We start from the raw sequence: 144,179 nt of genomic DNA, 5'->3' as shown, positions 1-144,179 counted from the left end.
CAATTCCAGAAATATCTGGGGACTTTGGGGATGGAGCCAGGAGACTTTGGGGGTGGAGCCAGGAGACATTGGGGGCAGAGCCAGGAGCAAGGGTGTGACAAGCATCATTGAACTCCAAGGATGTTCTGGCCATCACATTGAAAGGGACAGCACACCTTTTTAGATGCCTTCCTTCCATAGGAAATAATGAAGGATAGGGGCACCTTCTTTGGGGGCTCATAGAATTGGACTCCCTGGTCCAATCGTTTTGAAACTTGGGGAGTATTTTGAGAAGAGGCACTAGATGCTATACTGAAAATTTGGTGCCTCTACCTCAAAACACAGCCCCCCTAGAGCCCCTGATATCCGCGGATCAATTCCCCATTATTCCCTAAAACTGCTGGAGATCTAGAGCTGTGGGGGGTGGGGCTTCCCCCGCCGGCTACCTGGCTGGGGGGCAGGGGGAAACTTGTAAAACCAGGTGATCCCCCGCTGGGACCTGGGGATTGGGAAGCCTAGTTTAGTTCCCCCAGCCAGGCATTGTTGTTCAGTTCAGATCTCAATTACCCAGTGATCCCACAGATTGCACACGTGTATTTTCTGTTTGTGTCTCCCCATCCATCCACATTTTGTATTTGTGTAATTTCCCCTCAGGGTAACTTCATTGTCTTCAAACAAATCTTCAAAGGTGTCTTCAAAGGTGAGGTGAAGAATAAGACTTAAAGATCCCTTCTCACTTCCCCATCTTCCATGTAAATATTTTGTTTGATGGATCTGAGAAATCCCCATATAAACGTTTGCCACATGTCTGCTTAGTCTATTCCTATTGCTGCTCATTCAAGCCATATTAAATACTAATATTAAAAATTGTTGTGCTTGTTGACCATGCTTTTCCACAAGCTAACTAGATGAGAATGTGGCTGACTTATAAGGCAGGGGAGTGAGCTGTGATTCCATGTAGAGAAGGGATGGATTGGATAGGAAAGGATGCGAAATTCTCCCTTCAATCCTCTTTGCTGCCTTTCCCCCGCCCCAGTTTTTGTCCAGATTGAGCCCTGAGGATAGTTCTCCCGAGAGAAAATTACAAAGGGAGGCAAGCATTGTGAAAAGACATGGGCCAAGGAAAGGATTCCATACCCCACCCCCACTTTACATTGCTTTGGCCCAACACACACTCTAATGTATGGGCCATGTATCCATCATATTTAGCCAAACTCCAAAAACAGAAAGAATGAGTCTTAAGATAAAGAAGAAAATGGAGGCTTACCTGATTACAAGGATTGCTGTCATAGGTAGTTCCCTGTTCAAAATAAAAGTTTATTGTTGTTGTAGAGAGAGACTCATGGTTGCATTTGAACCCAAAGTTTCTTCCTCTAAACTCCCACATTATTGAATTTTTCACAGAAGTTGCCTTCCGAGGCTTTGATCAGATGAATGAGAAAGAAGACTGTGCAGATGGCAATTTTGCTCAGATCTACAAAGTATCACTGAATTTTTACAGCCCCTTCATGCTCTCTTTTGCTTGCTTCCAGTGCTGGAAACCCAGAAGGTACTGTGCTGTGCAAGTCCTCTCCCCCCACCCCTGCAGTAAGTGTTCATACTGAGCTACAAAAGGAGTGCACAAAAGTGTTGCTTCATTGCAAGGAAAATGAGATTTCTCTGCCTATCTCAGTATTTATGAACACAATGGAATTAACAGGGAACTGCCCCCTTTCCTGCCTTGCCCTGACCTAGCCACAGTAATCCATGCAATGGAGTGGCCAGCATGAAGTGAAGTACACTAATCAAGCCTGGAGGTTACATTTGCATGGATTACTCATACCCCAATGGTAGCCAGTGCAGCTGGCGTAGCAAAGGTTGAGTATGTGCGGTCTGTGGCATTCCCATCAGAACTTGTGCTGCCACATTCTGGACCAGTTGGTGTTTCTGAATCAGGCTCAAGGTTTTGGTACTGACCTTTAAGGCCGTGAGTGGTCTGGGAATCACTATGGGACCACCTCATCTCATATGTTCCCAGCAGGGCTTTACACTTTCTGAGAACAATATACAGGTGATCCCTAGCCCTAAAGATGTTCAGCTGTCCTCAACCAGATGTTATTTTATAACTAATTAAATTTTTGAATTTTAAATTGTACTGTTTTCTATTAACTGCTCTGAGCTCTTGGAATTCAGAGAAAGGCAGCATATAAATTTAAACTATAAATTAAATAAACTACACCTGTTGCCTTTCTGGCAACATGTATGAAGCTCTGAAACCAATTCAATTATACTTCAGGAAACCAGGGCTTTATTTTGAGCAGGAATGCACAGGAATGCAGTTCTGGCTGGCTTGGTGTCAGGGGACATGGCCTAATATGCAAATAAGTTCCTGCTGGGCTTTTTTCTACCAAAAAAACCCCATACAAAACAATGGGGACATCAGGGAGTGCAGCCTAATATTCAAATGAGTTCTTGCTGGGCTTTTTCTACAATAAAAACCCTTCAGGAAACAAATCTGATAACAACAACTCTTTCCACACCACAGACCAGCATGTATTCCCAAATGCTGTATATTTGCACCAGCAAAGAAGCAGAAGTGAAGGATTTGTATTTGTGAAAGATTTTTCCATTTGTGGTACCTGTCAATTTTTCTGTGATTTACTATTAGAAGCAGCAAGGCATTTCAGATGCTCCCTGAATATATACATGTTTAAGGTACTGCCTCCTTCTGAGCATCTATTATTAGATAACATTGGGATAATTTTCGAAATATTAGAACATACCTGACCACAAGGTTTGCCACCGCTCGAGTAAGATCCACCCTGCTTTAAAAACAAGAAACAAAAATTGTACTGCTAGCTTCCAAAAGTTATATTCCTACTATTTGTTGGTATCTTGCTGTAATGCTTTAAAATGACAGCTGCCTCAAAATTAGTAAATGATGAAGTCATTTAAAAACCTCAATCACTCACATAGGAATTATTCACACAGAAGATGCCTACAGAACAGTTTTTAAAAGGATGGTTACTTGGCTTTTTTTGTGACGATAATGTGTGCCAAGAAATCAAGAGTGCTTTTAAAAAGACAAACATAGGGTTCAACTTGTTCTCAGAAGCCCCACTCCTAAGTAGATACTAACACAAGAGAAACAGCAGAAAGTCAATTCCTGCTCGCCACCCCACCTCAAATCTTGTATTTCTTAGCAAAGAGACTCAAGATTTTAATTGTATGAGTCAATATTTTGGGTGTTTCATACATCCTCAAGTAAGTTCTAAGCTGTTCCTACTGATTACACATTGCTCTTGAATTGTTTGAATATTTTTTAGTCTTTTTAAAATTAAAATGTAACAATACACAATCAGAACCAGTATACAGAACAAACAACATGTTTAAAGGTTTCATTTTTAAAAAAGTATTTTAAAATATAGCCAATTGTTGTCAATTTTTGTCTTCTAAAATATTCTTAAAATTTAATTCCTGTTAGTTTGACTATAGATAAATTTTCAGTCATCTTTTACTTCCATCCTATATCTCTTTCCTACTAATCATCTCTTTCTGATAAAGGTTAATATAAATAGTTTACACAAAAAATCTTGATAACTTTGAGCTAATGTTTAAAAACTGCTAATAATCTGGCTACTGTAATTTAGATGAAAATATAATTATCGCCTCGCTTCCTTCAAGGAGTTGAGGCATGTATACATATTTCCTTTACCATGCACTCTTTCATGCCTCACAGCAATCTTGTGAATAAAGTTAGAGTCCAACAAAGTTTTATTCAAGGTATGAACTTTTCTGTGCACGCACATTTCATTATATCTGAAGAAGTGGGCATCCACACAAAAGCTCATACCATGAATTAAACTTTGTTGGTCTTCAAGGTGCCACTGGTCTCTAACTTTATTCTGTTGCTTCAACCAACATGGCTACCCACCTGGAGCAATCCTATGAGGTAAATTAGGTTAAGAGGCATACTGCCAGATCCAGTAGCACCCATGGAGTTTTGCTGGATTTGAACCTGCACCTTCAATATTATATTTACCATATAACACTGCCTGTCTCTATAATCATGAAAGCATACCTACCTGTGTGCCATAGCTGCTGCTGCTGCTCTGTGAATGTGAAGACTGGCCCTATAAAGAAAACAGACAGCAATGCAGCAGTTCAAGGATGATTTTGGCATTTTGATTCAGAAAGCACTCAGCACCGTACATGACACACACACACACCCCGGCCATTTCCCTATCCCCATCCTCACAGGAATTCTGTGAGGAAGATTAGGCTGAGGCATGGTAACTGCTCCAGTGTCACTCACTGAATCTTACGGGGATTTGAACCTGTGTCTCCCTACTCCACATCCACCTCTCTATCCACCATATCACACTTGCCCACTCTTTGTGCAGTGGCAAAAGCATAACTGTGTGCCATAAGTGCTGTGTGCCTTACCTGTGTGCCATAAGTGCTGCTGCCCTGTGAGCTGGCAGTCTGAACCTGTAAAGAATAAGGAAATTAATTAGCCGCACTACTAGTAAAGGATGATCAAGAAGCATTTTGCTTGAGAAAGTAAGCAACATTTAATACACAAACCATGCTAAACTGAATACAGATTTCTTCATAAGAAAAGACAACCCGATATGGGCATACACACAGCATAGCATCCTCAACCCCACTCCCAAGTTTCAAAAAGATTGGACTAGAGGGTCCTATTCTGTGATCCCCATTATTTCCAAATGAAGGGAAAGTATTTAAAAGGCATGCGGTCCCTTTAAATGTGACGGCCAGAACTCCCTTTGGAGTTCAATCATGCTTGTCCCACTCTTGCTCCTGGCTCCACCTCCAAAGTCTCCAGATATTTCTTGAGTTGGACCTGGCAACCCTACATCACCTTGACTGGTTACAAAGAGGCACCATATTTACCACCTGCAAAACTGATCTGAAGATACATACCTTGATACAAGCGTCACTGTTATAGGAGGATGAACTCTGTAAAAGAAAAGTAACAGCAATTAGTTTGTTGAGAGGTGGCAGCATTGCCCTCCTTAGTCACATACACATGCACACTCATTCTAGTCAACTTATGCTTCTTCTAGCATGATTATACAAAGTTTCCAGGTCAGATGGGCCTTAGCCTAGGTAAGCATTTAGCCCTGTGTGAATAGCTCATAAGACTCTGTCTAATTTCTCTGACAATCAACCAGATTGCGCAGATGTGCACTGAAGTGCTTTAGGGCAAACTAAACATGACTTCTGCCCTGACCTGGATAGCCCAGGCTAGCCTAATCTCATTAGATCTCAGAAGCTAAGCAGGGTCAGTGCTGGCTAGTATTTGAAGTCCTGAACACTTTCAAGTGCTATGTAATGCTAAATCTTAAAATTATAATGACATATAATGGCATTGTAAATTATGCTAGCGGCACAGAGCTGAGACTATGGACTAGCAGGTGTTGTCTTTTAAGGGAGAAAAACAGTGTCATCTTGTAATGCAATCTCATTCATCAAACAGTTCTAATCCATGCTGGTAAAAAAAAGATGACTTACCTTATCACACACTCGGCCACTTTGCCCACTCTGGAAAAGAAACAGGCAAGGGTTCACTTATTTAATTAATGGATTTGTTTCCATGTAATAGACTTACCAAAAATCATCCCCATCCATTATTCAATTTCTTGCTCATTAGACATAAGAAGTGGGGACCTGCAATACTTGTGGGAGGGGATCCCTTCCCCCTCTTACCTTTAATCCCCTGGTCAGTGCCAGCTAAGAGAAGGAAGGGATTCCACCCTCACTCCTGCTCCCCAACTATTGAAGCCACTTGAATAGATATATAGACAAGTGGGGAGTTGCAAGAAACTTGAGGAGAGGGTGTATCCCTTTCCCCTCTTTGTTTCCTTCACTTTTCCTCCTTCTCTAATAATCTTCCTCCTCTTTCTCCCCCTCCCCTTATCTGTCAAACCACCCCATCTCTTTTGTCCCCATCCCTTTTCTGTCAATCTACCCCCTTCTCCGATACCCCCCCCATTTCCTCCTTTTCTCCCATTCCCTTTATTTTTACCCTCTATATCACTCTTTTCTCCCATCCCCCTTATTTGTCAGTCTACCCCCACCTCTTTTGCCCCCCCCCTTTTCTCCATCAAACAACCCAACCCTTGCTGGTCTTCCCACCTACCACTCACCCCTGGCACTTCATTTACCCCGCCCCCTTTGCAGCTCTCCCCACCTGTCAATGCCAGGCCCAGAGCAGCTCCTGGGCTGCAGCACTTCCACTGCTGGGCCCACAGTGGCTCCCAGGCTGCCGTGCCACCGCTGTTGGGCACAGCGCAGTCCCTGGGCTGCCACACTGCTACCACAGACAGCACAGCATGGCTCCTGCTATGACTCTGACACTGGGCACAGAGCAGCTCCTGACCTACCAGGCCTTATTAGGTAGGTGAGAAAATTTAACCCATTCACCCCGGTGTGGTTTTTAGTCAGGTTTTTCTGCACACCTGGGGAGTCCCTCAAGTGCACAGAAAAATCTTTAGCTTCTCTGTGGTCCAGATCCACAGATTTAGGTGTCCACAGATGGGAGCCACAGGTGGCTATTAGAATATAAGATGCAGTAAACTGTACTAGTAGACACCTGTTAGTTAGTAGATACAGAGCCCACTTCTCAGTCTCCCTCACCTTCTCCCTATCTGCTTCTGAATGTAGATAAGATTTCTAAGGCAATTAAATTAGAATATTATTTTAAATCCTGAGTTGGATTACTATATGCATGTATTTGAAATATATCATTTTTAACATTCCAGTATTGATTTGTAACTGAACGGTGGTACCTCGATGGTAATACGGATGCCTTTTGATGGGCCACTCTGAGGATATGAACCCTAAAGAGAAAGAATAAAGAAAGGAAGGTTGTAGCTGCTTTTCTATAATGTATATAAAATGGCACACAAGAAGTAAAACCTCCAAATCACTACAAGTTAAAACTAAAAGGAATAATAAAAAACTTCTAAAATAAGGTAAGTAAAATGAAGCCAAATCTTGTCCAGTGGTCCTGTGGGGTTTCCTCAGCAAGGCCTTTTCATGGACTCTTTTAATTGCTTAGAAGAAGAACCATAATTGACACCAGCCATAGAAGGCTGATAATGAGATCAAAGGAAGAATGTGTGAACCTTCATGTAATATAGGTGGACACCTGTTGTTGTTCTTCTTATCATGGGAGGGGCTGCTTTGTGGCATGTGTAAATTAATATGCTAGCAGTTAACAGGCACAACTTGCTTAACATTGCTGGAGAAGGTTGAGTGGCAGAAAACTACATTAAATGCTCATCTTACACTGGCAAAATGTTAGACTCTGCTCCACAAGGTAGCTAGTAGCTATTGCAAATGAGCACAAAAATGCAGTCTTGATTCCTGGAATCAAGGGTTGCCGATCCCCAGGTGGGAGGGGCCAGGGGATCCCCTGATTTGGAGGCCCTCCCCTGGCTTCAGGGTTATCAGAAAGGGCTATCATCCAGGGTTGAATGTTCACTGGGCCGGAGTCCCCCAGAAACACACTGATGTCACTTCCAGGTGCATCTGGAAGTGACATCAGGGTGTTGGGACACAGCTGATACCCCCCATTTTGCTGCCATTCTCCTCAACTGAATACAAAAATAGGTTGTTATTTCAACTGTTTCTGTATGTTTTTGTCAATATTGCTTTTGTTTAGGGTGGCTTTTATCGGTCACCTCTGTTGTTTACAGTTGGCTTACGAGGAAGCTGCAGGAGCAGCAGAACGCAATCAAAGCCGGAGTTTGCGTGAAGGCAAGAATTTTTCCTTCAGAAGTCAACAAGCAACGGAGGGACTCCTGGGGAACTTTATTATTGAGTCTTAGTACTCTGTTTGGAATATTAAGAGACTGTGTGGGGTCCTCCCTGTAATACTGTATTTGAGACTCTTGTTTGTATTTAATGTCTACTTTATGAATGCATGCCCACTTTTGTAGGCTGTTCATTATAAGATATAATATAATTTACTTTATTTTGTATATATTAGTCAAGAGTGTGTGTTTTTGCACAATATTTTTGATATTTTTGTATTCTATATATTGTGCTGCCACTGTTCTTTTGCATTCTCCTCAACTGGCCTGCTGAGTGTCGGGGGAATCTCCTGTCTCCAGTGGAGTCCTGGAAACCCTTTTCCTTGTTCATATTGTTAGAAAAATACAGAGTGCTTACCTGTCCGTATATGGAGCTACCACTTGATGAAATTTTTCCACCCTGTTTTTTTAGAAAATGAGGATTCAGTTATTTTGCTGTTTTCAAAATTATTTAAATACAGAACTCTGTATTCACATTGTTAGAAAAATATAGAGTACTTACCTGTCCGTATATAGAGCTACCACTTGATGAAATTTGTCCACCCTGTTTTTTAGAAAATGAGGATTCAGTTATTTTGTTGTTTCCAAAATTATTTAAATACAGAACTCTGTATTCACATTGTTAGAAAAATATAGAGTACTTACCTGTCCGTATATAGAGCTACCACTTGATGAAATTTGTCCACCCTGTTTTTTAGAAAATGAGGATTCAGTTATTTTGTTGTTTCCAAAATTATTTAAAAATAAAATTAGGGCAAGTTTGATGCATACACAAGGCTTAAACGACCTTAACATTTTCCTCTTGCTATGTATATGAAATCCTTATGATTGTTAATAAGGAAAGACGGTGGATAGGACAGATCCAGGTGGGCAGCCGTGTTGGTCTGAAGCAGTAGAACAGAGTAGGAGTCAAGTGGCACCTTTAAGACCAACCAAGTTTTATTCAGAATGTAAGCTTCCGTATGCATGCCTAGTTCTTCAGACAAGGGGATGGGGTACAGTGAGCTGAAATACATATAGCTGGTGGGTTAAGACTGTAAACTGATACAAAGTTAGGATCAAATGGCAAAATAGGGTAATAAATTGAAAGACCATTTGGTCTGGACAGTGTTATATAGGGTTGATTTTTTTTAACATGGTAATTGACATTCAAAATCTTGTTAACATGGAATATAACCTTCTTCACAATGGTTCCCATTCTGTGGAATGTCCTGCTTTGAAAGGTCTAGAAGAATCCAATATTAGAAATATTCAGAAAAAAAACCTCTTGGGGAATGTTGGCTCTGTCCCCCATCCAGAACTGGTGACTGATGCAAAAGAGGAGGAAGCACTGACACCAGACGCTGGGTCCCACATCCAGGTGGTTTCTAGCCCAAATCTTACTCTAATGATGAGAGGGGGAATTGGGCAGTGGTTGAGACTGTGGTTCCAGCCCAATCTTCTGGGCACAAGCCGAGTGCCAGGCCAAACTGGCCTATAAGGCCCAGCTAAGTGGTGGGTCAAGAAAGGGCATAGAAAGGGAAAAGAACAACAATAATACACCTTGTCCATACTGGGTCTAAAGGCATTCAGAGCAAGCTATTAGATGGTATTTCTTTAAACATTTGCTCTTTTAGAGTTTGGGTGGCCAACCTCCAGGTGGCACCTGGAGATCTCCCACCATTACACTTATCTCCAGATGACCAAGATAGTTCTTCTGGAGAAAATGGCTGATTTGGAGGGTGGACTGTTCGGCATTATATGCTGATGAGGTCACTCCCCTCTCCAAACTCTACCTTTCCCAGGCTCTCTCCCTCCCCCAAAGGTCCTGGTATTTCCAATCCAGAGTGCTATTTAGAGTGCTATAGGTAATTTCATTTTACAAGCATTTTTTGTAGATATTTCAATGTTATGTCTTCCTGGAACTTTCTGAAAGGGAAACAGGCTTACCTGTACTTGGATTTTGCTGGAGGAACTCTGTAGAAGAACCGGGAAAATAGTAATATTTTTAAATACAAAAATGTGACATGCAGCATGTTCAAAAGCATGTTTGATCAGGATTGTACTTTGTTGAAGGGGACTAACAATACACTCCTAAGCTGAGTTACACTGTTCTAAGCCCACTGAATTCAATGAATTTAGGAGGGTTTAAGTCTTTTTATTATCACAGTGATAATTCATAAGAAGTATGCTTAGGACTACACCCTAGAATAACATCTCCTATGACAGAGCAATGTAAAGGAGCAGATTCTGTGTTGACAAATAGAAACATCCTATTTATTCCTCCAGGGACTAAGCAAGAATACAAAGAGAAATGCCAGCTTAACTTTCCATGAGGTGATCGTCACCTCTCAGTCCACTGAATCCATGGAAGTGTCTACATATTAATGGAACTGAAGGCAGTATCAAAATAAGGGTCGTCAGCATATCATGAAGCCTGTCTCCCAATCTAATCAACAAAAGCCCATTCTGCAGTTGTGTGCCACTCTATTGGGAATACAGCCAAATATGCTAGATGGATATGTACCTGAGACTGGATGATTTTGGAATGGGAATATTTCTGCAAAAAAAATGATAAACCATTAATTTGTCTCACTTCCCAAAATTCATTGCAACACACTGAGGTTCTAGGGCAGGCGCAGGTCTATGACGTTTGAGCATTTGAAAACCACTGTTCTACAGGAATGACTATAGAACGGGTGGCCAATGGTAGCGATCCAGATGTTTTTTGCCTACAACTCCCATCAGTCCCAGCCATTGGCCATGCTGGCTGGGGCTGATGGGAGTTGTACGCAAAAAACATCTGGAGTGCTACCGTTGGCCACCCCTGGACTATAGGAATGTATAGGATGCAGAAATGTTTACATATTCCTAAATGGACTGGATACTCATAAAACTGATCTCAGCAAATGAATCTGGTATGTTTAGTAAAATGACCAAGATCTAGATGAATCTTTTGCTTAAATTATTTGTTATTCCAACTTTGTAAGCATGCAAGTTTGGGAAATGTTCTATTGAATCAAATTCTACTCATATCAGGATAAATGATACTAGTGGCTGGCCACCTGCAGTTGTTATGTGAAGTGGTAAAGCCATTACATAGCTGCTGCTGATGCTAAAATTAAAACACTAATGAAATAAAATCTTCAAATAAACTAGTGTGCTTTCATGCAGTTAAAACAGAATATCTTATTTTATATTGCAAAATACCTTATTCTAAAATTATTGCAAAATATTTTATTTTAAAATTATTGCGAAATATTTATTTTAAATTACATATGCTGTTATGAAACATGACCTAATTCAGCCAGGATCTTGTCATCTTCCTGGATGCCACTAGCAAAGGATGTGATTTCTGCTATCTACAGAAATATTGTCTCAAGCTAAAAATAATGAAGTTAAACCAAAACAACATGTGTGTTTTAAAGCTCAAGAAGGCTCAGAGCTTTTTTGATAGAAAAAGCCCAGCAGGAACTCATTTGCGTATTAGGCCACACACCCCAACATTACCATTGTGTTGTATAGGGCTTTGTGTAGAAAAAGCCTAGCAGGAACTTATTTGCATATTAAGCCACACACCCTGACACCAAGTTAGCCAGAACTGCGTTCCTGTTCAAAAAAGCCCTGAGAAAGCTTGAACTGCAGTTGTAAATTAGCCTTCCCACTTGGTCATCAATGATTGTAGAAAACCAGTATAAGTACATTTAAAATTGACTTTTTAACCCCTGTGCACCAACAGCAGGAGAGAAGAATAAAATAATCAGCATATGTGAATTCATGCTTAGATGGAGGCGCTAGAGTGGATAGACAAATGATTTCTTCTCTTTGTTCTCCCATATTTTAAAAAGGAATTGAACTTACCGATGAGTAAGTGTCACGCTATTGGGAAAGAGAAGGAAAAACAAACTATTGGATTATTACTTCCATTATTACCTTATATAAAGCAAACCCTTGCAAATGCCCTTATCAAATGCCCTTATCACAAGAGATGCTGAGCAAGATTAGGTTCTGGAATAAATGGCTGATTACCATATGACCAAAGATCACAGCATTCTTGAAACTGCATAGCAGACTATGAAAACAGCTGATTTAGCAATACATTTATACTGTATAAGTGTACATGATTAAATGGCATAACTGTGCACCATATCTTATGAAATTCATACTAGCTCATAATCATAAGTATGATGTTATGTTGGAAATGTATCATATGGTATAAGATGCAGGTGCACACACCTAGCAGTGTATACATTTTTGTACAACAATGCATACTTTTTTTCAAACATAAAATGAAATTATTTTTAAAAACTTATGGGACACTTGAATAGGCTCTGGTTTAACTATTTTAAACCAATAGCAGTAGAAAGAGTAAGATTCAGTAGCACCTTAAAGACTAAAAAACTTTGTGGTAGGATATCAATTTTGTGAGTCACTGCTCACTTCTTTAGACTTATTTCCATTTATTCTTTGCATTCTTCTAGACTGAATCCTCCTGGACCAAACTGAGACCTAGGTTTCCTGTCTCATTACCAGTGCTGATTATCTTCACGCCTACTTGTTGTTGTTCAGTCGCACAGTTGAGTTCAGCTCTTTGCGACCCCATGGGCAAAGTCATGCCAGGTCCTCCTGTCTTCCACCATCCTCCAAAGTCAGCTCAAATTCATGTTTGTTACATCAGTAACACTGTCCAGCTATCTCATCTTTTGCCGTCCCCTTCTTCTTTTGCCTTCTGTCTTTCCTAGCATCAGGATCTTCTCCAGGGAGCGCTCCCTTCTCATTTGGTGGCCAAAGTATTTTTTGCTTCAGCCTCAGCATCTGACCTTCCAAGGAACAGTCTGGGTTGATTTCCCTTAAGACTGACTGATTTGATCTTCTTTCAGTCCAAGGGACTCTTAAGAGTCTTCTCCAGCACCACATCTCAAAAGCACTTACTACCCCTCTTCATATCATACCTAACCCAATCTAGCCTGCTATTGCCATTCGGCATCTGAAATCATCTTTATAAAATTTATATCTCTGGTACACCATGTTACATTTTATGGCATGCATGGCCCAGCCCAACAAAGAGACATTTATGTCATATCTGTCCCTTGTAACAAACGAGTTTGATACCTCTGCTTTAGAGGTAACTGGGGCCTACTTGGGTTGAATTAAAACAGTTAACCTCCATTATTTCTATTTCTCTATTCTCTGAATTTTGTAAAAAGCAAATGAAAAAAAAAGTGTATCAAAAATGTGAAACAGAAAAGTGCTTACCTCAGGTGGGAAAGGTTGACTATCTGGGTAGGATACAACCTGCAAAAAGAAAATAGTAACAGTATGATTATTCAAGGAAACTGATTTCCAATAGTGGGAGAAAAAGACAAGGGGGGAAAACAGTTATGAAAGTTTTCTCCAGTAGAACACGGCACTTGATTCCGAAAGATTCTACAAACCCTAATGATGTTACCAGCCGTGAAAACCTGAATTCTTTGATAGTTATGAAAGTATTTGGAATGCTAGGAAAGGACATAGCATTACAGAGTCACCATCTATATTAATTTTGGACTGGTAACACATGCAATACCACTACAAATGTCAGGAAATAATCTTCCTGCTCTTCCCGTACCCCAAGACTGAGTAATGGGTAAAAAAAGATCCTCCCATGATGGAAGAATTTGCTGGGTGACATTATTTGACTGGCTTAATTATAGCTGTGCAGTCATGAGGAAAAGCACTTGCTGAATTGCCATCACTCCATTAACTTTATGGCAATTTACAGCCAATTAAAATTTAATCTGACATTTAAAGTTTATTGGAGATGGAGGAAAAAACATACCTGGGGACCTTTCTCTACAGACACTGACTGCAAGAAACAGAACAATCAAATATAAGCTTGTTTATTGACATATATTTTAAAGATTTTATACCCTGTCTCTCTGTTCACCACTCAAGGTGATAACAGCAGTAAAGAATAAAAACAAAAAATAAAATCAAACACACACAACAAACAATAATTACCAGCACAATTAAAATCAAGCAGCATGAAGTATTCGTTTAAAAGAGCAGCAAATAGTAAATCATTAAGCAAATCACAAAACAGCCACGATTGTTAGTGTGATTCATTATTGTTCTTCTCAGATTAAACACTAAAAAAAACTATTATGAAGCCTTTCCAGACAAATCACTATGAACACCAGAACAAAATGTCTTAAAAGGAAAACTGTTTTTACTGTCAACATATTTAATACTAAGTCTTAAAAGTTAGCATAGAACACTAAGACTGATTCCCCACTAGGCTTGTTCTGGCGTTGGAGCTCTTTCCCCCCCCCCCCCCCAACACTTCTGTCTGATTTTGCACAAGCTGCTGCAGGGCTGTGACTTGCCTCGCCTCTTTCCTGTGGCAAGCAAGATCCTCTGAAAACCAGTGTCTGCTTGTTGCGGAAAAGAGGCAAGGTAAGTCATAGCCCTGTGGCAGCTTATGCAAAATCGGACAGAAGAGCTCTGACACTGGAACAAGCCTGGTTGGGAATTGATCTAACAGAGCAATCCTGAGGGGGGAGACCGAATTGGAGTAGGGAGGTGACTGACCCCTACACTGATGTATCTTGGATTCATGTAAGGGGTGTTATTCCAGCACAAGGCATGAGCTGGGCTGTGCCATTCACTTCCACCAGTGCAGCTGCACTGCAGTTGAATGCTGGCAGAGTGACAGTCCAGAAATGTGGGTGTGCCAGGGGACGTGGTGCCGGTCAAGCTCCCAACATTTTCAGCATGGGAATATCCCCCAGAAGAGGCACAAAACTGTACCAGCAAAAATCCCAACACAGCCCATTGGTGGCCATAGTAACTCCTAATTCACTCCCCTCTTCCAATCAGCTGCAGCTATGCCCATGGGAACCCAAACAGCTCAGGAAATCAAACAAGTGCACACCCAATCAACACATCCCCCTTTGCTGGCTCCATCCCTCCCTGGCACCCCTTCCCAGCTCTCACCATACAAATGGTTCCAGGAGGTCATTCCACAACTTCAGAGATAGGGCACACCTTATCTAAGTTCCTGCCATACAGACTTAGATTAAGTGATGGAGCACTTTGGTAATGGGGAAAGCACGGGCGGCCCCCTTTCCTGCTCCATCACTGGCAGAGGTGGCCAGGTGGGTGGTATGGGGGTGCCCTCAACAGTGTGGCTGGGCCGCTGGGAAGTATGCCTATCAGTGAGCAAAGGTCACCCACGAATGCATAGGGTGGCAATGACAACTGCCCTTCTGGGACCCTGTTTTCTGTGCTGGCTTTCTCATTTGTCTTGAAGTAAATTCACATGGCCACTAAAGTGTTGAACTCAGTGGAAGTAGTTTTCCCTAAAGATCATGGGATGGATCTTGTGAAAAACTTTGCTGACAGAAGGGATTTCCATCAGCAGAGTGAAACTCATCAACTTTCTTCTCCTGCTGCAGCGTAAAATACTTCCCAAATGCTTCTCCTGGAGGACAAGAGTCCTCCCTGGAACAGCATGAGGGTAGAAATGTTGAAAATGGTCCCCCTATTGTGAGTTGTTATTTTTTTTGTAGATCCAGCCCTTGTGAACAGTTTGTTGGATATCAAACTTCTGATTCAGTATATCCTGATCCAATCTACTTTTTGAAGTTGTGCTGAATCTGTCTGAATGTATGTTGAACCATTCAAAAGAGAAGTTAAATCATAGGAAGAAGTTGTATGTGCAACCTTCCCACCCCCAACTAACACAGCAAAGAGCACTCTTACCTTGCCATATGAAGACTGACCACTAATGTCAGCTGCGCTCTGTTAACAAACCAAAACTCAGTTAATACCTTTTGCCAAATTAGTTTGATTCAACATATATTAAGAAACAAAATGATGCCCTCTGTACTCCTAATAGTTTAATGCAGGAAGGGTTGATCAAAAGCTAACCTTAATAGAGCAACAATCAAGAGATGAAGAAGAAGAAGAAGAAGAAGAGGAGGAGGAGGAAGAAGAAGAAGAGGAGGAAGAGGAAGAAGATTTATACCCCATCCTTCTCTCTGACTCAGTCTCAGAATGGCTTACAACCTCCTTTATTGTATTCCCCCACAACAGATACCCTGTGAAGTAGGTGGGGCTGAGAGAGCTCTCACAGAAGCTGCTCTTTCAAGGACAGCTCTGCAAGAGCTATGGCTGACCCAAGGCCATTCCAGCAGCTGCAAGTGGAGGAATGGGGAATCAAACCCAGTTCTCCCAGATAAGAGTCCATGTATTTAACCACTACATCAAACTGGCTCCCTAAGAAAGAATAAATAATAAAAATCCACTATAAATCCTGAGTATTGTGGACTCAAACAGTTGCTTCATGCTATGGGGTGTATTGGTGTAGAAGAAAGAAACTGGAATTCAAATAATCCTGGCATGGTTGCCCTTTCAGCCACAACAATGAAGAGAAAGGTGTTATTTTGCCTTTTGTAGCAGTAAATGTTCAAAGTAGGTAAAACCTCTATCATTAAAAGGGAAATGAATTGGATGCTTCTGCTCTGCTTCCTGGGATTTAGAAGTGGCAGCATCTAAGGGGAGAGGTCATTGCTCACTAGTAGTGTATCTGCTCTGTATGCAGAAGATCCCAGTTTCAACCACCAGCATCCACAGCTAAAAGAATCAGTGGGAAGGTGCTGTGAAAGGCCTCTCCCTGACTCCCCAGAGAGTGGCTGCCAGTCAGAGCAGACAATACTGAGCTTGATAGACCAATGCTCTGACTTGGTATAAGGCAGCTTCATGCGTGATTCATGTGTCCAGCATAAGTATTTGTTTTGGAAACTTTTTTGTCTGGAAAATTAAGAATTTGTTACTTATCCCATACTTATCTAACATGATATTGCCTGCATAATGTTTCTAGGAGCAATTGTCTAATTGACAATATTCTTTCTATAGCTATAATTTTAATAGATCACTCAGGTAAAGCTATAGCTGACCAATAATCAGGTATGAGTTTTACTGTCCTGCAAACATATAATTTTCCAGATGCATGTGAGCACTAAAAGCAACTGAAGCCAGGTGATTCAGATTAAGACCATGGAGCAGGTGGACAGGAGCTAACACTTTCTCCCTCAGTTCTTTTTAAATTTTGACATCCCCCCCCCCCCCAATTTCTGTCTGTTTCAGTGTGGATAACACACAGGCAAGATACAAGCAAATTGTGCATTTCTCCTGGAAAAGCAAATAGGAGTCACAAGAGAGAATGGCACAGGGTAGGGGAAAAGCCTCCCCCATACCACAGCCCAATCCAAACAATTCCTCCAAATGACTGCTGTTTAACAATAAAAATGACTGAAGGTCTGTTCATTACTCTTCCTGCACCTCACCTGATTTGACCTTCAACTGACAGGCTTTTTATCAGTACTTATACCTATGATTTCTTCTTTTGTATTTCTGCCCTACAAATGTCTCCCCTGGTCTTCAAGGATGTAATCACTGTTCTGCTTGTGAATGTTCACAAATCATGTCAGAGTCAGAGACCCAGAAAGACCCATGTCAGATAGTCAGCAAAACTAATGGATTCTTTCCATGATTTTCTTGGACAGAGTGCAACGGCTTTGTCTTTCTGAGAGTACAAGTGCTATGATTCATGATGAAAACATTTTTTATTGAGCAGTAAACATTGGTAAAAGAGAAACAAATGACAAAGCAAGACTTACATCTCTGCAAGCATGTTTGCTGTAAACATCTGCAACTCCACCCTGCAGATAAAATACAAAACAGCTGCATTCCTTTTTTCACTATGCAAGTTACTCAACATGACATACATAATAACTATGTAATAAAGAATCACTATCAAAATCATAGCTAAATAGTGTTAATAAGGCACCTTTTCCTTCATTTGTCACACCTTCCCATGTGACTCACAGTGTCCTCAGAACCAAGAAAACAGGGGGTTCACCTTCACCTTATTCCTCCTCTTGTCATTTCTCCATCACTCACCCTCAACCAGTAAAGAGAGGCCAAGTGTCCTTCTCATTGGCTCTCCTCCTAGCCTTTTCTGAGTATGGCAGTCCATGCATGCCCCCTAGCCATTTCCATTGTCTCATGAGGAGAAAAGAGACTTTGGTCATTCATTTGATTTTCCATGGATCACCCATGGAAGCCACTGATGTGGTGGTGCCCCTTTAAAAAGGCATTGCTCCACAGTGATTACTCCAAAGGATTTCCTCACCCCATAACAAGGGGATGGTGACCCTCCAAAAATTTGACAGCATCATGGTCTTGGAAGTCCATCAAAGTCCAACTGTTTGCCCCAAAGGCAGGGCAGGAGTACATCATGCCAAACTCCAACTTTCCATTATTGAACCTGTCTAGCAAATCACTATGTCATGAGCAGCCAGCAGGTGCAGGAAGGGGCATAGAAAGCAAATAGTTGCAGGAGATTCAAGTGACAAGGGCTGTAGGGGAGAACTGTAGAAACTTCTTGTCTTCTAGATTTTTGCCCAGTGCAAAAGAAGCTGGGACTTCACAAGGGTTTGCATTCAGCTTATCATAGCCTCACCAGCAATTCGTAGCTATGGAAAATGAGGGCTGCTCCACCAGAAATCCAAGGATCAGGGAGTAAAAGACATCAAAGCAACCTGATTTCATAAGTGTGGAAGCAAAATCTCAAAAGCAACAGATCTTATAGAGAGACCAATAGTTGATTTAGTGAAATTCCTCACTCATCAGAGGTCTCCTCCTAGAATGGTTACTCTGAAGGGTCCAGTGCATGTTGTACTCCATGCACACAAAATTTTCAACAATCTAGGTTCTTGCAGAGTATGAAAAATGAAGTGTCTTCAGAGTCCATCTGTTAATGGATCCCTTTGATCAATTCACAGAGGTCTCCATGCACACTGATGACAAAATGCCCATGATGGGAGAAATTTGGTGGCCTGTTTAAGAACATTTGCAAAATGACTCAGGGTCTCCATATTATTTTTGCAGTAACGCATATACATCACACATTTGATGGCATCTGCTGACAAAATATATTAAGTAAAATTTACACTAGGACACAATCCTCAATCAAGACGATACTTACTCCAATACAGCCACTGCTGCTTCCTTGTTTAACTACAACAACCTGCAATTAACAAAAAAAAAATCAGTCATAAACTGATTTACAAACAGAGGCCTGGAGTGAGGGAACCCTCATTTGTTATGTACTACACAGAAATCCTAAGAATTTGCTTGAGTGGCTCAGGCAGACATATTTCCTGGGCTCTTAACCGTGTTAAGGGATTGGATGTGCTTCTCAGGACCACATGCTCCTTGTCCAGTCCTCCCACCACTGTTTGGGTTTTTCCCTTTTCCCTTTTGGAGTTCTATCTATTAGTGTTACATCTGCACAAACCTGAACATTATACATAGCTTGGGTTAAAGCTGAGTTTGAAACGGTATTCAAACTGTGGTTTAAAACTCACTGTAGAACTGTGGAGAGGTGGTGAGAATGGCAGTAGGCCTTTCAGCTCATCCCATTTCCCCTCTGAAATTTCCCCACCAAACCATTTATAGCCCCAAAGTGGTAAGCATACATCTAGAACACCATAGTGGCAAAAACAGGTTGGGAGGATTCAAGGGAAAACAACAGAAGGGGGATTTTTTTTTTAAATTGCATCAAGGACACTTTGCAGTAGAAAAGCAGCTGTCAGCTAAAGCATAATAGTGTCACTCAGCCTTAGGCAAGTCTTGAGAAGGGACAGAAAAATTAACTCTAAGTAATACAAGGAAAGCCACATCTACCTTGGACTGGCTGCCACCACTCTGAGAGTATCCTTTTGACCCCTGGAAATAAACAAAGTATTTAAACACATTAGAACATAACAAGGAATACATTTAGATCAAAAGCAACAGTGCTTTTCATTCAGATCCTGCAGTCTATAAATGAAAAAAAGTAAAACAGTGCATTTGTTAAAAAGAGAATGATTCTGAAATTCTTTCAGTCAAAGAGACATTTTACCAAAGCAAGTAATATCTGCAGTGTGAACAAACAAGGTCAAGAGTGCAATGGGGGATCAGCAGCACTTCTTAGCCAGGCTAGTGTATTTTCTGACTCCAGATTCTGAGATGTCAACAAAGACTTACAGAAATCTCAAGCAATAATTAGTGGCTCAAATAATATTATTGTGTGGTAAATTCAGAGCTTTGTTTTGAGCAGGAATGCACAGGAACGCAGTTCCAGCTGGCTTGGTATCAGGGGGTGTGGCCTAATATGCAAATGAGTCCCTAACGGGGTTTTCCCTACAAAAAGCCCTGCGGAAAACAATGGTGATGCCAGGGGGGGTGGCCTAATATGCAAATAAGTTCCTGCTGGGCTTTTCCTACAAAAAAGTCCTGCATAAATCGATTGGATTTACACTCTTTTCTATTAAGTCAAAGTTTTCCTCCAATGGAGGATGAAGGGAAGACTCTCCCACTGGAAAGAAGACACATTGACTTGGCCAAAGAGAATCTTGGGACCCAGCCCTGTATAAACATGCACAAACATTATAAAGAATGGTAGACTTTGAACAAATAATGCTTACCTGGCCACAAGAACCACTGCCTGATCCATCCTGCCAAAAAACAAAAACCACAGAGTTATTTTTCAAAAAAACTATGTAACTATTTTACTGGCTTAAGAAAACACTCCAATTTTTTCTTCCGAATATGATGTGAGCTAATATAATGCTAGCAGTCTTGATTTTATGACATCAGAAGTATAAAACTGCTACTGATCTAATTGCCCAAAGCAAGTAAAAATAACTTGTCATGTAGGGATAAGAGAGCTTCAGCAAAATGAGTTGGTTTTCCAATCTATCCTTGAAAATTATAAAAAGAATGAATAACTAACAGGGTATAAATAATATTTTAAATAGTAACAAGTTTTTATTTTAAAATAAAATTTCACAAACTAGAACAACTTAGTCCAGAAACAAAATCTTGTTAGTCTAAAGGTGTTACAAGACTCCTGCTTATTTTTGCAGACACAGCTTCCCTCTGGAATAATTAACATGGGTTGTGTGCCAAAAGACAGATTAGTCAAAATGTTGTGATATAAGTGTAACTTTTCTGGATTTACAAGACTGTACAAAAGAGTAACGAACATTGTTAAGCCAAATTAATTGAGGCCTTTGTATCTTGGTTGGTTCTAAGCAGCCAAGTATTTCAGAGATTAGCCTCTATTTAACTTTGCACAGGATTTTGCACAGAATCTGCACAGGATTTTGGCCCTAATATTGCTTTGGGAGGGAGATACAGGTGCACGTTGCTGTTTTATGAAAGAATCCAGCAGCAATACACAGATTGGTTATTATGCAATTAAGAACAGTTGCCATAGGAAACACTGAGGAATTACTGAGAGAAGATTCTTACCTTTCCACATTTTATCTGCACATTCACAATGGACTGAAAAGAAAAATTAAAAGTGTTGATGTATGATTAAAGGTATTATATGCCTATTAATCTGGAAATGAACCAGGATGACTCTATATGAAAGGTTCTAACGATGAAATTCTTCACTGTGGATTGTATCCCATCAAAAATGACTCTCTTGTCTCACCTTCCTGCTACAGGCCCTCATGTCCCCCAATGCCATTTCTGTGGGAGGGGAACACCCATGAAAAGCATGAGAGGAGGAATCAGAAATCTGTGGACCTGGTGAAAACTGTTCCCTCCCAACCACAGCAAGATTAAGCAGGATCTAACCCAATAACTGTTGTTATCCTTGATTAAATAAGCATGTAAAAATGCCAGTCCATGTGGCCAGACTACACATGTAGTAATATTAAGTGGTACAGTCCAGAAACCACTTTAGACTTCAAATGTGAGTGGAGTGAGGGGATTTCATTTAAATGGTTTCCAGTGCTAATTGAGACATGAAAAGGGAAAACCAGAACAGTAGGCAAAGAGCTGTACTAGATTGTTTCACCAGGATATGTTTTTCATGTGGGAAAGCAATTAAAGAAGAATGCTTAATCTTTATTCAGAAGTGCTATAACCCATTCTATTACTTCATTTCACTCTCATTCTGCTACATGCATAAATCCAACCTTAATTATCATTGTAACATAAGTCACTTGTTAATTCAGGCAGGGGGCAACCACAGGGGTAGTCTTAGTGATTCTAGGGCCCTAGGCAAAATTCCAATATGGGGTTCCAGAATTATGACCATTCCATTGCTGCCCTGGCTACAACCGAGGCTAATCAATCTTGGTGTGTGTGAGGTGGTCAGGAGCCACCATTGCCACAGAAGCCAGCTACTTAAGCTTCAAATGGAGCAGGTGCAAACTGGAGCAAATGCAAACAGCTGCCATGGCAAACTAGCTGCCTGAGTCCCAGACATGGTGGGTATGAGTGGTGCCAGGAGTCTGTTCTTCTTTCTCTCTCCTTTGGAGAGCAGGCCCATGGGTGGTAAAGCCCCTCCCAGCATGGGGTCCAGGGAAGCTGCACCTGTTGCCCATTGGCTAAGACTATCTCCATGCAACCAATCCAGTAGGAAATCACTGGCGATCAGAGTAGAAACAAACATTATGATCACACAGGGACACCAATACAAAGGTATTGCCCAGCAAATTCTACACAGAGAGACACAATCAGAATAAGTTGCTCTCCATAAGGTAATATTTAGCAGTATTTGGGTGCATGTGGAAAATTCACATGGATTTATTTTGGTGAAATCCCTACTTGTAACCATAAAGTCTAGTCCTGTTATCAATAATTCCTGTTGCTTATGTTACTAGAGTGGCTTGTAGAACATAAGAAAGTGCTAAGGTGACATAAAAACTGATCCTAAGGAAGTATTCATATACGCATTTGGGGGCAATTGACCCTTGGTCACATTTTTCAAATATGTGCGTTTGTAACATTCATTTGAAGTTCCTTTTCCCTTCATATATCAATAATTAATTGCAATAAGCATTTCATAGGTACCTTCCTCCTGCCTTTCCTTGTAGAATTTCCTCTTTTGGGTTCTTCAGTTTTCTCAAGTGTCTCATTTTCTCTGTTGGAGTCATCAGTTTTCTCAGGTGTCTCAAAGTCTATCTCAGGCCCAATCAAGGCATTGAAATCAAAATTTTCATCACTCTCAAGAGATGTGTCGGAATCAGTAGTGTTCTCAGAAACAACGGATGTAACAGAATCATTGGCTATCACTGAGGTACTAGTTGTCATAGAATCATTGATAGCTTTGGAATCATTAGTTGCATCTGAGTCTCTGGGTGAGAGGGTTTTGCTATGAACACCAACCCAATAGGTATCATAATCTTGAACAAAAGTTCCCCTAAGGGAAAAAAATTAGAGATATGATGACTGTGCATGGCTTTTTTCTAACAAGATATTTTGACACATAAGTGCAGCATCATTTTTCAAATTACTTTCAGCAGTAAGTGAGCTAATATAGAGGAATTGCCAGGTTTCTATTCAACTGAACCATCAGTCCACTTGGGGTACAGAGCCTGCTTGTATGCTCATAAAATGCCTGTGCATAAAGGGTTATCTTTAAATCTTATTAATTTGTATGTGTTCACCTTGTTTACTGACCCCCCAAATGCTCACTTTTCTTCATAAAAATGGTTCTTCAATACTTCAGGATCCTTACCTGTTTGATAACTTGCCCCCATTAATGTTGGTGAATTTCAAGTTTATAATCAAAAGCCTTAACTGAGTTTTTGATCATTTATTTCAAGATGCCGCTTTCTTTTTAAAAAGTTAAAGTCCCTTTAAAAATACCTTATAACAATAAATTTACAACTTACATAAGTCGTATCTTTCTCGTATTACGAGGAGCAACCCAGATTGCTCTAACTTGGTGCTTTACTCTGGGATTTGTGTGACTTACTGCTGAATTCTGAAACAAAAATACATATAAAATTGAGAATAATGGAAACAAGCATATTTGCTCATGAAAGTCAAGGAATTCCTATAAATACAGTATCTAAGAATTACTATTTTGCTATTTGTGCCATTTGATCAAAAATTAATATTACTATTACAGTTGAAATGAAGTGTAAAACAAATAAATGAATTTTCAAATTTAACAATTTAGAATTTACAATTCAGATTTTGGTTTTGAAACTTGACCTCAAAGTTTAATATTTGAATTTTAGAATCAAAATCTGACATTATGTTTCTGTTTAAGTTTGTTTGTTCTTTACTTATTCAGGGGGATGTTTCATGATAGGTTAAATGAAGTTAGCATAAAAATTTACTAAGCACTATTACAAATCTTCTATAAGATACTATCAAATACTGACAATTACGGTATAAGCCAGATACTATCAGATATTCTATCCTCCTCTGTTTTTCCCATGGCATGCTGAACAGTTCCCACCTACTCTTCAGCCATTCTTCCCCCCTTCTTTCAGCTACTACTGTGAAGTTATTAGTTGCCAAATGACCTGCCCTCCCCTCATTATTGTCAAAAAGAAGGAAGGGGGAGATAAGAAGTGGAGAAGATAAGAAGGAGGAAAGAAAGGCAAGATGCAAGGGATGCAGAAGGCAAGAGCTGCCATTAGTGGGGGCTGGCATTAATGTACCAACAGGAATATTTCCAGCAACTTTTCGGGCCTGTAACATAAATCTTTTAAATTTATATCATGATGTTTCTTCTAGAATCACTATGGAAAATCAAACAAACAAACAAACCATGCACAGGCCAATTAAACCATATGTTACTACTCACAATTGTTTATACACTATTAATCACAACCTTATAAATTCATCAACAATGTCCAACAATGCAATTATTCTTCAATACACAGACTGCATAAACTGCACAAAATCTCTTAATACAGTTCAATCCACTCGATCAATGAATTTGTGATTAAAAGTGTATAAACAATTGTGAGTAGAAATGTATGGTTTAATTGGTCTCTGCATGGTTTGTTTGTAAGTGTTTGCTCAACCTAGACTGTGGTTTCCTGTGTTTTATTAGTGTGGGCTGGCCTGTGACCCACTTTTAAAGGTTTCACACCCCACTTTTGCATCCAGACCCACAAGTTGGGAAACACTGATTTATAACATCCACATGAGATTAAAGAGTTTGTGGAGAGGACTAAATAACTCAACATATTTGTGCAAATTCAAGTGGCAGTATTTAAAAGGCTAAGTAAATTCTCTGAACAAATGAACACATACCGAAATATTGGCACATGCAAGACCTTGTGTGTTTCGATCTATGATGCGAAATTTACCGACAGGAATATTTCCACCAACTTCTCGGGCCTGTAACATAAATCCTTTAAATCCATATCGTGCTGTTCCTTCTAGAATCACTAGGGAAAATCAACAGTATACACTTATAAGTTTTCCATCACAAATTTTTGACATATTGTAAACTATGATATTCATGGTGGTAAATAGCACCAGTGAATAAACATGGTGGTGAATAGCAATGGTCAGCATCTTAAAAACAATTTAGACAGATATATAATACTAGAACAGAAGTGCTTAGAAGATCTTCTTTGAGGAAAAAAGGGAATTATGTGATTTAGCCTTTTCCAAGCCATATTTTTTACCCACTCCAGAGAGATGCTAGCATTGCCAACTTCCAGGTGGGGTGTGGAGATCTCCTGGAATTACATCTATCTCCTGACTACAGAAATTGGTTCCTCTGAAAAAAATGGCTGCTTTGGAAGGTGGATTTTATAGCAACATACCCTGCAGAGGTCCCTTCCACAAATCCTGCCCCCCTAAGGCTCCACCCCAAATAGTTAAGAATTTTTCAAACTGCAGTTGGCAATCCTAGATGTGACTAGACAGCACAGGTATATGAATTAATTAAAGGCCTCCAATTATTCCAGTTAAGTGGGTTAAATGTCAGTGATTTGCAGGTGCTTCTGGAACAGTGCCAACTGCCGGACAACCAGGTGGCAGCAGTGGCTAGGAGTGGGATTTTTTTAACCAATTTTAGCAGTTAGCCAGCTGCATGCTTTCCTGGCCAGAATAGATCTGGCTACTGTGGTGCAAGCTCTGGTAACATATAGATTAGATTACTGCAATGTACTCTATATGGTGCTGCCCTTGAAAACTGCCCAGAAATTTCTGTTAGTATGGAATGCTGCAGCCACAATGTTAAGCAATGTAGAACCCACTCCATCTTTACAAAGAATGAACTAGAGCCTTGTGAAGAAGTGACAGGATTTTTGGGTTCCACTTAAAAGCCATCAGTCTTAATAAAGGCAACAAAACATTTGACAATGGCTAACGTGGACTGACTTTATGTGGAAGAGCTTATTCTTTATCCTAACACCTCACTGAAACAATAGTGGACTGAGTGTGCATGACAGTGAAGTGGAATAATTTGTTTGATGTGAGGATTTCACATGGAACCCATAAAAAAGTGCCGGTGTGCACTCTTGCTGAAAGAATTCATTACAGACTATATTCTAATGTTTTGGTTTATGAGTCACATGCAGACTCTTAACCTTTAAAAAGTGCCTGTGTGCACTCTGAATTATTCCACTGCAGACTGTTTGGATTCATTTAAGTGCAGACTGTTTGGAATAAGAGGTTATGTTAAAGTGCCTGCATGCACTCTTGTGTATTTTATTGCAGTCTGTTTAAAGGTAGAGGCTTTGAAATGTCAAAGTGCCTGTGTGCACACTTATATTTCTCATTATGGACCGTTTAGAAGCAGAGGCTACTTAGAAGTAGAGACCACAGAGTTTTTCTCATCACCCCATTATTTTCTTGTTATAAATGTTTTGATAGAATAGTGTGTATAGTTTCACCCTGATGTTTCTTCTATTGCAGCCACAATGTTGGCTGGAGTGAGTCATAAGGACAATACCATTCCAGTCTTGGCCCATCTTCACTAGCTCCCAGTTTGATTCTGAATGCAATTCTAAATGCTGAGGTGCTAGTGTTGACCTTTAAAGCCTTTATACCTAGGATTACCTTTTGCCCACTCATGGAAGGGAAGCTCCCGACCCCACACGTGAGCAATGGAGCAGGGTAGAAAAGGAGGGGGGTAAACATGTGGAAACTATGATGTCATCTTCATCTCTGAACACTGGGTTCAAGAGTGAATTTGGCAAGTGCAGCCAAATTCCAATAGCTGGCTTTTAAAGATACAAGAATCCTTTCCACCAGGTCAACTAAATCCTGTGCGCATTTTGCACTATCAAATAAAAATCTTATACCAAGAAAAGTGGGAGTCTGGACTCAATGTACATTATGCAAAGTGATAAAATTTGCATAATTCCTTTTACGTTGCACTTTCCCCCCTGAAATATTTAGTATTTACATCCTTTATTCTGATTTTAGATAGTTACAAAGAGAGCCATAAAGGAGTTGTGGTTTTCCCCACAACTACTGAGAATCAATTTCAGCCACTTTTTTGGTTTCCATTATTTCAGTTCCTGAAAACTTACAGGTGGGGCCTGAAGTTCTCCAAGAATTACAGAGATCAATTCCCCTGGGGGAAATGGAATCTTCAGAGGGAGAATATCGATCATATCCCCACTAAACTCCACCCCTCTCCAGACATCACATCTCCAGGAATTTCTCATGCTAAAGCTGGTCATCCTGTTTCAGAATGCATGCCTTATAAACTTTCAAGTGTATTTTTGCAAACATAAAAAAAAGAATGTTTTTCATCGCTATTAGAAGAGTATGAAAAAAATTGTATTTGGGGTATGTTTAGTACCCAAGCAGAATTCCAGTACACCTTGGGGTAGTAAAATGTCATTACAAAACCTGTATCTATGGTACATAAGTCAGCATGTTTCACAACTACTGGAACCTGTTTCAAACATCTGTCATTATTAACCACTAACACTTTTGGTAATTATAAGGTTATCTTTCTGCCCTAAGCACATATTTGTGGTGGGATGAATGTTCTCCAGTGAAACCCACAACTTGCAGCAACTAATAGGAAACTATAATGCTTCTCTGGATATTCAATGCTTCCCTGGATCAGTTTACCTTTGTAAAAACTTAAATTCCAGTATGCTACATTGGCTGGAGGGGGGGGGGGGGCAACAGTGAAATCAGCTGCTTTTTACAGGGTTGTTTTATCCCACAGCATTTCTCTATCTACAAAAAGAAAATTGTAAGTGGCCGTTCTTAACATACATTGTGATCATGTACTAAAAGAATAGTGTTTTTGATCTGATTCTTCTGCCTCCCCAATATAACCAGAGTTGCATTTTACCCCAAAAATGTTGCTTAATTGAACAAAAATTTAGATATTTAGGAACCATGATTCTACACTGAATACCATAGTCTGTGATTTTCTGTGATTCAACAGAACCATAGGATAACTGTAGTCCTGAATATATGGCTAATGGCTAATTAGAAATGGCTAATATACTCTTGAGTGCCATTCTAATCTCCAAACTGTGGTCAGTGACAGGAAATAAATTTTGCTACACAAACTGATCCCACAGATGATGTTGCACTATAAGAAAGCTGATACTGTCCAATAGTAGCATTATTCTGAGAACTCATGCACATAGACATAGCATGGGCAATGCAAAAAAAAAATGAACAAGGGGGGAACATTACAGTATCAATTATACTGTTATAGTCTGAAAGCAATTTTCTGCTTTCCTTTATGAGTGCAACTTTTGGGAAACTTTTGACTACTCATTAAAATTAGGTAGGCTCAAAAATGCATCAGGTATCCACCAATTTTCCAGGTCCACCGGCTGGCCACATATGATCTCAGTAAATTTATGCAATGTAATCTTGTATGTAATTTACCTTGTATTTCATTTCCTGGATCATACCTATCAAAAGATACAGAGATAACAAAAGGTGGGGAGGACTTCTGTGGTGCACTTCCATGATCTGGTAACATGGAGTCACAAGCTATTGAAACATCGCCATACGGGAATCCAAGAACAGGGGCTGTGAATGCCGCACAAAATAGAACCACAAAGAAAGGATATTTCTCCATCTGTGGAAAAAGAACAAGGCAAGGTATAAGATGGTTGAGATGATGTTGACAAGAACAAGAAAAGATGGTAATGTCATTTAAGTGCTATCATTTCTCAGTGTGTGTGTATGCATGTGTGTATAATTTTTTAAATATGTTCTGCAAAATTTATCCAGTAAAAATGGATGTGAAAGAAGTTTGCTACTACATCTGCTTTACACATTTAACCTTCCTGCAAAGCAAACCATGAAGATTCCATGAGGGTAAATGGAATGAAGGCAGATTCTGGCTCCTAAGAAGGGAAGTGAAGAAGGGGATGGAACTACCCTGGTATAAGCCTTAGCTGAAGAGTAAGAAGCATGAGTTTCCTTGAAGGAAACTTTTAAAAGGCTTCTAATCCTGAATAGTTTTCTAGAGATAGGATTATTGAAAGAAACTAAATATAAAGTCCCCAATAAATGTTTCCTAGCCTGAGTTCTGCAACCTTTTTTGATCTCTTCTCAGAAGGAGCAATTGGGTACTGAAGATGTCAAGTTCCAGCATGCCATTTCCCATCCATGTCTGTATCACCACATTAACATTAGTTTTTATTTTCCTTCGCCTCTCCACTCCCCATTTGTCTCTTTAAAAATGCTGTGCTCAGTTCATGCCAACATTGTGGATCTAGTCAACAAATAAACTATTAGTGGCAGGCCCTGTTTTCTTCATATCATCACCTACTTGGTTTAAACTCAGGACAAATGTTAAAATTTATAAAGTTCTTCCTTTCAGAAGCAATTTTGGTAATATCAATTATTAGGAATAAACAAGTCTCATTGGTAAGTTGAATTCAAGGGCTTGTTTGTTTCTATTCTGCCCTCCATACAAACTGTCTCAAGGAGAGTTACAGAGTCACACAAGATTGTGACAGTAACAATATATTGAATGAGGCAATTAAAACAGCATTCGTATCAATAATAAAAACAGAATAAGATAGAATATCTCAATAGTGATGCTCAGTGTGCACTGGACAGAAGCCAGCATTGTCAGCCTTCATAAAATTCTAAAACTATGCACAAGACAGTGCAAATATCTACCCAAGGATATGTTGTTAAAACCAGACTCTCCTTGTGGTGAATCATTGCTGCCAGAGAAGGTGAAGAACTGCAGTACATAGTTAAATTAGTTTTATATCACTTGATTTATTATGGCTTCCCTCAATAACTCACAGGAAATGTAATTAGGGGTGCTGCGTTTTCTGTTATAAATTCCTACTATCCCAAACAAATCTCAAGGTTCATTGGGTTGGGATACTTAGAGTTTGTAAAACAGTTTGGGGGAGGAATCATTTTGGCAGTCTCTGAAAGCCTAACATTAAAATGGTGGCTTAGCCACATGGACCTCCTGCAAACCATCAAATTTAAAAATTGCTTAGAATTGATCCAGTTGGAGGAAGAGTGCAATTTGCACAGGCAGGATTTTAAAAACTGCCGAGGTCACGGCCAGTGTGAACGATCAAATTTGAGAATCACAAAGAGAAAACCATAAAAATTTGCAAGGAAGGGCAGGAAATTAGCATTACTATGCAGATGCTCCAGAACATTGGCACAAATACCCCCCTTTCAATGTAAAGGCACAAGACTAAAAAAGCTCTGCAGAGCTTCTGCCAGAGGACTCCCCCCTCATACAAATTGCAGCCCTGTACAAAGCATGGTGGAGTTGCAGCCAACTCTGCACAGGCTAACACACATCTGTGTAATGGATCAGAGTTGTCTTTTTTTTTTTTCCTTTTTTTATTTTATTGTGTCTCAAATATTACATTACATAGAATACATTTCCAATTCTCTTATGACACCATTTTTACCCCTATTTATATCCCTCCCCCCCACCAAGTGACCATACTAAAGTTACAATTAAATTTTTAACCATGAGCACACTTTTCCCAATTTTTCAAATATAGCTTTGTTGGCTTCCCCCTTAAATACCCATGAGAAGTATATATCCCATTTCTCTTTTATCTCTTCAATTTTTCTATCCCATATCTTATCTTGTTTTAAACATTCTAATATGTCTGATTGTATATATTCATACAAATAATTGTTCCATCTTTCCAGGGTCCATTTTAAGCTCTCCTTCCAACCATATGCTATCACTGCATGTGCTGCTAATATCATTGCTTTGAAAATGCTCTGGTTTTGTTTCTCAATGTTATTGTTTTCCAGTACCCCCATAAATAACAACTCCCCATCTATATCAATATTAAACTTACATGCCCCCACTATTTTTCCCCGAATTTTCCCCCAAAACTCTATAACCTTGGGGCACTCCCACCATAAGTGGGAGTACCACCCTTCTTTTGCATTACAGTGCCAACAATTTGGTTTCATCCCTTTAATCATATATGCCAATTGAGCCGGCGTCCTATACCATTTCAAGATTATCTTCCTTTCAAGTTCTCTATATTTCTCTATCTTAATTTTCTTCAAATTCATCATTAACTTATTCACCTCCTCATCAGTTATTTGTTTTTCTTTATTCCATTTGTTCTTTAAGGTTCTATACATGAACTCCTTATCTTTTACCAATTCAAGGTAAATAATCCCTGACAGTCCTTTCTTCCTTTCATCCACATATAGTGCCTTTTCTATAAAATTGTCATCTCTTTTAATAGCATCTTTATACTTTTCTTGTCGGATTGTTTGATATAATCCCATTAGATTTAACCAATATTGTTTCCCTATCTTACAGTTCAACTCCTGAAGTGGTAATAAGGCCCCTTGGCTATTGTACAAATCCTTGACTCTTATTATGTCTTCCCTTTGCAGCTCTTCATAGAATTTTGGGTTCATCTCTTTTTCCCAGATATCCTTAAGTGGGGTCCATTTCGAGGTTAAAGGCATTAAGATCTTTTTCCACCTCTTCCACACAATTAAAGCTATTTTTCTTGGACCTTCGGTTTGTATCATTACCTTTTTTATCTCTCTCGTGTAAATTCCACTACTACCTGCTCCCTTATTGACTGCAGATTCAAGTCTTACCCATTTATCCCCTTTCCTCCATTCTAACTCCATCAGTGCTTTCAACTGAACTGCATCATAATAAGCTTGTAAATATGGAACTCCCCATCCTAATTCATCTTGGGGCATATATATCAACTTTTTTTGTATTCTTGCTTTTTTCCGACCAAAGACCCAATTTTTAATATGTTCATCCCATTTCCTTATCATTTCCTGATCTAATCTTATAGGAAGTACTTGAAATAAATATAGCAGCTTTGGGAGTATAAACATTTTTATTGCTCTAATTTTCCCTAGGATACTCAAATTTTTGTTCTTCCATTCCTTCAATTTCTTTAAAATCTTTAACCACACCTTATTATAATTCATTTTTTGTAGCCTCTCTATATTTTTATTAAGATAAACTCCTAAATATTTAATTTTGCTAACTCCTGATTTCATCCCCGTTAAGGCTAATATTGCCTTCTTGGTTTCCCCACCTACATTAATAAACATTATTTCTGATTTCTTAATGTTTATTCCAAGTCCCGAACATAACTTAAAATCTTCTAAAATAACTAACAATTCTCGTATTGCCTGCAGTGGATTACTTATTGTCAACAAAATATCATCCGCAAAAAGGTTTAATTTCAATTCTTCCTTACCTATTTGAAATCCCTGAATTCTACCACTATTTCGTATCCTATCTGCTAGGGGTTCAATTGCTAATGCAAATAACAAAGGAGATAATGGGCAACCTTGCTTTACTCCTCTCTGTATCGAAATTTCTCTAGAGTGCCCATCATTTATTCTAATTACTGCTTTACCCCCCCTATAGATTTCCCTTACAACATTTAAAAAGGGCCCATCAAAACCAAAGTTTTCCAATACCTGCATTAAATAATTGTGATTTACCGTATCAAACGCCTTATACACATCTAATTTTAACAAGGCCAAAGTTTTCTTATCCTTACAGAACAAAACATTCAATATATTTCTCAATGGATCTGCAATAAATCTACCTCTAACAAAACCATATTGATCTTCCTTAATCAAGTTTGGTAAATATTTTTCTAGTCTATTAGCTAGAATTTTTGTAAATATTTTATAGTCTTGATTCATCAGGCTAATTGGCCTATATGAATTTATTTCTAGGGGATCCTTCTGAGGCTTCAAAATTGGTAAAATTTCAGCTTTTTTCCATGAATCTGGTATTTTCCCCCCTTTTAAAATATAATTAAATAAACTTTGCATTTCTGGTATTATTAACTCTGCCATTTCTTTATAATATTCTGCCGTAAAACCATCCAAACCAGGGGATTTCCTGTTTTTTAACCTTTTTAATACCTCTATTATTTCCTGCCGGGTAATTTCTTTATTCAGGCTCTCTCTCTGTTCTATCGTTAATTTATTATCTAGCTGTTCCTCGAATCTTTGGTTTTCTCCCAAATTGAATAGTTGTTGATAAAATGTAGCAAATTCCTCTCTTATCCGAGCATTTTTAAAAAATTGTTTATCCCCATTTCCCTTAATACATCCAATTTTTTGTTTTTCCTTTTTCATCTTTAAATAATTCGCCATTCTTCTCATTGTATTTATATTAATTCTATGGTACTCATTCTTAACTAATATATCCTTTTTCCACATAGATAATGAATCCAAGTTCTCTAAATCTTTTTTAAGTTTTTTGAATAATTCATATGACTGCCTATTATAATTTCCCTGTAGGTCTTTCTGTATTCGTTTAATCTCATTTACTATCCTACTTCTTTCCTTATTATTTTCCTTTCTAATTCTAATTTCCTTAGCTATATAAGCTCCTCTTATAACTGCCTTAGCCGCATCCCAAACTACTCCTTCTGTGGCTGAATTCCTATTTTCTCTAAAATAGCATTCTATATCCCTTCTTAAGTCCATCCGATCTTTTCCTGTCAAGGGCAGATATGCCTTATATTTCCAAGTAAACTCTTTTCTCTCTTCACTTATTCTAAATTGCACCCTTAAAGGAGCGTGGTCCGAAATCCATAATGGCTCAGTTACTGCCTTCATCACCTCTAACTCATTTGATTCCTTTACTAAAATATAATCTATATATGAAAAAGTCTTAAATCTATTAGAGAAATATGTAGGTTGAGAATTGTTCCCTTCATATGTGAACACATCTTTCAATTTCCATTTCTTAAATTTCAAGGTTTTACTTTTCTTAAAATCATAATTCATATCCCCTGCCACTACCACATCCCCTTCATAAAAGTTCTGCAGTTTCTGGAATACCTTATTTAAGAAGCTTACCTGACCCATATTTGGGGCATAGATAGATACTATTGTAAACTTCCTACTATTCAACTTAAATTTCAAAAAAACATATCTTCCCTCTAAATCAGATATTTGATCCAGTACTTCTAACTTCAAGCTAGAATGTGTAAGTATCGCTACCCCTCTTGCCTTCCTAGTTCCTCTTGCTTCCACCCTTGTTTCCCATAGTGTAGAGTTTAGTAGGGGTTTTTTATCTTTTTTACCTTTATGGGTCTCCTGGAGACACACTATATCTATTCCCTGTTTTTTTAGCATATTTTTCAATCTATACCTTTTTAAATCTGAAGCCAACCCATTTATATTTAAAGATAATATTTTAATTGTCTCAACCATTTTCCTTTGTAAATTTCATACATATGTGCTCATTTCTATCCTCTCTTACTTTGATGGTCACTACCTTTCCCCTTCCCCCTCCCCGAAGAAGAACCCTCAAAGGGTGTACAGGTGGCATAACCTCCTGACCTCTTCGTTGCTAAGTTGGGGTCCACGTTCCTTTCCCTTCCTCCCTATCTAATTAATGTAACTCATTTCAATATTTCTCTATAAGCCATCTTATTCCAAAAAAAAAAAAAAAGATTTTTTTAAAGTAAATTGAAAGCAATATTAAATTTCCTTGGAGACTCTCATTACTAAGAGCCCCCAGTGTCTTTTCTCAAACGCTTTGGCTTGCTTTGCAGTGTCTGACTCGACTCTCCTTCTTCTTCACTGCTACTTGAAGTGTTCTCACAAGGTTCCTGTTGCTCGTCTTCTTGCTCCTCCACATTTCCTGGTTCTAACGGCCTCATGTTGATTCCCAATCTCTCCAACATTTTTCTTGCCTCTTCTGGATTTTTAGCTTGCAGCAGCTTGCCTTCTTTAAAAACCAAAATCACTGCCGGGTAGCCCCATGAAAATAATATTCCATTTTCAACAAGACTTTGCGTATAAGGTCTTAGTATTGCTCTTTGCTGGAGTGTCTCTGGAGAGAGGTCCTGTCTTACTATAACTTTATTATCATCAAACTGTAAATCCTTCTGAAGTTTCAAACATTTATAAATATTGTCCCTTATTTTCTCTCTTGCAAAAGCCATAATAACATCCCTTGGCTTTGCTCCCAGGCTTGGCTTGGGGCGGAGAGATCTGTGTACTCTTTCTATATCTTCCGTTTGTATCCTTAAATCATATCGCTCAAGCCATTCCAGTAGTTTTGATTCAAGGTCTTTCTGTGTAATCTCTTCAGGGATGCCTGATAAGCGAATGTTTCTTCTCCTTTGACGATCGCTTACAAACGCTAATTTGCTCGTTAGCTCTTTAATTTTGTCTTCATTAACTTGAGCTTTTTTGGCTGCCTTATCAGCCACCTTTTTTATGTTCTTAATTTCTATAGCCATCTGTCTCAGGTCTGTTTTAAGAGCTTTAATATCGCCCCTTACATTCTGTTCTGAAGAAGCAATGAGCTGTGTTAAATCCTTCAGCTCCTTTTTAGTCGCCATGTTCTCTTCTCGCTTTCTGGCCTCCTCCCAGGGAGCGGAGAGTAAAGAGATGATAAGAAATCACACTTCCAAAGACTCACTCTGATTGATGCCCTCCAGGTCTTGCTTCCTTTCACAAATATTTCAAACTGTTTTCAGAAGTTTATCTCTCTTCTTCGATGGCTTAATAACAAATTTCTCCGGGAGTACGTTCTGGGAGCGTCTTAACCGATTTGACGCATGCGTGGTTCCCCATCTAATGGATCAGAGTTGTCCACTGAGATGGTGACAGTATGGACTGTATGCCAAAGTCTCGAGGCGGCAGGAGGAAGGTTGCGGGCCTAGATTGCCTGGGAAATTATAGATGTTTGTATGCAAATGCTAGAAGTGTTTGAAGTAAAATTGGTGAGTTGGAATGTTTAGTGTTGGGAGAAAACATAGACATTGTGGAAATTTCAGAAACTTGGTGGAATGAGGAGAATCAGTGGGACACGGTGATTCCTGGATATAAGTTATATCAGAAGGATAGGGAGGAAAGGGTTGGAGGCGGGGTGGCTCTGTATGTCAGAGAGGGTATACGGTGCAGTAAGACTGAGGTCAGAGAATTAGATTCCCTTCTAGAAATGCTTTGGGTTGAAATAGAGGGCCCAAAAGGAAATTTAACTATGGGAGTTTGCTATCGCCCACCAAATCAAAAGATAGAGGACGATTATAATACGATGGAAGGATTAAAGATAGCGGCTAAACGTAAAAACTGTGTTGTAATAGGTGATTTTAACTACCCACAGATTGATAGGGTCAATATGTGTTCTGGTCGAGAGAAAGAGATTGAATTTCTTGATGCTCTCAATGACTGTGCTATGGAGCAGATGGTCTCAGAACCTACCAGGGGTGGGGCGATCCTGGATTTGGTCCTAAGTAATGCCCAAGACTTGGTGAGAGATGTAAAAGTGATCGCACCGCTTGGGCGCAGTGACCATAACGTTATTTATTTCACCATTTGTATAAATAGAGAGTTGCCCCAAAAGACTGGCACAACCACGTTTAACTTTAAAAGGGGTAAATTCTCTGAGATGAGGAGGCATGTGAAGAGGAAACTGAAAGGAAAGGTAAATACAGTCAAAACTCTTGGGGAAGCTTGGAGGCTATTTAAAACTACAATCTTAGAAGCTCAGATAAAATATATACGACAAGTTAGGAAAGGCACAAACAGGTATAAGAGAAGGCCTGCATGGTTAACGAACAAAGTAATGGAAGCTGTAAAAGGTAAGAAGGACTCCTTTAAGTGGTGGAAAGCTAGTCCAAGTGAAATTAATAAAAGGGAACATAGGCTGTGGCAAATCAAATGCAAGACTGTGATCAGGCAAGCAAAAAGGGACTATGAGGAACATATTGCAAAAAACATAAAGACCAACAATAAAAATTTCTTCAAATATATTAGAAGCAGGAAACCAGCCAGGGAGGCAGTGGGGCCCTTGGATGACCAAGGGGTCAAAGGGTTACTGAAGGAGGATAGGGAAATGGCTGAAAAGCTGAATGCATTTTTTGCCTCTGTCTTCACTGTGGAAGATGAAAAGTGTTTGCCCACTCCAGAACCACTAATTTTGGAAGGGGTGTTGAAAGACCTGAGTCAGATTGAGGTGACAAGAGAGGAGGTCCTACAACTGATAGATGAATTAAAAACTAATAAGTCACCGGGTCCGGATGGTATACATCCAAGAGTTCTGAAAGAACTAAAAGATGAACTTGTGGATCTTCTGACAAAAATATGTAATCTTTCATTGAAATCTGCCTCCATTCCTGAGGCCTGGAAGGTAGCAAATGTCACCCCCATCTTTAAAACGGGTTCCAGATGAGATCCGGGAAATTACAGGCCAGTCAGTCTGACTTCAATACCTGGGAAGTTGGTAGAAACCATTATCAAGGTCAGAGTGAGTAGGCACACTGATGAACACAGGTTACTGAGGAAGACTCAGCATGGGTTCTGTAAGGGAAGATCTTGCCTCACTAACCTGTTACATTTCTTTGAGGGGGTGAACAAACATGTGGACAAAGGAGACCCAATAGATGTTGTTTACCTTGACTTCCAGAAAGCTTTTGATAAAGTTCCTCATCAAAGGCTCCTTAGAAAGCTCGAGAGTCATGGAGTAAAAGGACAGGTCCTCTTGTGGATGAAAAACTGGCTAATTAATAGGAAGCAAAGAGTGAGTATAAATGGGCAGTCTTTGCAGTGGAGAATGGTAAGCAGTGGAGTGCTGCAGGGCTCGGTACTGGGTCCCATGCTCTTTAACTTATTCATAAATGATTTGGAGTTGGGAGTGAGCAGTGAAGTGGCCAAGTTTGCAGATGACACTAAATTGTTTAGGGTGGTGAGAACCAGAGAGGATTGTGAGGCACTCCAAAGGGATCTGTTGAGGCTGGGTGAGTGGGCGTCAACATGGCAGATGAGGTTCAATGTAGCCAAGTGCAAAGTAATGCACATTGGGGCCAAGAATCCCAGCTACAAATACAAGTTGATGGTGTGTGAACTGGCAGAGACTGACCAAGAGAGAGATCTTGGGGTCATGGTAGATAACTCACTGAAAATGTCAAGACAGTGTATGATTGCAATAAAAAAGGCCAAAACCATGCTGGGAATTATTAGGAAGGGAACTGAAAACAAATCAGCCAGTATCATAATGCCCCTGTATAAATCGATGGTGCAGTCTCATTTGCAATACTATGTGCAATTCTGGTCACCGCACCTCAAAAAGGATATTATAGCATTGGGAAAAGTCCAGAAAAGGGCAACTAGAATGATTAAAGGGTTGGAACACTTTCCTTATGAAGAAAGGTTAAAACACTTTAGCTTGGTGCTCTTTAGCTTGGAGAAACGTCGACTGCGGGGTGACATGATAGAGGTTTACAAGAAAATGCATGGGATGGAGAAAGTAGAGAAAGAAGTACTTTTCTCCCTTTCTCATAATACAAGAACTCGTAGGCATTCGATGAAATTGCTGAGCAGTCCGGTTAAAACGGATAAAAGGAAGTCCTTCTTCACCCAAAGGGTGATTAACATGTGGAATTCACTGCCACAGGAGGTGATGGCGGCTACAAGCATAGACAGCTTCAAGAGGGGGTTAGATAAAAATATGGAGCAGAGGTCCATCAGTGGCTATTAGCCACAGTGTTTATATATGTGCGTGTGTGTGTATATATCTATATATATAATTTTTTTGCCACTGCGTGTCACAGAGTGTTGGACTGGATGGGCCACTGGCCTGATCCAACATGGCTTCTCTTATGTTCACACTGCAAATGATCACAGCAGCCAGTGTCAGTGGGTTCTGCTGTGCATTCTGTTTACAGCTCGGATGGTATTCTCAAAGAGATTCTTAGAAAACCACTTCCAGGTCCATCCCAATGCATACATTTTCCAGAGTCCCCTAGCGCACTACAATATGGAAAACAGGGCCTTGCAGCTGCTTGTCATTTTCAAAAAAAGTCTTGTCAATTTCAACTTTGGTTTTTCCCCTTTTCCTGCATTCTTTTTTGTTCCCTCTCATTCAATTAACTAATGCTAAAATGAATGTGCAAAACCTGAACCACAAGGATTTAAATGGAAGGTGCTTGCTGGATGATACTGCAAAAGTGTGATAATATCATTGTGTAAAAAAAAATTTTTAAGTTATGTTCCACCCCTATTTGGAAAAGTGTACTTTTAAAAATTGGAGCTGCAGAATAAATACACTGGAGGAAAAGGAATGGTGTGTAAAGTGGGCATAGAATCTGAAGTCAAGAAAATCTGAAAATCTGCAATAAGATGTGCATGCACAATGTGCCTAAGACTGTAGGGTAGATATACTCTTAATGTGGTGGTGGCTATGTCTGTTTCCAGGATGCTTTCCAACAGGGGACCCATTTTTGATAGTATCCCCAGGATGTCTGAGATGTCTGGATTTATGGAAAGGCTGATATTCTGGAATACGAAGGACTCTGGAAAATGTATTAATTGGGAGGGATCTGGAAGTGGTTTTCTAATAATTTCTTTGAAAAGACCACCAGATTTGTAAACAGAAATCATAATAGCACTGGTGAAGTAAGGGACAGTAAAAAAATACAAGTGGAAGTTGTATTTCTTTGTAAAAAATGACCTCTTGTGTATAACTGAGCCTTTTGGTCTAGACTACTAAAGTGGAAGGGTGGGAATGTAATGAAGAGCCAACTACATGGAATCCATTACAATCCCTTTTGCTTTTTAAAAAAGCCAATTAGCAGTCTCACATAGCTGCTTTGAAGATCAGAGGATCCTTCAAAAAGCTTCATGTAGCTGCTAATTAACTTCCTGTTAAAGGAATTCTCATATAGCATGCACTGGTTTCTGTGGAATACTAGGAAAGCATACTTTCAAAAAGCATTCCTCCTCCCCATCCATCTGAAAATATCCGAGAACATATATTAGGTACTTTCTCTAGCAAAGATGTAACCAAAAGCAACACAACAGCACCAGATTCCTGAGGAAAGCTAATGATTCCAGACATGTAACTTAGGGGTTTCTAGGTAGGAACCTCTATCAAAAGGTCATGTAGCTTCAAAGTGTGCCTAAATGTAAGAGTTCTTCTAGATTAAGGAAAGGGTGAAAGAAAAGAAGCTGGTCTGGCAGGTCTAAGAAACATGCAAAGAAATGTCAAAAGCCTTTCCACAGGGAAATAGCAGTGTCCTGAAAGCAACTGCAAACCGAAAAGAGTCATTTAGAGGGGGCCTTCTGAGAGAGGAATGTGAGAGAGAAGTTATGGAGCAAAACAAGGGCATTTTGTGTTACTTGTTTCCAAAATGTAGTTTCTTGCACTAAAAAAGCTCAGCCCTGAAGCATATAACTCAGTATACGGCAAGTTTTCTTTTTCAAAGAAGTTTCTTTTTCACCGTAGGAGTCCATAATGAATTTTAATTATCCTATATATATTAAAACTAGGTGCCCTCAAGAAAAAGAGGAGGCTAGCTTCTATTTCCACACAGGCCATTTGCCCCAAGTTAGATGCTGCTTGGAAGGCATCTGTCCCCACAGCATCATGGTCCATTTCTGTACCTGTTAGAGTTTCCCTTGGCTTTCCCCCGATCTTTAGTGTTGCCAACCTCCAGGTGGTGGCTGGAGATCTCCTGCAATTACAACTTATCTCCAAGTGATGGAGACCAGTACACCTGAAGAAAATGTATGCTTTAGTAGCTGGTCTCTCTAACATTATGTCCTATTGAAGTCCCTCCCCTCTCTAAACCCTGCCCTCCTCAGGCTCCACCCCCCCCCCAAAAAATCTCCAGGTATTTCCCAACCTGGAACTGGCAACTCTAACCTTACCTTTTTTTTTTCTCCAAATGAAAGCTGGGATTCAGAGACTATGTTACAGATGTTGTTATAATATTATGTAAATCTAAAATTATTAAATTGCAGATGGGGGTGCTGCAGATGCCCCATTCATACAAGAGAGAGGGAATGGCTGCTACCAAGAGGCCTAGGCTGGGAAACTATGGGGAAACCTCCCATGCAGAAGCACTCTTATCACTGTGCTGTACTGGGAAGGCACAGCAACCATTAGGAAACTACAAATGCTTCTCCCTGTGAGGAAACACAGTTAGGCACATGATGTAACCCATACAGTTTTGTAGTTGTTAGCAACAAACAGGGACCAGGCATGTCTACATTTGCCAACAGGTGGTGTGGCAATTAATCCCCCTCCGCCCTCCTATACTCAGTTAATGGAACATGCTCAGTGTTGCAGCTTCCCCTAAAGTAGGCTGGTTGTTCCCAGCAGCCTAGCAGTTCAGCCTGTCCCAGGAAGAGGAAATAGAAGGGTGGGGAAAGGGCTGCACAGATCTTATTGTTTTAAGGTCCACTTTGAATCATTGCAGGTAGTTGTGGGATTCAGGATCCAAGTGAGAAGAGCTGTAGCTTCCCAAGTACAGCCTGGAAATCTCTTTTGCTATTCCAGTACCTGTGAGCTTTAATCTGGATTTACAATATATATATATATATATATATATATGTATTATTTATGTGTAGTCTTTTCTGTTCTGTGCATCTTTATGGATGCTGATGATATCTGTAACCAGTAATTTTCTTAAGAGTCCTTGCTATGTAGTAAGAGCAATCAGACTGGAATGAATGAGAATTCCTATGAAAACCTCCATGCTTTTGTTTATATAAAGAGTATATATTAATGTTAAAGTGCATCTGTTGTAATGCCTTTCTTATATTTGTGTTTAAATGTGTTACTCAGAAATACATGTAGTTGCAGCATTTTCACATTCTTGATAATAATGGGTTATTACGGTCCAAGTAGATTGAACCTGCCCACTCTCCCTACATATATTAGGATCATTGTGGATTACACACAGTTCTAGAAAGTCCTATTGGGTAAAGCCTTGTTTTAGGGAAACAATCATACATTTAGAATCATCTTCCTTTCAGGTAAATATAGTACACTCTACAATGTTCTGGTTATATTCTGAAAGTTTGGAAAATGAGTCTTTGTGTTTTTTTCTGTTGTCTATTCTGTTTGATGATTCAGTCAAAATTATATATGCGTTATAAAACACAGGAAAGGTGAAATGAGAATGAAAGGCAGCCTTTGTGTAAGACCATCAATCATTTCAGAAACTGGATACAAGCACGTTTAAAACTGCCTTTCTGAGACAGTTAAAAAAATATATTCTCACCAACAGTGGGAAATAAGCTGAAAAGAGTTTTAATTGGCACATGTGAACTTGGCCTTAGGTAACCAGGAAAACTCCTTCAGGAATTTCCAATTGAAATGCTAATAAGCTTGTTATCAGGTAGAGGTAGTTTTGCTCTCTCAGATAAATGACTTAATTCACACCCTGCCCAGCTCTAATTGGCATTTCACAAGTTCTGACTCTTTTGTCTCATAGGGTATCGATTGGTTCAAGTCCAGGGACGGGAGGAGCATCCCAGTCCAAGATTCTTTTCAAGGGGCCAGGAATTTTACTTCTTTTACTGACTCCCAATCCATATTTAGGATGCAGATGGAGCTGCTCATAAGAACATAAGAGAAGCCATGTTGGATCAGGCCAACGGCCCATCAAGTCCAACACTCTGTGTCACACAGTGGCAAAAAATTTTATATACACACATACACCGTGGCTAATAGCCACTGCTGGACCTGTGCTCCATATTTTTATCTAAACCCTTCTTGAAGGTGGCTATACTTGTGGCCGCCACCACCAGTGCTCTGGGGGGTACTTGCCATATTGAAAAGGCCCTAACTGACTTTGGGGGAATTGGATAACTAAAGCACGTGTGTGCCTTTTTTTCACTATATCATAAACTAGCAAATGATATTAATGCATCCTTTAAGAGCCCTTACTCCTCAGAAAATGCCTAATTTAAAAAAATAACCAAGGTATGTTCAAATCTATGGATCATAGTTAGGGTTCATCATATTGTTTAAGGTGCAAATTGTAAAATTGTTCTAATACTTTATTTTCTTCTTTTTATGGTCATATTGATTGCTTCCACACAGGGGATTTCTTTGGACCATCCATGCAATGTCAACTCTGAATCATCCGTCCCCCCAAATCATCCATTTTTCCCTGCTTTGCTACAGTAGTCTTTCTAAAGAATGGTTCAATATGATATTTTGGAGAAATTAACAAAGTACATTTGCATGCTTCGTAGATGGAAACATGTGCATTGCTGAAGGTTTCATCCACATTAGTACCATTTTCCTTGCTGCAGTCCCACCACAGCCACAATTCTCCCTCCTCAGCATCACAGAAGGATTTTATAACACTTATAGCCATATAGTCATTATTGATTTAATGAAAAAAAAAATGAGTGGCATGAAGAGAAATGGCAGTTGTTGGAGGCTAACTCAAGGGAAGTACATGGAAAACTGCAGAATGGATACTCCATTGCTGTTATAGACATCACTGCACTGACAGTGGCAAAGAGCTCTACACAGAAAATAGTCACTGTGTGCAAGCAATCATTGTCATATATTACACAGCCTATAAAACGCACTGAAGGAAGCTTATATTTGTAGCTTGAATGCTGAAGGGCATTATTTCTTGGAATTTTTAACTACCAAGGGAAAAACAAACACTGGTGCTAAATTATAGGCAGAGCCGGATTAACAATTAGGCCAAGTAGGAACTGGCCTATGGGCTCCCACGCCTTTAGGGGCCCCGGGCTGGCTTTTCCTCCCATTCCCCCGCCCCCCGCTTGCAGCCCTCTCAGCTTGCACAAGCAGCCAGCAACTGAGCTGCTATTTGCCCGACTTGCTTGGTATGGCTGCTGCTGGCATTGTCGCCAAGTTTGCCTTTCTGTGCCTCTCCCCTACAGTTTAGTAAAAGGGGCTTTTAAGAAGGTGCCTGCAGGCTGCAGCAGGGCTGTGGGTGGTGAAGCAGGCCCTCAGACTCTGAGATAATTTGCGAGGGGGCCTCCAAGATTTTGACTGCCTAGGGGCCTCCACAGGGTTTAATCTGGCACTGATTATAGGGGAGAAAGAATCGGAGAAAACCTTTGAAAGGGTTCGTGGACTAACCTCTAAAGAAAGGAAGTATAAGGAGTACACTACACAGGTATTAACTTCACCTGAAGCCATTTTCCAGAAAGGACTACTTGGAAAAACCATTTGGGGGGACCCAAAGAATGAGATAACCCTGAGCTGAGAAACTAAAAGGCATTCCTGACTGTAATTGCCAAATAATCCACTACTGCTTAGAAAGAGAGAGAACACCTTGAGAAGAACAGGAAATTCTTTGCAATATTTGAACTGCTACATACAGAACGATATTAAATATTTATATTGAAAGTGTTCAAGCGGTTGACTGGCAAGAAAGCACAGAAGAGGTGAGAAAGTGTATCGCCCCTTCTCCTGTGATTCCTTTGATTGTGTTGTTTAAAGAGCAATCTTACCAGATTGCCTCCCAACAGTCTAGTTGGGGAGGAGATTCAAGGGAGGAACATGAGTGGTACTGAGCACACATTAGAGTTGCTAACTCAGGGGTTGGGAATTTCCTGAAGATTTGTAGGTGGAGTCTGAGGAGGGCAAGGTTTGGGGAGGAGAGGAGCCTCTACGATGAGGTTTAAAGGCATAGAATCCACCCTCCAAAGCAGTCTTTTCTTCCAAGGGAACTGTTCTCTGTAGTCTGGAGGTCTCCAGGTCCCACCTGGAGATTGGCAACCCTATATCCCCCTTTATTTAGACTGATTGGGGAAGTTGCACCCATAAAAGCTGATAGACTCATTTGGAGAACATTTCTAAGAGGGTTCTGCGTGGCTTTTTGCTGGCTGGTCTGAACTGACTCACGCTCATCAGATGTCTTGGTGGCAAAATGTAAAAGGAATGGGAAGTTTCAATTTCAACCTTGCATCTCAGGACACTAATGAAAAACCTGCTGTATTAAGCTAAACTGATCCTTTGAAACACTAATGTAATGTGAATGAGTACTTGGGAACTGCTTTGAGTTAATCTTGCTAATAAATTCCTATAATTCCATTTCTGATTACAGTTCAGTCCAAACGTACCTTAAAACAGAAGATGGTAATGATGTGGTTTCTATCCCTTGAGCAGTGAGCTCAGCTCCCCCCTCCCCCCCACCAACACTGGCATCATGACATCAGATGTATGGATCAGTGATCCCAATGGTGATTCAGTTCACAACCTTGTTCCTCTACCTTACCCTCACCCTGTCTCCCTTTTTCTTTTTTAAAGTATCTAATGTACTTACTGCAGTGTACATTCACCTCCTTATTTTGTGTTTAAAGATGGAAAGAAGTAGTTGTGACATTACGGGGGTGAGCTAATCCATGCTGTGCACACTTCCAGTTTCTGCAGACAGCTGGCAAAACTGGTTTTAATGAAGTCATTATTTTTGTCCGTCAGGAACACAGTAACTGTTCATGCAGAATGCGTAATTGCTAAAATTACGTATGTCTATGAGGGCTCTTGATATTTAAAGAAGGAATTTGTGGCATTCAACTTAGCCTGAAGGACGTAGTGAAAAAGAACTTGTTCAAGGTAGTCAGTAGATTAATATACTCTGAAGTAACACAACAAACCCCCCACAAAGAAAAAAAAACCCACAAAAAAAGAACATGACATGCCTTCAGTTTTCCAGTTCTATTCCTAAAGCGGAAAAGCAATGCACAGCCATCCTGATGAAAATGTATAGCCTCTGAAAAATTACAATCATTTTTTTAAAAGTCTAAACAAAAGGTTCACAAACGGTATACAGTTACAGAGGAATGCTGGGGTGTGGCCCTCCCTTTTTGCACCCTTCTCCTGAACCTTTAATGGTTCTCTAATATGCAAACATTCTGCAGCTGAATCTTTTCCTGGCATGGAAAGAGTTCCAGGAAAAGCTTATTCTGCCTAATTTCTGCTAGGGTTGGGAGTGGGGTAGGTTGACTGTTATTTAGCACTTTAAAAATGCTGAATGAATGCTTCGTTGCTGGAGCTGTATAATAAGCGAGAACACAGCCACTACAGCCCTCCCCCATTAAAAGTTACCATACAGGGGGGAAAGCATGCAGACAAAATGCCCTGTGCTTTTAATAGAGACTTACTGAGATATTATTTACCCTGTGATTTACCTCCATGCTATGAAAACTGCCAAGTTCTACATATTAGGCTTCTATTAAAAGGACAGGGCATTTTTCTCTAGGATTGTTGGCAACCCCGTGATAATCAGGTGAGTGGTGTTATTTATGGCTCATTGATCAGATTGGGTGCCCTGATCATTCTTGCACAACTGCATTCTGCATAACTAAAACTGCAGCAGATGTATGTGCTTTCTGGGAGAAGTATTGCATTGTCCCAGGCAGAACACTTTGTACTCTGAGTGCTCAAAGGAACATTCAGTATGCCAACAGCACAATGCATACAAGGTTAATCAAATGCAAAAATATTGCCCAAATACTGCAGAATACCTCCATTGCAGGGGAAAAAGTAAAAAAGCGATTTCTTGCATCTCTTTGGTTTAGGCCAGATCACTTTCAATTTCTTTTTCTCCCAACACAGCAAGATATGCAAAATCTAAAACCCTCCTCCCTTCTCACGTCACAAGCCTCCCCTCAGACTAGGGTTCCCAGCCTCTCAGTAGGAGCAGGGAATCCCCCTCCCCTTCTCTCATTTCCCACCATCACTCTAAAAAAGGCTGTTGTGCTAGCAGCATGATGTCACTTGGTGGGGGAGGGGAGTTTTACAATACAATTTCCAGCAATTTCTAGATAGATGTGACACACACACACACACCCATGTGCCCCTTAGTCTCCCTCTGGTTACTAGGCCATGCCTGGCAATCCTTCCTCAGACAGAAGTGGGAACCCTTAAAAAGCTTCAGTCCCACACTACAGAAGATTTTTCCAACCTCCCACTGATGTAGAGATGAAGTCCAGTGACCCCACTATCACCAGATCATTATCAGAAAGATAATAATGTGCACTGAGACCTATCTGTTATTTAATGGTTAATTCAATTGTGTTAATTTTCTTTGTTGCAGTTATTGAACAAGTTTATATTCTTTATTCCATTCCCCCCCCCCAGTCATTGATTTCAGTGAGAAACACATTTCTGCCCAAAATTCTTTTTCTTTCCCTACCAGTTGGGATGCCATTTTCAGGGACTATATTCCTCACCTGATGGACCCTACCTGCAGAGAGAAAGCACTTCTATTCTCCCATTTACAACAGGCACAGGGGGGAATGAGTGAGATTTTTTTCTTTTCCAGAAAGAAATGTAGTATTTTTAAAAACCACTGTGAAAAGCAGACAGTGAGGTGCCACAGGATATATATTTTTTAGAAATCTTATTTGTGATCCTTGAGAATAAATGGGGTGTATTTCAGATTTTGATTAGTTAATTTATCTACATCCATCCCTACAGAGAACCAAACTTCCAGAATAACCAGCATGAGGTTGCAGTGATACCAAGGAAGTACATTCCATAAACTCCCATGAATGTAGGTGTCAGCACTAGTAGGAACAGGTCCTCAGAGTGTTCAGGAGAAGGAAGGGACACAGAAGCTTAAAGTATTTTGCAGTAGTGTTAATCCAGTACCCTACAATTTTAGCCACCTATCTCCCTGCTCTTGGGATGTTCAGCTCTGTGGCTTTCTTGGTTCTGAAGTGTCTGACAAGTTTGCCCTGCTCTCTTTGATGTTGGGATGGTCAATCATCAGACATGCATCTGTCAACAGGGATTTCTGGGTCTAGTACAATATTCATACTCAGAACTTTCCCTTACTTTTCCCAGAGAAATGGAGACACAAAGGCTTCCATAGAGTCTCACATGAAGCATAGTTTCAATCACAGCAATCTCCTCTTTCATCAGCTGGTTGAACAGCAATGTGCAAGAAAACTCTGGCATCAGTTTACACAAAAAAATAATACTGATCCACACCTAAACATCTGCTGCTATGATGAAAACAAATACCTCCGCTTCTAGTCCCCTACATTTTTAGATACATAGCAGCAACTGCTGATTAAATTCCATATAGAATGGATATCAAAGATACAGCAACAAAATTTAAACCCCAAATTTTGTACAATGCAATCCTAAACAAAGTTACATCCTTCTAAGCCCATTGACTTCAACAGACTTAGAAACATAGAAATCTGTTTAGGACAGCATTGTTAGACAAGTCACTAAGTACAACCCACCATCTATGAAAAAGGATGATACAGACTGAGCTGTGCCTTTGCAGAATTCCAGGAACCTACCTTAATACCTGTTCCCTAGTTCAGTCAGCCTCGATACCTCTGTACCCTGTGTGCTACAGCCTTGTAGTGTAGAACTGTATGGGAAATGTGGCAAATAAGAACGTAGGAGGATGAAACAGTCACAAGGTGGAGATGGAAAGCAGCCAATCAGCAACATGTGCATCTCCACCTCCATAAATTAAGAGCATGTCTGGTGAAATTATCTCTGGCAGTAGTCATTTCTGACCTTTAAGCCACCTTTCTGTTGAGATTTGCACAGCCTGATGTGCTAGTAGCTGAAGTTTAAAAAAACCCAAACACTTTCTCACATCAACTTTTAGTTTCATGTTCCTTATTACTAGCTTCAGTGAATGGGGCAATCTAGTACCCTCAGTGTTGTTTCAGCTTTTTTTTAATGCTCTTTTTTTTTGGGGGGGGGGGGAGGATGTTTATATGATTCAATGCATTTTGTGTGATGTTTAGGTAAACTGAATATTCCTTTGTCAAGAAACACCCAAAGTTTTGTTTGGCTTTCAATGTCCCTGTCTTTCATTTCTCAACATCACTTTAAAAAAATGGCTGTTGGGCTGACGACATGATGTCACTTCTAGGGGGGAAACCACAATTCTACCATAGAATTTCCAGCAATTCCAAGATGTGACATTTATTCCCCATGCCCCACAGTCTTCTACTGTTTGCCAGGCCATACATTCAATTATTCCTCTGTTCTGTAATGATCAAACTAGACATTATAACATAGATGGAGCTACTACCACTTTCAGTCTGTTCCATCTTGCTTGTACCGTCAGACACAAATAACATGAGATATGCCTTCACCACACTGCATCGCTTTCCTCATCAACCAGTGATTCCAGGAGTCCTTCAGCATGATAATGCTATAATATATGTTGCTTGTGTTGGACATGACAGTGAAGAGATATGCAATGTGGCAACTCATAAACTGTCTAGATCTTATTATGTGGCATTTTCTTTTATTAAAAAAACAGTTATGAGGGGCAGTGCCTGCATCAGCAGTAGGTAGGGTGGGACACAAGACTGAGACCAACCTGTGCTGTAAATAATTGTGTGTATTTTTCCTCCCACTGCAAACTTCATACCACAGTAAAGTGGAGAATGGCCACTATTAGTTTATAGTGATGGATACTAAGCTCTCACCAAAACCAAAGGACAGTTTGCTCACTCCATTCACAAACATTCCCTCTCACTTTGTTAATAGCAAATCACTGGACATCGAGGAAAACTTTCGGAATTTCTGCATGTCAGTGATGCAGCATGAAAAAGGTTTTACAAGCATTGTGTTTGCACAAACGTATGGATTGTTGGTAGCTAATATTTGTGGCCAGTGCTATGATAATAGTGCCAAAGGAGTTCAAGCCACTATTCTAATAGGGAAAAATCCTCAGATTTTCTTTGTATCTTGCTTTCCACACTGCTGGAATCTTGTATTCATACATGTTGCAAATATATCTGGAGAAACAAAATGATTTTTTGTAATATTCCATGGTTTTGGAGGGGTAACAATTTTTTTTTCTGGCGCAATAAAATGCTGAGAAGTTGCCTTACAGCATTTGCCCAAATGGACCTGAAAGCTGTCTCAGACATCTGGAAATGCTGCATGTTGGGGTTGATACTGTCAAACTAGTTCTGCTGCAGTTACCACAGCTAGTAGGTGCTTTAGAGATGCTTTCCCATGGTTCACATCTTGATTATTATGGGTACACACAAGCATCTTAGCCATCTTTGTACCAATTAGGGCCTTCAAGGCAACAAACAGTTTAAAAAGATAGCAAGTTAAACAATACATATAAAGCTGACAGTTAGAGATTTGGATTCTGATATTTGTTGGAGGATTAAATCAGTTATCAAAAATGTAACTCTTGGTTTTAAAAACTGAGTGATGCATTTCTCAATATTAAAAAAATAAGTTTTTATTGTATTAGCTATGACTGGTTTCTATGATGACTAAGAAGAGAAGAGATTGGATTTATACCCCGCCATTCACTCATTCTCAGAGCAGCTTACTATCTCCTTCTCTTCCTCTTCCCACAACAGACACCCTGTGAGGTAGGTAGGGTTGAGAGAGCTCTTTCAAGAACTGCTCTTAAGAGAACACCTCTGAGGTAACTGTGACTGATGCAATGTCACACCAGCAGCTGCATGTGGAGGCATGGGGAATCAAACCTGGTTCTTCCACATTAGAATCCGCCAGGGCCTTTTTTTTGAGCAGGAATGCACAGGAACGCAGTTCTGGCTGACTTGTTGTCAGGGGATGTGGCCTAATATACAAATGAGTTCCTGCTGGGCTTTTTCTACAAAAAAGCCTTGCGCAAAACAATGGTGACATCAGGGGTGTGGCCTAATATGCAAATGAGTTCCTGCTGGACTTTTTCTACAAAAAAAGAGCCCTGGAGTCTGCACCCTTATCCACTACACCAAACTGGCTCTACACCAAACTGATCCTGTGCCAAGTGATAAAATTAAGTTCCCTTCTGTCTATTGGATGGTTCCAAATGAAATCTTCAGCATGTTGGGATTGTTCAACTGCTTTTGGAAGGATGTGCATTGTCCTCCTCACTTTCAGTATAAGAGTGAAGAATTTTTTTTCGCAGACCCTTAGTCTCCTCCAGAACAATATTTGTATTGCTCTTATACAAAATGATGCCAATTTTATTGAATAGTGCTCATTTAAAAGACAACCATAGAGGACATATTTTCTTCTCTCTGGCTTTATATAAAGTAATAAAAATAACCAGGGGTGGAATTCTAGCAGGAGCTCCTTTGCATATTAGGCCACACACCCCTGATGTAGCCAATCCTCCAAGAACTTACCAAAAAAAGCCTTGGAGGACTTGGCCCTGAAAACAGCTAAGAAAGCAAAATTTTGTACCATCTTTACTAGAGTAAACAAATTGGCATGGCAAAGGGAGTGGCTGAAGAAGAAATGATAGTGCCGAAGGAGAGGAGCCGAATGGAACAGCTGTGGTTAGAGGCAAAAGAGACTGTACCAAAGGGAAAGAGGGCCCCCAGTTATGCACTGTTGCCCAGAACCCAAGCAAACCTGGAACTGGCCCTGACGAAGGAGCCCAGTTTGGATCAGGCTGTTGGGGGGAGGGGGGGTTAAGTCTTTTTCAACTATACTTCCCCCCTCTGAACAAATTGCCTCTAGAGCTGCCTTAGCCATGGTAAAGAAAAGAAGACTAATGCCTGTATTGTACTACCCCCTTTCCATCTTAAATATCAGCTTTGGGGATCCAGTACAAAGTGCGGGTCATAACCTTTAAAGCCCTATATGGCCAAGGACCGACCTACCTGAGGGACCGTCTCTCCCCATATGAGCCCCAGAGAGCACTGAGGTCAGTGGGAAAAAACAGACTGAATATCCCTGGGCCAAAAGAAGTCAAACTTCAAAGCACCCGCACTCGGGCCTTTTCCGCTGCGGCCCCACAACTCTGGAATCAGCTCCCAGAGAAGGTGCGGGCCCTGCGGAACCTAGACCAGTTCCGCAGGGCCTGCAAGACCGTCCTCTTTAAACAGGCGTTCACCAATGACTAAATTAATGTTTACCGCCAGATTAATAATGTTTACCGCCAGTATCAGATCTAGGAATGTTTTAATCATTGATTGGTTTTAATGTGAATTTAATATGAATTTATTGTTTTATTATTGTGTTGTTCACCTTAAATGTTGTTAGCCGCCCTGAGCCTGCTTCAGCGGGGGAGGGCGGGATACAAATAAAATTTTACATTACATTACATTACTTATATTGAAGGAAACCTTACCTCTGTAAGTGTTATTGCCTCTGTTGAAACTGAGGTCCCCTACAGCAGCTTTTTAATTTCAGTGTAAAAGACAATATCTAGAAATCTAGCCACAGATATAGCTGAAATAATTTAGTCATAATAAGAAAATATGTGATCACTTTGAACTTATAGTAAATGCCACACTGTCTAACCACAAAGTTAAGTGTAGTGTGTGAGCTGACCCTTCCCACAATAGTGGTGATGCCAGTTCTTGTGTCCTTGAAGGACATATGCAGAACTTATTCCCTCAGTCAGGGTGTGCACTATATTATGATGTGTTTTTGAAACGAATAAATTCTTTGTGACTTAAATCAACCATAATGATTATTTTTTCCACAATAGTTACCCAACACAAAACAGAGCTCGTAGATAAAATCATGAAATATAATTATTTAGAAACATATGCAAAATATATTTGTGTCCCATAGATGTGGAATGATGCACACATATGTTGAAAGGGGTGAGTGGACTCTATATACCCTTATATTCCCCAATCCAGCTGTTAAAATATCTTGTGCCTGTCCCAGGGAAAGAACTAGCAATGGTGTTGCTCATCTGGAAAACAGAACTGGGATGGTTTACTGGCACCTACACTACCTTTTCTGTCTAAACAGCTAATTCACTGTATCACCTTTTACCTGACCTGGTCTACCTGCGTGGGACTTCTGCTGTGGCCATGTATGAGTCCAGAGCTGGATCAATGTCTGAGTTTTTATACAGTAATGTCAATGTTTCAATTTGAATTTCCATTGCAAAAGAGATATTCTCTCTGCTTCCCCACAGCCCTCCAATATAATTTAGTTGAGAGGTGGGATGATCAGTTGAACTGTCTTTCTTGGAAAGATGTTGCTCCTAGAAGTATTTTAAAAAATCAGCAGTCATCTTTTACAAAGGATATTGAACAATAAAGGCAGCATGATTCCCCTTTCTGAGAGATGCTGTGTCACCTCTGATTATTGCAATCTGCTGCTCATCAGGATATAAGTACTTCCTTCTCAGTCTGCTTTTATAAGAGCCACCAATGCATCATACCTGGAAGGGATGGTTTAGTGGCACCCACAGAAAAGATCTGTTGCTGATGTCATGTAATATAATAGTAGCTAATAGCTAGAGTGATCAAATCCTGCTCCAGAGACATATGAGTGATGTCCTCTGTGTTGTAATGCTTGCTTAAGGAGATAAGCTTTACTAAGTGACTGCAGGTCACCACACAAGCACACATCTAAGAAACTTCTTGGGTCTCTGCATCAAGCAAGTTTCAAAGGGTAGTCCATATGTGGGGAGCTTTGTCTCTCAAAAGTTTATACCCAAAGAATCTTGTTGGTCCCTAAGGTGCTACTGGACCTAAATCTAGCTGTTCTAATAATAGCACACAGGTCACTAAGGAAATAGTATTACACCATGTGTTCATTTGAGGTACAACAAGCCAAATTATGACAATATTCCATTAAAAGAAAAATTCAGGTGACTGGCTATGTTTGTCTGAAGCAGCAGAACAATGTTTGAGTCCAGTGGCACCTTTAAGAGCAGCAAAGATTTATTCAAGGTAGGAGCTTTTGTGTGTGAAAGCTCATACCTTGAATAAAACTTTGTTGCTATTAAAGGTGCCATTGGCATCAAACTTTGTCTTGTTAAAAGAATGACAGCCAACCTAATTAGGTCTACTCATACATAAATTCAATTTATTAAATAGGATTTACTCCCAGAAAACTTAAGGCTACAATCCTAAAACCATTAGCTTATGTGAAGAAATACCTTTTTCCTCTTGGGAGGTTTGATATGATCAAAACTTCCATTGTATATTTAAACATTTTCCCCATCTGGCCAGAGAATAGCCAGGATGATTGTGGGGTGGGGGAGATCAGTTCAATTGCTTCCCAAACATACCTCAGCTCACCTTCATAAAAATGCTAATTAGATCTAGCAGGAGAAATAATGGGTGGGTCAAGCTCTTCTCCTTCTCCAAGCAGGGAACAGAGATTGGGAGGAATGAAATGCTAGAGGGACTTCAGGAGAAGCCTCTTTGATCTGGTGTGACTTGGTCAGTGGGTGAAGAAACAGATATGATAGAAACTCCTTACAGCAGGAAGGGGGTCTCTTTTCCTTGGGTGCTGAGGCTGTGAGAGGAGCACCCAAACCTCTCCATTGGGAAAGCAGCCATTGACCATGTGCTTGTCTAAAGAGCTGGAGCCAGCTTCAAGGTAATGCAAACTCTGTAGAGTTCTAGAACTACTAAACTAAAGTGCCTGTCCTATATTTTAACATCTAATAGGGCATGTATTGAGAGAGGGACAGAGGATTAGTTTTTACCCATTCCTTTTGGATCTTTTGCTCAGTCTGGTGCTGTGCTAAAAGTATCTGAGTATCTTAAAGCTCTGAGACTCCAAGTAAAGGACTCCAGCCTCTTATTCTCTTCTAACATAGCAAGCATATTTTTACAAAGAAAAGATTCCAACTTAGGAAGTTCAGTCATTTTTATGTTATTTTCTACTTGATAGAAAAACAATCCAATCTCATGCCTAGGAGGCACAATACAAACCCCTAGAGGTTTGCAACATTTAGAGGGGGAACATCTAATTAGCTGCAAAAACTTGTTTCCTAGTCCAGCACTTATAATAAAATGTTGTGCACTTAAGTTGCATCATTGAAGTTACAGCACAAAGGAAGCATCCATTGGTCATCCTTTCTGAAATAAACATTGGGGACTGTCTATTTTATCACTTCCTGTTTTCCATTGTCCTCTCATGACTACCGTGCTATTATCAATAGCAGAGCTTCATTCCCCGACACTATGTGCTGCTTCCCCAGTATTCATTCCCTGGTTCTTTGAAATGACTTTCAAATTGCAGTCTTGTGGCTGAGCCCTAGTAACAGAAGTGATGTTAAGCCAAGTGCTGCTTTGTTAATCAACAACTGTCTTAAATTAATCTTTGCACCAAATGGTTATCCAATAGTACTGATATGGAAGCGGGCAAGACACTAATATAGCCTGGAGATTCTAACTAAGGTAGTCCAAGAGATCAAAACTCAGGAAATCTAACTGGCCAGAGAGCCAGTGTGGTGTAGTGATTATGTTCAACTAGGAATAAGGCTCATTGTGGAGAAAAATACAACAGGCTTTAGAAAGAGCCTCTGGGTGAGCAACCCCCTCCCCTTGCTATCTTCCCAATCACCCATGTGAGGGCATTCATTCCCCCACCACCTCAAGGGGAGCCAGTTTGGTGTAGTGGTTAAGTGTGTGGACTCTTATCTTGGAGAAACAGGTTTGATTCCCCACTCCTCCATCTCTAGCTGCTGAAATGGCCTTGGGTTAGCCATAGATACTGCAGGAGTTGTCCTTGAAAGGGCAGCTGCTGTGAGAGCCCTCTCAGCCCCACCCACCTCACAGGGTGTCTGTTGTCGGTGGAGAAGATATAGGAGATTGAAATTCAGAGAGAAGGGTAGGGTATAAATCTGCAGTCTTCTTCTTCATTTGGAGAGCAATTGTAATTCTGAATGACCTCCAGCCCTCACCTGGAGACTGGCAACACTGGTTTCCCATGAGGAAATGGCTGATTTGGAAGGTGGAGTGTATGGCATTGTACCTGTCTGAGGTCCCATCCCTCCTCAAACCCCACCTTCTCCAGGCTCCAGCCCTTAAATCTCCAGGAATTTCCTAACATGGAGTTGGCAACCCTATCTCCTCCCCTTGATCTGCCCCCTGACTTCAGCTTTCCATTGCCTCCCCCTCCCTGCAGCCTCTATGTAGGAAAAGGACAGTATTTCTCCACAGTGTGAGTGTGGTGGGTTACCAAAGAAGCTTACATCATTCTCCTCTCCTCTCCTCTCTTTGATCTGCACCACAAAGCTGAGAGGTAGGTTAGGCTGGAAGTCTGTGAGTGATCCAAAATCACCCAGTCAGCTTCCACAGTAAGAACCTTTGGCAGACTGAAGCCCTAACTCCTATGCCCTCCTCAAACTCCACCACAGAATCTCTAGGAATTTCTCACCAACCTGGAACTGGCAGCCCATGTCAGGACTGACCCCAATGAGTTCTCCCTCAGAGGCCTTTAGTGATACCTTGCATAACAACACACTTTCTCTGATAATGTTGTTGGTCTCAAGGATAGGATTCAGTCTCTCTCTGTCTCTTGTTTTCCCTATATATCTCTCTCTGTATCTGGCCTACTGCTACAGGACACCATTCCCCCACCCAACCCCAGTCTCTGGGTATTTTCTTTCCAGATGAGGATAGGGAGGAGTCCTCAGTCAATCAAGAGAATGCCTTCCCTCCTCCTCCCTCCCTCAACCAATTGAGGAAAGGCTTTCTCTATGGCTCTTTCCCTACTCCTCCATCTCAGCCAGTCAAGGGAAGACTTTCTTTCTCTCCTCTGCAAAGCAGTGTGACAGGCAGCTTAGCCAATGGGAGAATAGGAAAAGCCATAAACTGCCAGAACCAAGATTGACTGACAGAAGCAGCTTGGCCAGCTAGCAACAGCCACTTTGGTGGGAGAGAGGAGCAGAGTCAACCAATGAGTTCTCCCTAAAAGGCCAAAATAGGACTGGAAAGGGCCTTCCCCCATTGTCTTTTATTGAGAGAACCAAGTTGTTGATTTTACTGAGAGAAGCAAGGTTAGTTGCCTAGCAGCAGCCACTGCCTAGCAGTTTCGCCAGAGGACTAATCCTCGTCTGTCCTGGGTAAGGTTGCCAAGTCCAGTTCAAGAAATATATGGGGATTTGGGGGATAGAGCTGGGGGACATTGGGGATGAAGCCAGGAGCAAGGTTGTGACAAGCATAATTGAACTCCAGAGGGAGTTCTGGCCATCACATTTAAAGGGACTACACACCCTTCTCTCCATTGGAAATAATGAAGAATAGGGGCACCTTCTTTTGGGGCTTATAGAATTGGAACCCCTGGTCCAATCTTTTTGAAACTCGGAGAATGCTTTGAGGAGAGATACAAAATGCTATGCTGAAAATCTGGTGCTTCTACCTCAAATAACAGCCCCCCAAAAGCCCCAGATACCCACAGATCAATTCTCCATTATCCTATGGAAATCGGTCTCCATAAGGAATAATGGAGTGCCCAGCAGACATTTCCCTCTCCACCCTCCCACACTTTCTGATTACCTTGAAGCGGGGGGGAGGACCTCCAAACCGGGGGATTCCCTGCCTGAACCTGGGGATTGGCAACCTTAGTCCTGGGGCCAGCAATGATGGGAGAGAGCAGAGTCAGCCAATGTGATGCAAGACCACTTGATTGATGGTTTGACAGGCCAATGGTTGATGCACATTCCCAACCAGTCACAGTTCCCTAGGAACTCTCTTAGCCCCAGTTACCCCACCAGGTGTCTGTTGTAGGGAGAGGAATGGAAAGGTGATTGTAAGCTGGGACTCCTTAGGGTCGAGAAAAGCAGGGTATAAAAACCTACTCTTCTTCATCAGGGCAGAAAGATGTAGCAAGCCATGGTGCAGAGAGGAAGGACAGAGCAGCAAATGAGGAAGCAACTCAACAGAGGCCCCATAAAAGCTATGGAAATGAGAATCAAATAAGAATGTGAGCCAATCAAGAAAAGACATGTTGGCAAGAAAATCAGGAGCTGCCTTCAAAAGTCATCATCATTGCTTTATTACATTATGTAACTAGCACAAAACAGTCCAGATGTATTAAAAACCAATATCAAAATATAACCATAATAATGTAAGATTTAGAAGTTAGTGTAAAAATGGAACAATAATGAAGCATTTACAAATAATGCCTTCAAGAGTCTATTGCAGTTGGCTAGCCTTAAATTGTAGGCATAAAAAATAATCTGGCTGTCGTTGCGGGATTTATTTTGTACCCTCAGCAACACAAAACCAAAACCCATAAACCAAAACAACCTGCAGTTATCAGAAGGCTAATACAAACACACTACTAAGTTTCAGGACCTTACAGGTTGTCTTTATTAGACTCCAAGTTTCTCCTTTAGACAGAAGGCTTAAAATGTATGGATAGAAAAGCAAAACAGTTTAGATAACATTAGTCCTTTCAGAAAACAGTTACACAGTTAGAATTCAGTCAAGCATAAAGCATAGTTCTACAATAAATTAGAGAGCATACTGAAAAATATGTCCCAACAGGGACTTCATCCTATTAGTTACATTTTCCCATTTAAAATCTAAGTCCCAAGTCTCTAGTAGAGCTATGCTCTATATTCTAAGTTGCAGCATTTACGCTATGTTTGAGGCCTCAGACAGGTCATAGTATGAAATCAACAAAAGCTGTTAATTTCTTTGCTTGACTGGCAGAGAGATCCCCTGCCTCTCATCCTGTAAGCATCTTCTGTTCAAAAGTCCAGGGTTTATAAAGGCTTGAGCCCATCTCACCATCTCTATCTTATCAGATAGCATCTGATGTTATGCATTCCAAAAATCTCCAGCTGCATTTTAATATCAACAATCATACTGCCAAATCAAAACATTTAAGGCCAAGATTGCCCTCAGACAACCATTACCTTTAGCCTACTTTTACTGGCCTGGACTCTAGCTGTTAGCAATATGAATGCTTCTATTCATATTGCTATTCATTGTGGTAAAAACTTGTTTCTAATTTCATAAAGAGGGCCAACCCAATACAAACCCTGCCACAGCTGTTTGTTCAGACTCAGCTTGTTCCTGCTTAACCAACTGCACTGCTGGAGCCTGGGCACCTGCATCCAAGGCTGCTTGATGCCACTTCAAGATGCTCTTGCTCTGGTCCAGATATCCACAACCAATAACATGTAATTATTCCAATAAGAATTTTCTGGCTTCTGGGTACATATCTAGGAGACCAGTTGGAATACTCAAGAAGATTGGGTTGCTGCAACTGAGACTGGATGGGAGCAGATATACAAATTGGCAGGGGGGAGAGAGTCAGAATTTTTGGGGACAAATGTGGGGCATTTGGGATTTTAGGCAGCACTTGCCACTTGCAGTGGCTTCTAGTAGCTAGCATAGATGTGTTCATTGACACCACTCACTCTACACTGATGATAAAACCCCAAATCATATTATATGGGATCAAAATTTGGGAACTTTCTCCCCAGGGAGATTCATCTGTCTTCCTCCCTTGGTGTTTTCCACCAGTGGATGGAGATTTTTTTGCTTAAGTTGTCCCCCCCCCCCAAAAAAAATAACAAGTATTGGCCCTCATCTGGTATTGTTAGAATTGTTATGTTGTAATTGTAAATTGTTCAAGTGTTTTAATAATGTTCTGTGCACCAACGTGGAGACCCAGATCAAGTGGAAAGGCATCATTAAAGCCATTTTAAATAAATGGCTGTTTCTAGGAAGGGTTGCCAACCTCCAGGTGGCACCTGGAGATCTCCCACTATTACCATAGATCTCCAAATGACCAAGATCAGTTCTCCTGGAGGAAATGGCTGCTTTGGAGGATGGCATCTATGGCATTATAATCTGCTGAGGTCCCTCCCCAGGCTCTGGCCCCAGAATCTCCCAGAGCTGGCAACCCTACTTACAGGTTATTAAAAACATGGCACACAACAAACAGGAATCAGCTCTAATGTTAAGGAGCTGTCTGCTGACAATTAAGAGCAATGATCTTATTGAGCCTACACTGTATGCATATGTCACAAATATATAAATAAAGTAGTTTTCCTGGAGTGCTATTTTTGTCTTACTTTTTTAATTGTATGCATTTAATGGTAAAGTTGCACATGGTGGGCAGTAGCAGATTAAAAATTACGAATCACTAACCTAACTCTGGCACGTGAAAGCCCTAGGCTGAAGTCAACTAGAGATCACAAAAGAACAGAATCAATCGATGATAGATAGAATGTATCAAAAGAAAAAGAAATGCAATGTGTTTTGAGCTATGCTTTTCTTCAGGAATAACCTGATTTTAAAAATCTAACACAAAAATAAGCCTGTGTAATAGAGTTGCCAATCCCCAGGTGAGGGCAGGGGATCCCCTGGTTTGGAGGCCTTTCCCCCGTTTCAGGGTCATCAGAGAGTGGGGGGACAGGAGGGAAATGTCTGCTGGGCACTCCATTATTCCCCATGGAAACTTATTCCCATAGGATATCATGGAGAATTGATCCGTGGGTATCTGGGGCTCTGGGGGGGCTGTTTTTTGAGGTAGAGGCACCAAATTTTCAGTATCGTATCCAGTGCCTCTCCCAAAAATACCCCCCAAGTTTCAAAAAGATTGGACCAGGGGGTTCAATTCTATGAGCCCCAAAAGAAGGTGCCCCTATCCTTCATTATTTCCTATGGAAGGAAGGCATTTAAAAAGGTGATGGCCAGAACTCCCTTTGGAGTTCAATTATGCTTGTCATGCCCATGCTCCTGGCTCCACCCCCCAAAGTGTCCTGGCTGCACCCCCAAAGTCCTCAGATATTTCTTGAATTGTACTTTTTATTTATTTATTTGATTTGATTTATATCCCACCCTACCCCACCGAAGCGGGCTCAGGGCAACCCTACTGTGTAAGTCTTTCCTGGGAAATAGTTTTCCATTATTAGAACTTGTGATGATAATAATAATAATAACAACAACAACAACAACAACAACAACTTTTTATTTATACCCCGCCCTCCCCGCCGAAGCAGGCTCAGGGCGGCTTACAGGACATGGTGGGTCACACCATGATATAAGGTCACACCATGATATAACAATAAATACAACATAACCATTAAAATACATTTCTTAAAAACAGCGATTAGATTAAAATTTAAAATTTAAATTACAGTATAAATTAAATTAATGGTGCTACATTCTTAATATACATGTAAACATAGCTTATTGATGCGATGGTTCCATCTTAATATGCCAGCTGGAAAAGGACGGTTTTGCAAGCCCTACGGAACTGATTAAAGTCCCGCAGGGCCTGCACCTCCTCTGGCAGCTGGTTCCACCATTGGGATGCTGTTATCGAGAAGGCCTGCTCACTTGTTACTTTCAGTTTGGCCTCCTTTGGCCCGGGGATTTTCAGTAGATTTTGTGAACTAGATCTCAGTGCTCTCTGGGGAACATATGGAGAGAGACAGTCCCTAAGGTAGGCAGGTCCTCGGCCGTATAGGGCTTTAAAGGTAATAACCAGCACCTTGTAACGGACTCAATATACAATTGGCAGCCAGTGCAGCTCGCGCAGCCTAGGGCGGGTGGGTGTTCCCACCTAGGTAGACCCACTAGCAGCCCGGCTGCTGCGTTCTGCACTAGCTGGAGTTTCCAAGTTCAGTACAAGGGCAGCCGCATGTAGAGGGCATTACAGTAGGGCATTATAAAATATGTTGGTGGAAATAAAATATACAACAAACTTGCAGAATCCCACATTGTTCTATTCCTAGAAACAGTTCCTTGGAATTAATAGGCATGAGCAGCACAGATCTCCCTGCAACAGAGATAATTACCTTCCATTTTTGAATGTGTGTGCACATGTGTGTTTCTCTCGTGCTATAAATGGGCTGGGCATCCTCCTCCCTGAAAGGGGAGGTCACCAGGGTTCTGTGCAAATGGAAACCTTACTTGCTCCACCAGCCCTGCAAAATGAGGAAAACCTTGGGTGTGTGCCTGCTGTGTGCAAAACCTATTATCTCCCCATCAGTTGTCACCCAGTGCTGCAGTCGCCTAAGTGATACCAGCTCATTGTTTCCAAGGGAATGACACAGGGGAAACATGGTTTTGCATCTGGTTTAAAAAAAAAAAAAATCCTTGTACTCACCCAAGTTTTGCTGTCTGCAAATTTAGATCCAACAATTAAACACGGGTAGGGACTGTGTATTTGAGTAAGGGTGTAGTAGGTGGGTGCCACAACAGGGATATGAATCTTTTAAAGGGTTGAGTATCTTAGAGGCACCAACCTATGATGACATTTCTTCACACGATTAATTAGGAATTGACAAAGCCTGATCACCCATGAATGACAGGAATTGGGCTTTAATAAGCCACCTCTCTGACTAAGGACTTGAATCCATAATACCTATACTGTTGTAAGAATTATATAGTCAAATAACTTTGTGCATATCAGAGGGATTTTGAAACTGAATGATTAATATTTCCTGTCAATCATTTGGTCACCCACACACACGAAAGCACGAGTGTTTATTTAACCAGACTCAGGAGAGACAAAAAGATGAGCTATTCAACTTTAGTTTCCAAACTGTGTTCCACGAATTTCCAGGGTTTTACAGGAGCTTACCAAGGGTCTGCCAGTTAACAGATCAGAAGTGGTATACAGGTTTTCTGAAAGAAAGCTTATCCAACATAATCAGGGTTAATCTTAAATGTGTAGCTAAAGAAGCCCCCCTCCCCAGGCAACCAATGCTAGGCAATAGTGACAAGTCCTTTAAGTTTATGAAAATATTTTCAAATCCATTTTAGCAGGGGTTGTTTTGTAGAAAAATAGGTGGCGCTCATTAGCATAACTCATCAGCATATGCGCCCCCCCCACCAGCCATAAGCAACCCAATGCAAGAAAGGAGAGCCCAAGGTGAGCAAAGCTTGCTTGGGCTGGCTAGAGATCCAGTCAGCCCAAGCAGGCCTTGATCTCCTGGGGCTCTCCTGAGCCCCCTCCCCATAGCCAAAAGGCCAGCAAGCCACCTGTCACCTAAAATCACATAAGAAGTGGAGAAAGGGTGGTGTGGCCTTCTCCAGGGGTTAATGAGGGCTTCTGGGGATGTGGCAAAGTTCCTGGTGGCTGGCAGACTGCCCGCTGTCCTAATCCAGGAATTGTTATGTAGCTGCACCAGGGGAGGAGGGGGCTGTCAGAAAGGTTCAGGAGCTGTGCTCCTGTGAGCTCCTGCTGAATCTGAGGTCTGCAGTTTAGATTTTCAAGAAAGAGAGATAATGATCATCAGATACATGAATGGGGTAATGGATCCTGTGAAGAAATTCATTTTTTTCCTATGACAAGCAGGAAAACTTATTGTGTGTGTGTTTTTCTTCTGGGTTGGAAAGAAGGAAGTCAGTGTGTAATGATCTTCCAGGCTCACTTCCTTACAAATGCTAATAGAGCTAGCAGGATAGACAATGGAATGGTGAAACATCTTCCTTCTCCCTTCTCCAAGCAGGAAACATATATGTGGAGGTATCAAATGCTAGAGAGTCTTTAGGAAGACAGATAGGAAAAGTTGCCTTGACCTGGGTCAATGCGGTGAGGAAAGAGATTTGATAACATTCCTTGCAACAGGAAGAGAAGGTCTCTTGTGGCTGGATCAATCAAGGGAGACAGATCTGTGACCTGAGGTCTAGGGAAGGTGGCAATTTTTGTCCATGCAGCTAGCCTAGAGGGCTGAAAGACACTTGAAGGTAATGGAACCTGCTTCCTTCTGCACCTCAGAAAAGTCAGTCTCATGCCTTCATAGAATAAAGACCTTTCTGCAGTCAAGTATGAGACAGGCAAGGCTTAATCACATGGCTCTTCTTCCTGGACATAAACAGATCCCTCAGGAAATTGATCTTAATGTTCCAGCTAATGAACATCAATTAGAACAAACACATTCAGTGTCATTTAAGTACAGGGGTTTCTGAATTGCTGCATTTTAACATGTGGGTTGTGCTAGCCTCCAGGTGGGACCTGAAGATCCCCTGGAATTACAGCTGATCTCCATACTGCAGAGATTAGCTCCCCTGGTGAAAATGGATACTTTGGAGGGTGGACTCTATGGCATTGTACCCTGTTGGGGGTCCCTGTCCTCCCCAGGCTCCATCCCCAAATCTCCAGGAGTTTCCTAGGTTCATGTCCTTTCCTAAATCCTTCATAAAAGGAAGGAAAGAAGAAGAAGAAGAAGAAGAAGAAGAAGAAGAAGAAGAAGAAGAAGAAGATGATGATGATGATGATGATGATGATGATGATGATGATGATGATATTGGATTTATATCCCGCCCTCCACTCCGAAGAGTCTCAGAGCAGCTCACAATCTCCTTTACCTTCCTCCCCCACAACAGACACCCTGTGAGGTGAGTGGAGCTGGAGAGGGCTCTCACAGCAGCTGCCCTTTCAAGGACAACCTCTGCCAGAGCTATGGCTGACCCAAGGCCATGCTAGCAGGTGCAAGTGGAGGACTGGGGAATCAAACCCGGTTCTCCCAGATAAGAGTCCGCACACTTAACCACTACACCAAACTGGCTCTCCCACACATAGACATAAAAGGAAGTACTTCTTCACCCAAAGGGTGATTAACATGTGGAATTCACTGCCACAGGAGGTGGCGGCAGCTACAAGCATAGCCAGCTTCAAGAGGGGATTGGATAAAAATATGGAGCAGAGGTCCATCAGTGGCTATTAGCCACAGTGTGTGTGTGTGTGTATGTACATATATATTATTTTTTTTGCCACTGTGTGACACAGAGTGTTGGACTGGATGGGCCATTGGCCTGATCCAATATGGCTTCTCTTATGTTCTTATGGCCCCACCTCCATAGTGACAATGGAGGCCCTTCCCTTTGATGTCACTGGGCCCTGGTTCTTTTAAGTACCTAGCATGGCAATGCCTCTTGCCCAGCCCCTCCTGAAATTGGAAAGTCTACCCCCCTGCACTGAGCATTTCCCCTGCTTCCCTTCCCTTAGCTGTGTCTTCCTTCATTGACTAGAAACAGGAACAGGCTTGTTTCTCACTGAAAAAGGTGGAAACAGGTTTGTTTCTCACTAAAAAAAAAAAAAAGAGGCAGAATACTGCCAGCATATTTTCCTTCCCCTCTCTATGACTAAATAGTCAGCAGATTTATTTATTTTGAAATGAAAACTGGGAATCTGAGAAAACTAAGGACCAAACAGGCACCAGGCTGGACACTTAGAATCTGGTAAGACACAGCTGACCAGGCCATTTGGCATCCCTAACTGTGGTCTATGTGTGGGAGAAGGTGATTACACTGCAAACTGAGACTTGAGATGAGTAACCAGGGAAAAAGTGGGAGAATCTCTGTCATTGAGAAGAAACTACATGAGTCATAGGTAGGGTTGCCTACTCCAACTTGGGAAATTTCTGACGACCTGGGGCTGGTGCCTAGGGAGGGAGCTTAGCAGGAATGTGATGCCAGAACCCTCCAAAGCCACCACTTCCATATAGTCCAGAGATCAGTTGTAATTCTGGGAGAAACGGAGGCCCCACATGGATGTTGGCAACTTTGTTCTCAAAACGAAGTCATTTGCTGGAAGTGAAGCCAAAAAAGGCATGCTCTGGTTTCACCAGCAGACTGAGCAGTCACAGCTTCTGTGCAACAACCTAGAGTAAGCTAAGCACAACGATGTGGTGCACAGTAGAAACATGTGGGTGGGTGTCTCCCCCCCCCCGCCGCAAAAATCCTTTGGCTGGATGCCAGAGGGGTGGAAAGAATGCATCCCAAAATCTTTTGGTCTTAAGATGCATTAAGTAAGGGTGACGAGCATCTGGTGTAATATTAAAGATGGGCTCCTTGATCAAAGAAAGGCTTGAGTCACTTAGTCCCAGCAGAGTGACCAACATCCAGACAGAGCCTGGAGTTCTCCCAGAACGATAGTCTCCATACTAGAGATCAGTTCCCCTGGAGGAAATGGCAGCTTTGAAGGGCTGACTCTAGGGCATCACACTACTGCTGAGCTTCCTCTTTTACTGAAACTCTGCCCTCCTTAGGGTTGCCAGGTTCCTTTGCCTGTCCAGTGGGGGGTGGGATTGGGGGAGGTATTCCAGGGGTGAGTGGGGAGGCCATGTGACATCCCTGACCCAATGATGTCACCTGGAAGTGATGCCATCAAGTCAGGGATGTTGCACAGGGACACTCTGGTACTTGGGTGAAACTTTATGGTTTTTTCCACCCTCAAAACCATAGAGTTTGCCCAAATAGCAGAGCATCCTTGCATGACATCCCTGGCACAATGATATCACCCAGAAGTGGTAATGTCATCCAGAAGTGGCAGATAGAAGCCCCCAAAAGTGGGGGGACCCTGTCTGGGACCTGGGGGCTGGTGACTCTAGTCTATCCTAGACACCATCCCCCAAACTCCAGGAATTTTCCAAGCTGGATTTGGCAACTGTGGTGATGAACTGATTTCTTAAATACGCTGAAAAAAATTAATAAGGCTACATTGAACCTCCAGAGTTCATGCTCTTTCACTACAAATAACTCAGGTGCAGGACAATAAAACAATTTCTGGTGATGACCGTTTGCCCATATCCTGGCTACTATTGCAGACCTGTGTCAAGAGGGACACTGTGTCTAAATTAATCACTGTTTATCAAATCCTTCTTATATAAAGTGCTTCTTCTACCAAAGGCTGGCAGGTCCATCCTATTATTGCAGCAGTTGATTCTTGGATCCTAAAAAGGCACCAAATGTCCCACCAATGGTAGACAGGTTCCAAGATTTTGGTCCAGTGGTCTCATGGATTCTGGTGGTGCACCAAAATAAGCCAAGTCAATAGTACACTTCCTCCACAGGCACCCAGGGCAATCCTAGCTATCTATCTTTGTAGTTGTTTGCCCTCCAAACCCAACTTCCATCACTACAAAGTCACGACTAGACCTTTCCTCATCAAGAAGGATGGAATATTATTTTTCTGTCTCCCATGCTGCTGTCATTTCTGAAATTAGCTCTATATTTCTTTTTTACTGCTTTACTGTTTTTCATTCCCTGCTAAGGACTGGCTTCCCTTGCAGCCTGCAAGCCCTTTCCCATTGCAATCTGGTTAGGGACTCCCTTCTTTCTACCCTAAGTTCCATTCCCATTTATCCTGCCATGCCTTCTGAACACAATTTGGGTAACCCCTCACCTATCTCCTTTCTCTGGGCTGCATTGCTCTAATTTACTGAAGTTCCCACTTAGTAACACATTTAAAAAGTACCTTTAATTGGACACTTAGCTCAAGGGATATAAACACATACTAGGATTTGTGAATGGCTTTTTTTGTTTTTATCCTACATTTTCATACTAATTTCTCATTTTCTAGTCTATATCTCAGAGCAATAAATTGCTTGTCTCCCTTCCATCCTTTCATTTAAAAATATAGTGTTGCTTATAATTACATAGACACAAAGAAAAAATGCATATATATTCAAACAAAAGAAGAAATAACAAATTATAAGAAGAAACAATAATTCACAAGAAAACATATTGTGCTCAGCTGGGAGTTATGTATTTGTTGTTGTTCAGTTGCAGTCAAGTCCGACTCTTTGAGACCCCATGGACAAAGTCACGCCAGGCCCTCCTGTCTTCCACCATCCTCCGAAATCTGCTCAAATTCATGTTTGTTACATCAGCAACACTGTCCAGCCATCTCATCTTTTGCTGTCCCCTTCTTCTTTTGCCTTCTGTCTTTCCTAGCATCAGGATCTTATCCAGGGAGTGCTCCCTTCTCATTTGGTGGCCAAAGTATTTCAGCTTCAGCTTCAGCATCTGACCTTCCAAGGAACAGTCTGGGTTGATTTCCCTTAGGACTGACTGATTTGATCTTCTTGCAGTCCAAGAAACTCTCAAGAGCCTTCTCCAGCACCACATGTCAAAAGCATCTATTCTTCTGTGCTCGGCCTTCCTTATGGTCCAGTTCTCAGAGCCATATATTACTACTGGGAATACCATCACTTTGACTATACGGACTTTTGTTGGCAGGGTGATGTCTCTACTATTTATTATACTGCCCAGGTTAGCCATAGCTGTCCTCCCAAGGAGCAAACATCTTTTAATTTCATGGCTACAGTCACCATCTGCAGTGATCTTGGATCCCAGAAATGTGAAGTCTGTCACTACTTCCATGTCTTCCCCTTCTATTTGTCATGGTGTGATGGGGCCACATGCCATGATCTTAGTTTTTTTGATGTTGAGTTTCAAGCCTACTTTTGTGCTCTCCTCTTTCACCCTCAACAAGAAGTTCTTGTTTTTGTTTTTATAATTTTATAATGTTCTTTTTATAGCTAAAATCAACAAGAGGTTCTTTAGGTCCTCCTCACTTTCTGCCATTAAAAGTAGTGTCATCTGCATATCTGGGGTTGTTGATGTTTTTCCCGGCAATCTTAATTCCAGTTTGTGCTTCACCCAGGCCAGCATTCCGCATGATGTACTCTGCATATAGATTAAATAAGCAGGGTGACAATATACATCCTTGTCGAACTCATTTTCCTATTCTAAACCAATCAGTTGTTCCATATCCCGTTCTGACAGTTGCTTCTTGACCCTTATACAGGTTTCTCGGGAGACATGTGAGGTGGTCTGCTACGCCCATCACTTTAAGGACTTGCCACAGTTTGTTGTGATCCACACAATCAAAGGCTTTAGCATAGTCAATGAAGCAGAAATAGATGTTTTTCTGATATCCCGTGCTTTCTCCACAATCCATTGAATGTTGGCAATTTGATCTCTAGTTCCTCTACCTCTCCAAAACCCAGCTTGAACTTCTGGTAGTTCCTGATCAACATACTGCTGAAGCCTAGCTTATAGGATCTTTAACATGACCTTGCTGGCATGTGAAATGAGTGCAATGGTGCAATAGTTTGAACATTCCTTGGGATTTCCTTCTTTGGGATTGGAATATAAACTGATCTTTTCCAATCCTGTAGCCACTGTTGTGTTTTCCAAATTTGTTGACATGTGTGCATCACTTTAACAGCATCATCTTTTAGGACTTTGAATAGCTCAACTGGGATGCCATCATCTCCGCTCGCTTTGTTGTTAGTAATGCTTTCTAAAGCCCATTTGACTTCACACTCCAGGATGTCTGGCTCAAGGTAATCGATTTCACTGTCATGGTTGTCCGGGACATTGAGATCCTTCTTGTATAATTCTTCTGTATGCTATGTATACATCAGACTAAAAGGTTCTTTAACTTGTGCATTGGATTTTCCTCTTGCATGACAGGCCTGACATGGGGACTGATTTGGGTAACAATGGGAGTGAGTTGTGGTAGGTTGTGTCATAGGCACTGCCCAAGGCCACTCTCTGCAATTTCCACATAACATATGAAATTGCAATGGTACCACTCCTTGTAGAAAGAATAGCATTTTTTAGTTTTGGTAGTTTTGACTGCTGGGAAGATGAAGTGTTCCTAAAATAGAAGCATTTATTTGAGGGATGACGTCTAGGTACTATGTTGCCAAATTAATAATGACTGGACATTTCTGGCACGAAGCTATTTGGACAGGTGTTATTTTGGAATGTCCACACTTCTTGAATTAGAACTGCAGCATACCTGTGCAAATTGGATAGTTTGAGGTTGCTTTATAATTTTTATGGATACTCAACTATTTTAAAGATTTGTTACAAGGATTACATTGCTGTACTTGTATACAGGCATCTTTGATCATATTCTCCAGCCTTGCTTAACAAATTTGCTCATCTGGCAAATACAGGATTGTAGAAAATAAAATAAAATAAAAAGCCATTTGGAACCAACAATTATTCACCTGCTAAGGATAGCAAGACACAATATACTCAACCCAGCTGATTATTCTTTCAGATTTGCAAGATTTATGTTTTTTACATTGTAGGAGTGGAATAATATGAAACAAAGAAACTTGTCCTTCAAATAACAACAGTTGAAAGCTCTTAACAGTACTAATTTCCTGCTATATTTAACATAATGGGAGACTTGTGATAGGTTTCCAGGAGATAGACTGTTTCCAGCCAGGACTGAGAAAGAAGAAACATTTAGTATTATGTGATATTTATTGTGGCTACAACTAAGAACCCTTTTGTAATGTACTGAGTGACGAGACGCGTTAAAGGCAGCATGCTTTATTAGCGAGTACATCACAAGAGAGGGAACGCCGGCCGGGTCCCCAATTATATGCACAACCCGGAACAACCCTCTGGTCCAATCCTGGCCAGTTAAACTTCCCGCCAGAGATCTTGATTGGCGGAGCGTATTTGCGAGCTATGTCCGTTGACCAGTGGACTCCCACTGGTCACCTCTGTAGCATTCACAGTGTTGTAATTTCAGGACTGAAATGCAAGAGACAACACCTTTGAAAGGATACTCATAAGAATTCGTGAAATCATTATTCATCTTTGTATGCTCTCTACTAAATGCCATAGTCTGGGTGTGGACACAGGGTTTTGGATAAGAGGGGAATTCTTGGCGGATGTCTTGTCAACTGCACAACATTTTAGCTGTGCTTCTTGTCTCTTTCCTGGTAGCAGGTATAAAGCCTGCACATGTCCACAGCAAAGAGGCAAAGGGTTCGTCTTGGCAGCCATCAGAGGAGCCCAGGAGCTGTGCTGGGCCCAGTGGTGGCAGTGGTCCAGCGCTACACTGGGCCTGGCAGCAGTGCAGCTCAGGAGCCATTCTGGGTTTGGTGAGAATGCAGGGGGAGGCGGACACCCCACAAGTCTTGTGGGCCCTTTCTTGTAAAGTATAACCCAGCTTATTAACACCTCCAACTCTTTAACCCCAGTCCATTATAGAATCATTTGCAACTTTCCCTTTTGTATAGCTCAAGATATTCTACCTCAAAAACTAAGGGCCAAAACCAGCTAGTGCTATAACAGAAGGAAGGAAATGGAAGAAGAGGGGTAGTGAGATGTCCAGGTCTCTTCTACCTCCCTTCCACAGCAGTTTGGATAAAAACAAAGTACCTGCCTTAAAAGCAGGCCATTCTATGCTTAAAGAAGCTGATGGGATTAACTTCTGTAAGGCTAGTTTGAAAACGGTTGGATCTGTTCTCTTTGATTGATCTGCTTGAGTGAGTACACTACTGGGAAAGGAAGGAGAGAGGCTGCCATCCTCAGTCTGCTTTCCCTCAAGTCCTTAGAACACCATAAAACCTCAAGCCGCAGCACAGTGCTTTTCTTTTTTCGGCATGAGGGCTCTATATGTTTGTGCATGGAATCCCACAGACATCATTCACTTTACATAGAAGTTGTTGTTCAGTCACACGGTCGAGTTATAATTATTAGGCAATGGGTGTATTGTTTTCTTTATTTTCTTCATTTATACCTCACTTTTCTCCCCAGTGGGAATAATTCTTCTCCCTTCCATTTTATCATCACAACCACCTGTGAGGTAAGTTAGGCTGAGAGTGTTTGTCTGGCCCCCAAGATCACCCAGCCAGGCATTCCATGCCAGAGTAGGGATTTGAATCTGGGTCTTCCAGATACTTGTCTGGCACTCTAACCATTATACTGCATTGGTTGTCAGTAATACAGTAGATCAGTGGGTAGGATCTTGCAGTTCCCTTCTGCTAACAGTGGTGCTTTTCTCCAGGGCAAGAAGCCTTCTTCTGAAGCAACAAGCTCTTCCACCACTGTTAACAGAACAGATTTTTCCATAAAATGTCATAACAAAGCATATCAAACTCAATTATTACCTTAAAAACAAACAAAAGATATAATGGACTAAGGCAAACAGATTCTAGCAATTTAATAATTCAAACTTGTTTCAAAACAGCCTTGACAGTAAATCTTTCCACTGTTGTGACAGTGTAGTTTTGTAAACAGAGTTCACTCACTAGTGATGATTGCATATTCAAGACTTCATTATTAAAAGGATCCTATACTTTAAAAGATCATATTTAATCATATACCATATGAACATTACAAAAGTAGTATAAAATTTGACATTTAAAAATCATCTAAGAAGTTCATTATGCCATCAGTTGCAGTATTATGAAAAATTATTAAGAACATAAAAACTGTTTTCCAGATCAGATAAAGTCCATTCCATTTTCCACTAGGGCTTGCCACCAACATGGCCTGTCCAAATATTTTCCCTGGGGAGGGGAACTTATTGCTTGTACCCTCCTGGTTCCCACCTTCTCCAGTCACTAATTCTTCACTGTGTATGCCAAGGACCAGACATCCCAAAGTGTTTTTTATATACACAGGCCGTAACATTATTTTCATTCAATCAGCACCAAAGGCTGTGGGCAGGCAATGGTGTGGACAGCCAGTGAAAACGAAGGCGGATGGTTGAAAGGAGGAGATCCTCTGCTGTGGTTGCTGGCTGTCTCAGGTGACTGAGAGGGGAGAAGGAGGTCTCATAATGGAAAAGGGGACTTGAACAGGCCAGAGATAGTAGTAGGCAGATAACAAACTGAATGGGGGTGGCAATAGTGCTGGGCCTAGTGGCTTTCAGGTAGGTTCCCCCTCCCAAAAGACTTCACAGGGAGCACTCAGTGTACCCACCCAATGGCTACTTTGCCTGGCTAGGAAAGAGAAGAAGGCTGGAAAACAGAAGTTCTGAAAAGAGTGAAGGTTAGCCAGGTAATGAGAAGTAACTAGAAACAATCACTCTAGCTTAGGTTCATCCCTTGTGTGTATTTTGCACTTCTGTGTCAGGATGCAGGACATTCTGTGGCTTGGCTCTCCTTTTTAAAAAAATTATCTGCTCTGCATATAGGCTGTTTCTAATTATGAACAATTTATAATATGGCTTGTGATGTACGGGAGCCTGATATATTGTTTGGCCAGGATAGCTTTATGTGAGCAATGGTTTGGATAAACAGTGCGTTTTCTGTAGGTTCCTTATCAGATCATGGTGCCAGAATCACCCCCTCCACACTGGAAATCCTAGCTGGAAGATGCTTGGAAGCTTGCAAATGAGCTATGAAGTTGGTGCTCATGCCCCATTTTTTGCTCTCATCAGGTAACTGGAAGTGTACTGACTCTGAATGAATGCTTTATGTACATTTTAAAACACAGGAATCTATCATTTGTAATTTGAGATATACAACCCCTTGATAATATTGATGAGATTAGGGATATCAGAACAGCAAAATCATATTAAACTATATGAATTTGGTGATCGTAATAATTAAATATGTATGCTGTGAACCATCAAAAAGTGGCATTCTCCCAATCTCAAAAGCTTCCACTCATTTTCAAAGAGACACCTGATAATCATACCAAGGAATTCAAACACAGATCAGGTTCCTCAAGGGGAATTAGAGAGCCTGAACTTGTATGAAATTTCTATATATTGGAGCAGCCACAGATCTCTGGAACCCTAATGATAATCAGGAATGAATTCCAAACCAGTCAATGAGGTTTACTTCCAAGAACATTGTTGTAGAATTGAAGTGAAGGGACGGTGAATGGGGAGGGACGGTGGCTCAGTGGTAGAGCATCTGCTTGGGAAGCAGAAGGTCCCAGGTTCAATCCCTGGCATCTCCAAAAAAGGGTCCAGGCAAACAGGTGTGAAAAACCTCAGCTTGAGACCCTGGAGAGCCGCTGCTAGTCTGAGAAAACAATACTGACTTTGATGGACCAAGGGTCTGATTCAGTATAAGGCAGCTTCATATGTTCATATATGCAATTGCAGCCTCAGAATTCACTCACATCAAAAGACTACTCAGACTGTATTTCTAACTTTAAAAAAATGGCCTTAGTAAAAGAGGAGACTGGATTTATACTCCGCCCTTCACTTAGAGTCTCAGAGTGGCTTACAATCTCCTTCCCTTCCTCTCCCCACAACAGAGCTCTTCAAGAACTGCTGTTGAGAGAACAGCTGAGATAACTTGTGACTGATTCAAGGTAGCTCAGCAGCTGCATGTGGAGAAGTGGGGAATCAAACCCAGTTCTCCTGATTAGAGTCCTCTGATCTTAACAATTACACCAGGAGTGGTCAATGGTAGCTCTCCAGATGTGTTTTGCCTACAACTCCCATCAGCCCCAGCCAGCATGGCCAATGGCTAGGGCTGATGGGAGTTGTAGGCAAAAAAAACATCCAGAGAGCTATCATTGGCCACCCCTGCATTACACCAAACTGGCTCCCTTAAAAGGGTGTAGCTTTGTTTAGGATGGCACTGCAAGCCCTATGCTAATTCTAAGGATTGATGAATTCTTATACTAAAGAAAATCATCTGCTGACTGTTAAAGTAACAAAACATAAACGGGCAAAGTTTTCCTCCGGTATATACATATGTTATGTACCTTAGGCCAAATATGTCCATCTTCTGCAGTGTTTACATATCAGGTAAATAAAGTGAATCCACTCCTGAATTTGGACCTTCCTTTGGAAAACAGAATTTTTAAAATGATGAATCATTTTAATTTAAATTAAATTTGAATTAAAATGATGAATCAGATAAAATTATGCAGTACTCTTAACCACTGTCTTTTCAGTAAGTACTCAATAGTTACTGCTAGAAGCTGAACTGAGGAAATTAGAATGGTCTATCATCTCCTTTTGTGATATAAGTGAGTAGCAAAACTTTTCATTCTTCCACCATGTTAACTTTTTCCAATACCCACAAGAAGGGCTATTACAAATCCCAGACTGCCACATAGATATATTAGCAGTAGTAATATTTCACTTTTCACCTAAAAGGAAAAACAAATATTAACTTGAAGCGAAAATTCTTCTTTACTTAGATTTTTATGCACAGATTATACACACACACACATCCAAATCTTGATATGTTTGTTAACCTTAGTTTTCCTGTACCACTTGGCATAGCTGCCAGTTCTTCCTGTTATTCCCCTCTGTGGGAGGCAGTCACTCCCCCCACCAGTCAAGAGCTTGGGACAGCTGCATACTCTATGGCTAAGATACAGTGCCAGTACCTTGAAGAAAAGCAATGCTTCTTCTGATAGGGAGAACCGAAAGCTGACAAATGGCTAGGTAATGAAAGGGGACAATAACCCTAATGCCTTAACAAGTACACATAATGCTTACTACACATCTCCTGGCTATACCACACATTCCTGGCTATTCTACATACAATGATAATATTCCCACCTGCTGTTTCTTTGTGCCAATATTTGCCCACTAGCTGCTTTCTTTCCTGCAAGGTAAACATGCATCTGAATCCATTAGAGAGATCTTGAGAAATGGCAAGTGGTGAAATAAACCCTCCCTTTCCATTCTTTGCATAAACCCTCCCTCCCCTCAAAAAGAGGCTTTGCTTTTTAAAAAGAGGTGCTGGGACCTTGTTACATGCACTAACATGTAACCAACCAGTTCCCTTAGAACGTCTTGTTTTCCTGACTATCCTGAACTTCTGATTTAGTACAGGGGGTTTGCTTAAAAGAGATTTTTGTTTGTTTCCAGATGCAACTCTCAAAGAAGAAAATGGCAAAGGGGCGAGTGACTTTCCTCCCATGCCAGGTAATTTATTCCCCCCCCCCCTGCAAGAGGTAAAAACATTTTTCAGCAGGAAAACATTTAAAAACCAAGCAGCTGTATATGGGAAAGCAAAACACACTCCTTTAAAAATAATCAGCCTCCCCTAGACATTCTGTTTTACAACAACACAGTTCTAGATAGCTATAAAACAAATTGTTTGTGGGGAATGATTACCTTTGCTTGTGAATCGTCATAAATTTCTAAAAATGTAAAAGACAGGAATGTTACTAAATTTTGCTTTGCGCTGTTACTTTATTAGATACAGACAGCAAACATTGGTACGTGTGAATTAGAATCAAAAAGTACCTCTCTTTTTCAACCAGAGATTTACATCCAGTGCAATGGCTATCAGTGCCTCCCAACCTACAAAGCCGCCCATGGTTTTAACCATCCAGTGGTTAGGAGAGCTGAGCATTTTTAATCCCAAAAATAGGTCAGCATCTAAGATAAAAAAAGAAAAAACACAACGAGCAAGTTACATTTTGATGACAGCTGTTTTACAGCACATTTCAATTCCCCATTCCAGATTCTAAGGGCAGTTAATACATTCAGTAGAATCAGTGGTAAAACTGTTCAAGAACTGTACTTCTTCAGCCTGTCCATGGATGATTGTTTAGTGGAACGCTCCTCCAGTTAAAATAAAATTCCTAGCCTTTGTCCCAATAGGCTGTTTGTGCACAAGTGCTTTTCATGAAAGGAAGGGACACATTTAGCCTTCTTCCACTGCAGCCCACAGGAATGTAGTCCAGCCTGCCAGCTGAGATCCTCCCCACAAGTCCCCTGTACCATTACCTGCAACCAGGGACAAAGCTTTTTCAGAGATGGCACTTTCCCTCTGGAATTCCTCTCCCTTGAGGCTCACCTGGTGAAGCACCATCTTCCAGTGTTCCATTGTCCCAGTCCAAATCAGGCTACCATGTACATGAGAAATTTAGTTTTACCTGGGAACTTCTTGGGAACAATAGTTAATGTAGCTAGGCTCTCAGACATAGTAAAATACTACTTTTCAGCACATGGAGGGTCCAAGTAACAGAACAGAAGCTTCCAACAAGAGTAGATAGGTGACAAATGGGAATAGGTTGCAGAGAAAAGATGAAACAAAGTTCTTACTCTTACATTTCTTCTCTGTCTATGCAAAATTGCACTTTTTTGAAAGAAAAGGAAAGGTCTGTAAATTCAGCACTAAACAATGCCAATTTCTTCAAGAAGTAGTCAGGGCTTGTCCTAGACTGTCTGGCACCCTAGGCAAGGCTAACTTATGGTGCCCCCCCCCCACGCACTGATAACGGCACCAAATCACATTGGGGATTGCTCAATTTGGCGCCCCAAAAGGCTGGCAGCCTAGGCAATCACCTAGTTTGCCTAGTGTCAGGGCCGGCCCTGGAAGTAGTCTAATTTCTTAGAATGATGTTAACTATTTCAATTTAATACCTTTTAATAAATCTACTTAATGTGTAGTCTACTTTATTTTGATTGCATTATTTCCCCCTGCATAATCTGGAAGTTATGAACTGGAAAAAGATGGGATTCAGCATAATGCAGGGAAACAAAGTGGGGTGTAGAAACATAAGCCTGTGGCCACAGGAGCTCTAACTGTGCGGAATGAAGGGGCTCTGCTTGCATTATGAACAAATAGTTTTTATATCACTTTCACTATCATGACAAACCACCTCTTTGTGTTTCTTGCCTTGAAAATCCTACAGGTTGCCATAAATCAATGGTGACTTAATGGCACTTTCCACTATCAGTTGTCATGGATTCCCCAAAAAGAATCATGGGAATTGTCGAGAGGTAAGAATTCTCAGTAAGAAATTCCTGGTGTTCCTAATAAAACCCATAATTCCTAAGATTTCCTTGGGAAGAAGAAATGACTTTTACCCCACTGCAAGTCTGAATATAGATATGCTCTTTTTGAATATAGATATGCTCTTTTTGCAAGCTCCACCCATGGCTGTTGAATGTCTATGCACTCAATATAAATGACTGCTTGTGCTTCAGTTTCTCTATAACAGGGGTGGCCAACGGTAGCTCTCCAGATGTTTTTGCCTACAACTCCCATCAGCCCCAGACAGCATGGCCAATGGCTAGGGCTGATGAGAGTTGTAGGTAAAAACATCTGGAGAGCTACCATTGGTCATCCCTGCTCTATAAGACTCCAGAGATAGAAATGTTTTCTTTTATTCTGAGCATATGTACATAATAAAGAAATCCAGTCAAGTTCTCCTTAGGTATATTAGTTCCTCGCCTCTGCCAAGCTACTGCCTACCACTGGAATCAGGATCAGAGTGTTCACATTCCATTGCAGTTGCCAGATTTTTTAAAAATAAGGTGTATCCCATCAAAGTCATGCAAATTTCTAGACTCTCTTATTCAATGGGAGCATTTGTACTAAGTCAGAAAGAAACTTCCACTTACCTGCCAATATTTTGATGACTAATGCATTAAGCATGTGAAACCAATTAAAAATGAACCTCCTGTTGATGCAATGCAAAACACTGTGTTAGATATCTTTCTTCTTTAAGGTGTAAACATTAAGGTATCATGCTTATTTGTGATGGAATAGACTGTGCGTGGGTGGCAAGGTTCTCTTTCACTCAGTAACAAATAAAAAATTCTTTCTTTACCAGCACACCCAGGGCTGTCACTGGGGAAAATGACATAGCAGCCGCACTGTGTATTCACACCCCAAACCAGTGAATAAGGTGAACGTTTGTTTTCCATAAGTCCTGAATTACTGGGCCTCACATAAGTTGTGTCATTTAAAAAAAAACCACTGGATTGCAATGGGTATTATTATTTTTTAGTTGCCTGTCAGGAAAACCTATTAGATGTCTCTTGGAAAGAGTGCCTGAAGTTTTAGTTGAAATGGCTTGAGATACAGCGATAAGATCAACAGCTTTTCCCAGGGATGTGGTCCTGATTTGGCAAGGTGGCTTTTGACAGCCTTCTGGAGAAGCCACATACAACTTTTTCTTATTCTAATCCAGCATTTCCCAATATTATAAAATCTGCAGGCACTTTTGGAATTTCAAAAAAAGGGTAGCAGTATCATCACAAAATGGTTACTATGAGGAAGGAGCCAATCACAAAATTCCTGTCACTGTGTGGGGCCATCACAAAATGGCTGCAAATGAGGCCAACTCTGTTTTCTCTTTGGTGTCAGTTTCCCAAGAAAGGGGAGGATGTTCTCCTTGCACTGCCACAAGGAAAGGCTGCCATGCTCAGAGACATAAAGGCTGTGCCTGTGCCCAAGCTGAAGGTATGGGGCTGCAATAATCTCCACATTGTGCTAGTTAGCTGGCTGTTAGAGCATAACCTTAAACTCCCTCGTTTCTCCCCATTCCATTCAAGATTCTTTGGATTTTCCCCTTAAAAAGCTAGTGGCCTCCAGGAAACACTCTGCCTCTTTGGTCTTCTTCTGAGTGCCATACTGGGGACCACTATTATAGTTCATCACATTATAAATCATACATTAAAATATCTACAACCCTACCAGGACTTCAATTTATATAGATGAATGTATACATCCAGTACTATTCTTCCATCTTCCACATAGGCTGCAGAAAAATTCAACAGATGGCCACCACAAACAACCTAAAGGAGGTTAACTCCTATCATTACTCCTGCACAGTGTATCTACAGTGGACTCTATAGATAGCTACAGATAGCTGCAGAATCAGGATTTAATTTTAGCGTAAATCCAGGTGTACTGATGTTCAGTCCTACCTGAAATTCATGCTTAATTAGCTTAATGCCTGAAATTCATTAGCTTAATGTCAGATGTGTGTAGACTGGTTGTGGTTACGCAATGATATGGGGAACTGTTCTGTGCACATGTTCAAAAACATATTTTGGTTATTATTTCATGCAGCCCAAGAGCTTTGGCTCGGAAAACAGGCCACGGTGAGTTCTTGCTATCTGAAATTTCTCCTCTAATCAGTTCCTACGTTGTGACCATGCAGAACTGCTTCTCTTCATCTGATTCATGCAATTTATGGTATAAAAACTGGAGAAGCTCATAACTGCATGCACCTTGGTAATCACAATCCTGACCTACACCCAGTTTCATCTCTAATGATTATATAAAGAAGTTTAATCAGACACTGCCAACACAAATGTTTGAATGTGGAGACTTGATCCTACCATCTACAGCTTAAATGTTTAAATACATAAACCAGCTTCTTTATCTTGGTTACAGTGAGTTTCAAGTGCAACAGCTCCTCGTCCTTGCTAACCACACATCAACAGAAAACCAGTATAACCAAGACACAGACTGTCTGATTTCTCAGTGCAACTGGGCAAATAAAGCACTGAACTCAGTGCTTTCTTGTACTCTGAGGACCAGTTCCCAGGTTACAATGTCCTTGTGTCCCCCACTCCTACGTTTGCCCTGGTCCTTTGGATTAGGCACGCTCTGAGAGTTTTATACTCAGTTTGCTTCCCATGTGCATGCAGACCCAGTTCAAAACAAACAGGAGAGGGGTCTTAAGACTTCCTTCTTGTGCCATGTTTCTGACCTGAAGTAGTCACAGGGAGCCCACTATTTGTCCTGCTGAACATTTTACATAATTTTCCTGAATGGGGCAAATAGCAGATCTCCAGGTTGTGTAAAGCTGCAAAAACAACACAGGTGGGGAGGCTTAAGGCCCCCGTTCCCCATGTGCCACAGTCCCAATCTGAATCATGTCCACACACTTGGGAATTGTTCGAACCATGCAACCCTCCAGCACATGACTGATTGAAACTAACAGGGCAGACACATGGGGGGGGGGGTGTGTGCAGAATTTGTAACATGTGAAGCAGTCCTCATAAGAATTACACTGTGTATGTCTACTTTGTAGTCAAAGCTTGGGAACTTACAGGTGCTCCCACCACTTCTTTGGCTTCCCTAAGGAACTGAGAGACTCTGTAAGCATGTCTAGGCTAAGTACACAGAGAGCTAAGAGCTCTCCAGTGACTCTTGACAGACTCCTCCTCCTAGGTGTTTCAGGCCAGAAGCTGGAGATCCAACACAGCTAGCAAAATGTAAATAACTGAGATTGACAAAGCTGAGAGTGACAACGGCTGTGTCTACATATTGTTGGATATTCCACTATTGATGTGCTACAACAGCAATTTGCAACAGGATAATCTTGTGCAGACAAGAGAATTCAGAAGGTGAATGACTGTTGTAGCACAGCATCCAACAGATGTCAGGTCATGAAATGGTGGCAGTCAGACCTAAGTGTTTCTGCTTCCATATTACAAAGACCAGTTTCACACGCATTATCTGAGCTGGGTTCAATGCTTTTGAGAAGTTGGGGGTTTTCCTGCTTCACTGCAGCACCATGGTACATTTCTGCACCTGCTGGAGTTTCCTGGTTCTTCTCCATCTTTTCCAAATAGCTTTGCTGTAAAATTTTGGGAAAAATCACAATAAAGCTTGGATGGTTGCCATATGGGTGGATTTTCCCACCCACATGGTAGCCATTTTCTCTGCCCTTGTCCCCACAGAGACTATTTATTTCCCCCTCCCCACCCATCGGGGGACTTTTTGCTTTTAAAAAAATATCTGTATCAAATTCTCCAAATTCCTTGTTTTCATTTATTTTAAATAAGACGCTAGCCCTTTTAATTGTGGAAATATAATTAATCTCCAGAAGTGTTGGCTGACCCTTTGAAAATGTCAAATCAGAACAAAAAAAGAACTCTGCCACATTTCTATACATTCCAGAACAGTTTTAACCAAGTTAAACATGCTTCTACAGCAAGTACAGTAAACATATACACGTAATGTATTCTTATTGAATGTATGATATACAAGCCTGTTATTTTGAGGAGAAGGACGGAAAAAAGCTATCAGTGGCTGAAAGAAAGACAGAATCATAACAATGCATCCAATAATGGCATGAACTTCTGCACCCTGTGGAAGAAGGGAAAGTATAATTGACATATCTATCTCATTTTTACCTGTCAAATCACCTAACTGAAAAAGGGAAATTCCTTAAGTGTTACAACCATGGTTTAATTTTATATTAAAATTAATGCCACAAAAAAGTCAGTAGACTTTGTCTGAGGTAGCTGAGATTAGAGGATATGGCACATATTTCAGTTCTTCAAAACTAAAATAATCTTAATTCTTTACTCTACAGATATCCATTTTCTCGCATATGTGAAGAATTGAAAGAATATCCATTCACAGCTAAATTGCACACAGAAAGATAAACAATGCTGTAGGGGCTCATTCACTTCTCAAATGAAAACAAGGTGGAAAAGCCAACCAATGCAAACCTTACCACCTCAAAGGGACAAATGTCTATATTTCTGCAGACAAAAAGAACCAAAGCTTTTTTAAAAAGTACTGTGTACATTTTATAACCACTGACCGAGATCCTAATTTTCCAAAATTAGTTGTTCCCAGGGCCTTAGATGTCAGATCTTTCTTAATTTACACAACTTACACTACTCCATCCTTTTCTTGCTACAAAGGCCAGTATGAAAGCAGTTATTGCTGCAGCTACAGTTAGCAACATCATCCAAAAGTGAATCTAAAAGAAAAAGGAAATCAAAGTCTTAGATTAGAAGACAATAAAATATTAAAAATTGCTTCAGTTTAACTGGTATGTCACTTCTATACAGAATGGACATTTTAAAAAGACATATTATTTGTTCCTCAAGAGCCATGGGAACGATCCCTTCTTAAATAAAATTAATGATTCTCTTTCACCATCTGCAGGCAGAAATGTGAAAAGCCCAAAGAAGGAGACTGATCTGCTTCAGCAGTAATGAATATATAGAAAGCTGCCTTGACCAGAAAAGGGTAACAAATTTCACTTCTACAGAGAGAGAAAAATCCCAGGCACAGCAAAACATACTAGAGTATACTATCTTGCCACACATGGCAATGCCATGGAAACAAAAAAGACCAGGAGCAATAGCATGAAGATTTAGAGGTATTGTTTGTGTCATTTGGTGTAGGCAACCCCTGGCTTGTGAGCCAAGAGTGGCACACCAGACCATTTAGCTTGGCATCTAAACCTTTGCTCAAGCAACCAAGGGGCCAGTGGTGTGGGAGAAGGCAACAGGCATGGCTTATAGTCCTCATCACCATTCAGACCTGCACAAGGTGAAGCCAGTAGCAGCGCCCCATGGAGCTTGTTTTGCTCCAAGCATGTCTCCAAGCACAACCCTTGCCTCCCCCTGCCCATTTTGTTCTCTGCAGCAATAACACCTTCACAGAAAGATGCTGTATTTTTAAAATATATATATATATATATTTTGCATTTGGGGTGAAAAAGGTTGCCTGCTGCCATAATTATTGCCATCATGCTTGAAAGATACACAACAGTTATACAAGTGAGGGTGTTGCTTTATACAACAGTTATACAAGTGAGGGTGTTGCTAGGCTAAGACTGTGAGGTCTTCAGTTCAGCTACCACTCAGGCCAAACTACATGTTATGTTTTACATGAACTGCCAATAGGGACTCACAGCTGCAGTATGGCTACAAGTTCCCAGGGTGAATGCATGTCAAGAATACCATGTAAAAAAAGACCTAACCACAAACTTATTCAGGCAAGCTACTGTACTACGTTCTCATCTCAGCCCCTGAGCTGCAATATAGGATCCATAAAAGTGACTTCACAAGGCTATTGTAAAACATTATGAAATAATGCATCTGAAATGTTTTAAACACTTGCAAAATACTATATAAATGCTAAATGTTGCTATTAAGCCAATTTGCATCTGAGAAAGGAGACATACAAGGTATTTGTTTTTAATTGCATCCAGTTAACTGGAAAGAAGCAGAAAATCGTATACACTTTGAATGACAGTGAATTTGTATTGCTAACTTTATTTTAAAAATTAGTATTCTTGAACATATGAAACTGCCTTATACTGAATCAGACCCTCGGTCCATCAAAGTCAGTATTGTCTACTCAGACTGGCAGCAGCTCTCCAGGGTCTCAAGTTGAGGTTTTTCATGCCTATTTGGCTGGACCCTTTTTAGTTGGAGATCCCGGGAATTGAACCTGGGACCTTCTGCTTACCAAGCAGATGCTTTACCACTGAGCCACCATCCCTCCCTGTTGTATTAATTGTTTTCATTTACCTTATCATGGTTACCAGCCTCAAAAAACTCTGGTTGTGAACTAAGAGGTAAACCTTTTTGTTTGATTAATAAATTATTTAAAAATTCAACCAACTAGTTTTATGTTCTGTGCTGTTCAAACACTCAGATATACTTTCACCATCAGAAATTGATCCTGTAAGGTCTCTTATCTATTTGTACCTTGTTCTCTGGACCTACCAGCATGACAGCCCTCTCTGTCCAATCATAGACCAGACACTTACATACATACCTGAAACCAAACATCTTTTCCCAGAAGAGGCTTTTTAATGGACTTCAAGTACCTAGCAAATACCATTCCTAAGCTGCCTGTGGTCATCCAAGCAACCAACATGAGAGCCCCTTAAAAATAATCAGCAGAAATGAGAGATAAACTTTCATTTATTAAAACATTACAGTGATTTCATCAATTTCCCACCGATGTATTATATCTCGAGATGCTACTTCTTCAGCTGCATCGGTGAACACATCAGTCTTTTAACTTATATGCAAATGTAATGTAGCAATCCCTAGAGGAAAAATAATTTGAGCAGAACTTCCAGATCTGCTCTGGAAGATGTAGAACAGGGGTGTCAAACTAATTTGTTATGAGGGACGGATATGACATAAATGAGACCTTGTTGGGCAGAGCCATGTGTATCATAAAATGTAATGCCAGGTAGTGGACATATAAACTTTATAAAGGGCACAGACACACAATTAAAGTTGGGGTTTTTTTGCTTAAAATAAAACATGCTTAAAATATTAGCCCACTTGCAATATTTTGTTTTACAGTCTCTGATAAATGTCACCTCTTGCTATGAATTATTGCATCAAAAACTGCAGACAATATCTGTGCTGTACCAGTTTTGAATATGTGCTGTTCAGGTGTGCACATCTGTAAGTTGCAAACCTACTTTTGATTCATTGACATTCATTACAGACATCTCATAGTCAATGTTTAGAGCCTAAGACCCAGAGGAACATGAAGCAGTTGGGCACTGTGAACTTTTGTACAGAAGTTGCTTCACATACTAGTCAAGAACATGTGAAAGCACCATGGCACAGACTGAGGGCTATGTGCTTGTCTACAAAACAATGATTTCACCCAGAAAAATGACAACTCAAAAAAAAAAATACAACTCCCCCCCCCCAAAAAAAAAAAAACAACTACAAGAACAGAGACAGCCATGTACAGTGGTCAGTGTCAGTCTACTATCTGGGAATCTAAATTCAAGACCCCCAATCAAAGGAAAATGTGAAAGAAAAAATAAGGAAAATTTGCTGGGTAAACCTGGGGTGGAACACACTCTCAGCCTAATGCTGATATTTCTCTTCTAAATAGTTCACATGCTTTCCTATTGAGAAAGACTGGAGGGCATGAGTACAGTGAAAAAGAGGAGGGAAGCCCAGTTACAAGCCCAACAAAACTCTCTCTCTCTCTCTCTCTCTCTCTCTCTCTCTCTCTCTTTGTAGCAAGACAAAAAATTCATACCTTCACTAAAACATTGCTAGTCTTAAAAGCATTCTTTGTAGCTCTCCTAATGGTGGAGACTGGGCAAAGGAAGCTCTGGCTCTTTCTTTCCTTCTCCAAGGCAGGAGGAGGGAGAGGAGCCTCAGCCATTCATTAGAAAGAAGAGAGGCTTGTCTCAGTAGCTCTGCAGAGTGATTAATTGAGCCTGACAAACTTAACCAGCAGAGCTATAGAGCCAAACTCCCTCATTGGCTGAGGCTGCTCCTCCCTCCTCCTCCCTTTGGGAAAAGGGTAGGGGGAGAGGGAAAGGCTGCCTTGCTGCTCTGGCTTATCCAGGGAGAAACACAAAATGGCGACCGAAAAAAGCAGGCAAGGGAAAATTAAGCAGATGGCAGCCAGCTGCTGGAGGGCCTGATTGGAGCCCTCTGCGGGCCTGATCCGGCCCATGGGCCACATGTTTGACACCCCTGATGTAGAATTTCCTCATTAATCTGACATGCATTTTTAAATGCACCTGAGCTCAAGTTTGTAAAGTAATATTCAAAGTAGCTCTTACAGTGTAATCCTAAGCAAAACTACACCCTTCTAAGGATCACCCTGTTAATCGCTCAGCAAGAAACTTAGTACAGGAGGGCATGTAGCAAGAATAAACTTAATTATACATGCAGTAATAGAGGGCTATCACAGTGTAAAGCATAGCCCATTACAAAATAGACTACCAGGAATCTTTACAAAACAAAGACCATCAAAGCCTTCAGAATCTGCAAGGCAAGTAACAGCGTAGTCCTAAACAAAATCCTAAACAGTGTAATCCAGGGGTGGCCACATGTGGCTCATTTACACATATTGTGTGGCTCTCAAAGCCTCCACCACTCTGTTGGTTGGCTAGGAGAAAGCATTTCTCTCTTTAAATCACTTCTCCAAGTCAAGCCACCCAGAGGCTTGGAAAATGCATTTAAAGTTACTTTCTTTCCACTTCTCTCTCACTATCTTCCTTCCTTCCTGCTTTATGACTTTCAAACATCTGACATCTATATCTTGCAGCTCACAGACATCTGATGAATATTCTATGTGGCTTTTATGTTAAGCAAGTTTGGCCACTCCTATTGTAATTCTAAACAGAATAACTAACTCTGCTTAGGGCTGGACTGTGGTAAAAGATTGATGCTATTTATCGTGGGTAGTCCTTGTAGAAGGAACAGAAGTTCCTGTAGAAGGAACATTTCCCCCTTATATTTGTCAGCCATGTACACATGTGAAAGCCATTCATAAAACCAAATTTCATTAGGTTTGCCTTCATGTGGTACCACAAAAACCAGATTAGAAAGGCACAACATTGTGAGTCTGCTCTCAGACAATAACTTACCATGAGCCTTAATAATCAAGGGTGTAGACTGGGAGCCACCTTGTGTTCCAGAACTTGAAATGTTCACCTTCTGTTTAGTGATGAAGGGTGTTCTTGAATGCTTCAGTATCTTCCCTTTGAATATTTAAAAGAAAGAAATAATAACCAGCAATCACAATGCCTCCCTCTACGAAAGATGAAGTTCTGCCTCAGATTACGCAACACATAGGGAAGAACAGCTACCCATCAAGGACATCCTAAACTGAGTTACATCCTTCTAAACTCACTGACTTTAGTGGACATAGAAGGGTATAAATCTGTTTAAGATGACACTGTGTATCTTGAGGGAAGGGACCCTGTAGCTTTAACTGTTGAACAGAAGAGGGGTAGTTCAGCAGGTGCATCTAACAATGTAAGGTAAACAGCACCAGCTGAAATTTCCTCATCTACAAAATTATTAAAGTTATAGGAATCTTGTCTATCTGATTGCTGTCTACCTATATTCTAAACAAACTATAAATATTGCAGGTTTATTTAATATGTTTATTCATATAGTGTAAGAATAATAATGTTATGAATCAGTCCAGAACCTAAAGAGCTTTTGTGTGCTATGACAAGTGTTAATGAGTAGCATTACATGTAACTACTTAGCGCACTTACACAGCAATAATAAAAGTCTCTTGATTATTCTAAAATACTTACCACAAGTAAAGTATTTTGGCTGTTCTTAATTTACAAGTGACTGAATTACTCCTGTAAATGCTATCTCTCTTTCCCAATTTGACATGGGACTCACCAGCAGATGATGGCCCATAAGCCAAAAATACATAATACAAGCTGTCACTGGTTCTTGACTGAGTTGAGATGGCATTTCTTGAAATGAAAGAACATCTGATGATTCCATTCTTAAAGGATGTTTCCAAAATTTCCACATTCTCCTGGAAAAAAACACCAATTAATATGCTTGGCGGTGGTTATGGTACATATAGTGATACATTTATAAATACAAAAATCATTGAAAATTGACAGCAATGAATTAAAATTATTTTGCAGCTCTTGAAATATCTCTGCCTTTTCTTTAGAATGAGTAATTGAAGCCCCCCCCCCATAAGTGCTTTGCAAAGGGGCGGAGGAATCAGACCACAAAAAAAATTATACTGAACATTTGAAAATCCATGAGTATTTTCAGAAAATATATGTACTATTAGATTCCAGTCAGCAATCCCTGAGAAAAGTCAATCACCACAATCCCATTTAGAGGTCAATTCCTTTTACTCTCTCAACAACCAGGCTCATGTAGAAATTACTAGTAGGGGCACAAGAAATGTTTTTTTGTGTGTGTGTTTTTTAAAAGCAAGAAAAGGGAAAGGTTCTGAACAGTTGCATCTGGGGAAGAGTGATATTTCACTCTTGAAACACTGAAGGCAACAGGGTGCAGGACATCAGTGACCACATAAGAACATAAGAGAAGCCATGTTGGATCAGGCCAACGGCCCATCCAGTCCAACACTCTGTGTCACACAGTGGCAAAAAATTTTATATATACACACACACTGTGGCTAATAGCCACTGATGGACCTCTGCTCCATATTTTTATCTAAACCCCTCTTGAAGGTGGCTATGCTTGCAGCCGCCACCACCTCCTGTGGCAGTGAATTCCACATGTTAATCACCCTTTGGGTGAAGAAGTACAGGTACTTCCTTTTATCCGTTTTAACCCGACTGCTCAGCAATTTCATCAAATGCCCACGAGTTCTTGTATTGTGAGAAAGGGAGAAAAGTACTTCTTTCTCTACCCCATGCATTATCTTGTAAACCTCTATCATGTCACCCCGCAGTCGACGTTTCTCCAAGCTAAAGAGCCCCAAGCGTCCTTCTACATTCTGTATAATACTTAGAATACTGTTTTTTAAAAAAACACTGTAGCATTGAAAGACAGTTAGTACCAGAGGTTTAATACTTGGAGTAGTACGTCCAGTTGAGAAGGCATGTTGAACATCAACGTGATCTGAATCATTCCTACCACAAATATAGATGTCATCATTGCCCTAGGAAAAGATTTAGATATATAAATAAAGGCAGGACAACAGGTTAATCCTCCAGCAGTTATTACTGAGCATAAGCTCAGTGTCAAGCTTGCCATTACTAAATCATGGGTATCTTATCTTTCCACACAGCTGTCAATGTAATTCTGGCTATAGCTAACAGTCTTGATATTAATTTCATTTTACAAGTGAAACCATAGTTTGGTGGTCCATTGTACTAGCAAACTATTGTTTGCACAAATTAGGCAGAAGCTGTTTGAATGACTGCATGTAAACTGAAGAGGAAGAAGTGAAAGCAAGAAAACAGGAGTTCATTCACGTAAAGTCAATCACAGTTTGCTATTAAATCTGAACCAACTAATGTGAATTTTGGTGACATTCCATTAAAAACAATATTATTATAATAAATTTCTGCCTTCATCAGGACCACCAAAGGTGCTAACTGATAGTGTTTTAAATTTCTCTGTTACTGCCCATAGATTGGTTATAACTGCCATGTTTGTCTGTGGTCCTTCTGATGGCTGGTTAGAATTTAGGTATCTCTTGCACATGTGAGAGGTATTTAAAATACACATCCACCTGCTCCTGTTTTTGCTTTCTGACATTTATCTCACCATAATAGTGTCATCAGAAAAGCCAATAGCTACGTATCCATCTGAAAGTCCACTCATTTCAAATCTGAAAGCACCACTCTCAATTGCCTCTGATTTCATAAAGTAACATTCTGGGTCAAGTGGACTGCATCCTCCAGGGATACTGAAACAGAACTTCTGTGCACCACACACTTCTTTTGAGGACATCTGCAATGAAAAATAGTTCCCCAGATGTCAACTATGAACCTAGCTACACAATCTTCTTTTTTTAACATTAATCCTGCCTTTTACTTGACATTATATTCTCTAGTTTAAGTACATTACAAATGCCCTTTACAAGTTAAACTTCAGAGGAATATCAACTTGAAATTCAATATACATGCATACACTGAAATACATAAAGGCCCACATTCATTCTTGTATTTGGTGTCAGATGCATTTGTTACAGCAATGATCAAGTATCTTAAACTCTATCAATATAGAATCACAGAGTTGGAAGGGGCCATACAGGCCATCTAGTCCAACCCCCTGCTCAATGCAGGATCATGATGATCACAGAATACACTTTTAAGAGCCATTCCAAACTAGTAAAACTAGTTTGTAACTGATGTTTTTAAATTTTTGATTTTTGTAGAGAAAGTTTTTGAAACAGATAACTGAGAACCTTATGTATTCTCTGATGAGCATGCCTAATTATGCACTTGTTTCCAAACATTCATTTCCTGTCTGGGAAAATTGTTTCTTCCTTTACCACACTAACAAGAGGGAACTCAGTAGTCCTCAGGAAGAGGACACTGATTGTGGATCCTGTTTTTAAAGATCTCCATTCCATTCTTGTCTGAGCCTTGTATCATGGCTATGAGAAATGTGGTGTGGGACATCAGGAATAGAACAAGGGAACCAATGTTTATAGAATTGGTGCTTTTGGTTGCAATGGTGTGACCCGAGTTTTTTTGCCAGCTGATAGTTTTGACTCTCCAAATAATTTGTACCTGACACCTGCAATACAAGCCTTCTATGTACTACAGTAGATGTTTAACACACCCAGCCATACCTTTGGATACATTTTCAGGTATAAATACATCCCATTTTTGCCATATTTGTTGGTTTTAAATTTGATAGTTTTAATTGATGGTTTTAATATAATAGTATATTTTAATTGAGAAATATAATTGTTATGTAATTAGTGTATTTTATTATTGTATTATTATAATGTCTGCATTTTATGCCATGTAAGCCACCCTGAGCCTGCTTCAGCGGGGAGGGCGGGGATATAAATTAAAAATTATTATTATAGTCCTTGTGTCCTGCTGACCACTCAAAAAGCAGCAACCCAACTCATGTCAGATTTTCCCCGTATAAAGCTCCAGTCATTCTACATGTACCCCCCTCCTTTTGTTCATCTTCAGGCTGAATCATACTCCAAGATCTAGTATAGTATTACCCCATTTCTCCTAGCCCTATCTCGCTCACTCCTCTCTTTGTTTCTATATCTTGTGTGTAAGCCAGCCCACTGATAAGTGTGTATGTTTAGATTTTATTATTTTATTTTATAAATAAATTCCATTTTATTTTATTTTATTCATTGGCCTGTTCTTTGGCTCCAATAAAAGGGACTATTTGGGATTATCTCCGTAAACATAAATAAAAGATTCTGCTTTGCCCCACCTCTTGCTACATTCTGCCTTTTGAAGCTACTTTCCCCAAATAAAGATCAAAAGCAATTCTAATTAACAATTCTATCAGGGGTAACACACATGGAAGTAAATCTTGACATAAAAGAAAGGAACCTCGACAGAAGCAGAGGGGAAACCTATAATGGAAAGCAAGATGCAGAGATCAAAAACTTACTGTTGTTAAAGAGGGTCTAGAACTCTGTGGGAAACTGGGTAAATCCTGTGAAAGAAACGGAACCATCAAAATGGCTTAGGAAAGCAGCTTCTTTTTAAACTTCCCATCCCAAAAAATCTTGCAATCAAAGGCAATCTATGGCAGCATGTTTACATAAACATTTCCTCTTACAGAATTCCTCACCAATTCTGAAACACATCGCATATGAAGAATAGTCTATATAAAACAGACAGTCCACAGATGTAGGAGAAACAGGGATACTGCCACACACATTGGCAGCATTGTGGTTCACAGGTTCCAACCTAAAGTCTTAAACCAAAAACTGAAACATTATTGCACAGTGATATAGTGACTCCGATCGCAGAAAAACTTACTAAAACTGGTGGACTGGAGGATACAAGAATTTGGCTTTGAACCTCAGCCCAGAAAACTGTAAAATTATGAAGCACCGTTGCTCTGTAAAGGGAGTAAAAAAACCCACAGTGAAACATAGTTTTAAGAGGAATCCCAACCATTCCTGCCAGCTTTGTTATACCACACTAGTGCAAATTTCATCTCCATTTCATATACTGATATTCATCTTTAACCAGAGCCTACTGTGTGTCAGTCATACATTGCTGTCTACTAAATTCTTGAGCACTTCCCCCATTATTGGAATAATTTACAGTATATGTAGGGGATGCAGAATTGCAAACAACATGGTTTCTGCAAGTTAAAGAGGTCTGTGTCACAGAATTTTGGGTTGGGTATCTTATGAAATGGGCACTAAGCTCTGCAAATACCTTAAGCCTCTATATTTTTCTTGGAGCTGGTCCTCTTTCTATGATTTCTGGCTGCAGTTATGAACTTGGCCACCAGCATTCTAAGCTATTCAGCACTATTATGCATTCATATTGCTAACAGGACAGCAGAATAGAAAACAAAAAACTAGGGTAAAGTTGAAAGTCCTCTGGGGACAGGAATTTCCTTATTTGGTATGGCAGGAAACAAGATGGAGGAAGCAGCCATGTATAAGACCCAGAAAGTAGGTGAAAGGGAGAGGGCAACTGGGGCTCTGATTGGTTATTTGGCAAGTATTATTGTTTATATTAAATCGCAACTGCAGTTTTTGGAATGCATAAACATCTGATACTATCAGATAAGACAGAGATTGTGAGCCTTTATAAACCCTGCACTTTTGAGCAGAATCGGCTGACTGACTGTATGAGAGGCAGGGAACTCTTTGTCAGTCAAGCCAAGAAATTAACAATCCTTGTTCATTTCTGTTTGGGGCCTCAAACATAGAGAAAATGCTCAAACTTAGAACACAGAGCATAGCTCTGATAGAATGGGACTTGGGACTTAGATTTTAAATGGGAAAATGTAGACCAATAGGGTAAAGTCCCTGTTGCTGTTGGGACTTAGATTTTTCAGTATGCTCTCTGCTTTATGGTCGAACTATGCTTTAGGCTTGACTGAATTCTAACTGTGTAATGGTTTTCTTAAATGTACTAAGTTTATCCAGCCGTTTGCTTTTCTATCCACATATTTTAAGCCTTCTGTCTGGATGAGCAACTGGATGAGCAACTGTACTAATGTAATCTCTCGTTTTGCCTTTCTAACTATATTTTAAGCCTTCTGTCCAAATGAGAAACTTGGAGTCCAATAAACAGTTTTGCTTTTCCAAACCTGGAGTCTAATAAAGTTTATCTACAAGGTCTTAAAACTTATTAGTGAGTATGTATTAGACTTCTGATAACTGCAGGTAGTTTTGGTAACCGCCAGCTTTAGTTTTGGGTTTGTGCTGTTGGGGGTACAAAAGAAATCCCCCAACAAAGTTGGTGACCCATCAATGTGATTTCAGAAGCTCCTGGTTGTTTGGGTAATTGGAGGTACAGGAGCTGTGCATAAACAGAATTTGCTAACAGTCTGGTTTACACCTCCCTAGCTGCACATACAGTTGGTGATCAAATGTGCCATTAAGTTGCAGCTGATTTACAGCAGCCCTGTAGGGTTTTCAGGGAAAGAGACAAACAGAGGTTATTTGCTATTGCCTGCATCTGCTTAGCATTCGTTAGTGGTCTCCAATCCAAATACTAACCAGGGCCAACCCTGCAAAGCTTATGAGATCTGACGAGATCAGGTCAGTACTTCCTAATGCCAAAGAAACTAGCCATAGTACCAGGGAGTCATTTTGTAGAAAAAGAAGTGCTGGAGCTCATTAGAACAACTCATTTGCATATGCCACACACTCCTGATATCACCAAAAGATGTACTAAATTATATCAGTTCAGCATCTATAAAATGTTTCTTGAATTATAATTGCCATAATAAAACCTTACCCCATCATACTTTTTAAATTATTTTCTCCTATGTGGCGTAATGAAGATTTCCATCTGTCTGTTTAATATTAGAAAGTTTGTCAAATCTTAGAGTTCAGCAAAATTCTCACAGGGGGTTTGAACAATGAAGCCCAAAAAGAAGTATGGGGCGGGGGAGAAAGAAAGAGCACAATAAAATTTAGAGCTTCTGGAGCTCCGTTCCTGTGAGCTCCTGCCCAAAATGATGCCTGCACAGTACTATCTGGGAAATGGCTTCACTCTGCTACCATAAACACAGCAATGAGATTTATAAAGGGATTAACAATGAGATTTATCATTATCATTCTAACATGCAACTCAGAGCAATAATTTCATCAGCTATTTTTAGGACCAAAGTATGACAGTTAGTTGGGCTTTTTCTCCTGCACTGTGCATCTGTTTGCCCTGCTATGGTCCACAAATTATATCTGGGATTATCATGGATTAATTAAAAATAGGATTTTATTATCATGCTGACACAGAAGAGCACAGTTTTCTAGGGTCCATATTATAACAATAAGATTACTTTGCCCCTTGTGAAAATGAGGCCTTTCAAGGTCTGCTAGCTTGTTCAAGCAAACAAACAGAACTTACTTGAAGATAACACGCTTCAGATCAGGAGGAGCAACCCAAATTGCAGATACATTTTGCTTGTTTCTGCTGTCAGTATGACTCACAGAAGAATTCTGTAATTAAAAGGGGGGGAACCATGAAACCTGATATGAAACAAAACAATACAGTTTGATAAAATGAGTCCATAAAAGGAATCAATAATCTGGCATAAACACACTTTTACTTCACATTTTTACCTCATATGCAATAAAATTCTTGTCTCTACTTGATACAGCTAACCAAGGATGATACCGCTAACCAAGCTCACTACTGTGTAGTTTGATCATTTCTAGATAATCCTGCCAATTGGTAAAGAAATTTTTACCACATATGAGATGTACAAAAGGGGTGACAAGGATGTTTAGAAACACAGCAACAGTTAGTTCAGTATGCCTGCCAGAAAATGAGAACACTGAATAATGATTGTTAAAGCATTTATGCTGAGAACAAGCTAACCACAACATTACTAGTCTTTTTATCAGAATAGTTCAAGTGTGAATTCTCAGAAGTTCAAGATAATAACACCATTGTGTAGTGGTGGCTTTAGTAACAAGAAGAATGGACTGGAGTGAACAGCTAGGCAAACTGTCAAACAGAAGACAGCACTATTGCCTCCTGCTGTGGGAAACAGTTGTCAGATGGAGTTCTCATATTATCAGCAGAAATAACAGCCAGGGATTCACAGGTCCACTGCTGATGCAATGGGAATGAATTTCCTGGCTGCTCCATGAGACCTGGAGCTTTGGGTGAGGGGCAGGAGGCATGTGAGTCCTTCCATAACACTCAAAAGCAGGAAGCAATGGGGCTAAGGAGGACTGCCACAGGCTTGGCTGAAAATAGAGGGGAAAGAAATAAACATTAACAGATCTTCATTCAAAATGAGTAACTGCTAGGGGCACACCCCTACTCTTCCCTCTCTTCACCATAACCATAAAGCTTATACAAATTATGCCTGGGCCCCCAAATCATAAAAAAGATAGTGACTTATATTCAACTAGTGAGCCACTAGTGAAGCTATAGGGTTGCCAATGCCAGTTTGGGGAAATTTTGGAGATCTCGGGGGGAGGGCAGATGCCTGGGGAGGACAGAATTTGGGGAGGGAAAACTCAATGAGGATATGATATCACCCTTGGACTTCTGTCTGAAATTGGCATTTCCTCCAGGAGAAATGATCTCTGGAAATCAGCTGTAATTCTGGGAGAACTCCAGGCCTAGGATTACCAATCCACAACTGGAGGCACGGGCCCTGGTTTAGAGGCCCTTCCCCCACTTCAGGGTTATCAGATTATACTCTATGAAGACCAGTTCCCATAGGGCAGGGCTTTTTTTGAGCAGGAATGCACAAGAACATAGTTCCAGCTGGCTTGGTGTCGAGTGTGTGGCCTAATATGCAAATAAGTTCCTGCTGGGCTTTCTCTACAAAAAAAGCCCTGTGTAAAACAATGGTGATGTCAGGAAGTGTGACCTAATATGCCAGTAAATTCCTGCTGGACTTTTTCTACAAAAAACCCCCCTGCCATAGGGTATAATGGAGAATCAATCCATGGGTATATAAGGCTCCGAGGGTTGTTTTTTGAGGTAGAGGCACCAAATTTTCAGCATAGCATCTTATGCCCCTCCTCAAAAAACAGAGAGAGAGAGGGAGGGAGAGAGAGAGAGAGAGAGTGAGTTGTGAGTGTGGAACTTCTGAGCTCAGAAGAATCTTGCCTGAGAAGTAGCAATCTGCAGACAAACAAGCAGGGTTTTTTTTTAGCAGAAACACACTGGAACGCGGTTCCAGCTGGTTTAGCATCAGGGGGTGTGGCCTTGTATGCAAATGAGTTCCTGCTGGGCTTTTTCTACAAAAAAAGCCCTGTGCAAAACAATGGTGATGTCAGGGGGTATGGCCTAATATGCAGATAAGTTCATGCTGGGCTTTTTCTACCAAAGAAGCCCTGCAGACAAGGAATGACGAATGATGCTTATCAGGAAAGATGTAGCTAACCCCGCCATCCTATCTAACTGGCCTGCAGGAGGCAGGATTCTGCTTTTCTTCTTTTGTACCTGAGACATGGCTTACTCCAACAAATATTAATTCAATTAACTGTAAAACATGTATCCATATCCTTGAGTCTTTATAAATTAGGAAGAAAAGATAAATACAATAGCCAATGAATATGAAGGAAATGAATTCAAAACAGACTGTGGAAGACTGGAAATTATCACCACTGCTGATGTAACATTCCCACAGAAGAAAAAGGAAACTATTATTTTATTGCAAGTCTTTGGTTTCCTGCCTGAATCCCACAATAACAGGTGGTAGTTGTAATTCACATCTAAGCAGCTAAAAGCTGCCCTGCTGGCTTCTGATTTTTTGGGGAGAAGTATTGGATGTATAATATAGTGGGTTCCAGACAATGAAGAGGCGAGGTGGTAGTGAACATAGCTCTTTAATTAGTACAGCATAATATAGGACTGCACTCAAAGACTGAAACTAGGCCAACAGGGCCAACTATATATACACACACAAGATTCCCGTGCTAGCATGCTATTGGACCATTCAAACCAGTAGGAGTCCCGTGATTGGAGCAGGGCCGCAGGGATTTGAATCCCGCTGCCCACTGTTCCCGAGTCCCCAAGCTCAGTCTTCCAGGCTCCAATGAGCCAGGCAAGAGCTCCATATATTGAACACAATTCCAATCACATATATAACAGGATGTATAGAAGATTGCCCAGAGCTCCAGCAACAGTACCAACAATCCTTGTTCAGTCGTCTGTTCTCTCTATCTACACCAAATCAGAGATACTCAGTTAAAAAGTTGTTATACAGCCTCAATTCTCAATGAAATTAAAGATTCCACCCTTTGGCCCTCCCCTAAAACAGACCCTTATACAAACTGTAGCACAATCCTGTGCAGAGTTACTGTTTTCCAAGGCCCCAAAAATCAATGTGCTTAGACTGGAATAACTCTGTAAAGGACTGCACTACTATAGCAAACATAATTTGAAGCTAAGGAAACTTTTAAAAAGCTATTTGTGTATAATATGGGAGAGTCTATTGTTCAAAGAAAAAAAAAACCTTCTTAAAATCCCACCAAGGATACTCAAAACACTTTGGGCACACCTGAAGCAGCTTTTTGGATCTTAGCTTGAAGTTTTACTCAGCAGGGTCTATCTATGAATCGCATATTTATCACAGGGATCTCAGAGCATGTAAAGCGCTCTTCTATTTCATCTGCACAACAATCTTGGCAGGTTCTATAGAATTAGAAAGAGATAGCTGTCAAGATCACTCAATGATAGGGCTGACTGCTCTGGGTTGGGAAATACCTGAAGATTTGGGGGTGAAGCCTGAGGAGGGTGGAGTTTGGGGAGGGGAAGGATTTCAGCAGAGCATAATGCCATACAGTCTACCTTCCAAAGCAGCCATTTTCTCCAGGTGAACTGATCTCTGTTGCCTGGAGATCAGTTGTAATCCCAAGAGATCTCTGCTCCAATTTTTTTGATGAGGATGGCAATGAGTACCATTCTACCTGGCTCTCCCCTCCTCTCCCCCCTCCTCTGCTTTTCCCACTTATTGTAGGATAGTAATGTATACTGTAAATCTAATGGGTACCATTCAGATATAATTTTAACTATTTTAACTTTGGTTTTTAAATTGTATATTTTGTTGTTAACCGCCCTGAGCTCTGTGAAGTCAAAGAGGAGCAGTATACAAATCTAAATTATAAAAAAAAACCAACCTGGAGGCTGGCAACTCTACTGAGGTTCATGACTGAGTGGGGAGTTGAATCTAAGACTCCAGTTCTAGTCTGACACAGTAATCACGATACTAAAAAAAACCACAGCCAATGAGGTAAGACAGAAAAAACAACAAGTATTACACAAGGCATAATCACATACCTGAATGTTGTTACACACAAGACCTTGGGTTTTAGGAGTTATGATTTGAAAAACACCAACAGGGACGGTTCCTCCAATTGCTTGGGCCTGTAGTAAAAATCCCTTAAAACTGGAGTCATTCATCGCTGCTAGAGATACTGAATTTAAAAAAAAAAAATGCAGAACAGTAGTGTAAGTTGAACCATTTTGCTATGATTGACAGGTCGGATCTAGGAGGGGGAGAGGGGGGTGCTTGCCCCAGGCGCCGACACGGGGGTGGGGCGCCAAATTGAGTATGGAGTCCATTGTATTCTATGGGCCCATAAGATAGAATGGCCCGTAAGGGGGCATCATTTTTTAATTTTGCCCCCCCTCAAAAAACATGTAGATCTGGTCCTGATGATTGGTATTAATAACAGGAAACAGATGATGTGAAAGTTGTGGCTATATGGCATTAGTAATCTACTCCACTGGGACAATCAGCATGTGACCCTGCAAAGGTAAATGCACAATATCCACCTTTTAAGCGCAAGGTTAACTCTCCCGGTGAAATCAATTGCAGATGGTTTGTTTTGGATGGAACTTGTCCTGTGTTTTTCAGCCTTTCTTTTGGAATATATAAATATACACAGAGAATGTCCAAAAAAGAACCAAGTCCAAAGCATCTGAAAGACCACAAAGCATAGATCCTTTCCCTCACTGCAAATCACTGCTTCACCCTAGGTTACCCTAGGTTACCTACAGATTTGGTTTCACTGCAGAGAAAAAGATAATAATTTGCATTGATTTCCCCTTTCTGCACAGAGAACAATGACTGAAACAGGAAACTTTTCCACTGGCAGATACAAAGAACCTTCAGCCCGTAGGATTGCCACTCCTTCTGATCTTGCTGGCCAAAGATAACCCATGGACTGCAACTGACTGGGATCCCACATGCCACATGCAGTGTTCTTCCTGTGCACCAGGGTTTTCCAGACCCCCTTCCCATCACAGCTCCTTGTGCCTCACCCCAAATCCATTTCTGGAGGTTGGGAAACTTTCCAGAGATGTAGCTTATGGGACTGCAACCACAACAGGTAATCAATCAACACACATACACATACACTCTTGGCAAAAGCACATACATGCATACAGCTCTCAGGATCCTTCCTGGCCCTTGTCAAACTGAAATGTAGGGCAGGGTTTTGAGAGTAAGAAAAATGAAGGACAGGAATCCTTTACTAAGCAGATACATTGCTGAATGCAATGAACAGCCTCAAAATGTATTATTTATAATTTTATTTATTAAAATATTTATACCCCACCATCCCTAGTGGTTCAAGACAGTGTACAATAATCTTTTTTAAAAATCATTTTCAGAATAAAATAACAAGCCCCAAATCTGCCCCCCCTTAAAAAATGACTGCCAAGTAGCTTTTAATTTAAAACAAGCGACTCTTTCATTTTGTCTAGGGCAGGGGTGGCCAAACTGCAAGTCTGGAGCTACATGTGGCTCTTTCGCACATATCGTATGGCTCTTGAAGCCCTCACCACCCCATTGGCCAGCTTGGAGAAGGCATTTCTCTTTTTAAATCACTTCTCTAAACCAAGCCTGCAGCAGCTTGGAGAATGCACCTAAAGTTTAAGTTGCTTTCTTTCCACCTCTCCCTCCCCATCTATTTTCTTTCCTTCCTTCCTCTCTCAAACATTTGATGTTCATGTCTTGTGGCTCTCAGACATCTGATGTTTATTCTATGTGGCTCTTATGTAAGCAAGTCTGGACACTCCTGAGCTATATGATATATTGATCTTGAGCATTGAATAGCTGTTGTTAATAATTTATCATCCAATAGACAAAAGGAGTAAGAAAATTTTAGGATTACTGAAGTTTTTACATTCCTGCTGGCAAGTAGAAATGTAACGAGGTCATAAGACTATACATTAGGGTGAGCTCACAAGTATGGTGAAATATAACACCTCTTGAGATTATTGTACTGACACTCCACAAGAATATGCAGTTGTGGGGACAGAGGCAGATTTGTTCTGAATAAGGTAGACGTATGACCTACCCCTCACAACTGCTGAGGAATGAGCATTTAGTCTGGCCAGAATGAATTCCCATAAAAGGCTCTGGGTAGTCAACAGACAGAGGTAAGAAGGAAGACATTTTGGTGGCGCAATACAAAAAAATTGGGATGAACAGGTGCAGTATGCTCTAAAAGCAGAGCTTTAGTGATCAATTAATTTTACACGATTTCTCACCAACGCAAATACTGCATTTAGTCTAGCCGGATATATTGGGTGATGTCATCCTCTTGGGTGATGTTGAGGTTAACACCAAGAGCCAGAAGTCTCTCAAAGACAGTCTTAAATCATATTGACCCATAAGAGTCTTTTTTTCAGGAATGCCAGATAGGAATGCCTTGCTGCCCAAATATGACTTGATGAACAGTCTAAATCAGAAGTGGCCAAACCTGATTAATGTAAGAGCCACATATAATAAACATCAGATGTTTGAGAGCTGCAAGACATGAATGTCAGATATTTGAGAGCTGCAAGGGAGGGAGGGAGGGAAATAGATGAGGGAGAGTGAGGCAGAAAGAAAGCAACTTTAAATGCAGTCACCAAGCTGCTGGCCAACGGGGCAGTGTGGTCTAGGAGAGCCAAACAATATGTGTGAAAGAGCCACTGTTTGGCCACCTGTGATATAGCTTTTTTTGAAAGAAGGAAAGGGGATTTACCTGTGATCTCATCACCAGGGTTAAACGTTGTGCTAGAGACAGAGATGGCATATAGTGGTTGGGAGGTCTGTGGAGCAGAAGTCCCATGCATGGGTAACATAGAATTACAGGCCATACCAATTTTCCCATTTGGGTAGCTCAGGACTGTTGAAGAAAACACTTCCAAAAATAGAAACAGACCAGGCCATGTTTCCATCTGTGAAGAAATACATTTGAAATATGAAACCCCTGCCAGCTAATTCTGGAGAGACAAAATAACTGATTACATGGAATTCCACTGATATATAACAGTAATAATTGCAATCCAGTAATGCTATTATGCAAGCTGGGACAAGCGCATGCATGCTGTAACTGCCATATATTTTAAGACTCTTTTTGGAAGAAACACATATATAATCCAATTCTTCTATCATGCTACTGCATTGTGCAGCTATTATGCTAACTTACCCATGGAGAAAGAATATCTGTAACTAGGTCTCAATAATGCACAATACGGGAACTGTTTTATTCAGCCCAATGAGAGGATTGCAAGGTCTGCATTGTGGATCCTATTGGTGAAAACACTACGTGTCCATACATGCAGTTTGGGTTTATACAATTTTTTTCACATAAATCACATTTTAGTATTTTTAACCAATTATGGAGGAGAATGTCCAGATTTTGCTGATATATACAGCATTATGAACTATTCCATATGCATTTACAAAACATCTGAGCTATTATTATGCTCAAATATCCATGTACAAATTATGACAGTAAAATGGGCTATTGTGTTCATTACATGTTTGTGCAGGACTGCCAATATGGATCTCTCCAAATTATAACTTATGAGTTTTGCTGTACTGGATTGTATGAGTTTGATTATGGCACAACTACAACAATGCAGCATTTCAAAATTACACTGACTCAGAGGGCTGCAGAGCACGTTAGATGGCTATTAAATTTGCAAAAGTTGTCAAGTACTGCATTACATGATACAATCAAAAAGGTACACCCTTCATATTTCCAGCAATTCCAAGTGAGACCGATATGCCAAAATTTCAAATAAATTTTTATACTTAATTCCCATGTGGTGGTGGCAGAATGAGCACCCTCATCGGTTGGAACGTTTCTGTATGAACTATTGGCTCATGAACCGTCTGTTACCATATCTGGTCATATGAACATATGAAGCTGCCTTATACTGAATCAGACCCTTGGTCCATCAAAGTCAGTATTGTCTTCTCAGACTGGCAACAGCTCTCCAGGGTCTCAAGCTGAGGTTTTCCACATCTATTTGTCTGGACCCTTTTTTGGAGATGCCAGGGATTGAACCTGGGACCTTCTGCTTCCCAAGCAGATGCTCTACCACTGAGCCACCGTCTCCCACTGGTTGACTCCCCTGCCTAGTGCAGGCCCAGGAATGTTGAACAAACCACCAAGCAGTTTTACCTCAGAGACAGACACATGCTTCTATGTGTCTTCTCTATCAACAGGCCCCAGGAAGGCCTGCTGCTCTACTGTGGCCTTACAAAAGGCATCACAGCAGGAGGTGGCAACAGACCTCTGCCGCCCCATCAACTGCACACAGAGCCTCCAAGCAGATGCAGCCTCCAAAGGCTGCCAAAATAGTCAGGGAGCCACAGCCACCACCGCTGCCATAATGTGACTAGGTAGCAAGGCCTGGCAACTCCATGAGTGTTTCCTCAGACGGCATGGCCATCCTACCTTTTACTGTCTTTCCTGGGTCTGTCCTGTCACTCCCTCTCTCCCTCCAACCCTCAGCCTCACCCCAGGATAGTTGGCTGAGAAGGAGAAAGGGTTGCCAACTCCAGGTTGGGAAATTGCTGGAGATTTGAAGGGTGGAGCCTGGAGAAGGTGGGGTTTGAGGAGGGGTAGGACCTTAGGCAGGTACAATGCCATAGACTCCATACTAACAATATCCTCCCTCAGCCTCGCCCCAGGATAGTTGGCTAAGAAGGAGAAAGGGTTGCCAACTCCAAGTTAGGAAATTCTTGGAGATTTAAGTGGTGAGGCCTGTAGAGGGTGGGGTTTGAGGAGGGGTTGGACCCAGTGTTCCCTCTAAGCTGAGCTAATGTGAGCTAGCTCACAATTTTTTAGCCTCTGGCTCACACATTTTTGTCTCAGCTAAGGAAAAATGGCTCCAGAGGAAGCTAATGTATGCAGTAGCTCACAACTTTAATGCCAGTAGCTTACCAAGTAGAAGTTTTGCTCACAAGACTCCACAGCTTAGAGGGAGTATTGGTTGGACCTCAGACAGATACAATGCTATTTCCTCCTGGGGAACCACTGTTGCCAATCTCCAGGTGATGGCTGGAGATCACTCAGAATTACAACTGCTCCCCTTGGTGGGTGGGTGTGTGGGGGAGGGAGTGAATACCTTCACTTGGCTGGATGGGAAGACAGAAAGGGAGGACACTCACCCAGAGCCTCTTTCTAGAGACCATTGCATTTTTTCTCCATAAAGTCCTGCAGTAAGCGGTTCCTTCTTTCTTTCTCCGTACCATTTGGAGTTGAATGCTGAGTTCAAAGGATTTTGCCCATCCCTGTGTCTATTAGAAGAAGCCGACTTTCAGGCTGTGGAAAGACTTTGTGGGGACATTATTCATACTGTATACTCAGTGTTCTGTTCTTTTTGTTCAATCAGTTTGCAATAAATATAATTCTGCACTGTTTCACTGATTTGTGAAAGTTACATTGTTTCTGGTGATTTCCTTTTATTATCCATTGAGTACACCGTTCCAGTTGTGTTTATCATCCTTGGAGAAAATAGCTGCTTTGAAGGGCATTGTATCATGCTGAGGCCCCTCCCCACCCCAAACCCTGCCCTCACCTGGATGCACCCCCAAAGTCTCCAGGTATTTTCCAACATTGACTTGGCAACCCTGGGGGAATAACAAAATAACAAGCAAGTAATAGTGACTTTCTTATGATAGTCTCATTCCTCCTCTGCTATGGCTACAAGTAAATCTTCTGGTACAGATACATTGACTTAATTTGTGTTTACTTGGCACTGAGCCCGTTGTACTGACAGGCTATTAGCATGCTTTCCAATTAAACAGCACTCCCATTAGCCTAGACTTTTAACAAAATTTTCTAGCATTCATTTTCTTAGTTCATTTCCTTATGTTTCCAGGCTGAAGATTTGCATTAATATTATGCCAGAACTTGGTTTAAATATCAGCAATCCAGATAATTACAGCTAACCCAGAGAGAGAGAGAGAGAGAGAGAGAGAGCTGGAGGTCATGTTGACTGCTGTAGGATATTCAGAGAGGTGGCTGAATAGAGTCTGCCCCCGTCCGCTGACAGGGTATTTCAAGGAAGTCTCCCATCCAAGTACTAATTGCAGTCAGTCCTGCTTAGTTTCCTATATCTAATAAGATCAGGCTTCCCTGGGCAATCCAGGTCAGGGCAGTCTTCTTCTTTCCTCGTGGAAATATGCCTTTTCCCTTATATCTCCATGAGGGAAAGTGCTAGAGACTTACTTTGTTTAAAAAAGATGAAAGCTGAGGATTCAGAGAATCTGCTTAAACAATCATTAAAACGCTGCTGTGTTATATTTTAGGATTGTTTTTAAAAAATTGAAATCACTGTCTGGGGGAGGGAGAGGGAGTGGTTTAACAATGGCAGCCCACTCATTAAAAAGTGGACTGGAGGTGAGTGGGTGGGACAAAGAAAACCAGTGGAAATATGCACAAGGGAAAAGCTGACTCAAAATCAGCTTCCAGAAAAAGCTGAGGTAAAAGCGGTTTCAAAAGAGCTGGAAAAAACTTGAGATCGGGCAGGGGACAAAGTGAAAACTAATGGCAAACTAATGCACGCAGAAATCAGTGGATAAATCGCTCCCACTGTCTTATGGTGCTTTACTTTGCCCTTCTCTCCTGCCTACACACAAGAACCTCAGGGACTTGCAGTTCTTGTAGATAGGGCTGTAATCTCCAAGTCAGGAAATTCCTGGAGATTCGGAGACAGAGCCTGGGAAGGACAGAGTTTGGGAGGGAGATGACCCTCTATTTTCACAAGGAGAACTGATCTGTCATCTGGAAATCTTGTGATTCTGGAAGAATCCCAGACTTCAGCTGGTGGTTGGTAGAGCATGTCAAACAGAGAAAAACAAATTTCTTTATTAGTCTCACTCACACAGCCCAAGTCTAACTACACAAGCTGTCTGTTTTAGAACTCAAAATGTTGCCTGTGATAGCTGCTCTAACACTGCTCCTGATTGGCTGCAGCTATTGTCACAAGAGATTGGAACAACAAATACATATCTACAAGAAAATAAAATTCTCTAAATATCTTTGGTTATTATTATAATTTAACCTTAATTTTTTTTGTCATGATAATGGGGATGACAGCCTGAGCTACCACCAGCTCCTTCTGGACTTCTGGGCCCCAGTAAAGTATACCATTCCCCCTGTGTGGGGCCGCTGACTGGGAGATAATAAAGTTATTAGAAAATTTGGTGTTATACAGTTTATTTGCTTACTTCATGTATACCCCACCTTTTTCCTCAGTGGGACTCAAAGCAGGTTACACCATTTTCCTCTCGTCCATCTTAACCTCACAAAATCCTTTGAGGGAAGTTAGACTGAGTGTGTGTGATTAGTCAAGGTTACCCAGCAAGCTTCCACGACAAAGTGAGGGTTCTTCCAGATTCTAGTCTGATACTCTAACCCAGAGGTTGTTTTGTAGAAAAAAAAAGGTGGTGGAGCTCATCCAGGGATTATTATGCAGCTGCACCTACTATTCAATGGACAAGGTGGGACTAAGGAGGTGGAACTACCAGAAAGGTTCAGGAGCTGTGCTCCTGTGAGCTCCTGCTGAACCTGAGGCCTGCTCTAACCACTACACTAGCTCTCAAATAAATAATTATGATGTTGTAAAAATCAGTTCTTGAATGTCTGAAATCAGCCATTGCAAATCAAATGCACATAAACTGCTTTGCTGCCAACTAAAATATAATGCTCCTCATCCATTCAGCTACAAGTCACTGAATGATGATTCACTTGGCGATTGTGCATGGGTGAACCAGTTCTGCTTTCAGGTTTTCAGGCCTAGTACTCTCATAATTTAATTACTCAATGATCCACTGAAAAGTAGCCACCATCAAGTGACCCACTCACTTGTAAGTCAGTACATTAGAATGGCATCTGTTCTTGAGGAATTTCTGTAACTGATCTGAGAGTCATCATGGTGTAGTGGTTTGAGTGACAGACTAAGATCTGGGAGACCCCTGTTCAAATCCCCATTCTGCTGTGGAAGCTTGCTGGATATCCCTGGGTCAGTCACACACCTCAGATTAACCTACTTCACAGGCTGTTGTGAGGATAAAATCAAGAAGGGGAAAATGTTGTAAGCCACTTTGGATCCCCACTGGGAAGAAAAGAGGAGTATAAATGGAGTAATGAAATAATTCTCAAGGATTAAATCCTCTCCTTGGAGGTTTGCAAGGACCCATAAAATCAGGGGGGACACATATTTTACAGTCCTAAACCGTTGAGAGAAAATTAAGACACAAATACAGTCAAGTTACTGTAAGTGTTGGTAATGCCCATAACTGTAAGAAACTTTTTTACTGTTCTGGTTGCTAAGTAAAAACAGTGTCTTTCCACTACCTGTACACCAAAGATCAAGAATAATTTACCTGTAATGAACATGGCAAAATCTGACTTGGAGAGGCAGGAACTATAATAATTAGAGCTCACAGTGGAGTATAACATGCAAAAAGGGTTTTGTAAAAGAGACTTTACATTTCCTTTTGGTACAAGTTGACATGCAACGTTCTTGCAAACATTTTAGAATTACATTATTGAAGCAGCATCTTAGGTGTTTTCAGTTTTGCAAGACAGGCAATAAGCACACATTTCCCCACCACAGCATTTCCAAAGCTTTTCATACAAGAAAACAGATTTCTGAGACACAGGACCAAAAGTTATCCAACGAAGTATCCTCTAGAAGCAAGTCTGAACTTGAGTGCCATGTTTTGAAAGCATACATATCAGCAATCTGTGCGCCCACCAGTCACCTGGAATTTACCCCAGACTGCCAGTGCCATCTCAGCCCCCCTCCAGGGAGCATTCCTGCATCTTTAGGAATAATAAAACTAGCAGGCAGTCCATTCAACAAAGGTAGATATTCCCCAACAAGGAAAAGCAGTGATAAGAAAAGCTTCTGAATTTCTGTTGGCTCAGTTCTTAAGGGGAGCAACAGATATATTGGAAAGGTCTGTTATTCAGACTGCTGAAATATGAATATCGTCGCTGCATTAGCCTAATTTCTCCCCACCATTCATAATTTACCAGTACCTTTCAATGAAGGGAGGGGAACCCGACGCTGGTACCTCACCTCAGTCCCTTTCTTGATTGGATGCAAAGCAGAACAGTACTGGATTTGTAATTGCAGCCGCCAGCATGCTCCAGTGGCGTTTCAATCCTGTGAAGCGCCTAGGAACAAGCTAGACGCACCCCTTACGCTTCGGCATAGAGAAGCCTGGTTTAAACTCGGCGCAACTCCATTCTTTACAATCACAATCAAATCCCTCTGCTGGTCTATGGGAAATACTACACGTGCTGCAAACATGAAGCCCTGTGCTGGTCTCTGACTAATAATATATTGCCTTTCCTAAATTCAAAGCACTTGTACAATAAGAAATACAGTAACACAATAATATAATAAAAGCACAAGAACCGTCACAAGGAATTAATTCACAATCTGAAATAGCACATGGCAGACCACTGTACAGCCACCTGTTCCTCAAAAGCCAGGTAAAACAAGAATGCTGTCCATATCCCTGACTCTGCCATGGAACTGTGCTAAGGTGACCTTAGGCGAGGGTTATCCCTTTTTGAAAAGCAAACAAGAGGCCATATTTTCTGACTAACTACTTCGAAAAACTGATCACTATGACAAATCTCATTTTAAACATCCTTACTATTTAAGCTGTGATGATTGCTACTATGAATATTCTTAACCTTCCTTGTTTTTAGATGAGTTTTAATTGATTTATTTAGACTAAATAATAGTAACATTAAATTACACATTTGATCTTATTATAATTATTTGATTTTCAACACATAACTAATTGTAAAATGAAATTGCATGTGAAGTTCTTGTATCAGTACAAATAAACATATACCTCGTGGTCAGTCTCTTTCAAGTGCTCTTTGTTCTTCCTCCTTAAGCTGACTACACCAAGCGCTTTTCTCTGTAGATTGTATCTTTTTCAACAATTGCTTATTCCTTAAGAGATAGATATGGAATTCTTTGCAAGTAATATGCTTATAATTGTACTAGACTAACAATATACCTCAAAGTGATTCCAAGGACGTTGCTTCTTCCTTTGTTCCACTGAATTTTTATCAGAGAGAAAAGGTGTTCCACATTTGTATTATGGGAGAGTTTTTGAGAACTCTCATCAGATAACCCAACTTCATCAGATAACCCAACTCTACAGTGCTACTGGGTTCGAATCTAGCTGTGCATCCTAGCCTATACAGTGTTTATTTTTACAAATACAAGAAATCTCAAAACTGTTTAAAATGTGCATTATAATTATTACAGAGTTTGCAAACTTATTGGCAATATACAAATGGGATGGGACCATGTGGTGACTGCTCTAACTCTTGTAGAAATCTCTGAACCTGGAAATCTCTGAACCTGCGTTTTTCAGAGTAAGTGCACCTGAATTTATACAAAAACAGCAATGCATCAAATGCCCCTGATGGCAGCAGTCAGGTGAAAATGTCAGAGCTCCTGAAAGTTAGTCTGGCTTCTAACAAAGTGGGTTCCCCAAATTCAGGCCCCTGAACCATGAGGCACTTGACCAACTGCACCTTAAAGAAACTAACACAAGCTGCTTGGTAACATATGAACCAAAGGCTTCTCATGTTGCACCATTACCTATTAAGATACTGGGCCAGGGGCATAAACTACGGGGGCATCAGGGTCCAAGCCTCCCCTGAATTTCCCAGAGGGGGCAATGCCCCTCCTTGGGCTGCTTGGTAGCATCATGAAGCTGCTTAGACTGTCAGGTTCTTCAGTTCAGCCAGTCAGTCCTGCTTGTCTTTGTGGGAACTGAAGAACTTGCTAGGATACACAGGACGGGTTTAGTTTTTTTAAATGTTTATTAAAAGCGGGGGGTGGGGGGCTTCAGTGGGTAATACTGTCTATGAACAAACAACACACAGTGAGAAAGAGCAAGGAAGGGAGAATCCATCTAGCAATCAGGATGCCTCAGTGACTGAACTGAAGCCAAGATTTTAACTTTGCAGTTTAGTATATCATGGCTATAAGCTGCTATAGAAGAGACTTAATAAAACATTCCTACAGTTACATGGCAAAATATTTCCTATAAAATACTCCATACTCAGGACTGGTGCTTCAGATAGCAGGTTATCTTTTCTTTATGTGGGTGAGTATGGAGTATTTTATATTAACTTGCAAAGCTAAAGCCTTGGCTGATTAAGGTTTTTGAAACTAAAACTGGGCCCTTGAATTGATTTGATTCTTCTATTGGGCTTATTTACATTGTGATGGAAGAAGACAACCTTTGTAATGAGACTCTTTATGCAGCAAGACAAAATCAGTGCTGGATTAAACCCTGTGCAGGCCCCTAGGCAGTCAAAATCTTGGGGGTCCCCTCACAAATTATCTCAGAGTTGGAGCGCTCGCCCCATTGCCCCTGGCCCCCGCTGCAGCCTGTGGGCACCTTCTCAAAAACCCCTTTAACAAAGCTATGGGGGAGAAGTAGAGAGAGGCAAATTTGGAGACAATGTCAGCAGCCACACCAGACAAGTCAGGCAAAGAGAGGCTCAATTGCTGGCTTTGCGTGCAGCTGGAAGGGCTGCAAGCAGGGGGGAAATGGGGGGGGGAGCCAGCCCAGGGCCCCTAAAGGTGTGCAGGCCCATAGGCCAGTGCCTACTTTGCTTAATTGTTGATCCAGCCCTGGACGAAATGTATTTCTAATTGGATATGGACATTTCCCTTTAAGGGCTTTGCTGTTGTCACAATATAATTGCTATTACAGTGCTACACAGTTTGGTATTTTTTCCAGGGGACTGGCAACCCTATTTCTCATCCTGGACTCACACTGAATTCCTAGACCTTCTTTGAAATTATTTTGTGCTGCTCTGCCAGCCAAAATTGCAGTCTCATCCTCTCCACTTGCACAGAGGCTGTCAACCCTCTTGTTTTTTTTCCTTCTGGGACCTTGGGACTGCTCCACTGCCTTACCTTATTTCTGCCTAAAATCTCAACTCTCAACCTGCGAATCATTGAGACAAACAATGTATTGGAGCAAAATAAGAGTCAATTGCACCTTTAAGACCAACTTAGTTTTATTCAGAACATAAGCTTTCATGTGCATGCAGATGAGGAAGTTATTGGAAGTTAAAGTATCTTGGAGCCTGAAACGTTAGAGAAAAAGAAATGAAAGAAATGAGAATATTTCTGTCTTTAGCCACATGTATAGGGGGGGCAGAGAGAAGAAGCCTCTGGCTTCAATGATGGAAGTTATGGTGATTTTGGTATCTTGAGACTTGCAGTTTCAGAGAAAAATAAGCAGAAGAGTATTACAGCTATTACAAGGTGACCATGCCAGGTGGAGTTTATCTTTTTTATTTTGTTAGAAATAGTATCAGGCTTGTAGACAAAAATCTTGGGGGCAGGTAGGATGTCAGAGTAAGCTGAAGGTGAACCTATGGAGGGGTTGGCAACAACCCTAGCATGTGCCAACAGCAGCACATCATACCATTTTGCTTGGCATCCACAGCCAGGTCTCTGATCAGTCAACCAAGGTTCTGGCAGTGCTGCTGGTGTCAATGGTAAAGGAGAAGGCAATAGGTATGGCTTATGCTCCTCATTGCATCCCAGATCTGAACAGCCACCAAGCATGTCCAAGGTGAATCCTGAGATGCTGGCAGTGCTCCTGAGGTGGCCTCAGGGAAGGGCAGGATGGGATGGGCCGAAGTCTGGTGGTGGTATGGCACCCTGATGTACAAGGTGGGCACATGGACTGTGTTTGGTTGTATTGTCTACTAGTCCAATAGCCATGTCAGGCAGAGGCTGGACGGCGAGGAGAAGCCAGCAGATAATGAAACAGCTTCAACAATTTCTGAAGATGGACCGAAAGAGACCGTTGTATACAGGACTCCAGGGAGCAACTTTTCTGTTGTATCAACAATGCTGTATAAACCCAATCATATGCCTTATACCACTCACTTAATTTTATTCAGTTGGCTTGCTCCAAGTACAACCCTTTCCTTCCATTTTATTTGCTGGCACACCAACATCTTAACAGGTATACATTGCATGTGTATATATGTGTGGCACTTGGGCCATAAAAGTTGCCTACCCCTTAATTTTTTTAATGCAAAAACCTGAATACTGGAGTCACAATTATTTTTTAAAAAAACATATTTAATGTTAAATTACGGCCATGGCCCTGTATGCAGTCTTCTTTAGTATCTGGAAAGGAAATCAAGCTTGGTGTATATTTCCGTTCTCATTGTGCATATGCTTCCTGAAAAGTAAGTAAAGGAAATGATATTATTACCTGACCTGTAACAGTTAAGAAAGAATGGATTTTAAAAAGTTGTAAACTGCCATGAAGACCTCATACAGGATGGAAATATATCAAAATTAACAGGTGTTCAGTTGTATTGCATTGTGTGCCATTGACACAGTCTTGTCTGTTTTAAAATAATTAAAATAAATGTAGTAGTTCAAGAAAAAAAATTGGCAAACATACTTGCAAACAAATGCCTTCCACCTATAGTTCCCATCTGTAAACAGAAACATTAGTAATGTTTGTTGTGAAAGCACATTGCAATGTAAAATACTAAACAATCAGTGGTAGTAATGATTATACTATTGACTGAGTGGAAGTTAATAACCAAGGAGGTTTAACACCAGTGGCAAGTGGTTGTGTGTATTGGTCAGTCAAAAGCCAGGCAGTTTTGTTGATCGTCGAGATTAAAGAAGGAACAAAAGCTGTTCCTGTCAAAGATTCAGGCGGGCAGCTGTGTTGGTTTGAAGCAACAGAACAAAGTTTGAATCCAGTGGCACCTTTAAGACCAACAAAGTTTAATTCTGGGTATAAGCTTTTGTGTGCATGCACTTTGTGGTACTGTCAAAAGGAAGAAAACGGAGGTGATCTTTATGTGTACTCAGAATGCGTAGGGTCCTCCCCCCCACGTCAAATATCCCTCCAGCTGCCAGAACACCCCTCTATATAACTTTCCTACCAGTACGATGAAGTTAACGGAACTGGCTGTACAGATTAAAAACTGTTGCGATTCAAATTCCCCTTCCCGCAGCAGGCCATCTTCTCTGCTCAGTCTTCTACCAGAGACATCTCTCAGCCTGGGAGAGGAGCAGAGCCCGGGCATGTTGCATGGGACTGGAAGGGAGGCGGAAAAGAGCCCAAGGAAAGACGGCGCATTAGGCTGGCAACTAGCCCTTCACTCGGGATACATTTTGCGGCCAATTATGGAAATACAGGAAGTACAGCTATATTGAAGCTGGTGAAGAGGACTAAAGCTAACGGGGGGTGGGGGAAGTGTGGTCTTTACGGTGCCACAGCATGGGGGGGGGGGAGTGTTGTTGTTGTTTTGCTGCAACAGAGTAATAAGAGCAAGCTTTCTGGAAATGGTTCGTGAAAACGCGGTAGCAAATCTGTTGCAGCGAGAACAACAAAGCCTCCTGACACACCTAAGAGGAACCTACGTTCTGAGGCATGAGCTTTCCTGGGCCAGAGCCCATGCCGTCGGGCCCGCTCACTATTGCAGAGAGACCTCCTCTGCCTGCCTTCTGACAAACCTCACGAAATTGAGGCGCATTCTTCCATGCCCGCTTGGTCTGATTTGGGGTTAAAGTCCAGCAGGAGGAAGGACTCCTTAGCTTCCAACCCTCTCTAAAATAGTCCCTCTTTGTTCCCCAGTAGGTTGGTCATGCTCGCAGCCAGTATTCTTCCGCACGTCACCCCCTCCGGCAGGCTTCCTCTCTCCTGGCCTCTCATTCCCCGCCCCTTGCCGGGGAAATCGCTGCTCCGCCGGGCTGGGCTGGCGAGGGGGAGGCGGCCGAGCGGCTCCTTTGTGTTTCCCACAATGCACCAGCTTCTCCTCCGCGGGAAAGAAAAATGGCGAAGGGCTGTAGTGGAGCCGGGCAGCTTGTGAGGCTGGCGTGAGCCTCTTCCTCGGCCGCTCCCGCCTCACAGAGGCCGCGAGGACCACCAGCCGGAGGCAGGCCTCTCGGGCAGGGCGCATTGAGCGCACTGATTTCCCTGTATGAAGCGGTTGGCCCCATTGGAGAGACCGAATGAGGTGAGGGACGGCAGGGGACAACCCCCCCCCCCCCGCCGCCGGTAATGGGATCTCGCGAAGGGGGTAGTTGCAGAACGGGGGTTGGCGAGGGCGGCGGGAGGGATTGTGCTGAAGGAGCCTGCCTATGTCGGGTCTCTTCCCCTCAGTCACTTTTCCCTGCTGGGTGACTGTGAACAGAATGCCCGCCTCCATTATGCGGGGGACCGAGAGAAGGAAGCCCTTTAGACGGTGTGTGTTTAAGACTGCTTTGTAAGCACAGGATGGGCGAAAGGGGTAGTGAGTGGAGAAGGAGTTCAAGGGCACGTAATAGCAATCATACCCACGGCCGACTGTGGGCGAGGGGGGCTTTTGATGTCCCGTGAAAACCAAAACAAAGGCGAGAACTGTAAGAGGAGGCTGAACCTCCAAGGCACGCCTCGCTTGCCGTGATAAGCCACGGCCACGTAAACTGGGCAGCTTCTCTCCGTTCCCAGCTGCGTGTGCGCCAAAAGAAAAGTTATTTTTCTCTTCTTCAAAGGGAAAGAGTTGAGCTGAACGGGGAAGGGGGGAGGGTTGAACGCCTGTGCAACGATCGTAAGACAGGCCACAACAGTGTTTTGAAAACAATGATCGTTTGTGTACATTCCCCTGCTTGCTTCCTCGGAGGGTGGAAGCTCTGATCTGGAGCTGGCTGCAAGTTCTTATGAAAGGAGAGTGTGATCTGCTTTCAGGTCTCGATCAAAGAATATGAATGTGTTCCTAAAACTATAAATATTTATGTTCCTGCTTTCCAGACTATTGGAACCTGACATAGGTAACATACAGCAGATAGTGGCCCCAGAATGGGGGTGCAGCCACATCAAAATTAAAGAGTTCTGATCTGTTTTATTATGAAAAGTTACTTGAAAAATTAAAAATTGCTCAATTTGTACTGTTATTAATCAGAAAATCCTACCGTATGTGGTTCTTTTATTTCATGTGTGTGTTGACTCAGACTGAATCAACTGTTTATCTGGGTTTTAGGTAAATATACACACAGAGGTTGGCATCTGTATGCATATCTCCCAGTAGTGGATCAGCATACTAGTTTCAGGTAGTAGTCTTAATTTAGACAGTTCCTGCTAGGTACATGACTAGGATATTGCTAGTAAAGATTGTCATCCCATAGGCAGTGAAGAACCTTTCCCCTCTATAAGATTAACATCATTGAAAATTTATCTAATGGTTCAAATTTTAATTTTTTAAAACTGTACTGGAAATAGATTAGGTCATGTAAAATACTCCACTTTTGCTGTTTTTCAGCAGCATAACATTACAAGCATAGCTATTCTTGGCCTTTTCCAGGAAACATTATTTGCCTTTTATTGATTATACTCTGTTTTTGGGATTACATCTTGCTGTTTTCAGCCAGGCTGTTTTACATTATTAGAATATTCATATTATCATTCTGAATTTGAGTTAAATAACTTTTAATTATTGTGAACCAAATTATAGGGCAACAACACGATTTTCCTCCATTAGATTTTATCTCTGTGTGTGAATTAGAAGCACCACAATTTGCATTACCAATTTTAACATGTATCTTGTCTCTTCATAAAACAGTAATTCCACAGGATACTACCAAGCAGGAATTATCCATGGATTTCTCTCTGTTACACACAAACACCATGTCTCAAAGGTGAATTGTGTATGTCCATTTAAAAAACCTGTGATTTCTTGAATTCTTTGATATAAATATGTACATAAAGTTTCTAATGCCAACTCCTGTAGATAAAATTTAGAAATTGCTTCTAGTTTTTAAAAACAATCTTAACAAATTCCTTTTATTTGAATAGTTACAGAATTTACAGTGTAATCCTAAAATCAATTTCCTGGGAGTAAGCCCCACAGAATAGACCTTAATAGACTGCAGATTAGACCTGTTTAGGATTAGATCCAGTGGAGTTAGTTGTGTTAATCTGTTGCTGCAAAACAGTAGAGTCCAGTAGCACCTTTAAGACTAACCAATTTTATTGTGGCATAAGCTTTCAAGGAGCACAGCTCTCTTCATAAGATGCATCTGACGAAGAGAGCTGTGTTTCTCAAAAGCTTATGCTACAATAAAATTGGTTAGTCTTAAAGGTGCTACTGGACTTGTTACTATTCTGTTTAGGATTGCTCTCTTAATGTCCTAAAAGCTGTATCTGTATAGTTTATTTTAATTTGATGTAGTTTGTCAGGGAGGGAACTGTTTCTCTAACACTTCTAATTTAACTTGTTGAAAATGTCTTAATTAGTTGCAATGTAGTCAGTTGCAAGTTACGCCTTGGCACAAATCCTTCTCACATTAATGTGGTGTTGATAAACAAGAGCTCTGATGTTTCTAAAAGCATCAGTTTATTTTAACTGTGACATAGGTCACACTTTGAACTATCCAAGTTGAAAAACCGTCTTCACAATCTTTTTAAAATTATTTTAAAATATTTTAAAATTTCATTTCTGCAAATATTTGCAATCACAATTAATCAAGGGAGATGCAAATAAAATATCAAGTCAAAATTTCTAAGCACTAGTCAGAATTATTTTAAAATCTTAATCCCGAAAAATGTATTTTCAACTAATGCAAAGATGTAGCTGCTAAATCATTAGTAAATTGTATTAAATATTAAGTGGTACTCAAGTATGTCATTGCAGAGTACATACTCTGCTCTGGTTAGACCTGAGGTGACAAGTGAGAGGTGATATGGTCACCGTCTTCAAGTACTTGAAGGGCAGAGGATGGTGCAGAGTTGTTTTCTGTTGCCCCAGAAGGTTGGACTAGAACTAACAAATTGAAATTAAATCAGAAGAGTTTTCGATGAAACATTAGGAAGAACTTCCTGACAGAGCAATTCTTCAGTGGAACAGGCTTCCTCGAGAGGTGGTGAGCTCTCCTTCTTTGGAGGTTTTTAAAGAGAAGCTAAATGGCCATCTGACAGCAATGCTTATTCTTTGAACTTAGTTTATGAGTGGGAGAGCAGGAAGGATTGCATCAGTGCTTAGTTCTTGCTTCTTAGTTTCTTATATGCCCAGGAAAATGCTGTTTACCACCTTGGGGTCAGGCAGCAATTTTTCTCCAGGCCAGTTTTGCCAGGGATTCTGGAGTGGTTTTTTTTTTGTGGCCATCTTCTGGCCGTGGTGCAGGGGTCGCTAGGTGTGTGTGTAGGGGGGAGGGAGGTGAATTGTGAATTTCCTTAATTGTGCAGGGGGTTGGACTAGATGGCTGTGGAGGTCCCTTTCAACTGTATGATTCTATAAAAGGACATGCAATATTCTGTCGTCATTTGCATGGCATAACTAATATTCATTATTCAAGTTCTTAATTGCTATGGGAGCAAAATAATAGTTTTAACTGCAGAGGTTGTAAGAGTCATTTCATAGCCAATGTAATAATAGACTTGCCCTCTGTATTGGGCACTTAGTTGTTTGTGTACTTCATTGTGTTATTAAATGCTTGCGATTCTTGGAAGAGCCTTTGAATTTAAATTATTAAGATGAGAGGAGATCTTGATCAAATTTACTGCCTGGCAAGTTACTATTGTCTGAAAAGTGAATATAGCCAACAAAAGTTGAAATAGATGCCACTTGTAAAGCTGTTGCCACTAATTCAGGGTGCAGTATTTTGCTCACACAAATCCCATTTAATTAAGCAGGACTTGCTCTTGAGTACACAATCTGTACCAGTTCCTCTCTGGGCTGTTGGCAGTTCATTCTTCTTCACGTTAGCATACTATTTAGGTTAAAAAATTTCACCAGCTTTTGTAGCAGGTGAGATCCAAACCTTTGCCTTATGTAACATTTTCTCATTTGTGTACTTGTCAAGTTTGAAAGGTTTTATGATATAGAGCTAATGTGAAAGACCCTTCTAGCTGCAGAAGTTCTTTATAGGCCAGTTTTATCAATTTATCTGCTCTAATATTCTCATGTGATTATAGAGATGAAGACAGTGGTCCTATTAAATTTCAACTTAGTAAGAATCAAGGGGGTACCTCCCACCATCCTTACCATGTAGAGAAAATTTCAAGTTAACTGGGTTTACTGCATTTATTTGACCTCCGAATATGCCATTCTGCATTTATGGGAGCATGTGAAACAGTATTGCCATATGTTGATTGTATAGTGGTTAAGTGTGCGGACCCTTATCTGGGAGAACCGGGTTTGAATCCCCAGTCCTCCACTTGCACCTGCTGGAATGGCCTTGGGTCAGCCATAGCTTTGGCAGAGGTTGTCTTTGAAAGGGCAACCGCTGTGAGAGTCCTCTCAGCCCCATTCACCTCACAGGGTGTTTGTTGTGGGGGAGGAAGATAAAGGAGATTGTGAGCCGCTCTGAAATTCGGAGTGGAGGGCGGGATATAAATCCAATATCATCTTCTTCTGTAATTTGAATAGCGTATAACTTATTTTCTTATTTTTATTGTGTGCTTATTTCTACACTTTTGTAAACCACTTTGGACCTACAATGTAGGGGAAAGTGGTTTATAAATATTATTAAATCACCCAGTAATCTATCTTTTGATTCAGAGGATGGGTGCAGTGTTTGCTGTCTGCTGTTCAGATAGTTTTGCTCTTGTGTGACTGACTACTGAGGAAATTACATTGCTGCAGAACTTGTATAATGTTTTCTTGAACTGGTACATTACACCTACACAGAAGATTACTTGGAGCCAGTTGCTATGCCATGTGTTGAGAATGATTTTGCCTCTCAGTTTTGTTATGCATATGAATGAATGCTATCAAACCAACATTTAGTTGTGCAAACAATACAGCGTGGTTCTTGTACGCTTCTGTAAACTATCTTGGACCTACTGTGTAGGTCTTAACATGGTAGTTCTTCATTCCATAGGCTTAACATGTGGAGATTTTGCTTCTTATTAGCTATTGCCACTTGAGTGTAGTCAAAAAACACTCCATCAGAAGTCATCATGTAAGAGAAATTTCCAGGGATTTAAAAAGGCTGGAGAAATCTCAATGCTGAGAGCTAACATAATTCTGATGTTTAGGAATAGGCCATCTTCCCAAGGTTAGGGTTTTATATTCAGTGTTTGCTTAGTATGTGTGCCAAGAACAGAATTTCTGCTTGTGTCCTTCCTACCTTGCTGCTTAACCATCTTCATATCTGGGCAGACAGAGGTGTCATCTCAGTCAGACCCCCTGACTGAGGCTAGGGGTTGACTTCAGAGTTATTGTTACAGTGTAGGGGAGGTTCTCCTGAAATTGTCTTCAGCCTTATGTGTATTGGAGGTCACATACGACTTGCTCTTCATTCTATCAATTTAATGTATTTTTATCTCACCCTTTGTTCAAAGAGCTCATGGTGGCATATGTGATTGACCTTTCCCTTTCCCATTTCATCCTCACAAATGACCTTTTAAGCAAGGTATGTGGGACTTAGCCAATACGAAGAATGAAAAAACAGGGATAGGCTGGCCTTGACGATAGTGATTTGAAACACAAAATATTTCTATGATTTCCCTTTCAAGAACAGAGCAGTATCTGTCAAGGCTTTGTGTGGTGGGAGGACCTTGTACCTCCAAAGGGCTGGGGAACTGCTTTAGTCTGCTTTTAGAGATGAATGGATGGTTTCCAGGTGATTCTTAATAGATAACTATAGGACATGGTAGGAAAACCTGTTGAAGCCATGGTTGATTTCTGGAATATGAAAAGTGCTGCAATCAGCTATCATGATTGCTTCTGGAAAACCCTGAACTTAATTCAGTCTGTAGTGTGTGTGTGTATATATATATAGGAGCAGGGGGTAACACTGTAGCAGTGACTAGAATGAAAATGGATAACCTCTTGGGATGAATACAACTGAACTCATGAAACAAATAATCTGAGAGACAATGGTTATAGCCAAGAAATACTAATTATATGCCATCATTGTATCTATTTAGAGCCATCAGTGGTATTTTGAGTGATGAAAAAACTACTTCATGCAAGTCCAGTTGACAACCCTGTTGAAATATCAGTAGACACTCTGTGTGTTTATCAGACACTTTGTGGATGGCATCACATATATTAGTTCTGAACTGGATATCACTGAGATAGTGTCAGGCAGCTCCAGAGCAGTGATTTCTCATATTTAATTTGAGCACAACAGCCTGAAAATGTGGACAGGATGCTTGGAAAAGTCTCTTTTACAACGTGTCTGCTTCACTTTTACCCTTGGCTAAGAGCCTTGTGGCGCAGAGTGGTAAAGCTGCAGTACTGCAGTCTGAACTCTCTGCTCACGACCTGAGTTCGATCCCAGTGGAAGCTGGTTTCAGGTAGCCGGCTCAGGTTGACTCAGCCTTCCATCCTTCCGAGGTTGGTAAAATGAGTACCCAGCGTGCTGGGGGGAAAGTGTAGATGACTGGGGAAGGCAATGGCAAACCACCCCGTAAAAAGTCTGCTGTGAAAACATTGTGAAAGCAATGTCACCCCAGAGTCGGAAACAACTGGTGCTTGCACAGGGGACTACCTTTATCTTTGAAAGAGCCCTGTGGCGCAGAGTGTTAAAGCTGCAGTACTGCAGTCCTAAGCTCTGCTCACAACCTGAGTTTGATCCCTGGTGGAAGCTGGGTTTTCAGGTAGCCAGCTCGAGGTTGACTCAGCCTTCCATCCTTCTGAGGTCGGTAAAATGAGTACCCTGCTTGCTGGGGGGAAAAGCATAGATGACTGGAGAAGGCAATGGCAAACCACCCCGTAAAAAGTCTGCCGTGAAAACATTGTGAAAGCAACGTCACCTCAGAGTCAGAAACGACTAGTGCTTGCACAGGGGACCTTTTCTTTCCAATTGCACCAAACCAGAACAGAGTTATTGCCTGGATATGAGGACTTTTCCCTGAAAAAGGAGGCGACCTTGGTGGAGGTGGTTATGATGCTAGTCCTAGAGGTACCTTCATTAGATGATTTATGGAGTCCATCTATCAGCCCATCTCAATCTCCCCTTGGGGGGTAAAATAGTGGGTTCAGCACCAAGGACCTGATGATGTAATGATGTAACTGATTTTCTAGGTCATGATTTTGGCACATAAAATTTCTTGGCTGCTTTTGATGGATCATATGTACTGGAATAGATTGAGAGTGCTATCTTCCAGATTCTCTTGAATCCCTCAGCAGTGTTCAGTATTACTGGGTAGCAGTCAAAGGCTACAATATTGTAGTGGTTCCTCCCTGGAAAATTATTCTAAAAGGCTATGTTAACTCTACTTTCAGCCACACCCCTGTTTGGCCTCTTAAGAATATCAACCCCTTTATTGATTTTCAGTGTCACTTATGGCTGGCAAAACTTGAAAGCCTCTAACATAACTTTGTACTAGTTGTAGACTTTTTTTATTATTGCAAGAAATCAAGCTAAGAGTTCATATTAATATTGCTTTTTAAAATTTTAATTTTAGAGACTCTACGGGGGTGGGTAATTCAGTGGTCCACAAGCGGTCTCCTTTACGGCGACACCAAAAGCCACCAATCTCTGTGACCAAGCTGTCCTCACGGGATGGACAGAAAGCCAAAAAGCCACTGTGCAAATTTGAAGAAGGTCAAGATGTCCTAGCCAGGTGGTCAGATGGCTTGTTTTATCTTGGAACTATCAAAAAGGTAATTCATTAATAGGTACTATGACATAATTTTCTTTTGTGTAGTGGTGGTTTTATATGCAACTACCTCAAATTTATTCTTTCTTTCAGATAAACAAATTGAAACAGAGCTGCTTTATTATATTTGAAGACAGCTCGAAATCCTGGGTTCTTTGGAAGGACATACAAACAGGCAAGCACCTTCTGTGTTTTTGTTCTTTTGGCTTTGTGCTCACTAGTGTGAATTTTCAGATTCTTTTTCTCAGATCCCACCTGATAGAGGGATGAAAAGTGTTTGGTATATGTAGGCACAGAAAGACAGACGGTGCCTTGGGGCTTCTTAGAGCACAACATGTTTAAGTTCCTTATTAACTTCCTCCCATTTCTCTAGAGAAAAACTTTTGTCAACGGCAGTTTTGTTCCTGCTTTATGTACTTCCTGGCCTCACAACTCACTCTCAAAGCTAATGCCTTCCTCTTCTCAACTTGTTACCAGACACTGGTATCTGCTGGGTCTTAATGCACTCCAGTTACTGCCTGTTCCTCTTTCCCCCATGTGTTGACTGCTGTTGGTTTTCTAATCACAGCTAGTTTTAAAGTCTTATATATATTGCTCTTGAAATGACATACATGAACTTTTAAAAATTGTAAACCTAGCCTTTCTATCTTTTTAGGAGCTACTGAAAGTGGGGAAATGGTCTGCACGATATGTCAAGAAGAATATTCAGAAGCACCCAATGAAATGGTTATATGTGATAAATGTGGCCAAGGTAACTTGCATTATTGTAGAAATTTATTTTATCAGCTTCTTTTGTTTCATCCTGTATGTAGAGATGTTGCATTGGCAGGGATAACTGTAGCATTCATACTGCCACATCATTTATTGCACGTGGTATATATGAGAATGTATTGTTTATGATCAGTTGGGGAATAAATAAATGTTTCTGTGTCAGCGTAATGATCTTTCTTGCATTTCTCAAGGCAGGAAAGACTTTTAATGTTCTTTAAACCCTGTAAATTCTTTTTGAATTCAGGTTATCATCAGCTGTGTCACACACCAAATATTGATTCTACTGTGATAGATTCAGATGACAAATGGCTTTGCCGGCAGTGTGTCTTTGCAACAACAACAAAAGTAGGCTAATTACTTAGTAAAGTGACTACTATTGAAATACTTAATTTTTGCATGGTATTGGACACTAGCATTTGCTGTTTCTATATGTCTTAATTCAGAGAGGTGGCGCACTCAAGAAAGGACCAAATGCCAAAGCCCTTCAAGTAATGAAGCAAACATTGCCTTACAACGTAGCAGATCTTGAATGGGATGCAGGCCATAAAACGAATGCCCAGCAGTGTTATTGTTACTGTGGAGGTCCTGGAGAGTAAGTTTAAAAATATTTATAAGAGGATTCTCTGTCAAATGTATTCCTATATATTTGTTGCCAATGATATGTATGAATACTGGCTTACATTTTGCGGAAATAAGCATATATTACGAAGATAATGTGTTTACAGATGATGCATTATGCTATTTCACTAGCAATATCAGGCTTTCACGTCATTGCTGTACTCTGGTTTTTAAAGTCTGTATTTGAGAAAAATTGTGCATAGGCAGATTTTATTCCAGATTAAGTTTGTTGATTTCTGCATAGGATTGCATTGAATTGCTGGGAGTTGGCCCCATTGAACTGGAATGTTTCCAAATAAACATGCATAGTATTGGGCTGCTATTTTCAATGGGAGTAGGGTAAAATATGCTGTGCTTATTTGGTTGCGCAGCCAGTTTTACACAAATTTGGGAACAAGGATGGATTCCCAAAAAGGGGATATGTGGATAAGGCTAGCAACCAGGGTGGGTTTCCAGAAACAGGTTTCAAATACAACCAGGCAATATGGCTACCACCACCACTGTCTTGAATTAATTTTGTAGCTTTGTTGTTCCAAACATGGGAAAATGTGCATAATGGGTTGCTCAAGCAGTTGTTATACTGTAGCATGAACGAGCAGCAGAAAAGCAGTGTTGAGCCCACATGATTACTTGGCATGGGTCATTATGAAAGGATGTGCCTGAGATGTTCGTGGGCGTAGGTTATTCAAATTTTACAGCTAAAAGAAGCATCATTGAAATATGCCCAATGTTTTCTAAGCATTTCCACATGTCGCTTTCTTCTGCACAAAGGTAATTTCCCTGTGGGTGAAAAATATCTGTACATCCATGCTTCAGTGTGGTGCCACTGTGCAGTTTGCCACAAGTACATAAATCAGGAAGGCACTGTACAAAGGCTTCCCTAGGTATGTACTTGCAGCAAAAAATGTTTACTCAAAATATGTTTAGAAGTATTTTAAACTGGTAGTTCAGACTGTATTATTGCTGTGCTAGAATAGGGAACCCTTACCACAGTTTTTTTTTCTTCCTTTCTCTTAATGAAGCTGGTATTTGAAGATGCTACAATGCTGCAAATGTAAACAGTGGTTTCATGAGGCTTGTGTGCAGTGCCTCCAAAAGCCAATGCTTTTTGGTGACAGGTAAGATCCTGTATGTTTACCATTGTTGTATGTGCTTTAATATTTAATCGGTGAACTAATGGGTTGTATCTTACCAGTCTGTTCAGCTGCCGCTACTGTGTTCCTCCATTGCGAGTAGCTTTCCATTTGATACAAGAGGCTCTTGCACACAGAAGGACACTTGTGTCAGTAGTGCAGTGCCCTTCTACTGATGGGGGGAGTATGCTGGCAGAATCTGAAGGAATTGGTAGGATCCCACCTATTATTTTTATGCCCCTAAAAGTTTGTCTTTATATCTATATCTATGTATATAGACACACACACACACACACACACACACATGCTAATCATGTAAATTCATTAAATTTGATAGCTGATGGGTAGCCTTGGATATGCTTGTTGAATTCATTGCAAATTGGATGGGTTTTAGCTGTGCAATATATGTTGGTTACTATTTCAGATCTGGAAGTCCTGAACATCTCACAAAATTGGACTACTTGCTAATAATATTGATTACAGATAGACATTTTCAAAGCATTGAACATGCCTTAATTTTTGTGCTTTCTCACTTTTTTAAAGGTTTTATACATTCATTTGTTCAGTTTGTAGTTCTGGACCAGAATACCTCAAACGTTTACCCTTGCAATGGTAAGAACAACTTCAGAGTAGAACTGTGCTGCACATTTTCCTAGCTGTTGTCTGCTCTAAAAACATATTTGCCCTTAAACAATGAATGAATGTAAGTAATTACCTTGTATTACTGCTGTTAGCTTCAAGTTAATCAACTAAAAAATTTGAAGCTGTGTAGATTAAGTTTCTACGAAACCATTACATAGGATTACATGTTATTCAAATAACATTATGGTGAAATGCCTTGACCTGGACCCTTAGCAGATACAGTTCCAGCTTTCAGCAGTAAGCCTGCCAGGTGACTGAGCCTTTGCTCCCATGCAAACCTGAAACTGAGTTCACTTCATCATTGGTCTGTCTTGGCTTGTTCACAGCCCCAGTCTGTACTATCTTGCATCTGTTCTACTCTCTAAGCGCCTCTGCAGTTAGTGCACAGTGCTAGGGCTCACACAGCTGTGATTTTTGGACAGTGGTATCTCTAGGGCTTTTTTTGAGCAGGAATGCAGTTCCGGGTGGGTGTGGCCTAATATGCAAATGAGTTCTTTCTGGGCTTTTTCTAAAAAAAAAAAGGCCTAGGTATCTCTGTTGGTTCCCTCACCTGTGCAGTCTTTACTGTCTAACACTGTGCCAGGCTTAGCTTCCTTCATCCTTACATCCTCAAAGCATTCTGGCTGTATTGTACTGTCTGGAGAGGAGTCTTTTTAAAGTACCTCCACTCTTTCCTGATATGCAGATGACACCACATTATTGGATGAAAATGGAGGTCATTAATTCATAGGGACACCATAAGTCGGAAGTAATTGAATGGCACTTAACGTACATACATACTCTTTCCTAGTGCTGATGGGTCAGTTGCTCACCTGTTGCAGTGGCATCCCATTACTTCTAACCATACTGTTGCCATGCTGCTCCCTTTTGGCCCTAGAGTCTCCCCTGCCATAGGTTCAGTAAAGGTGTAAAACCTTGAACTTCATTACTGCACAGTAAGCCAAGAGTCTTGTTTTATTGCCAGATGTGTGTGCATTTATAAAATACTTAACTGTGCTAACTATTCACATTTCAAATTTTAGGGTGGACATAGCACATCTATGCCTTTACAACCTAAGTGTTATTCATAAAAAGAAATATTTTGATTCAGAGCTTGAACTCATGACCTACATTAATGAAAACTGGGATCGGCTGCACCCTGGTGAAGTAAGTGGTTGAAATATTCTTATTAGGGCATTCTCTCATCCACGAGGCACAAACAGATATAAAATATGTTTAATTTGTTCAGAATAAGAATATACCGGGGTGGCCAATGGTAGCTCTCCAGATGTTTTTTGCCTACGATTCCCATCAACCCCAGCCAGCATGGCCAATGGCTGGAGCTGATGGGAGTTGTAGGCAAAAAACATCCGGAGAGCTACTTTTGGCCACCCCTGGAATATACCATTGAACCATTAAATTTTCCACTTAGTAAAACAGGAGTTCTCTGAAAATAACTTTCTTGGGTTATGGACCTAATTTACAGGCACATTACTGGGTACAGGAGGCAACAAAGCTCAAATTCTTCTATAATTGACAGTGAGAAGCACTGCCTATCATTGCATCATGAATTTCTTTTAATATTAAGTCTGGATGTCTTAGGAAAAATAGGACTACTAGTGAAAATGTCCCTTTGTCAAGATTGTTCCCCTCACCACTCCTTCCATATTGTGTAGGACAGGTGGCCCAGTGTGGTGATGTCACTGTTACTTGTGTTCTCAATCCAACACCAGCTAATGAAGTCAAGTAGTAGTAGGAGACTATATAGTATAACAACATCAGGATAAGTTGTACTAAAAGACATGGGGGAGAACTTGACACATGTTGGCAGCCTAATGTTTTTGTAATGTGTAATTGCACCCTAAAAAAATTTCAGAGGTAAATCCTTGAGTCCTGATTTGCTTTGTGTATGATTTGAATGGAAATAGCTGTTGCTGCTAATTTGGGAAAATTCTACTTACAGAAATTTCTGAATGTTCAAAGTATTTTAAAGTAGCAACAGAGGACTGTATGCACTAAAGAAAGCAGAATTCTCCATTGGCACCAAGGGGTCAGGGTCACCAAACAACGTTGCTCAGTATGATAGTTCACAGTGGGACAGGGGAATGGGCAAAAGTCAGACATCCCCCCTTCCCCCGAAATGCCTTTCTGCTGGAAGAAAATAATCATGAGAATACAACCCTGAGATGCTAAAGGATCTTGCATTTTGACTTAGTTTATGTTTTGGAGTGTTCATTATTAACAAAGTTAAAAAACATTTAGAACATAGATGTGTTCTAGAATTCCTGGCATGACATCACATCAAATATATTCAACATTTTAATTTTTCTTCCTTTGATAGCTGATTAGCTTGCTGGGTAATTTTGCCCTATCTTTATAGTCAGAATTAATTTTAGAATATAACCAAAACTTTCATTAGATTAAACTACTTCTTAATATTTACAGCTGGCAGACACACCAAAATCTGAACGATATGAGCACGTCTTGGAGGCATTAAATGATTACAAGACCATGTAAGTGGATACAGGTTTTATGCATTTTAAAAATTTTCATTTTATTTAATATAAATGCTACTCTGACTCCATTGATTATCCACTCTTACTATACCTCTGATGAATTACTGGAGTACCATCCTATGCTGCACATAACTGTGTCAAGAATGGTGTTTGCCCAGCGCTCACTGTAATGTAGGACTTTGCTTTGTGCCTTTAAACTGTGATGTCCCTTTTCCAGCATCAGACTCCTATGGAAGTCTCTTGCATCTTCTGAGGGAAGACACTTACAAAAGTGCCTGGGCTAAGTTGGTAGATGGCAGACTCAACTGCCTAGGTCTTCTCTTCGTTATGATCCAAGGTAGTCATGAGACAGAAAGATAAACATGAGGGCAATTGCACTTGACAGAACCAGTTTCAAGGACACTGGGTATTTTCCAAGTTAGCTCTTGGAATCTCTCCCCCTACCATTCTTAAAATATCTTACAACTTCCAGCAACTCCTTTATGCTTTGCCCTCAACTGGTTGAGGGGCAATTTATAAACATCCCATTCTCTGATCACCTTTGTTCTTGTGCCTCTGGTATGATCAAAACCATTGATTGCATTTTGCTATCTGCAGTCCTCATTATGAGAACTTTGGGTCTTGCCCATTCTGAGCAAATGTAATTTTGCCATTGAACCCCAGGCAGTTTTCCCCCCCTGTTGGCTGATGCTAACCCTGACTTTTATTATATCTGTACAGTGCTCATTTGTCTTTTATGATATCTATACAATGCTCCTCTGCTACACATTAATGTGACAACTTGGAGGGTTTTATATCTTCTAATGCTATTATATTAGTGATGTAATGCTTTTATTATTTGTAAATGTTTCTGGTGTGATCTGTGTTTTAAAGGTATTGTATTATTTGGCTCAAGACCTCAGTTCAGTAGAGCTTATTGTTAATAAAGGAAAGTTTCCATACCAACAATGACAACTAAAGGTAGCAGTGGAAAACGTTATTACAGAATTGTTGCATTTCACTGAGAACCAAATTTGTAAGTGCTAAGAGGATTTTAGAGAACTAAATTCTCAGTTCATTTCTATCAAAACCTTGGAATTTAAGATTAAAGTAGAAATAAAATGCTATTGGATGAACTGGTTTTTGTTATGTCTAAAGAAGTACTCCTGTCTCCATGTTGCACATTAAACAATCATTCAGGTTTATGTCTGGAAAGGAAATAAAGAAGAAAAAACATTTATTCGGCTTGAGAATTCGTGTTCCTCCTTGCCCACCAAATGCTGCTTTCAAGGCTGAGAAAGAACCTGAGGGAACATCGCATGAATTCAAAATTAAAGGCAGAAAGTCATCTAAACCTGCGCCTGCTGATCAAAGGTAAGACAAATAGGCAGTTGAATATTATGACTTGATTTCTGTTTGTTCCACAAGCACCTCCTTATTTTATTTTTTTAAACTCTTGGTCTACATTGGACATGTATTGGTTGAGGAAACAGTAATAGCAAAAATGTTGCTGCTGACTTTATTGGGATGTGACTTGTATTCTTTAGAATAGCACTGAGTTTAAGATTATTAAGGCTTCTAGAGCTTTGCAGAAGAATAGACATAGAAATACTGTTAATTAACAAATCCCAGATGAAGCAGCATTTTATAGTTACCATCTTTTTGTATAATAATTTAAAGTTAGGATGAAAAGTATCTGTATTGTCTTTGTGGTGGTGAGGCCTTCAGTTTTTATATTGGGGGGCTGCTGCCAAAATTGCCAAACATCCATTGATATTCCAACTGTTCTAGGAAGAAAAAACTATTCCAACAAAAGGGTTGTAGATGAATTGATAAGAAGCCTTGTCCTTAAGAATAATATAAACACCAACTCCAATGTCAGTTTGGTGTAGTGGTTAAATGCGTGGACTCTTCTCTGGGAGAACCGGGTTTGATTTCCCACTCCTCCACTTGCACCTGCTGGAATGGCCTTGGCTTAGCTATAGCTCTGGCAGAGGTTGTCCTTGAAAGGGCAGCTGCTGTGAGAGCCCTCTCAGCCCCACCCACCTCAAAGGGTGTCTGTTGCGGGGGGAGAAGATATAGGAGATTGTAAGCCACTCTCAGCCTCCGATTCAGAGTGAAGGGCGGGGTATAAATCTGCAGTTCTTCTTTTTCAAATTTTAAAAAAATGACAATAATATAAAAAGTAACTCCAGTGCCAAACATAACCAAGTTTAAAAATTTCATTAACATTGCATACCCTGAGGAGCAACATGAGAAGGGTCTGCAGCAGGAAAGGGAAATCACTGGAAATTATGATTTAGTCTGGATCCAGCTCAGTTACATGAACACCAGCACCACAGATAGAATCTACACAAACAATAAAGAAAAATAGACACCAATATTGAATAAAAAGATTACAATAAGACATGTTTTCCTTATGCAGTGTCAATGAAATCTTTAAGTTTGGTTATATTTGGCATTGTTCGTTGGGACCTAGTTATAATACACATTTTATTGCAATCCAGTGATTGAAACCAATTTTTCCTTTTCCCTGTTCTTGGCTAAATGGTTTGCTGTGGTACAGCTGAAATCTAGTTAGATTTTTCTGCTGTGCCTGCATTTCATTTCATTTCCTTTTCCTAAGTTCCTATTCAGTCTCTCTCTCAGAGCAGCCAGTACTACATAGTCAAGATGATGAAAGGAAGAACTTCTTTACTGAGGGCAGTGGGAGCAATGTTGGTGGGTGTGGTGGGAATGTTCAGGGTCTATGTGTTCTATTCACAGGCATAGTTTCCTATAGTAGCTTTTTAAATAGGGTGTTACAAGATAGACGGCACTGGGTAGCTTTAAATGCTCCGCGTATTTGCATTCTGAAGTGTAAACTTGGCTGGTTTATGACTTAGGTTAGAAAAAAAAGTGTAGATACAGTATGATTTTTGTTTCTGTATCTTTTAAATGTGTATCTGTTTTAAATGTTAACCTGTTGGCTTTCTTCTAGGGAAGTTACTAATGGTGTAGAGAAAAAGGGAAAGAAAAAGTCCGTTGGTCGTCCACCTGGTCCATATACCAGGAAAATGATTCAAAAAATGTCTGAACCATCACTTTCGGTAGGTGGTATTTCTTTAATACTCATTACTTCCTTGACCAAGTAGTGACCATTATGTTAAATGGTACTTTCAAAAAAGAAAACTGATTTCAGAATTAAAGCTTTTAATAAAAATGTAAAGTTCTGTTCTTTGTTCTTTGTCCTTTTTGGGAAAGGAACCTGTCATAGTGCAAGAATCCCCTACTTTGGATTTACCTAGCACTATTGGGTAAGTAGGGGAATAATAAATGTGCTTTATTATGGATTGGCTAATGTCAAATAAGATTTTAATGTTTGATTTTTTTGATAACATGGTGACATGAAATGGCTCAGAAGATCTGATGGAACTGCACACTCATCGAATACCTCAGATGTAGAATCTACAGGTACTGTTAGTACAAAAGAAACTACCTCAACCTGTATTCCTAAACATTACAGGTAAGACAACTAGAACTTGATCAATATACAAGTTATGATTATGAATGTAATTGATCGCAACTTATATTGCAAAGGGGACGAAAACTTTGTTGGATTCCACGAAGTGGGAGCAGAGGCTTGCTCATAGGATGGCTCTTTGATACGTCTCCCTCCCACTGGCTAGTCCTGAAGGCTTGAAGACCCTTGGGAATGAGGCAGGGCTCAGGAGGCTGTAAACTGAGAAGGGAATACATGGAAGCTCCAGATTAGCTCCTTGTGCAAGGAGAAGTGCCTTTTGTTCATATACGAGGGGGCCAGTGTGATCAGTGACTAGAATCTGGGAGGCATGCATTTGAATTCCCACTCTACATGGAAGCTTGCTGTATAAACTTGGGCCAGGAACACATACTGAGGCTACCCTAATTCAGAGGACTGTTGGTGATGAAAAAAATGGAGGAGAGGAAAATGGTGTAAGCTACTTTGAATCCTCACTGGGGAGAAAGGTGGGATATAAATGAAGTAAAATAATTAAAAACTCTTTTGTATTGATATTGTTGCTTAGAAAGTAAGTCCTGAAAACTTAAGTGTGTTTTAGGTAGTAGCTTAAGGACAATGATGTTTCATATTTCTTCTGCCATTAACTCTGGTTCAGCACTGAGGAATATTACAAAATGGTCAGTAAATCATCTTATGGTCCTTTTACCTTTATGCTCACTCTTAGATTACCTCCTCCATTAATGTTAAACTCCGTAATTTCCAGTATAGTGAAGCATGCATGCCTATATGGTTGAAAACAAGTTCTTGGGACTATGTTTCAAGTAAAGTATGTAGTTTGGGACTAGGGATGGGCATGAACTGGGAAAATGGAGGTTTGTGGTTTGAGGTTTTCATGAACCCCAGACCTCCAACAAACTCCGGTTTGGGAGTTAAGCCCATCCCCAGTGACAGTTATATGTCTTTGGAGGCCACATGAACCCTCCCTGAACCTCACAAACCTCCCATGGAGATTTGGGGAGGGTTCATGGGAGGCATGTTTTCCTGAACCCTTGGCTTGGGAACCACAGACTTGTTTGGTTCATGGTTCGGTTCATGCCCATCTGTGTTTGGGACTATAAAAAGTACTTAGTTCAAATGTTAACAGAACAAAGTGACTTCAATCTTGAACATATATTTAATCTTTCAGATCTTTTATCCTGGCTTTTGTATGACTTAAGTATTATTTTGGCAATAATTTTTGAACATATGTTCATACTTTGACAGTTAAGCACAAATGTCGGACAAGAGTGATTTATGTGTTCTAAATGAATTTTGTTTCCATATAGAGCATGAAGCAAAAGTTGATTGGATTAAGCTTCCAGTTCCATGTTTTCTGTTAGTTTTTAGAATTCTGTTGTTCTCAAGTATGGTCAAGAAATGCAATATGGGATGGAGCTCTCCAAATTGAGCCCCATCTATACTTGAAAGACCAGGCTTAATTCTCAGTGATAGGGAGCAGGTTTATCTCCACACCAATGCAGTCTGAGGACACCTCCTTAAATTTCTCTGATAGTATGGGAAAGCTGCATGTTTCAGCTGTTGCATTAAAGGCACACTCAACACTGGCTTTCCTATTTTTTGTTGTTCAGTTGCACAGTTGAGCCCAACTCTTTGCAACCCCATAGACCATGCAAGGCCCTCATTTCCTGTTAGCCCATACTAATAGGAAACCCCTAGACAAGTCAGCAGTGTGTAGGGCCCTGCCAGTATTCAAGCAAATACAATTCATGTTAAGTATTTCATCAATAGTTGCTGTACCAAGTAAGGTTTCTATGAGCTTGCGTTTTCTATGATCAAGAGACACTGTATGTCTATTTGCATAGACTTTAATTGGTTACTTAATAGAACCCTTTTTTTGTTAACAAGCATTAGATCTTTTGCTATTGAATGCTCTACTAAAGGCCCTAGCAAAATGGGCAACCAAAGATGTATGTTGGTGCACAGAGTGGCTTGCAGTGATGCTAGTGACATTACCATACTTGAAAACTTTTAGATTTGCGTATGAGTTGTCATCTAAATATGCCTTGCTCAGATGGTCTCCAACCAATTCAGTGCCACTGACCTATTTTTTGCTGCTGTACCACATCAGATAGTGGTGGTTATAACAGTACCTACATATTCTTCAGTGGTAGTATAATGTCCAGTGGTAGTATAATGTCCAGACCTTGACTAAGGCCACATACTGCTAAGTTAGCTTGCAAAATTTTAATGACTATTTCCTGTATTCTGTAGTTTATCTGACTCCAGGAAAAGGACACGTACAGGTAGAACTTGGCCAGCTGCAATACCACACTTAAGGAGAAGAGGACGCCTTCCACGGAAAGCACTCCAGGCTCAGAATTCCGAAATTGTAAAAGATGACGAAGGCAAAGATGATTATCAGTATGATGAACTCAACACAGAGATTTTGAATAACTTAGCAGATCAGGAGTTACAGCTTAACCATCTCAAGAACTCTATTACCAGTTACTTTGGTGCAGCAGGTAGGATAGCTTGTGGTGAAAAATACCGTGTTTTGGCTCGCCGGGTGACACTTGATGGAAAAGTGCAGTATCTTGTGGAATGGGAAGGAGCAACTGCTTCCTGACTGTAGGACTGAACATTATGTTAACTGTACTGCTGTTCACTATTTATAATGCACAGTTATAAATCAGAAGTGCAGAAGGGAACTTTATGATGTTTCTAAAAATGGAAACCAAGTTAGCCTTAACTCTTGCTTCTTAACAGTACAAACATTGTGATAAGGATACATTTTTTAAAAATTGGATTGTTAAATTTTTAAAGTAAAGATTTAGATTGACTTTGGATGGGAATTCTGGGATTTCACTTTGCTTTAAGATGTGCATGAGTACAGACTAGAGTGACTGTCTAAAGTGCAGTCTAAGAATACTCAATTTTTCTTTTTGCAATTAGGGAATATTTTCTATAGCTAGGGAAACAATTTTTAGGATGACTCTTAATCTTTTCTTACCCAAATGTTTGCAAAAGTGTATTTCTACATTGACAACCCTAGATTTTCATAAGGTGCAGTGTATATAATTCCTATGGAGGACTGTAAAATATTGAAATCTTCTTTCACGCAAAGTGTAAAAAAATATATATTGAGCCTGTAAATTGCTCTGTGACTAGACTTTGTGGTCTCTTTAATATATTCTTTGCATGTGTGTATATGTACACCTATGTGTGCATGTGTATATATGTGTGGTTGTGACCTATGCAATTTCAATTATGGGATTGGGCAGCTTTTGACTATATATCCCATAATTCTTTTATCAGGAATAGTTGCAGTATTTACACAGCAGCATTTCTTCTCAGGCTTTATTGGGTGCTGTTGCTTGCCACATACTACAGAATATGTGTCAAATGAGTGTCGTATGTTCTGGCAGTGAGTCAGTGAGTTCATATGCCTTTTTTAGAAGTAAAGTCAGGGTGCAACCATGCACACTGTGACCCAGAGCAGTCGTATTTCCTGGTCTCTTAACTGTAATTACAGAGAGGAAATGCACCTTCAGGCTTGCACATTCCTGCCCCTCTCTCCTTTGCAGATTTACCTCTCCTTTCCCTTGTCAGTGATAGCCATGGGAGGGAGGGGTAGCACAGCAACTTCACCAGTGTTTTTTGCTACCTAGAATCTGCAAATCAACTTCAAATCCTCGCTTCAGACTTGTGTAAATTGAACCATATTTAGCTAATTACCTCTGTGCAGCTGCAACACCAACCTGTGATTAACAGAGAGGAAGTGCTTGTTCCTGGTCATAAACATGGTTAAGATACCTAGTTATTTGCATCTGGTCGGGGACAGGTGGCTTAAATAGCCTTTTCTTTCTCAACTTAACTGCACAGAACTGCAGCCCCAATTAATTTTGGATAAAAGTTAGCCATTTGAGAAACAAATTGGGACTCGGAAATTTGAACGTGCTTAAATGAAATTCGAAGGTTTTGTGACACACTGATTGTAAATTTTGTCTCCCAGTAATTAAAAAAGTCAGGAGTCACACAAGATTCCTTTGTATGTAATGTTTTGTAGTCATGTTTGATAAGTGTAGTTGGAACAAAGTGTTTAATTGCACAGGGTCAATGAACAGTATGTTGCCACTTGAAGTAACAATACTGCTTTTATTACAATATTACCTCTTCTGTTCTTATAAATATGAATCAAGTTTTAAATTTATAACTGTTTTACTTGCAAAGTAACAGATCTCTTTGAGGTTAGATAATTTTTTTTGTTTTGAGTTTTTGTTGTATCTTTTTTTTTTTGCCAAAGAGTAATCACAACTATTTTGTTTCTGTTGCTTCATTTTACTGCCTAATATTTTGGTAACAGACATGAATTCGCCAACAAAACAATTAAAAAGGTGCTGTATGGTTAAAGCTTATTCCGCTACTTACTTTGACTTTTTAAACAATACTGTGTTTTGATCAAGAAGAATCCTTTGTCACCTTTGATATACCCGAAGGAAGCATAGACACATTTCTTGTCCTGTGCTTGGTTGTGGCTGGCCAGAAAACTTACAAACTCTACAGAAGTGGTAACTGAAAATGTACTTTGGTTTTGCCTTCATGAAAAATGTGGGTCTCTTTTTATCTCTCACAGTCTGTTATAAAGTTAAAGTTGCCTTGCCTATAGCTACAATATTTTGATAATACACAAGTTAGATTTCGAATGTTTGTCTCTTGGGATAATGCAAATTATAGTTGTCTTGTAATGTTATTCACACAACCAGTTTTCATCGTTTTTTTTTTTTTTACAATCATAATTCACATTGAACACCAGCAGTATTTATAGGAGGGCTTCCATACAAAGACAGTGATTGGAATCTACTTGAGGAAGACACTTGACAAACTAAACTATCAACAGATTTGTGAATGTTTTTGTTTTCATTTTATCATGGTGGTTGACATATTTGTATCTTGAAACTTTTCTAGAATTTTAAAAAATCATCATTAAATGTGTGTATTTTTAAGAATCTCTTTGTTTTTCTTTCTTAGGTGTAGGTGCAACTTAAAGCGTGTGTTAAGCACATTGAGTTGGATTTAAAGGTGCCCTTCTATGAGCAGATGGTGCTTCCACTTGGGGCGGGGGTGGTGGTGTCTGCAGTTTTTACAGAACTTCCATTTCAACTGCAGCCTCTTGTGCAGCAGCCTATGCTGTTACTGAGGTTCCATCCTCCTCAGAAACAGCTCTTCTGTGTGACACAGGACTGTAAGAGACACCAGCAGAGCTCCAATTGCAGTTCTTTAGATCGTTTTTACAGCAAGTTCAGCATAATGTCAGAGTAAACATGTTTAGGCTTTTTGGAAGTGTGTTTGGACTGTTCTTGTGTTAAAAACCTTACCCCAAGCCTTTTTGATAAGCATGCTTAAGCAAATGCCCATAAGCATATAAGGGCACCCAGTAACTTTCAAGGCAGCGGTCACCTCACATGCTTTTGTTAACTTTAATGTTTAACAGCATTAATGACTTATGTGATGGACAGCTAACTGCTGTGCTGATTTGTTATACTGGTCTGGGAACCTTGATTGATAGGGCGTTCAAATGGAATGCTGTTGTAAACCTGAGGTAATGAGAGTGGCAGTTAGGAGGGTAGGGTCGGTTCAATGATGATCCTGTAATAGGGAAGTGGAATCAGTAGTCCTTCCCTGAGGCAAATAGATCCTAGGGAAAAAGTGATCCCTGTCAAGTGCTAAGGAAAACTGGAATGTGTGTAGATATTCCTACTTTCAGACTTTGTGACAAATAAGCTAATGCCTGTTTATCTAAGGAGTGACAGCCAAATAATCTCTCAAATTACAAACACTTTTTGGTAGAACAAAACAGCAACATTTTTGTGACAAACTATCTACTGTATATAGTTACACAAAATTTCCTTCATTCCTGTTGCCTTTTCACCTGCCGAGTTTAAAACTAAAATCTTCCTGACAGTCTGACAAGAACATTTCCCTGTAAAAGTGAAATAGTTTGTGTTATGATTTAGTATGTGCCACAATCAGACATATGCCAGTGAGAGGTTTTTCAGTTACTCCGCATCCTAGGCTGGATCAGAATATCTACAGTATATACTTTTAAACATTGCGGGGGCAGAGAAACAAAGAAGAAAAAGATAGTAGGGAATCATCATAACATTGCTTTCTGACTAGTAAACAGCTAGCCTCTACTAACAGCTTTGAATATCCTGATTTAGTGGATTCTGTACAAGTTCCAGTTTTTCCAATCAAACAGCATCGTGAGCCCCCAAACCTTGATTTTTATGGATATAATGTAGCTGTTACACTGTGTTGTGGTTATAGCACTGGTGCAAGAAAATAAACTGTCCCACTTCCTGTGGAAGACGCATCAGAAGAGATTGCTTTAAAGGGCTAAATTGTGCTGTTTGAATTTTTAAAACTTTTAAAAAATGACTTGGAAAAACATTGGATTGGATAAACATATGGAGCAGAGGTTCATCAGTGGCCACAGCGTCTGGGGCAGTGATACTCTGTATTCTTGGTGCTTGGGGGGGGGTGAGCAGTGGGCGGGCTTCTAGTGTCCTGGCCCCACTGATGGACCTCCAGATGACACCTGGGGTTTTTTGCCACAGTGTGACACAGAGTGTTGGATTGCATGGGCCATTGGCCTGATCCAACATAGCTTCTCTTACGTTCTTAAAAACTTGAGATTGTAAATAAGATTCCATTTTTACCAAGGCCATCCATTTTAGTTTAGTCTTTTAGCTTGAGTTAAGTAAGTGGACATGTTCACTTAAAATGAAGTGCCTAAAGTAAAATCAACACAGAAACGAGGTACTAAGTACCAGAGGTCTGAGGGTAATTATGGAATAATTGTGGAAAGGATTATTGAAGGTGCATATATAATTCAAACATTATAACATGTAAAAATTGGTGTAATTTCAAAACTCAAACTCTGTAAGATACCCACAATAGCAATAAATAGGAACAATACCAAGAAGTGTTTTACAGTGATAACTATTATATACAACTACAATGGCACATCCAAAAAAGTGAACAAGTTGGAAAATCTATAATGAATTTACTAGCTAAAAAAGTTGCACAAGGTAGGATGCCCTCTAAATTCCTGTTTTGATGTATATACATCATCAGTCATAAATGACCTTGTGCAAGTTAACTTAGGAGACAGAAATAAAGTGAATTCATGCGTTACAGTAACTTCAAAGAACAATTATGGCTTCAGTCTTAGTCATGAATGACCTTGCCCTGGTAAATTTGGAAGCCTGTTGTAAAGAGCTGTGGATAAATGATAAATTCTAACCCAATTAAAGCAAACCATTCATTTTAAACGTTATGAAAAATAAATTTTACCTACCAGGGACCCTTTACTCTTTTAAGCAGCATTCTCTTATGTATATATACAACACTTACTAAAGTTGCCTTTTGGATAGGAACTACACAAAGTTGTTATGAGTTTGTTGCCTGGATTTTATCACTTCATCATATAATGATTCTATTGAATTGATGTTATATTTATAAATCTTACATGTTTGTTTTTGAAGCTACATAGTACTATGTACAACAAGCTTGTTTTCTGAGTCTCTGATAGATAAATTTATTTTGCATTAACATGTTTAAAATTCATGGTTTGCTTTAGTTGTGTTAGAATTTATCATCTCTCTATAACTGTTTACAACAGGCTTCCAAATTTACCAGTGCAAGGTTGTTCTGGGCCAATGAAGATTGTAGCCATAATAATTGCTCTTTGAAGTTACATCATATTGCATTAATTTGCGTCTGAATTTGTCTCCTAAATTAGCCTGCACAAGGTTGTTCATGATTGATGAAGATTCATACATCAAAACAGGAACTTAGCCAGCATCCTGTCTTTTGTATCTTTTTTTAGCTTGTAAATTCCTTATAGATATGCCAATCTGCAGTATGTGCATTAACTTTTGGTTGTGCCACTGTAGTTGTATATAACGTAATTGTAATTGTAAAAAGCTTTTTGATATTCTAATTTATTGATATGGGCACATTATGGTGGTTTTTAATTTTATAATTACAACCATTTTTTCATACTTTGTAATTTTTGAATTATATATGCACCTTCAATTTCCCTTTTTAAATTATATATGCATGTACAATTCTATAATTACCCTCAGACCACTAATACTTTAGCACCCCCTTTTTCTGTTACTCGGGGATTTCCTACCTCTTTTGTCATTCATAACCCTACACCTGTCTGTGACTCAGGCTGTGAACCCAGAGGCAGTTGTCCATATAGATTCACTTTGTTATGATAAATATCATTATGCTGGATAGATGTGGAATATTTAGCTTCTCTGCCTAAGAATACTATTAATACTTTTGCCTTTAGTCTCATTCCTTTGTAAAACTTGAATTTTATGTCAACAAAAGGAAAAAAATAGCAAATGTTACCATAATACAGAGTGGGATCTAGTACTCTTAGAGATGATACAATGGGTTCTTGGACTGCACTAGAACTAGTAGGTAAGGGTTCACTTGGCTGAATACTTGCCTGTTTTTCAACACATGTTGTTTTTGTATGGTAGGTTTTAGCAGGTGAGCTGCAGTGGCAGTTACTGGAAATTATGTGGTGGTACAGTTCAGCTATATTCTATCACCAAATGCTTTATGAAAATGAAGCTATGATTGACACTACAATTTTTACAAAATGTGGGGTTTAATACAAATATTCTTTTAAAACAATTTATTAATAACATATGGTAACAATATCAAATTATATAATTACTATCCCTAACCCATATGATATTTTTCTAATCCCCCCTCCCTCCTTTACGAGACTTCCGCCGATGTTATATACTTAAGTTCACTTATAAAGGTACCCTTAACCCATCAAAGTTCAGTTTCTCCCTTTTTTAAAATTCATTGTTAAAAAATTGCCCAATGTCCTTTCAAATTCCATTTTTTCTATATATATCCTCTAAATTTCTTCCAATCCCTTTTAAACACTTCCAAATCATAGTCTCTTAAAGTTCTTGTTAGTTTATCCATCTCACTCCATGATAAAACTTTCACAATCCAATCCCATTTCTCTGATATTTTTTCTTGTTTCCATAACTGCGCATATAATGTCCTAGCAGCTGAGAGCAAGTACCAAATTAGAGTTCTATCTTCTTTTGGAAATTTTTCCATTTGTAATCCCAACAGAAAAGTCTCTGCTACTTTCTTAAAATCATAACCCAAAATTTGAGATATTTCTTGTATCATCTGCCAAAACTTTTTTGCTTTTCCACAAGTCCACCACATATGGTAAAAAGAACCTTCATGTTTCTTACATTTCAACATCTATCCGACATCTTTTTACTCATCTTTGCCAATTTTTTCGGAGTCATATACCACCTATACATCATCTTGAAACAGTTCTCTTTAATACTCTGACATGTTGATATTTTCATCGAGTTCTTCCAAAGACATTCCCATGTATCCATTTGTATTTCCTTGTTTACATTAATTGCCCATTTAATCATTTGAGATTTTACTACTTCTTCTTCTGTAGACCATTTCAACAATAATTTATATATTTTCGATATTAATTTTTCATTATCTCCAAGCAGAACCTTTTCCAATTCCGTTTGCTCACGTCTAATTCCAACAGATTTGATATCATTTTCCATCAAACTTTTTATTTGTTGAATTTGAAACCAGTCATACTTGTTATTTAACTCTTCTTCAGATTTTAATTCAGCTTTATCACCTAGAATCTTTAGCAGTTGGTTATATGACATCCCTCTCTCTCCATCAGATTCAGCTGTTATTTTTATTACTTCTGCTGGCACTATCCATAGCGGCTTGCTTTCATCACCATATTTCTTATATTTTATCCATGTATTTAGTAAGTTATTTCTGATATAATGGTGAGAAAAAAGACCATCCATCTTATTTTTCCCATAGTACATATAAGCATGCCAGCCAAATTTGTTCCCATGAGCTTCTAACAATAAACGTTTTTTATTTAACAGCATCATCTAATCCTTTATCCATGTCAAACAAACTGCATCTTGGTACAATCTTAAATCTGGAAGTTGAAAACCTCCCCTCTCCTTAGCATCTGTTTAAATTTTCACCTTAATCCTTGGTTTCTTCCCAGCCCATACAAATTCAGATATCTTCCTTTGCCATTTATTAAATTGTTTGCTATCTTTCACAATCGGAATAGTTTGAAACAAATACATTATTCTTGGCAAAATGTTCATCTTAATTGCGGCAACCCTACCCAACAAGGACAGATTGAGTCTATTCCATTTCATCATATCTTTGTCCATCTTACACCATAACTTTTCATAATTATTTTTATACAAATCGATATTCTTCATAATTATTTCTAGACCTAAATATTTAACTTTAGAAGTAACTTCGCATCCCGTCAAAGTCTGCAATTCTTTCTGTCTATTTAGTTGCATATTTTTACATAAAAATTTTGACTTCTCTTTATTTATATATAGTCTTGCCATTTCTCTGTATTCTTTTATCTTAGCTATCAACAAAGGTACCACTTGTATCGGATTCTCAGTTATGAACACAATATCATCTGCAAATGCTTTATAAGAAAATCCTCTAGTTTTCAATCCTATCTCTTTGTCGTCTTGTATTTGCATTAACAGAATTTCAAGAGTCGTCATAAACAGCAATGGTGAGAGCGGACATCCTTGTCTTGTACCTTTGCTCACCTTCATTTCTTTTGTAAGGTCTGCATTTATACACAATTTTGTGCATTGATCCGTATATATTGCTTTCGTCATTCTTATAAAATATTCTCCCAGATTTATTTTTTCCATTACTGCAAACATAAAGTCCCAGTTCAAATTATCAAAGGCTTTTTCTGCATCTACAAAAAATAACGCCGCCTCCTTTTCTGGGTGCTTCTCATATTATTCTACAATATTTACAACAGTTCTTACATTGTCTCTTATTTGCCTTTTAGGGAGAAATCCCGCTTGGTCTTCCTTTATAAAATTGATCAAATATTGCTTAAGTCGTTCTGCCAAGATTCTTGTATATATCTTATAGTCACTGTTTAGTAATGAGATTGGTCTATAGTTCTTTACATTTGTGACATCTCTATCTTCCTTGGGAATCAACGAAATTACAGCTTTTTTCCAAGTTTTTGGAATTTCCCCTTTTATCCTTATCGTATTCATCAATTTTTGCAATTTTGGTACTATCTCATCTTTAAGAATTTTATAAAATTTAGTTGTATATCTGGCCCGGGAGCCTTACCTACTTTCATTACATTTATTGCTGCTTCAATTTCAATTTTTTCTATTGAGTCATTCAAAATCTTTTTCATATACTCAGTCAGGGGTGCTATTTTAATATTTTGTAAATACTCTTCCATTTTTTCTTTTTTGATTTTCACACCTTTAAATAAATTTGCATAATATTAAAAAAAATTCTCTTTTAATTCCTTCTTGATCCACTATCTCTTTCACTCTTGCCACAATTTTGTTGATATTTTTGTTTTCTTTCTTCTTCTTCGGTTGCCAGGCTAAATACTTCCCAGGTTTATTCGCGCCTTCAAACGATTTCTGTTGCAAACTTTTTAAGTTCCATTCTAGTTCTTTATTCAACAAATGTCTTACTTGGGATTGTAATATTGTAATTTCCCTTATTAATTTCTTTTTCCCTGGTCGTTTTCTTAGTTCCCCTTTTTTCTTTATTTCATTTTGTATGTTTAACATCTGCTGTTCTTTAGCCCTCTTATCTTTATTATTCAGTGTAATTAATAGTCCTCTCATTACTGCTTTATAAGTATCCCAAACCGTCTGGAATTCTATATAATCAGTATCATTTATCTGAAAGAACGCTGTAGTTTCCTTTTCTAGAAAAGTCACAATATCTTTATCTTGTAGCAAGTCCTCATTTATTCTCCATCTTCTTGTTTTCTTTTGCAATTTTGTCCAAAGAATGAGATCTTTCACGAGTTGTCCAAAGAATGAGATCTTGCACGAGTTAATCTTTTTTCTGACATAACCCCCCCAAAAAACTCAAAAGGCTCCAATTCTAAATCCAGCACCAAGTCCAGTAGCTTAGAACTTGCTGTTTAAAATAAGACTAATTTCGTCCTTCTCCTACCTTCCTCCGCTGAGATATTGATTTTTAACAGTTTTTGGCAATTTTCCCTCTTTCAAAATGGCGATCGTAATTTCTCTATGGTTAAAAATCCCTAGCAAAGATCTTCTTCTTGCTCCTCTCTCCTTCAGCTTTTACTTCCTGGTTCATTAAGCCCAGATCACGTTTTTCAACTATCACGGTACTTAGAGCACTTGTTATGTTGATTGCCAGTACACCTTCAGCTTTACTTCCTGGTTCACTGAGTCCAGCTCTCGTTCTCCAAATATCGCAGTCTTTAAATACTTGTTATGTTGATTGCAAGTACAGAGCCATAACACAGAAGCCTATGTCATTGACCACAGGTATTCAAAACAATTTTCTTCTTTCCCAGATCCTATCAATGCCTTTAGTTTAACAGAGTCCAAATTTCAAAATTTCGTTTCCTCCCCTCGCTTTCTTCCTTATACAAGCTTTCCCACCTTCCACTGTTATTTAGATTAGCTTAGAAACATCCCGGAGTGAAAGATAATGATCAAAGTATCTTAGTGGCTATGCTTTTTAAACTTCGGCCTTAGTCTTTCAGATGTTAATCAGTCCCAAAAGAGAGTGAGATCCAAACATGCTTAAGCCAATTGATTGGCTCTTAATCCTTTGTAGATGCTGGATGACGCTCCTTTTCCACGTCAGATCTTCAAAGCTTCAGAAAAATCCCCTTCAGAATCATCAGCTGAGATCAACGGCTCAAAGTATTTGTGAGTAATCCTGGGCAAATCTCTAACTAAGAAATGCAGGCAGGGAGCTGGTTAAGGCTCCATACTACCCTGAACAAAGGATTCAGTTTCCCCCTTATTCAGGAGACAACAGCTCTGTTGGAAAACTCACACTAGAAGCCCGGGTTTAATACAAATATTTTCTGCCTGTGGAGGGGGCACGCTTTGCCTCATGTTCTGTATCTGCTTCTCCAGAAGCACTTTGCGTTACTCAATGAGCGCAAATTCCAGTTCACTGGCAGAAGGGCCTTCTGCATCCAGCCCATAAAATGTATTGGTTGCTGTGTGTGTGTGTGTAATTTCAAGGCTAAGGTCCACACTTAACGATGAAGCAAAGTTCAACTGTACTTGCAATCCATGCTAAGGCAGAAAATAAGTGCCAAAGGAGGTTGCCTTCCAGCAGTGGGGGAAAGCATAATTTTCTGCTATCAGTTAAGGATGTTGCTGTCCTCTGAGTGAGAATGCATTAATATTTAGCAACCAAATTTGGTTTGAGTGTCCATAGATCTTGCTTCTATGTATACTCCTTACTGGCTTTTTCTGTTCACATTACGAGCACTCAAATTCATTATTATTTTAAAATGTAATTGTGTTTAATTTACTACTTGTCAGGTGCCATATGAAATATTAAATGCCATAACTTAAGAGCTTGAACTCCAAGTACTTTTCCGTATTTGAAAGAGTTTAACCATTGGTCTTACTGCTTGCAATTTCATTATACTGTGCTTTGACTACCCTGCTGAAGACCTCTGCCCCTCTGATCTTCAAACAACAGGAGCTAGACATTACCCTAAGGAACTAAAATACTATACCTAAAATGGGAATATACCTCCCTTCTGTATGGTAGATAAGTTCATCAGATGTTTACAGCTGGTTTTAAACTGGGAAGTTGGCTATGGTGACACTTCACCTGCGGCAGGACTACAGTTTCCAACTTCTTCCAGCAACTGTGTAGTAGTTTGTTTTTGCACTGTAAGCTAATGAAAATGCAACCTCTATGCTTCAGTGTCTGAGCCTGATACAATAGAATTACGTGGTCTTCTGAAATGAGACATTAGAATGGTTTGAGTTCACTGCTGTCTTAACAGCGGTTCTAAGATTTCTTCAGTCTACATTTTTAATTGCATAACTGCAGGTGGTCAATTGCTATGTAATTAAGTAAAATTGTTTACATTTGTACTTGTCCATGGTCTTATTCCACAACACAGTGACAGCATACAATGCAAGTAAGTACTGTAGGCAACAATTGATAAATGTATTCAACTATATAGCCTTTTAAAGTTGATGCAAACCAGAAATTACAGCAAAAAGCTTAGTAGCAACAGAGCTTAATCATAGCTTTCAGTTAGGATGTACTTATACTACAGCATTTTAAAATATTCAGATATCTCATTTTTTGTCTTAAGGAGCTTGGGGCAAAATACATTGGTTTCTGATTTGGGCCACAGTCACCTGACAAATTTCATGATAGAATGGGTAATTGAACTGGATCTCCTGGACACTATACTACACTGGCTAAGAGTGAACGCACATTTAAATGAGATAATACAATACTCTAGTTGTGAATTGCACATTTAAATGGCTGGATTTCCCAGTAACAATAGGGAAGTAAGACTGACTCTTTTCTTCTTTATCTCTTTTTAGTTATAATGGATGCTATTAAATGCTTAGTGTTTTGCAATTTAAATGGCAAACTGTATCTGAGAAGCAGCATACATCAGCTCTAAGATGCTACAGTATTTTATACGCTATTGCACATAGAAATCACATCCCTGGAACCATACGTCTGACATCTATGTAGCAACATGCTATCACTCATTTACAATTAGCCCATTAATCAATGCATGAAAATAATCCTACCCACAGAAGGTTGCAACAACAAATTAAGTGGCAACTATCTGAAGGGGTGTTTAAAGACCAGAAACCATTTTTTAAAAAACTATGGCACTAGTTTTTCTGATATTAAAATGTTCCCTAGTGTAGATCATGATTTTAGCAAATGCCACTATCTAATAAACTGGAATAGATTTATAGTTATTTTGCAAATCCAAAGTAAATATTTTTATAGCCAGAGTTTTGTGAGATTGTTTTACTTTCCCCACACTAATAGGAGAATGTGTGCCTACAGGGAAGAGACTGCAGTTTTAGAATCACCAAGTAAGTATTCTAAAGTTCATATAAAAAGGTTTCATATGAGGAAAAAATAGCAGAGATGACTGATGCTTAATCATTACAATCTTGTGCATTCAAGAGTAATTTGGGAACACATTAACAGTTGTACCCCATACTCATAAAATTTATTCATAATGTGAAATGAAGCATGTAGTACACTGCAGTCTCCAATGGAATATCAACATGTGCTCTATTTTGGTGAGATGATTCACTTCAGCCAAAGCCAATTCAGAAGGATCAAGTTGTGAGTAAGTATACAGGCCTGTAGTTATAGGGGGGGGGGGGACAGGCCTCTCAAAGCATCCCCGTTTCACCTTTCTGGCCCCTC

At 40.3% G+C, this 144,179-nt stretch overlaps 3 protein-coding genes across 3 annotated transcripts in view; 1 reads left to right on the top strand and 2 right to left on the bottom strand.

Annotated features, from left to right (window-relative positions):
• The window catches only part of LOC132567361 (dentin sialophosphoprotein-like), a 49,825-nt gene extending 1,598 nt beyond the window's left edge, over positions 1-48,227 (bottom strand). Inside the window, exons 1-25 of the mRNA XM_060233036.1 lie at positions 48,093-48,227; positions 28,458-28,653; positions 24,888-25,024; positions 23,507-23,598; positions 22,683-23,031; positions 21,126-21,158; positions 20,297-20,326; positions 19,515-19,556; positions 18,814-18,855; positions 17,444-17,485; positions 15,525-15,563; positions 13,600-13,626; positions 13,038-13,076; positions 11,643-11,660; positions 10,309-10,341; positions 9,732-9,758; positions 8,305-8,346; positions 8,161-8,202; positions 6,774-6,824; positions 5,497-5,526; positions 4,906-4,941; positions 4,405-4,449; positions 4,044-4,091; positions 2,742-2,783; positions 1,247-1,279 (exon numbers count right to left, since the gene is read on the bottom strand). Coding sequence (XP_060089019.1) covers positions 1,247-1,279; positions 2,742-2,783; positions 4,044-4,091; positions 4,405-4,449; positions 4,906-4,941; positions 5,497-5,526; positions 6,774-6,824; positions 8,161-8,202; positions 8,305-8,346; positions 9,732-9,758; positions 10,309-10,341; positions 11,643-11,660; positions 13,038-13,076; positions 13,600-13,626; positions 15,525-15,563; positions 17,444-17,485; positions 18,814-18,855; positions 19,515-19,556; positions 20,297-20,326; positions 21,126-21,158; positions 22,683-23,031; positions 23,507-23,598; positions 24,888-25,024; positions 28,458-28,653 — 1,515 coding nt within the window. The 5' untranslated portion in view covers positions 48,093-48,227. The remainder of the gene's footprint in view (positions 1-1,246; positions 1,280-2,741; positions 2,784-4,043; positions 4,092-4,404; positions 4,450-4,905; positions 4,942-5,496; positions 5,527-6,773; positions 6,825-8,160; positions 8,203-8,304; positions 8,347-9,731; positions 9,759-10,308; positions 10,342-11,642; positions 11,661-13,037; positions 13,077-13,599; positions 13,627-15,524; positions 15,564-17,443; positions 17,486-18,813; positions 18,856-19,514; positions 19,557-20,296; positions 20,327-21,125; positions 21,159-22,682; positions 23,032-23,506; positions 23,599-24,887; positions 25,025-28,457; positions 28,654-48,092) is intronic.
• Positions 48,228-73,847: 25,620 nt separating this feature from the next.
• On the bottom strand, positions 73,848-106,252 carry LOC132567360 (putative ferric-chelate reductase 1). Its single transcript, XM_060233035.1, has 17 exons — positions 106,161-106,252; positions 99,815-100,010; positions 97,116-97,252; positions 93,216-93,307; positions 90,657-90,738; positions 88,453-88,638; positions 87,740-87,841; positions 86,590-86,731; positions 85,815-85,928; positions 83,228-83,337; positions 81,327-81,413; positions 80,654-80,788; positions 80,107-80,276; positions 77,302-77,387; positions 75,193-75,327; positions 75,061-75,086; positions 73,848-74,081 (listed from the first exon to the last, which is right to left on the bottom strand). The coding sequence occupies exons 2-17, from the start codon at positions 100,008-100,010 to the stop codon at positions 73,992-73,994; spliced, it is 1,890 nt and encodes a 629-aa protein (XP_060089018.1). The 5' UTR covers positions 106,161-106,252; the 3' UTR covers positions 73,848-73,991.
• A 5,634-nt stretch (positions 106,253-111,886) lies between these two features.
• MTF2 (metal response element binding transcription factor 2) lies at positions 111,887-133,831 on the top strand. Its single transcript, XM_060232252.1, has 15 exons — positions 111,887-112,135; positions 119,512-119,710; positions 119,800-119,881; positions 120,362-120,457; positions 120,722-120,822; positions 120,921-121,069; positions 122,118-122,213; positions 122,772-122,840; positions 123,893-124,016; positions 125,295-125,362; positions 126,545-126,718; positions 128,325-128,433; positions 128,588-128,640; positions 128,745-128,849; positions 131,097-133,831. Exons 1-15 carry the CDS (start codon positions 112,131-112,133, stop codon positions 131,449-131,451), a joined length of 1,785 nt encoding a protein of 594 aa, XP_060088235.1. The 5' UTR covers positions 111,887-112,130; the 3' UTR covers positions 131,452-133,831.
• Positions 133,832-144,179: the final 10,348 nt, after the last annotated feature.

This window comes from Heteronotia binoei, chromosome 2 (genome assembly GCF_032191835.1).
Source record: "Heteronotia binoei isolate CCM8104 ecotype False Entrance Well chromosome 2, APGP_CSIRO_Hbin_v1, whole genome shotgun sequence".
NCBI lineage: Eukaryota > Metazoa > Chordata > Lepidosauria > Squamata > Gekkonidae > Heteronotia > Heteronotia binoei.
This window is presented reverse-complemented; position numbering and strand designations above follow the sequence as displayed.

Coding starts and splice junctions, on each gene's coding strand:
- MTF2 (XM_060232252.1), top strand. Junction 119,711..119,799: donor ATCTTGGAACTATCAAAAAG/GTAATTCATTAA, acceptor TCTTTCTTTCAG/ATAAACAAATTGAAACAGAG. Junction 120,823..120,920: donor TCTTTGCAACAACAACAAAA/GTAGGCTAATTA, acceptor GTCTTAATTCAG/AGAGGTGGCGCACTCAAGAA.
- LOC132567360 (XM_060233035.1), bottom strand. CDS start 100,010: ATGGAAACATGGCCTGGTCTGTTTCTATTTTTGGAAGTGTTTTCTTCA. Junction 75,328..77,301: donor AGTCATCAAAATATTGGCAG/GTAAGTGGAAGT, acceptor TTTTTATCTTAG/ATGCTGACCTATTTTTGGGA. Junction 74,082..75,060: donor ATGACGATTCACAAGCAAAG/GTAATCATTCCC, acceptor TTTTCCTTTTAG/GTGAAAAGTGAAATATTACT.